At 32.3% G+C, this 110,575-nt stretch overlaps 13 protein-coding genes and 2 long non-coding RNA genes across 28 annotated transcripts; 9 read left to right on the forward strand and 6 right to left on the reverse strand.

The window, feature by feature from the left end:
* The first annotated feature begins 3,105 nt into the window (after window positions 1-3,105).
* LOC126661588 (uncharacterized) lies at window positions 3,106-4,266 on the forward strand. Its single transcript, XM_050355467.1, has 2 exons — window positions 3,106-3,356; window positions 4,122-4,266. Exons 1-2 carry the CDS (start codon window positions 3,106-3,108, stop codon window positions 4,264-4,266), a joined length of 396 nt encoding a protein of 131 aa, XP_050211424.1.
* Window positions 4,267-9,626: 5,360 nt separating this feature from the next.
* On the forward strand, window positions 9,627-11,924 carry LOC126666188 (uncharacterized). The gene is made up of 8 exons (XM_050359182.2): window positions 9,627-9,734; window positions 10,147-10,225; window positions 10,320-10,385; window positions 10,512-10,609; window positions 10,702-10,827; window positions 10,931-11,263; window positions 11,375-11,440; window positions 11,570-11,924. Exons 2-8 carry the CDS (start codon window positions 10,165-10,167, stop codon window positions 11,720-11,722), a joined length of 903 nt encoding a protein of 300 aa, XP_050215139.1. The 5' UTR covers window positions 9,627-9,734; window positions 10,147-10,164; the 3' UTR covers window positions 11,723-11,924.
* Window positions 11,925-22,739: 10,815 nt separating this feature from the next.
* Window positions 22,740-25,889, forward strand: LOC126664608 (uncharacterized protein At5g02240). The gene is made up of 7 exons (XM_050357090.2): window positions 22,740-23,170; window positions 24,050-24,321; window positions 24,418-24,454; window positions 24,550-24,647; window positions 24,768-24,829; window positions 25,316-25,439; window positions 25,580-25,889. Exons 1-7 carry the CDS (start codon window positions 22,927-22,929, stop codon window positions 25,697-25,699), a joined length of 957 nt encoding a protein of 318 aa, XP_050213047.1. The 5' UTR covers window positions 22,740-22,926; the 3' UTR covers window positions 25,700-25,889.
* A 2,967-nt stretch (window positions 25,890-28,856) lies between these two features.
* On the forward strand, window positions 28,857-30,978 carry LOC126657029 (UPF0161 protein At3g09310). Of its 4 annotated transcripts, none has more exons than XM_050351651.2 (5): window positions 28,857-29,119; window positions 29,204-29,266; window positions 29,436-29,576; window positions 29,687-29,795; window positions 30,406-30,978. In XM_050351651.2, exons 1-4 carry the CDS (start codon window positions 28,921-28,923, stop codon window positions 29,743-29,745), a joined length of 462 nt encoding a protein of 153 aa, XP_050207608.1. In that variant the 5' UTR covers window positions 28,857-28,920; the 3' UTR covers window positions 29,746-29,795; window positions 30,406-30,978. The 4 variants fall into 4 exon arrangements, with proteins under 4 accessions (XP_050207608.1, XP_050207616.1, XP_050207613.1 ...); XM_050351659.2 differs by having other exon boundaries at window positions 30,410-30,978; XM_050351656.2 differs by having other exon boundaries at window positions 30,688-30,978.
* Window positions 30,979-32,741: 1,763 nt separating this feature from the next.
* LOC126657022 (pentatricopeptide repeat-containing protein At2g37230) lies at window positions 32,742-35,173 on the reverse strand. Its single transcript, XM_050351642.2, has one exon. It carries the CDS (start codon window positions 34,989-34,991, stop codon window positions 32,817-32,819), a length of 2,175 nt encoding a protein of 724 aa, XP_050207599.1. The 5' UTR covers window positions 34,992-35,173; the 3' UTR covers window positions 32,742-32,816.
* A 1,529-nt stretch (window positions 35,174-36,702) lies between these two features.
* LOC126659606 (scarecrow-like protein 9) lies at window positions 36,703-42,090 on the reverse strand. Of its 10 annotated transcripts, none has more exons than XM_050352957.2 (6): window positions 41,888-42,090; window positions 39,523-41,734; window positions 39,371-39,425; window positions 39,183-39,290; window positions 38,237-38,345; window positions 36,703-37,595 (listed from the first exon to the last, which is right to left on the reverse strand). In XM_050352957.2, exon 2 carries the CDS (start codon window positions 41,717-41,719, stop codon window positions 39,599-39,601), a length of 2,121 nt encoding a protein of 706 aa, XP_050208914.1. In that variant the 5' UTR covers window positions 41,720-41,734; window positions 41,888-42,090; the 3' UTR covers window positions 36,703-37,595; window positions 38,237-38,345; window positions 39,183-39,290; window positions 39,371-39,425; window positions 39,523-39,598. The 10 variants fall into 10 exon arrangements, 9 of the variants coding, with proteins under 9 accessions (XP_050208914.1, XP_050208869.1, XP_050208876.1 ...); XM_050352912.2 differs by having other exon boundaries at window positions 38,131-38,345; XM_050352919.2 differs by having other exon boundaries at window positions 38,131-38,348.
* A 2,531-nt stretch (window positions 42,091-44,621) lies between these two features.
* Window positions 44,622-47,747, reverse strand: LOC126659655 (transcription factor AS1-like). 2 transcript variants are annotated; one of them, XM_050352972.2, is made up of 2 exons: window positions 47,537-47,747; window positions 44,622-45,938 (listed from the first exon to the last, which is right to left on the reverse strand). In XM_050352972.2, exon 2 carries the CDS (start codon window positions 45,912-45,914, stop codon window positions 44,811-44,813), a length of 1,104 nt encoding a protein of 367 aa, XP_050208929.1. In that variant the 5' UTR covers window positions 45,915-45,938; window positions 47,537-47,747; the 3' UTR covers window positions 44,622-44,810. The 2 variants fall into 2 exon arrangements, with proteins under 2 accessions (XP_050208929.1, XP_050208936.1); XM_050352979.2 differs by lacking the exon at window positions 47,537-47,747 and adding an exon at window positions 46,939-47,040.
* Window positions 47,748-53,914: 6,167 nt separating this feature from the next.
* Window positions 53,915-55,778, reverse strand: LOC126661658 (E3 ubiquitin-protein ligase SINA-like 10). Its single transcript, XM_050355537.2, has 2 exons — window positions 55,306-55,778; window positions 53,915-54,710 (listed from the first exon to the last, which is right to left on the reverse strand). Exons 1-2 carry the CDS (start codon window positions 55,738-55,740, stop codon window positions 54,036-54,038), a joined length of 1,110 nt encoding a protein of 369 aa, XP_050211494.1. The 5' UTR covers window positions 55,741-55,778; the 3' UTR covers window positions 53,915-54,035.
* A 9,526-nt stretch (window positions 55,779-65,304) lies between these two features.
* On the forward strand, window positions 65,305-68,863 carry LOC126661783 (disease resistance protein RPM1-like). The gene is made up of 5 exons (XM_050355671.2): window positions 65,305-65,344; window positions 66,251-66,369; window positions 66,515-66,528; window positions 67,209-68,336; window positions 68,691-68,863. The coding sequence occupies exons 1-4, from the start codon at window positions 65,305-65,307 to the stop codon at window positions 68,287-68,289; spliced, it is 1,254 nt and encodes a 417-aa protein (XP_050211628.1). The 3' UTR covers window positions 68,290-68,336; window positions 68,691-68,863.
* Window positions 68,864-76,853: 7,990 nt separating this feature from the next.
* On the forward strand, window positions 76,854-79,098 carry LOC130014651 (uncharacterized). Its single transcript, XR_007637533.2, has 3 exons — window positions 76,854-77,299; window positions 77,909-78,010; window positions 78,565-79,098. It is a non-coding gene; the product is annotated as an uncharacterized LOC130014651 (long non-coding RNA).
* A 1,826-nt stretch (window positions 79,099-80,924) lies between these two features.
* Window positions 80,925-82,857, forward strand: LOC126665140 (uncharacterized). Its single transcript, XR_007637534.2, has 3 exons — window positions 80,925-81,189; window positions 81,799-81,900; window positions 82,455-82,857. It is a non-coding gene; the product is annotated as an uncharacterized LOC126665140 (long non-coding RNA).
* Window positions 82,858-85,683: 2,826 nt separating this feature from the next.
* On the forward strand, window positions 85,684-88,710 carry LOC126682786 (probable serine/threonine-protein kinase PBL11). Its single transcript, XM_050378549.2, has 6 exons — window positions 85,684-86,118; window positions 86,496-86,812; window positions 87,182-87,317; window positions 87,436-87,578; window positions 87,689-87,812; window positions 88,073-88,710. The coding sequence occupies exons 1-6, from the start codon at window positions 86,067-86,069 to the stop codon at window positions 88,468-88,470; spliced, it is 1,170 nt and encodes a 389-aa protein (XP_050234506.1). The 5' UTR covers window positions 85,684-86,066; the 3' UTR covers window positions 88,471-88,710.
* Window positions 88,711-89,950: 1,240 nt separating this feature from the next.
* LOC126682803 (uncharacterized) lies at window positions 89,951-91,680 on the reverse strand. The gene is made up of 3 exons (XM_050378572.2): window positions 91,527-91,680; window positions 91,111-91,279; window positions 89,951-90,303 (listed from the first exon to the last, which is right to left on the reverse strand). Exons 1-3 carry the CDS (start codon window positions 91,584-91,586, stop codon window positions 90,107-90,109), a joined length of 426 nt encoding a protein of 141 aa, XP_050234529.1. The 5' UTR covers window positions 91,587-91,680; the 3' UTR covers window positions 89,951-90,106.
* A 144-nt stretch (window positions 91,681-91,824) lies between these two features.
* On the forward strand, window positions 91,825-94,596 carry LOC126682795 (ABC transporter I family member 20). Its single transcript, XM_050378561.2, has 7 exons — window positions 91,825-92,014; window positions 92,236-92,369; window positions 92,716-92,835; window positions 93,427-93,522; window positions 93,642-93,794; window positions 93,880-93,957; window positions 94,065-94,596. The coding sequence occupies exons 1-7, from the start codon at window positions 91,855-91,857 to the stop codon at window positions 94,299-94,301; spliced, it is 978 nt and encodes a 325-aa protein (XP_050234518.1). The 5' UTR covers window positions 91,825-91,854; the 3' UTR covers window positions 94,302-94,596.
* Window positions 94,597-102,737: 8,141 nt separating this feature from the next.
* LOC126665122 (expansin-A6) lies at window positions 102,738-106,749 on the reverse strand. The gene is made up of 3 exons (XM_050357824.2): window positions 106,533-106,749; window positions 105,834-106,152; window positions 102,738-104,539 (listed from the first exon to the last, which is right to left on the reverse strand). Exons 1-3 carry the CDS (start codon window positions 106,687-106,689, stop codon window positions 104,230-104,232), a joined length of 786 nt encoding a protein of 261 aa, XP_050213781.1. The 5' UTR covers window positions 106,690-106,749; the 3' UTR covers window positions 102,738-104,229.
* Between the last annotated feature and the right edge of the window lie 3,826 nt (window positions 106,750-110,575).

Consider the following 110,575-nt stretch of genomic DNA (forward strand, 5'->3'; position numbering starts at 1 on the left):
AATCCACAAAACACTTTGAGCAATAGAAGAAGTTAAAGACCTTAGAATCCAAGAAAGTACCATTGTATTGCACCTTTCCCATACAGAAAAAATTGAATCATTCCTTGCAGGAACTGATATACTCCCATCCACAAACTTCAACTTATTCTTTGATAAACGACACATTCTCATAGATCTAGCCCAAGAATGATAATTCTGGCCATTCATTAAAGGTGAAACCAAAATCAAAGAAGGATTTTCATTAGGATGTAGATAATATGGACTAGAAGGCATTTCATGATCTGGTATTGTATTAAACGCCATTTTAAAGAACAAGAAACAAGAAAAAAGAATGAAATTTCAAGAAAAAGAGTGTTTGTTTCTCAAGAAAAGAAACAGAAAAGAAAAATTTAAGAAAATAAGAATCTTGTGAACTATGAATGAATTTGAATCTGAGAAATGAATAAGAATTGATCTGAATATATTGAGAATCTGAGAAATGAACTTTAGAAACAAGAAAAGAAATTTGAATCAATGAAGAACTAAGAGAAGAGATTGAAGAACAAAGAACTTGAAGAACAGAACGAAGAACTTGAATAATCTTGAGAATTTTCAGAGTTTGAGCAGTTGTTGCTCTGATACCATATCAAATATGAGGAATTAAAAGTGTATTTTTCATTAAAGTAATAAAGTGATTACAGTTCTTATTTATAGAGCAGAGTTTACTAGTACACGTGTTCCTTCTTTATTGCACATTGTACATCTCTATTCCTATTGGTCTTCAATAAAACAGTTGCAACGGCTAGTGTCCTTTCTGTTACTGTAAACAGTGACTATAACTAATTTTCTGTTTTTGTAAACAGAAGATAAGCAACTATTTTTCTTGCTTTGATTTCTTGCTTCTTGATGGAAGCTGAAGCTCAGTATGCTTAATAAAAGCGACAACTATTTCAGAATGGAGGGAGTATTACAAACTATAACTAATTCATTGCTTTACAATTGCATCGTTTTAATAGTACGTGTCATTTTGACAGAACAATACTTATAGCCGACGTCCAATTAAGATTTTTTTGTTTTCTGTAGTTTTCCGTTTTCGATCTCTCAATGTATAGCCTCCGTTTTTAATAAGCAAGAAGAAATTTGAAAACCCAAAAGTTCAAAAAATTTGAACCTCATTCTTTGCAATTGAGTTATAGATCATTGAAAAATTTATCTTTTCAAATAGATACGCAATTAATTATTTACTTCAGAAATTAATAAAGAGTTTTCGTAATTAAGTAATAATCATCAATTATGCAACCAAAGTATTTGCAAAGCATATCCTGTTAGTGGGGTACAATTAGTATTACCTATTCATATCAGAAACTTATTTTTAGAATAAAAAATTCCATCATCACATATTTTTCTTTGAACTTAAATCTGAATTAGTGATACAGCTAAGCAGTTTAATCACTGATTGAGCCCTATAAATAAAATAAAACATTTATAATTTATACAATATAATACATATATTTAAAAAATTGTAATTTAATATTTATATATAAATTTTTGTAATTAAAAAAATGAATTATAATCAAATTTAAGAATTCGGTCCGTTTTTAGGGTTCAATAGATTTAATAGTTCACCAGTTTGTATGATTTTTTTTCCAATTTAAAGTGGTTGAACCGCTTCTTTTAAAAAGAACGAAACTAGTATGAGCCCCGGTTTAGGATCAACCTGATTATAGCACTATTATTAAGTCACTATGCAAATCAATCAAACCTAATTAGGCTGCAAAATACGAATTAAACTTAAAAAACGTGAATAATTTATATTTTTTTTCAAACTATCATTGATCTATCAATAAAAAACAATAGGTGAGCTCTCAAATAATTACACTGCTAAGGATCTTCGTTGGTGTAGCTTTCTCAGTCAACCGGACCTTATAAAATAGCCTAACAATTAGAAAGAAAATTAAACTATGGGTCATTAGTCAATTTAATTTAATTAATTAATTTAACTCATAATAAAACAAAAAAAGCATTATTAAATACATTTATGGAAATTATTGAAGAGGAAAGAGTTAGAAATGGTGCTTTCAAAAGACCCCAAGGCCACCTCCACTGCAAACTTATTATTTTTTAAATATTTAACTTCTCTACCCTTTTGTTTTTACATTTTTGAATAAGAAAAGAATTATTAAATATAGCTTTCATTAGATCCCTTTTTAGATGTTTTTAATCTATTTTTCTTGTACTTTTCTTTTTCATGCAAATCTTAGGACTCCAATTATTTCCTCTCCTACCTCATTTTAATATTTTGGTTTACTTTTATAAAAGTAATTAAGTTGTGTCATGAGCATGTACTTAGGTTAGTCGTTTTCACCATACCATAGTCGGCATAAAATACGATAACGTTGGCTTGGTATATTTTTTTGACTCTTAAATTTATATAAATTTACCTATTTAATCTATTTGAAATTTCAACTTATAAATTTTATCAGGAGAATTTCCTATGTTACACTATTTTTTATTTTATTTATAATTTTATATTGTTTTTTTGTCCTTACTTTTCTAACCTTTTTTCTTTTACGAAAAATTGCTTTTTTTTTATTTTATAAATACCTTTTTTTTCACTTTTTAATGATTTATTCTCTTTTTTATAGATTTTTTTCTTCTGTGTTTTTATTTTTTTATCGTGTTTTTTAGTGTAACTATGGTGTATTATAGTGTATTGATTGAGTTTTTTTCGTATAATTATGGTGTTTTTATATTTTAACAATAGTGTATATATGTATATATGGTGTTTTGTAGTGTTTTTATAACAAACACAAATACACCATAAATACTGCAAATACTCCATAAAAACATATATACACCAAAAATACACTATAAATGCACAAAAAATACACTAAAACGTAAATACACCATAAAAACACTACAATACACCATAAATCAATTCATTTTTACAAAATCACTAGCATCAAAATAAAAGAACAAATCTATAAACAAAAAGACGAAATAATTATATGAATAATAGAAGAATAGAATTTTATAAACATAAAAATAATAGATCTACAACAATTTCTTTACGAAAAATCTAATTTATCACAAAAAACCTAAAAATTTATAAAATATTTAAAAATGATGTCGGGGAATCCATCAGAAAACACGCGGCGACGAGAAAATCTTTGGAAGAATCGCGACGATGAGAAATTCACCGAAAAATGCGATGGTGAAAAAAATACAATAAAAAATTCACCGGAAGATGTGCAAGTGCGAGATGGAAACAAGCGGCGATCCGAAAAGAAGAAGAGGAAGAAAAAAATTGATAGGGAGAAAAGCGAAAAAAAAGAGAAATTTGATAGGGAAGAGAGAACTAGAGAGAGAGAGAATTCGTGTGAAAAGAGAGAAAAAATGTGTTGGTTATGAGAATCAATGGCGTAAAATGAGATAAAACCTTAATATATATTAAGGTATATTTGATATTATGTTTTAAATAAGGATAGAGAGAAAAATTATTAAAAAATAGGTGAAAAAACTATAAATATATTTTAAAATAAGATACTTTAAAAATAATCTCAATCCGTTAAGTGATACTAATTTTAGAATTCTTAAAAATGAACTTACTTTGTTCATAAGAATTAAGATACCTCAAATTTAACCATTATAAAATTATAAAATACATGTTACTAGCGATATTTCACTCTAAAATTTTGAATTTAAGAGAAAAAAAAAGTGATATGGTATAGGTATGTGAAGTATCTCATATTTATATCGTTGATGTAAAGATGAGAGATAATCAAAGCGTAAATCAGTTGCCATATAGAATGACCAATTTTTTTAAAAATTTGTTATAAGCATATTACAATAATCCATTACATTGTTTTAAAATGAGTTTTACTATATACCGGCCCTTTTCACGAGGCACCCCTCCTTTTAGTTACCTTCTTGCCATTTTAATGAAAACATAATATATTTTTTCCTCTCAACCTCATTTCAATTCTAAAATTGCAATGGCCAATTCCGATTACGATTCCAACCTAATTATAATGAAGAATGGGTATTAAAATTCCGAAAATTTTCTCAAAATAATTTTTTTTTACATTTTTTTTTCGGGGACGTTCCCGGTTTGCATCTCCCTTAAGGAAATGTATTTCCAGAGGGAAGACGCAATTTCGGGGACGTCTCCCCCTTTCTGGGGAGACGTTCCCTCGCCCCTATGGGGAGACGTTTTCTGAAAACGTCTCCTCAGAGGAAAGACGCAAACAGGGGACGTCCCCGAGAAAAAATTTCAAAAAAAACTAAAAAAATTAAACGAAAACTGATTAGGGAATTTCCGTGTCTTTCTCGGTTAGATTCCGACATTTTCACTCGAAATTTTTGTTATTCGTTCTTCGTATTTAAATGTGAGTTGAGAAGATTTAAATATGAGTTTTAGAATTAGAAACAGGTAAAAGAGTATTTTGGTAAAAAAAAAGGATGGTACCTAGTAAAAAGGTGTGGTGTCTAGTAATCTAGTTTAAAATTCAGTAACCAAATTATAAATAAAAATAAATATGATAATTTCAGTAAATTCCCTTAATTGTTTTTTGTCCTAAATTTCCAGAGCAAGATTTGATAAAGACAGAGCAAATCTTTTTGTTATGACAAAGTCACCTTTATTTATGATGAATTCATATCTCTGTTCTTTACAAAAGAAGGATAATTTTGTAAAAATATGAAAATTTGCTCTGTCCCTATCAATTCTTGCTCTGGAAATAGAGCCACCCTAGACCATAAAAATAATTCAACATAAGATCCACGCACATGTTAAATAAGCGAATTGGAGGATACTAAATATGAATAGAGAACTATCTCATTCTTTCTCGATTTGGATTACAGTCTAATGTTGTAGACAAAGGACCAAAAAGTAGAGAATTTAGTGACCTAATTCTTTCATGGGGAATTGCAAAAAGATAGGAACTAATTGAAATAAAAAATATCATGAAACTCCAAAAATCAGAATGTCATAAATAATTGTTTTATGTACGTATTTTGTAATATAAATTGCGTGTCTTGCAAGAGTTGCAAACAATTATTGAGTATACACATATACATACATTATGGAATAATCATTCGGATAAATCCATCTATAACCCTTATTCTATATCATTTTTATTCAAAAAATTCATGTACTATATTTTATTCTTTCGGTCCTTTTGCTTGCTTAATTTTTGATTTTCAGATATATTTTTTTAGTTTTTTTAATTCTTCTACTTATTTTTTTTTGTTCCTACAGTCCCTTAAAAGGACCTAAAAATCTTGCCAAGTACAGAGACCCAAATGTAAATAATTTTAGTATAGGGGCCTTTTGAATAAAATCAGTAAACTAAAGGGGTTCCGTATGAATTTTGCCTAATCATTCTTGATACTAACAAGACGTGAATTTTTTGTCCTTCTCTTCAATTATAAGGGGGCCAATTAGTTGCTCTATATCTCAAGGAATATCTTATAGTATTGTTTATTGTTTATTGTTTATCGTTTGACACCTCATCAACTTATCATTAGAAATGCGCATTTGGTTACTGCAATTCTAAAATCACTGCAATTCTAAAATCAATAGTATAAATTACTAGTTTAATTTAAATTATGTTCAATTAATTTATACCATTCATTTTCTACAAATGGAGTAAATTAAGTAAATATGATCTCTCATTATTTGATTTTCTTCATCTAATCTAAACTTGCCAATTATATACGGAATATGCAACATCGTTTATTTTAGTCATCCATTTTTTTTTTCATTTGGGTTATGTCAAAATAATACAAAATTCATATAATCTTAATATTTTTACGAAATTTTATATTACAACAGTATTTTTCACAAAAAAGTAAATTTATCCTATATAATTTTATTAACATCCAATGCTTTTATGTTTAAAAATTTATCACTTTATATTTTTATTTTAAATAAATACATTTTTAAGGAAAATACAACATACACTGTCTTTTAAAATTTATTAAAATACTTTAAAAGTTTAAACATAACACTTCATATTCGTCTATATTTTTTATGTAAAAAAATATATGAAACACCAGAAAAATATTAAAAATATACCTCCGGAGTCTGATGACCGGTCCTAGAATTTGACCGGAATTTTTTTGGTCAACAACATTGAACGGTGGTCAACAGACGGTCAATAGACAGTCAACACGTAGTTAACAACGGTAAACACTAACACACGGCTAACACTTGATATGTAGATTGTTGACTTGGTTGATTATATTTGTATGGGTGTTTTACAAGTGTTTTTAGACGTACTTTTAGTGTTTCTTTTACATTTGTCGATATTTTTCTTAATGTCTTTTAGTGTATAATTAATTTTCTAGGACTATTATATATGATATGTTTTAAAGTTTTCATTTAAATCATCTTTCATTTTTCAAAACTATGTAATTTTGCTTACACTTATGTAGTTCTAATGAATTAAAATAATATTTTACATTTAATTTAGATATAAACTTGATTTTTTTACCGAATTTTTATACGAGTGAGATTGTACATATCGAGCTCTTTTACGACTCAGTTCACCAACTTTTTATTGGAGCTTATATAAGAGACCATTTACAAAAATCAAACGAGCTTATAGACGAGGGTTTTGTGAACGTAAACAAGCCAATTCATGCTCGACTCCTTTAAACAAATGAATATAAAATCAAACTCGAGCTCCGTTCGTTTAGGATAACAAACATAAACTGAACTTTTATCGAGTTAAGCGATGAACAGCTTGTGAGCAGCCCGGTTTGTCTCCAACTCCTAAATGTGTGAGTTGGAGATAGCCTAATTGACAAAAGTATAATAATGGTAAAAGACAAAACATCAATAATGCATCTCCAACGAGTTGCAAGGAAATATCTTGAAAACAGGATCTTTAATATACCAACAATTTTAATATATACTTATCAACTTAATTAATTCAATTAAATACTAATTAATTGGATTAAGTATGTACGTAAGAGGAATCATGTGAGCAGAAAAGTCATTATAAATGAGCTGTTGTGGTTCCACATTCAAACAAGAGTTAGCATCTTAATTCAATTTAATTAAGCATTACTGAAATTGCAAAGAAGGATCCGTTTTGAATCACTTTCAAATTGTTTTAGGTAAAAAAGCATTAATTTCCCTTTAACTATTCTTTTTAGCTGTCTCTCAACACATTTCTGCCCTTTTCTACAGCTGTGTCCCTCTTTTCAATTTTGTTTTTTAATTTTCACCACGTGATTGGTTTTATTATTAAATATCCCGTTGGATTTTGGAGACTTGCAATTTTTTATCTCTTTTTAAAAACGAATTAAGTGGCAATATATCCCCTTAAACAATTGACAATTAACATATAAATTAATTTTATATACAAATTAATACACAAATTTGGAATTATGGGCAATTGGTCTCCTTTTAATAATTTGGCCTTTTAATTTGTAAGTTAATTCTTCCTTTAATTAGCAATTTGCTCCCTTAATTTATAAATTACTTTGTTAAAATAAAACTAATTGCTCATAATCACTAAGTTCGTGTACTAGTTTGTTCACAAAATTTATTTATATGTTAATTGTCCATTACTTACAAGTTGATGAGACAATTTGCTATTAAAGTCTTTTAAAAACCTTTCATGATTATTCTATTGTTATATTCTTACTCTTACCATAATCTTAAAAATTATCCTTACATTCCTTTTTTAAATATCATTTCTGAACAAAATATATAGATTAAAAAATTAGTATTTATTTAAATAGTAAGGTAATCGTACATAAATATACTAAAAATCAAAACTAATAAATATTTTTTATTCCAATAATTAAAATAAAAGACGATGATGAAAAAAATATTTTAAAATTTATTAATAAGTAAAATGGACAAATGTTTTAGTACAAATGTTTTTTTGATGAACATTTAAAAAAGAACAAAAAATATATTTTTAGTTCAATTTAATAGTAGAAAGATGAAACATATAATTAATACTAATATATACGATGAATCAAAGCAGAACATATATAGGATATATATATATATAGTAGGTTTCTACTTTCCTTTTTTTTCATTAACAAACCAAAAAAAACACATATTATTTATAAAAAAATTATTATCAAATATTATTTATAAAAAAATTATTATAATAAAAAGAAGCAAAGCCGGTATTTGAAAGTAGTAGATAAATAAATATGTATTAAAGCAAGTCAAAAAGATTAGGAAAATATTTAGAATATAAAATAACCGTTTCAACCAGTTTTTAACCAGCGGTTCATATCGATTCACTTTATATATTTTAGGCTTAATTTCTTAAAAACCCCCCACCTTGCATTTTTTTTTCGTTTATACCCTGACCTTGTAAAAACACCATTTGTACCCAATTTTGAGTTTTTATGTTTCATCTCTACCCAAAAGCATTAAATTGTACTCTTTTCATTTGAAAAAAAAGTTTAAAACAATCCTTCATTTTTAACTTATATACGAATTAGATAATAATGTTATTAATAGTACAAAAATACCATCTTTTTCAAAAAATTAAAAATAATAATAAATTTTTTTAATTTTTTTAAAAAATATTTCGATTTTTTTTTTAATTTTTTTAAAAATATTTCCGACAAAAAAAATTAAAAATAATAATAATTTTTTTAATTTTTTTTTTATTTTATCAAATTAAAAAAATTAATTAATTATTTGGATGTATTTGATTATTTTTTAAGTTTAAGGATTTATTTGTATATTTTAAAATAGAAAAAAGTATGTTTTAAACTCTTTTTCAAATGAAAAAAGTACAATTTAATGCTTTTGGGTAGAGATGAAACATAAAAACCCAAAATTGGGTACAAATGGTGTTTTTATAAGGTCAGGGTATAAACGAAAAAAAAGTGTAAGGTGGGGTTTTTTTAAGGAATTAAGCCTATATTTTATTATGTAACTCGTTAATCATTTTTTAACATTTTGTTATTAGATGCACTGTCCATCATAATGTGAGAAATTAATGTATTTTTTAATTATTTTCACAATGGTACAATTGGAAAAGTAGAGTCCAGAATTACAACTCCATTAGAAAGTTTCTTCCTCTTGCGTTTAAAACTTTCAACTTGTTCTTTCTGAATTAAATAACTGATTAAATTAAACATAGCTAAGTCAAATAAAACGATGTTAATCAAATAATAATTTTAAAACAATAATACTTAAAATATGCCATGAGGCCATCAACAATAATGGTGTCACGGAGTTTCTCGGAAAAATGCGTATTTGAATGTTTGCAGTATTCCACTTTTTCTAATTGGGTCCTTTCATTTTTATTTATAACGATTGAGACCTTAATATTAAGTTTCTCCATCACCTAAATGAATGGCGTATACTCCATGCTTCGTTAGTGCAACTGGAATAAAATCTTTATTCCATTTTTTTATATTGTTTATTTTTAAATTAAATCCATGTATTTTTATTTTTGTTAAAAGTAAATCCTTGAATATGTTATTTTTTTCAGTTCGAATTGCAACTGTTAACATTTCTAGTGACAGGTGGACCTAATGTTTATAAAATTAAAGGTGTAGAAATTCGATACATATAAATTATAATGGAAGAATCCAATTCAGAAAGATACAATAATATAGGAACTCAAATACGCATTTTGCCGAATTTCTTCCTATATAAAGCCATTTTCTGCAACAATGCTTTCTCCCCCTCTCCTCTTCTTCTCCTTCACTCTATTATTACTCTCATATTCATTTCTGCTCCAAAGAAATAGTATTTACACTTGGTATGATTATCTTCTTTTCGTAATCTAGTATTTTAAAAAACGGTCCTAACAATATATTCTATTTAGTTTTTTTTAATACTCCGGATTTAAGGATCGTTTTTGTAAATAAAAGAAATTATAAAAATGTAAAATTCGATAAATTTACGTGTAACATATCAATTCAAGATATGCATACAATCTATTCTAGTGGTTGTGAATTGTGCACTAATGACATACATTTATAGTTTATCCACTCATCAAACTAGACATTTCATTGCATATTTAGCTAATCCTGGTTCATCTTTTTAAATGCTTTTAGTCATAAATCATGCGCAATTACATTTTGAGACTTAGATTGAAGCTTCAATTTAAATTGGGTGGGTTTAAATTATCATTAAACTTGGGATTTATTCATTTTTGTTGTGTGATTAAGGTTTCCTGAGCAATTACTATGGAGTTTGATGATCACTACCTCCAGGCACAAAGACCCAAATATGACTGCCTTTTGTTTGGTAAGATGATCAACTTATTAATTCATGATATTAATTAATTTGGTGTACTAAATTGCAAATATTTTCATCACTAATAATTTATTTAAATTTGCAGATCTAGATGACACCCTTTATCCTTATAGTTCTGGTATGGCAGCAGCATGTGGCCAGAATATTAAAGGTATACAAAATTTTAGATTTTCAAATGTATTTACGAATATGGAAATGAAACGTCAAAATGTAGAACTCGATAATTTTTTTGTAGAATATGAGTTTATATTAAATTAATACTTTTAATTTTATACAGATTATATGGTTGAACACCTTGGCATAGACAGGAGCAAAATTACCGAACTGGGTAATCTTCTGTACAAGAATTATGGGACAACAATGGCAGGCCTAAGGGTATATTGGACATTTTCTATTCTTTTTTAGTACCCTTTGCTTGTTAAATTTCATGAGTTGGTCTCTTATGGTGACTATTTTAATTGTTCCAGGCAATTGGGTATGACTTTGATTATGATGAGTACCACAGCTATGTTCATGGAAGATTACCTTATGATAACTTAAAACCCGACCCTGTTTTAAGGAGTCTCTTATTAAGCATACCAATCCGAAAAGTCGTGAGTATCTAAATCAAATTCTCTCGTTAAAATTTTATATGAACCGGGTCTAAGAATTTTTGAATGTATGATTAATTTTTTTTAATGATTCTATTATGTTTAGATCTTTACAAATGCGGACAAAGTACATGCGCTGAAAGTACTTGGCAAGCTCGGATTGGAGGATTGTTTCGAAGGGATTATATGTTTCGAGACACTAAATCCTACCCATAAAAATACAATTTCTGATGATGAGGATGACATAGAATTTATAGGATCAGCTTCTGCCACTACCCCTACAATTACTCATTATAGTCCTGAAATTTTTGATATTATTGGACATTTTGCACAATCAAATCCAACCACAGTCTTACCAAAGACTCCTATTGTCTGCAAACCATCAGAAATTTCCATAGAAAGAGCTCTGAAAATAGCCAATATTAATCCTCTAAGAACTGTAAGTTTGACTAATATTATTCATAAAAAAAATTGAGTAATTTTTCTTCAAAAATTGCAGCTGTTTTTTTTTTGTCAAATTATTGATCTTGTAATAATTTTGTATTTGCAGTTGTTCTTCGAGGATAGTGTCCGAAACATACAATCCGGAAAAAGAGTTGGTCTTGATACTGTTCTGGTGAGTCCGATAATTTTTGAATAATTTGAAGGGTTTTTATACATTTAGCCAATTTAATATTTAATAATTAATTTTAAAATTTGTGTACATAATGGAATATTATAGTAATGTTTATTGAATGATTGGCAGGTAGGGAGTTGTTTGAGAGTAAAAGGAGCAGATTATGCATTAGAAAGCATCCACAACTTGAGGGAAGCAGTTCCACAACTTTGGGAGGCTGAGATTAAGGCAGAAGTTGATTATCCTTCCAAGCTTTCAAGAGAGACACCTGTCACTGCTTAGAACCATAATTATCATATCATTTTTATTAATTAATTTCAAGTGATTTGGAATCCATCCCTTCAATGTAATTGAGCTCTAATCTCAAAAGAAGATTCCAAATTCAACATGAAAAAAAAAATTATGTAAATTGCCCCGTTCTCAGCATGTAGTGTCAATTTGTTCCAATCATTCGCAAAATTGAAATAAAGTTTTTAATTTTATATTTTTGTGGCTATACTTGGAAGAATGTATATTTATAAATAGAATAAATAGAGGCCATCATAAAATATTCATAACAAAATGGATAAAATGTGATAAATTCAATACAAATTTGAGAGTATATTAATTTTTTTACTAAAGATAAAATTATAAAATTAATAATATAATTTAACCAACGAATTATATTTTAAATAGTATAAATGTATAACAGCAGTCTGTTAAAATTGTAGGTTCAATTTCACCTATAAACTTCCCTTTCTAATTATAAAAAAAATAAGAATTTAAATAAATGAGAAAATGCAATTTGTTCTTTTTTCATCATCAATGAGTGGAGTCATAATCAAATTTGCCATCATGAGTAGTCGAGCTAATAATTGCAGTGGATGTCCATCAAAATCCAACCCGCTTGAACCATATTTGAATACTAATTGTTTTAGTAAGTTCGACTCGAATTTGGATTTGAATTAAAATTATTTTTATGTACATATTTTTATTTTTAAGATCCGACAAAATTTAGATTCAATGTATAATATAGGTCTAATGGTAAAAAAAAAAAAACCCAAACTTTTACGACTTGTTGCAATTATATCAAATCTTTTAATTTTTGCAATAATATTCAAATTGTATTTTGTTGTTGCAATAATATCCAGATTGCATTTTTTGTAGCAATAATAGTCAAATTGATGGCTAAACTTGTTGTTTCCAATTAAGATATTAGGCTATTGTTATGTTTTGATGTATAACAATATAGTAAAAGTTCAAAAAAATGACAAAAAACTCAAAAAAGTTCACATAAAAAGTGCAATTTGGATATTATTGCAATAAAATAATGCAATTTGGATATTATTGTAAAATTTAAAAGGTTTGAATATAATTGCAACAAGTCGTAAAGGTTTGGAATTTTTTTTGCCATTAAGCCTATAATATAAGACCGGACGTGGATAATAAATATAAAATGACCAAGCTCAAGCCATGTTTATAATTGTAACTAATAGTGTTAAATTTGATTGTATTATTATGAGCAAATCCGTCAAAGTCCGACCTATGGACATTTATATAAAATAGTAATTAAATGACATGTCATATTTAATTTTTGTCACACATCGGATATATAATAGTAATAAAATGTCATTTATGATATGAGAAAAGGTTTTATAAATCAAAATCTAATAGTAAATAATAGGTAGATGCAATGGAAGATTTGCTGCCCATATATATAACAAGATAATGACTTGTTTTTTTATTAGTATCATTTACATCGAAGCTAAATTATTGACGAGCAATAATATTTAAGCTTATCAAGAAGATAGACTATAATGTTTCAGAATATTAAATTCTTCAATAAATGACTTGTTGCATAATTTGCATATGATTGAATGTTGTGATCTAATGTGACGTTACAAAAGTTTATAATGACAACTACAATGCCTTCAATAAATCAATGGTAACGCTATTTTAGATTAATATTGTGGGATGAATTAAAAAAAAAATTAGTGGGATTTATTTATTTTATTGCAACTGTATATTTTCTTTAAAAAAACTATAAGTAAAAGAAAATTATAGCAATGATTTGTGGACTTTTCTTAGTCTTAGTATATTGGCTTTTGAAGTTTTATTTTTAATATAGTAATATTTTGATTTGTTAGAATATATTAGATAAGTAATCCAACTGTTTATCGATCATCAATATACTAAAAACAGAGAAGTAAGTTTCATATCTTTTAATTGTTATTGTCATATTTGCAAAACAAATGACGTCGTATGTGCAAATGATACACTTGTATATTGGTTGAGCAAACGGTTTTTCGATTCAGTTTGGAAGTAAAAATATTAAAATCGATAAATTTTTTAAGAAACTAAAAACTAAACCAAATTTTAGGATAAAATTCGGTTAAATTCGATTCAATTTTTGATTTTACCGAATTAGCAACTCTCTCTGTTCAAATAACCCCTTATGAAGTGTTTAGATTCACAATTATGGCATACTTGTGCTGGTGGAATGGTTCAAATGCCATCTATGAACAATAAAATGTTTTACTGCCATCAAGAGCATAGTGAGCATGTTCAAGGGAGTGTTGATTTCAAATTTTTAAGTTTCTGCCATAATTCCTTGTAAGGTTTTGGTATTAAATACTTGGCAAATCCTGAAACTGATGAAGTTTTTGCTAATTTAAAATGATTTCTTCGAGTGATAGGGAGATTGTATTTTCGGATGATGAGTGTGATTAGGGTTTGTGTAATGGAGGTGACCCTCAAGAGAAGCCTACTTTTTTTGCAAAGATTCAGTTTTTTAAACGTAAAACTAGATCAAAATTCAAATAATAAAATAAATTAGTTGGTTAAATAGCCAATTTGGTACTAATTAATTTACTAGAATTAAACTGGTTATTTTACCAATTACTAGGATGAAAGAAAGTATGTGGATAGCCTCTCTTAGGCTGCCACATGGAAATACTGCAAGAACGCACAAAATTTTTATTACTATCTTGATACTCTATCCCACTATGAAATAGAAAAGGCTTAATGGCAAAAAAAACCCAAACCTTTACGACTTGTTGCAATTATATCCAAACCTTTTAATTTTTGCAATAATATCCAAATTGTATTATTTTGTTGCAATAATATCCAAATTGCACTTTTTATGTGATTTTTTTTTAGTGTTTTGCCATTTTTGGAGACTTTTACTATATTATTATACATCAAAAAATAATAATAGCCTAATATCTTAATTGAAAACAACAAGTTTAGCCATCAATTTGACTATTATTGCTACAAATAATGCAATTTGGATATTATTACAATAAAAAAATGCAATTTGGATATTATTGCAAAAATTAAAAGGTTTGGATATAATTGCAATAAGTTGCAAAGGTTTGGGTTTTTTCTACCATTAGGCCAATAGAAAATGACGATTGAAGTATTCGTGCTATCTTAATTAATAGGTGTAGAAATAAATTGTATGCTTGCATGGGGCGTAAAAAAACTAGATCTTGTCAAACTATATTAAAAACAAGCGGCATACAATTTTTTTTTAAAAAAATAGTTATTAGTGAGTTTTTTTTTAACATAGTACTACGCTTTGAATATTTTTTAAATTATATATTTGTTTTGTAATTAGAATATGATATGGAAAAAAAATATATTATACCACAATGTATATAGTAGAAATGATGTCGTATAACTTAATTATTTTATACAAATCCTTTATCTCAATTACTATTATCATTTATTTGTTATAATTTTTCAAAATATAGTCGAACTAAATAAATAAAAGTTATGCGTCATTATATCGGACGATTTAATAAAGTGGTACAAACGCTTTAGTTTATAGAATTTGACCAAAATGTAAAGCTATTAGATATTTAACTACTGACATGGGATATTAAAAAGTTCTATTTTCTACAATAAATATTAAGAACTTAAGAAGTTGGTTTTCTCAATCAGAGTATATTTTATTTTTAAAGCAATATCATTATTAGCATGTGAGTTATTTGATAAATTTTGCTTTAAATTATACTCCCTCCGTCCCACAAAAATAGACCATTTAGACAAACACAAAATTTAAGAAAAATATAGTTAACTTTGTTAAAATTAGGTTTTTTTATTGGACTTTCCAATTTTATCATTTTATAATATTTAGATATATAAATAATAATTAATGACTAATTTGTTTATTGGCGAGTTTTTTTATTGGACTTTTTAATTTTATCATTTTGTAATATTTAGATATATAAATAATAATTAATGACTAATTTGTTTATTGGCGAGTTTTGTATTGAAACATGAAGTCATTAATTCATTTTAAAATAATTAGGCATATTTATTAGGGGTATATAAGGCTTTCAGTTTTTAAGTTGCTTACCAAATTTAAAAGGTGGCCTATAATTTGGACGCCAAAAATAGAAAGGTGGCCTATTTTTGTGGCACCGAGGGAGTAATAATTTTAAGTAAGGACAGCTTATAAATCTAAAAAAATGTGTTTTCAACATAAAAGGAAATAATATCCAAATCGTGAAGCTGAAGTTAGTGAGCAAACAAATACAATCTGGCAACAGAGCATTATATCACTAAGAATTATATAAATAAGCTGCTACAAAATGTTAGATAACCAACCCCAGAAACGCATATGATACATCTCGTAATTCTAGACATGGAACGAGTAAATGATACAACAATATACAAATTCAGTTAAACGAATTTAACTTAATGTGAATACATTCGGATCATATAAGAATCAACATATTTATAACATGATTAATTTTATATTTAAACGAATTATATACGGCTAACCTGTTTAAATACGATAAAAATATTTTTATAAAAATATTATTGAATTTTAATAGGTATATTCTATTTATACTCTATTAAATAACTCATATGTTATTTAAATAATTAAACCAGTTTAAATATATCATTCTAAACAGGTGGGTTCATTAACACATTTACTTAAATGTGTTTATACGTATTTTGTCGTGCTATATACTCTATAATAAAATGTGTCGTGTTTGTTTTATAATTACATTTGATTAATAATTATGTTACGTTTGTATTTTAACTAATTCTATTTCGTATTTAAACAGATATGTGCCCTTTATGACTTATATATACACAAATTGCCAAGTCTAGTATATTATTCCAGATCTATACTATATATAAAAGCACGGATGGGGGGGGGAACAGGCAAATTTACTGAATAATCCTTTTCAGTTTATTACTAAATAAAGGTTTTATAGTCATTAACTAATTAGTTATTTAATTAATCAATATTATAATTAAAGTCCTAATTAGAATAGATAGCTAAATTATCTCCAATTTAGTTTTTAGTATGTAAAAAATAACTAAATTGTCTCCAAATTAGTAGAAATATCTATTTTTTAGTTTGATTTAACTATAAAATTAAAACATATATTATTATTTGGTCAGATTTTCAAATTTAAAATTTTCCTATTTTCTTCAAATTACATATGGGCGAATGGTGCATAAAAATGATATATTAAGTATTCAATTTCTTTTGTCACGACCCAAAATCGAGGGCCGCGACCGGCGCTAGGGAATGGGAATTATAATTCCGAATCCCGTAGCAAGCCTGAAATTCACTATAAATTTTTCGCAATTATGTTATAACACGGAAGCATTTAATTATGAAAACATTAATAGTCATTTTATAAACACTGACTGCGTAAACCTAACATCCTTACAATATTCATGCTATACATAACAGTAGTTATAAATATTTTCCAACACTATAAATCATAGGTCATGACTGATCATACAATGTACTACTGCAGCGGTCGCGGAAGTCGGACTGTACATAGCTAAACAAACTTCCGGCAAAATGATGGACTTTCAGTCACTCCAAGTCTAGGTACCTGAAATGTTTTAAAACCACGGGGTCAGTCTAAGCTGAGTGAGATATACCTTACTAACGGTATTATAAAAAAAATAACATCGCAAGTGAAAATCATTTATTCAAACAAACATAATATTAATTATATTACAAACAAAGAATTGATCCAATATAAACCTTAATCTTAAACTCCTAACCTTTCCTAACATGTATCGTATTTATATCAAATCAATTTGATCCAAGTGGTACGATCCCGAGATAATTCAACCGAATTACTCGTTACCACGTGGCATAGTCCCGAGATAGTTCAACCGAGTTACATCATGCCACTGCTTAATCCCATGGTGTGAGTCCCGAGATAGTTCAACCGAGTTACTCACCAGATACGGGTCCCGAGATAGTTCGACCGAGTTACCTCGTATCTCCCAAAATTATAATCCTCCTTTCCGATACCCAAACATATTCCATTTCATAATCATATATTGAGCTCATGTCAAACAATTCTAAGTACAGACATCTATTCTCTTACAAACACCGGTGATCACACGGCCTATTGACGCCCAATAGGTAGCTTGTTTCTTCGGATCACACACCAATTCCAAACATAGAACAAATAGTAATAAACGATATACAAAATGTCAAACATAGAACAAACAACAACCAAAACACCACTCAATTTGATCCAACATCAAAAATGTAATTCATTCTCAAATATATAATAAATCAATTCACAATTTAATTATCAAACATAAACTATTAATATATATATAATCGTCTATATATATATATATAATAAGTCATATTCCGTGTATCTCACGGTAGAATAACCATTTAATTCATATAATTTCAAATCACAACAGTTATTATATAATGCTATGTATTTTTATAACTTATAAATAAAATATTTTATAATATACTAATAGTGTAAAAATACGCGAGAGTAAAGTATACTCACTCCTTGCTTTCCAATCCAAAATTGTTTATGCTCATTAGTCTTGGCCGAATACTCCTAGGCCAAAACCGTCGATCTCGTCGCCTCTCGGTTTGTCTGTCACAAACGAGGTTCAAAATACATTTATATCTCATTGGCATTGTAAAATCAAAACTATTAAATTACTATATTAGGTTAAGTCTTCTTAACTTAAACCCATCTATAATGCCTAATCAATCCTATAAAACTCGCTCAAATGTCTAAATTTGCTTCGTCGCATTGTTACGTCAATTTTGTCTTTTTCGTGTTTAAATCTCAAAATGCTTAACCTTAACATCTTTTCCTTTAGCAAATTGAGTTTAAAACAGCATATATAACCTTTAAAATTCTTGATTTCATACAATATTAACCTTAGTCGAAATGCACTTCATTTCACTAAACGTCGCCTATCGATTCCTACTCGGTTCAAACACGATACAAAAACAACATTTGAAATTCGTTTAGCACCACTATTACCCTAAGTCATTGACCTTATTATCAACTTAGGACAGTCCTATTACACTTTCTATAACCATTTTACTTATTCATTTCGATATCAACTTTTTAACATAAGTTTCGTCATTTACGTTCTATGTTTAAAACGTCAAGTTTATGGTTATTCTTTTATCCTTTTAACCGACTTAAATCAGCCTATAATTCAATGTGATTACCTATATATCAACTTCTAATAATGCCATAGTACCTAACCAATTCCAACTACAAATCTTTAACATTTCATCCTAAAAATTGCTTTTACGTCAAGTTTATTCCTAGTTTCGTAACTCCATTAACTATCGAAACAATTACGCACTCGAACACAAACGGAGGGTGGCATCAGCCCCCTTCCCCTCAACTCAGCCCTCCCCTTATTTGAAAGGGAAAGGGCCGGCCAATGCCCTGGTGTGTCGCACCAGGGCTGCTGCCCGCAGCAGCTCACCGTGCTTCGGCACGATGAGGGTCCGACCACCATGGCCATGGGCACCCCCCTTCAACACATAAACTTTCATCAAACCCTAACACCCCACAATTTAAAACTCTCACAACTCACTCAAGCCATCCCCTAAATTTAGCTTTAATCAATCAAAATCATGCCAAAACTATTAATTATAAACTTATAAACATCATTTTCAACCATTATCATCAAAACAGAAATTTACAGCAGCAACCCTAACTTTAAGATGAGATTTATACCTTGAATTATTGGGCTCAATCAGTAGGTATGGTTCTCCTCTTTCCGTTGCCGCAAGAATCGACCAAAACCGAGCTAAAACGAATAAGTTATGATGAATTGAAAATTTGGTTTTCATAAGAAATTGATATGATGAAGATGGTGAGGGTTTGAGCTGAGAATTGGGGTGTATATTCTGATCTTAATCATTTAATTGACTATATATATTTATGGCAAAAATGCACTTCAACCCTTAATGAAGCCACCTCCTCAACATTTAGTCCTAAGCTTTTCTTTTACTCAATTTAGTCCAAAAATCACTCAATCGTTAAATCTCGATAAATTTCGTATTATTTATGTACAAATAAATAATACTCTTCCGCCAACTCACTATTTAGACTCCGCTAATCGATTTTGCCAAATTTTGGCTAAAACGCTCAATTTTCCAATTTGAGCGAAAACGACGATTTCCGTCACTTTTTCATCCTTATTTTTCTTTTATGAATATTGATATCCAAATTATTAATATTATTTTCTTAATTACTGATTCCCGTCAATAATTTATTTATTTAATATTTTTCGGGAAATAAAAATTTCATTTTCTAATTTCTCGGGGACTTAATCTTATTTTTAATTCCAACTTTTCCTTAGTCCCGTTTAATTAATTTAGGCATTACAAATATTGAAATTTCTTCTTTAAATTTCAATATCGACCTATCCTCGTTCTTAATTACTTAATTCCTTCGCTAACTCTTTTTTTTTCTAGTCGCTCTGACTATTAATTTAAATTGCGTTGCTCACTTCGGCAACGTTAAACGTACGTGGTATTACACCTTTTTTTTATCCTCATAGCCATATAAGTTTGATTTTATGATGAAAGTTTGGATGAGAACGTGTTTACAATATAGTGCTATTCCTAATTCAATTGTGAGCTCGGCAAGTATTGATATTCCTAATTCAATTACTTTAATAATACAAGCTAAATGAGTAATCATTAAAAGCACAGATGGGTGGACAGACAAATTTATTGAATAATTCTTTTTAATTTATTATTAAATAAATGTTTTATAGTCATTAATTAATTAGTTATTTAATTAATCACTATTATAATTAAAATCTTAATTAGAATAGATAGCTAAATTATTCATTTAGTTTTTATTTTTACTTTGTAAAAAATAACTAAATTGTCTCTAAATTAGTAGGAATACCTATCTTTTAGTTGATTTAACTACAAAATTAAAATACTGTATTTGATCAATATATTATTATTTAAATTTTTAGCTTATTATTTTTAAAGGTATTATTAATAAAATTAAATTAATTATGGTTATTATGGTTATTATAAAACCAAAAAAGAATAAATTCAGTATGAAAAAAATTTAATAACCGAATATATTATATTTACTTTTAAAAAAATTATTAACTAATTTAATATTAATTATAAATAAAAAATTGATATAATTATAATAAATTTACTAATATATACATTGACGAGTTACGTTACGAGCCACGTGTATAGCACGTAATGCGAAACTAGTTATATTAAAATGGCCGACTATCAATGGGAGTTGGTCCAAGTGGTAAGCGGCTTGATATCGCTTAAGCAAGGTCTCGGGTTCGAGTCCTTGTGAATGCAGAAAATTCTCACTGGCAGACTCACCCACCATACTAGGTGCACGACGCGGGTCGGATCCGAATTAGTCAGGGCGTAGCCTTGAAAACCGGATGGGCGTAAAAAAAAAATGGCCGACTCATTCATTGTTGAATAATTGAATCATTGCTATCCTTCATTTGGTCCAACAAATATAGCTGGAATACCAAACACGAATTGCCAAGTTTAGTATATTATTCCAATTTTTTTTTCTTTTCAAAAATAAATAATCTACCAATCATGAAATAATTTGGTTCGTACACTAAGAAAATATCTATGCATGATTTTATATTTCAGTAAAATAAGTACTATATCTTTGTGTAATCTAATTTGTTGCTTTCAGTTACCTTTCCAAGTTATTATACTATCTCTGTTGTGGAGAAATTACAAAATGCATATTGTTGTTTTAACTAATTATATAATTTGAGTAAGTAACATTTGATGGCTAGTTCCACTTCAAAAAAATAAAGGCTTAATGGTAAAATAAATCCAAACCTTCACAACTTTTTGCAATTTTATCCAAACTTTTTAATTTTTGTAATAATATCCAAATTGCATTATTTTTGTTGCAATAATAGCCAAATTGCACTTTTTATGTGAATTTTTTTAAGTTTTTTGCTATTTGTTTGGACTTTTACTATATTATTATACATCAAAAAATAATAATATACTAATATCTTAATTGAAGACAATAAATTTAACTATCAATTTGGCTATTATGCAAAAAAAAAATACAATTTGGATATTATTGCAAAAATTAAAAGGTTTGGATAAATTTACAACAAGTTATCAAGATTTGAGTTTTTTTTACCATTATGCCAAAAACAAATATGTAATGGCTTACAATCTGTTTCAGCCTTGAAATTATTTGGGCTGTAGGCCCAAGTTGATAAGAAGATAAATGAGTTTTTTATGAGAAAATTACGGAAATAGGCTACAAAATGGCCTTTTTTACAAAAATACTAAAACTTCCAAATTCTTTTATCAATGCTAATTTTTTCTTTACTTTTTTGAGCTGATAACGGTTAAATATTACATTGCATACCTAATTGATCTCAGCCTTACATAATAAATATTTAATACATCGTAGATAGATAAAATATCTACGATGTATTAAATATTTATTATAACTTTATATATTTTTTAAAATGCAAACATTTATAATTTAATTATTTTATATAAAAAATTAAATTCAAAAACATTTTAAATACTTATAAAAATATCTTATAACATCTCAGAAATTAATATATTGTTAAAAAGAATGTATCTAAATTGCGGCGAAGTTAAAAAGCACACATATCTCGATCAATAAGTTCAATCGGGAAGTGATAAAGATGTTCGTAGATGCATATTTGAACTTCATAGAAGCAAACGAGAGTCCGTTGTCGCGCCGCTATTGTAACAAGTGCTTAGCTGAGAATCCATCGACTCAAATTTAGATAAGATAGAATTTAAAATATTATTTTGAGGTGGATGAAAATTCATAATATTAATTTTAAGTAATCTATATATAATTTTGAGTTAAGTTATCATTTTGGGGTGTTAATTGATCAAAACAATAACAAAATTGTGCATTTTATGGCTATAAAATTTAAATCTGAATATCTTTGCTTTTTATACTAAATTAGAGGCGTGAAATGACCCTTTTTTTGTCAGTGAAAGATAAGAGTTTCGAAAATATTACTAAAAGATAAGAAAATCCGAAAATAACAGATAACAACCGTCACCTAACCAAACGGCTCCGACGGTGAAACACATAACTCACAGAAACTGAACTGAGTCATTCAACCACCGACACCGGCAGGTCACCGGATGAAAACTTCCCAAACAACTAACTAACGGTCAGCATTCACTACTCGCCCATTATCCAATGGCAACGGCACTACGTGTCCCAATCCTAATCTCTAATAATAAATGTGCTTGCGTGGCATCATCCTCACCCTTGCTCTTACCCCTTACAACTGCTTCATTTCCAGAATCTTCTACTGCTCTCTTTTCTAAACTCTCTCTAAAAACTTTTGCAAGAAGAAGAAGACTAGAAGCTGTCTCGGCATCAATGGCGGATTCAAGCTCAATCAGCACTGTCCTCGTCACCGGAGCAGGTGGCAGAACCGGTAATTAATGTCTTTTTTTTGTGCATTTCTAATTTGTTAATTAGATTTTTGTTCTTTGTTTTGTTAATTTTATGTTTTGTATAGGAATTGATTTTGGTTAGATGATTATTGATCAGCTAATCACAAATTTGTAAATATTTTAGATGTAAAATTATTCGAGTTGATTGGTGTTGATGAAATTATGTACCTGGCTTTAATTCCATTCCTGTTCATGCGTAATGAAAATAAAAGGGACTGTAAGATTTGTCGCATATGAGTTCTTCTATTTACATTAACGGAGTAATTTACTTGAACAAAGGGTCAATTCGGCCCTCAAACTTGTGTTTCGAGGCCATATAAGTCATTTTTATCCTTTTTAGGTCAATTAGGTCATCAAATTTGTGTTTCGGGGTCAAACAAATCACTTCAGTCAATTAGATTTCCAAATTTGTGTCGGCCTCTAGTAAGTTCGCATTTGAGATATATAAAATATAAATTAGGAGTTACTTGACCAAGAGAATTTGGGGATCTAAATAACTAATAAAGTTAAAAATGACTTATTTGATCATGATTGGAAATTTAATTGATTAAAAAAAGTTAAGAATAATTTATTTTATCCCGAGACACAAGTTCGAGGGCCAGATTGACCCTTCTAATTTATTTCCACAATGTTAAAAACAATCAATGAGCATTCGGATGCTTGCCATTTTTGCAATATTTCAGAAGATTTAGCTTGTTAATTAGTTCATTATTGAGGATTTTTACGTACAAGTTTCTAAATCTTATGATTTTTTTTTCTCACATTACATTAATATTTGTCACTCAATACTAAAGCAAAAATTAAATGGTATAATATGAAGATGTGAGCTTTTATTTGTCTTTGCATTGCTAATTATGCAGGCTCAATAGTTTATACCAAATTAAAGGAGAGGTCTGGCCAGTATGTTGCAAGAGGTTTGGTAAGAACTCAAGAAAGTAAGGAGAAAATTGGTGGAGCGGAGGATGTTTTCGTCGGGGATATTAGAGAAAGCGAAAGCATTATTCCTGCTATTCAAGGAATTGATGCTCTCGTAATCCTTACGAGTGCAGTGCCAAAGATGAAACCCGGGTTTGATCCAAGTAAAGGTGGTAGACCTGAATTTTATTTTGAAGACGGGGCATATCCAGAGCAAGTAATTATCTACTTATTGGATCCACTCATTTAGGTTCTTATCGTCTTTTGTTTCGGTTTCTTGACATTACATTGATGCCGGAATCTTTCTGTTTAGGTTGATTGGATTGGTCAGAAAAATCAAATAGATGCTGGTGAGGTTTCGTTTTATTTTTTTTATCAACTCCATTACTATTTTCTTATATAACTGAGATTCTCTTGCTGATCTTGCTTTGATCCATTTGAACAGCTAAGGCTGCCGGAGTAAAGCAAATTGTACTGGTTGGCTCTATGGGTGGAACAAATCTCAATCATCCCTTAAACAGTTTGGGCAATGGCAATATATTGGTCTGTCTTTCTTCTATGTATATGGCTTCTAAAATTTACTTGTGCCTACTTTTGTTTATTACTATTCCTCATGCGGTTCATTGCATGCCAACTTTAACTTGAATCTTTTCGATTTTGAAGGTCTGGAAGAGAAAGGCAGAGCAGTATTTGGCTGACTCGGGCATTCCATACACAATTATAAGGTAGACCTGTGTTAATGCACTTCTTATATAGTATCTTTCCCATTTCAAAATTTGGTCTCATAATATTTTTGATGTTCTGTTAATGGAGTTTAATTTATTTATCATATAATTGGCTGCGAGAACTATGATGAGACATTTTTCAGCCTCAAATTGGTACATTCTGCTAAATTTTTTGTTTCGAATACTCACCAAAGAGCCTTATTTTTCTTCCGTTTCACCCTAAACAGTCAGATTTTTACTTATGTCATTGTCAGCAACTTCCCTTCATCTGGTTAATTTCAGAAGGCATTCTTGTTCTAGTTTCACAAGTATGGCAACCTGTTTAGTGTGCCCCTGAATTTCTTGCAAAATACAAAACATGAACAGATGCATTGTAAAATGCCTTCCCCCCCAACCCAAAATATTTACTGCTTCTTATGTTTTCAACATTGATACAAAATTGTTTATGAAGCTTGTCGATTGACATGGAATGAATTGGTTGCACAGGGCTGGAGGACTACAAGATAAAGACGGAGGTGTGCGGGAATTACTTGTTGGGAAGGACGATGAGCTTCTTCAAACTGATACTAAAACCATTGCGAGGGCTGATGTTGCAGAAGTCTGCCTGCAGGTACTACATTTTAAGGCATTTTCCACAGCAAACATGTATCTACCAATCTTTCAGCTTCTTTCAGTAATTGCACTTCATTCTTTAGCTTTCAGCTGAGTACTTCTATATAAAATTTCCCCATACTTTCTTTTAAACAACAGGCATTGCAATTTGAGGAAGCTAAATTTAAGGCACTTGACCTAGCCTCGAAACCGGAGGGAACTGGCACTCCGACCAAAGATTTTAAGGCTCTCTTTTCCCAAGTCAGTTCACGATTTTGAAGCTTGGTTCATCATTAGTATTGGCATTGGACCGTGAAATCTTTGGTTTTCAGTATTGTAATAAGTTATCTTGATAAGGTGGAAGAACATAACCTATCTTTTTGTATGGAATCCATACGTATGAGAAGTGCCAAAATGTCATAATTATGGACAAGGATTGATATATAGAAAAAACAATTATTTTTGATTCTCTTTATCCCTTTAAATTAAAAATTTTATTTCTCAGAGAAAAAAGTAAAGAATTTTACTTTGTTTGACTTGTAAGACTTGTTTAGAGCTGGAATTACACAATATCCTTCCTGGAAACCCCCATGTAATGAAGATAAACAACGTTAAAACATCACCAATTTCTATATCGGTTCTGGATGACGAAGTAAAAAAGAGAATTTTTGAGGTAGATTTTTAAGAAGCGATAGGATTACAAGTGGTGAAAGAAGAAATTGCACAAAGTGGCTTTAGCTCGCCTGGTCTGAATTGTGCGCACGCTCGTATGCGCTCATTCTTATGGCGACCCGATGACAGGAGTATCCATCTAACCGAATTAGGACTCTTTTTTAAACCGACTGCTATACCTCACTTCTTAGTTCAGATGCATACGTATTAAAAGATGTAGGTTTAGAAAATGGTTTGACTTATAGGGAATTGTTTTTTTTAAGTTAAATAATTTTATTAAAATACTCTCATGTACAACATCACATTATACAAGAAACAATTAAAGTTTTATGAAAACTAGGAATGAAGCATTAATTGGAATAAATATTGAAAATAACTAGAAAAAACTCAAATATGCATAAATGCAAATAAAATTGGCATATGAATCACATTAGACTAGCATGGCAAGCATGGAACACAAAGTCTGAAATGAACATCTAATTTTGAAATTCTAACACAAAATCAAATAAATGGGATATTATTCAATTTACATATGCTCAAAATCTAAAACAATGTATAAGCAAGTCTGGTTTCAAATATTAACATCTTAAATGATTAAATACACAATTTACACATGTTTTTAAAAAATTATTTCTTAAACTGTTTCTAAATATTCAAAATGTTTCAAACATTTTGTAAAAACACATTTTAAAGCCGTTTTTAAAACAGTTTATAAAACAAACGAAGTCTATTTTTTTTTAAAAAAAATAGAATAAAATTCACAAAAAAGAGTACATAAATAAATAATCAAACCCGAAATTTCTTCTGTAAATATTTTTCAAAAACAGAGTATTTTTGACAAACACTCTATTTTATGTTTTGATGTCGGATGGATCCATTTCTATTTGCCGACATTGAATTATTTTTTATTTTATAAACATTAAATTTTCCTGTCAAAAATATATTAATGGTGTCAATAATGATTGAAAAAATAAATCAAGTTAATGATTTAATATGAAAAAATTAAGTTTATGGACTAATTTTTAAAAACCCAAAAGTAAAAATATGACCAAAACTAAAGAATTATCCTAGTCACACTAACGACTCTTGAAGTATATATAATATACGTTTCATTTTCATAATGTCTCTAAAATTTAAAATATAGGGATTCATTATTGACAAATAAAATTTTATATATTTAACATCAAAACTTGGATAAGTTTAGGGACCTAAATGTATATTTTGCCATTAATCTAACTCTCTAACGACACCGCTTAAACTCATTCATAAGACTATGAACATCTTAACGGGTTTTTGATATTTTTGTTCCCCCCTTATAAGGGGAATTCCGATTTTGTGCCCCAGAGCACAAAATTTCCAGATTTGTGCCTGGGGCCCACCTGCCCGCAATGGCTGTTTGCGGGCAGCATTAACTGGCCCGCAATTAGCCATTGCGGGCCAGTTAATCACCCTTAATCAGGGTGTTTAACTGGCCCGCAATGGCTAATTGCGGGCCAGTTAATGCTGCCCGCAAACAGCCATTGCGGGCAGCATACCCTATTTAAAGTGGGAGTTTTGATGTTTTTGTAATATTTGTTTGAGATGAGGGAATGGAAACATTCATATGCGTGTTGTTTTTATTTGTAATAATGGAAATGGTTACTGTTGGAGAATGAACCTAGACATGATTTGATGAATATAGACGTGATTTAGCGAAATGATGCGATAAATTTGAGCATAGCAAATTTTATATCGAAGTATGATGTTTGTGCTTGCATGGAAATGTTGTTTGAATCTATTCATTTTTATATAAAATAATTTTTTCAATTCAATGGTATTCGTGAATTCCGTATGAACTACAAATTATTATTTATAGAGAATTTATGTAATGCGGAGTTTTTCTGTACAAATTTGGAGTTTGATAAAATTATAATTATAATTATATTATACTTTATAAAATTAAAAATTAAATTACATAAATAAATACGTTTAATAATTGAGATACTAAAATTATAAAAAAAATAATTTAATTGTGGGTTATGGTTTGTTTATTATTATGTATAATTCTATTATTAATTTATCTTTATCGCTTACATATTACTCGGAAAAACGCTCAATTCTTTTTTAATATCGAAATTGTAGATTAGTTTTATTAATTGCCATTTTTTTCATTTATTATTTGTTGGACTTCTAAAATTAATGTGTAAATTATGGTGAAAAAATTTGGTGTATTATTGCTTACCTTTTTCAATGTTTCTCTTTTATATATGGTAAGTTTAAAATCATCTTTTTTATTAATCGTCATTTCTTTTCTATTTTTATTATTTGTTAGACTTTTAAAAATTAATCATACAAAATTTAAATTTTTGATTCAACAATTTAACTATTTTTTTTATATAATATATATAAATTTAAAAAATCTACACATTAATTTATATAATATATATAAATTTAAAAAATTTACACATTAATTTATATAATATATATAAATTTAAATAGTATATAAATTTAAAAAAAAAAATATCTCCCCATGATTGGAGAGAGAGTGTATTTACTCTCTCCCCAATCATGGGGAGAGACCAGCCCGCAAACAGCCATTGCGGGCTGGTATTAAACCAGCTGATTAAGGCTAATCAGCTGGTTTAATACCAGCCCGCAATGGCTAATTGCGGGCTGGTATCCAGCCCGTTATTAGCCATTGCGGGCTGGTGTGCCTCAGGCACAAAAATAGAATTTTTGTGGCCTGAGGCACAAAATAGGAATTCCCCCTAGATAGGGGGAACAAAAATATCAAAAACCCCATCTTAACAGTCTTAACTGTCAACAATAACAAAACCAGAATCCAAAAAATGGCGTTAAGTATCTCCTTCAACAACCATAAACCACTCTGTACTAACAATTTCAAAACCCTAGGTACCACTACCATTGCAAGCCATAGTTACAGTAGCTTAAGCTTTACAGGTTCTATGAAAATCCAAAGACCAAAGCATCCCAATTGCAGCAATAAATTGGATACAGACTCGGCTCAAAACACTCATAACCAGCCAGGTTCATAACATTTACTCAGTTTTTTTTACTTCTCTCAGTAATTATTGAATTTTGAAAATCATGTTTTTGATGTAAAATAATCAGCAGATGAGGGAGTTGACAGTTTAGGAGTTAAAGCTGCATTGTCAATACTCAGATTCTACAAAAGTATGTAAAATTTCAGGTTTTTATTTGTTTTGGCTGTTAATTAATTAGGTGAACTAATTAACATTCTGCTAGGTTGAGGGTTTAGTTCCTCCCACGAGCGCTCCCCTTTCCCAATTTGCCAAAAAAGATTAGGTGAAATAATTGTAAATGTTTAAATGAACAAGTGCAGGGGAGATCTCTCCGGTGCTACCGAGAAGTTGTAGATATGTTCCGACGTGTAGTGAGTATTCGATGATTGCTTATAAGAAGTATGGTTTTGTTAAAGGCTCGGCCTTGACTGTTTGGCGTATATGTCGCTGTAATCCTCTTGGTAATTTCTTTGTATGCATTGCTTTGCAATTAGGTTATTTGTCAATTGTAACAGCATTTGAACTGGTTTGTAGTATTTGTTTAATCTGATGTACTTTTTTGGTTGTCTAGGTGGTTCTGGATTTGATCCTCCGCGGTGGTTTGATGAGGAAACTCCACCTCAAGAATGAGATCTTCTAATCTTTTCGGGTTGTTGGAGCTTTATCCATTTCGATTTCAGGTTTGTTTTTTTTTAGTTTATATTAGCTTATCTTCTAAAATGTGAAGTTATTGAGTCGTTGATATAAGATGGGGTTAAAAGTTTTTTGTAATCAAGATAAAGGATTTACTGGATCAGTTTGTTTAGGATCACCATGTTTGGCACTTTTGATCACCGAGTTTACATTAATATTTTCATGTCAAGCAGTCTGGTCAGATTTGAGTTATTTTACTCTTATTGTCTGAAACCTCATTACATACTGAACACACTTCATTCACCTTCTTCATATAGCCCTTTAAGGTATAACTTGAATTCTACAATGCATGCTAAATCATTGGATAGTTGCTCATTTATGTTTAAAGGCCGAATTTGCAACTTAACAATCGGTGATTTGGTGTCCGCTCCTTTTGCATGACGATGAAATTCACACCGGTTTTTGTCCAAGCCTTTAATGGCTATATCAAAGCCTTTACAAAAGTTTCTTGCACACATGGTACGTTAGAGATTGGTGTGAGTTCGTTTGAGCATTCTTTTGTTTAGGTCCTATCAATCTGATGGTTTCCTTCATGATTTAATTTCTGTTATGGTGCGAATCATTTTGAGAGGTGCGCTTATTGTGATTTGCCTTCAGCCAGGTTATATGCTTTCAAACAGATTTGTAATATGAAGGTAGCATACGTTGCCAACGATCAAATAGGAGGGAGCTGATAGTCGATGCACTTTATTCCAAAATTAACACTTTCTTGACGGAATGTGATGAAAATCCAACATTGGAAAAATATGAATATAATGAAAAAAAAATACAAAAAGAAGGGATCCATTAACTTATTGTCTTAGGGGTTTCGGGTTGATTGTGGTGTCTGAGTTGCTTTTTTGAACTTATGAATGTATTTTTTACATTGCGCTCCTTCAGGTGATATGGATCGGAAAGTAGTGATGTCAGTTTGATCTCGTATTTCTCAGTTGATGCGATCGAGAAAGAAGATTGCAGTACTTGTTTTTAGCTGCAGGAATTTATATAGATTCCATTAAGAAAAGGTGTTGATATGTTAGTGATTGTATCTGCTCTCTGTTCCATTTTATATCTATAAAGAGCCATTTTACAAACTGCTTTTATAACGTGTTCTATATTTGTAACCTGCATACTTATTGTAAAAATGTAATGAAAAAATTGTCATCAAATGTACATTACAAGGTTCTGCAATATAGCTACAACTTCTATTACAACTAGCGACCATATTATATGGAAAAATGATCATTTGCATTGGCTTATGGCTGTCGTAAACTTTTCATCCTCAACAACAGATGACAGACAACAGATTTCTTAAGCAAAGTAAGAATCTTAATCATGATTCGGCATAATTCAAGTTTGCTGATAAAATCAGCAAAGCCAAGTGATAATCTCCCAGTTTTGTAAGCAAAAATCAGTTTTGTTGCATATAAAGTTATTGAATGGAATGCGCACAATTGGCGGATAAAAAATATGGAAAGAAAACCAAAATAAAATTATCAGGAGCAATCATGTATTATGGTATTGGCTTTACCTGAGTTGGGAAATTAGTAAAGGAACTCTGAAATCCTAATATATTGCAGATTCCACGGAACAAACGTAGTCGGAAAAAGAAAAAAAATGGATTAACAACAAGCTAAATGATCAGAAAGGCAGCTACAGCATTGCATATGTTTAAACAATAGCTAGAAAGATGTCAAACTTAATGCTCACAGACCTACAAGTATCATTAAATTAATAAGAAAGATGTTCATTCTTACATAAATATTTGACATAAAAATGTGCATAACTAGGAAATCTAAATTTATTTACTTTTTCAAAAGCTTTTTAAAAGATCTAATATAAAATAACTATAATAGAAATTCAAATCTACCGTCTTTCTACTTCTAACTCTAGTACAAACATGAAATATCAAAGAACGTCAGGTTAAGCAACTACACTACACTGTGCTGGTATATAGCTTTTTCAATATGAAAGTTGTCAACAAATTTACAAACAATCAATCATATATCTATAAACATAGATTGAGACGATGGTTTAAAATTGCATGATCATTCAAAACCTTCTTCTTAATGGGTTATACTCCCAAATCCAAGTACACAATTAACAACCAAAACAAATGAAAAAAAAGGAGACAAATTCGATGTAATAACAGTAAATGCCGAATAAGAGCACGAGAAAACAAGGAATTCCAGTAGTAATGCAAGCAGAAATACTAAAGTATATTGCAATAACAGTGGAGATTTAGTACTTCAAAAGTTCACCCAAACGAACAGAAAATGCAGCATGAATGACAAATTCAAAGTAGCCCTGCTCGTAAAAAGGCCAAAATTGTAATTGTAATCACAGGCATCCCCAACGATAACTTTCAAGCAAGTACACCATAATACTCAAAAAATTCAACATAACTTCTGAACATAGAAATTGCAGGGATTCAGCATTAACTAATAACAATGCGAAACAAAACAGGATCTCATAATCCAGGAGAGAATGGAGGGCATTTCATCAAAGGTCTGAAAACTGAGGAAATGAGTTACTTTTGGTAAGATTCCAAGATTCGTGGTCATAGTTGTTCTGCAGTATGCATGAAATAAAACAAAACATAGCCTATTGCTTGAAACATTATGTTGATATATTAGAGATTGTATCTGCTCTCTGTTCCTTTTTACATTTAAAAAGAGCCATTCTACAAACTGCTTTTCTAACATGTTCTATGATAGTAACCTGCATATTTCTGATTATAAAAATGTAATGAAAAAAATTGTCATCAAATGTGCATTACAAGGTTCTGTGATATAGCTATAACTTAAATTTCTTTAATAGGCTGCTTTCAAGCACATTGACTTGTTTGTCATCTAAAAAGACGATATTACTAGTTGGCTTATAAACAAACAAATGGAGTAAAATCAGTTTCAATTCAAGATTTTCCATACTTCAATAGTGGATAAGAATTATACTAGAAGAAAAAAATCTGAATTTATTTTGCTGAGTTCAAAACTAGTTGACGTTTTACATTGAAATAAAGGCAAAGGTTACACAGCAGAAGAAGCTTGTTTTTTACCTTTAAGAGACTTGTCCCCTCCCTTTATCATTCTTGAGAGAATATCAGCCTGCTTTGTGTTTCCTTCCTGATTCAAGCTCTTAATCAAATCATTGCTGCTACTCCAATCTGTTGCCCCTCCTTTCTCCATAATTTTGCACAAAATTGAATAAGCATTTAGGGTTTTCCCGGCAGCTAAAAGTGCATCCAACGCCTTATCGTAGCTTTTAAATTCTACCGTGAAATCCCTCTCCAAGGCAAAATCTAGCAACTTAAGAGCTGCAATTGTCTTGCCTTTCTCACTAAGAACAGACAGAAGATGATCAAAATTAACATCAAAACCATTATGCATAAGTAGCTCGATTCGTCCGAGGGCTTCCCCAACATGGCCTCTCATGAGAAGAGCTTCCAAAATCTTAGCTACCAAGTCTGTATTTTCCTTCACCCCCTTCTCCACCATGCTTTGCATAACACGGCTAGCTGTTTGAACTCTTCCATCTTCAAATAAACTGTCCATCACTGATCTAAATACTAATGAATCAGGTACGTGCCCGTCTTCAAGCATACCATCCAAAGCTGTTTTGGCATCAGCTGGCTCGCCTTTCCTCAAGTAACTCTCAATTAGCAGTTTGTAAGCTTCTGAATCTCGAGGAACCTCTCGTTTACGCATGATTTTGAAAATTTCAAAAGCAGAATCAGGAGACCCTTCTTTTGCATGACCACATATCAGATTATTAAAGGCGATAGGATCCTGAACACCCTTTTTCATCAACTGCCTGAAAAAGACTTCTGCTTTTCCTGTTTTCCCTTGACTGCATAGATACTGAATCAGAGGGTTATAAGCACTCGACTCTATTTCCAGAGTGCTCTGAGGCCTTGTAATAATTTCCTTCTCGAGAAGCTTATCCAACAACTTCACTGCCTGATCATACTCTTCAGTCTTGCATAAATTCTCTATCAACACACCGTAATGACCCGCCTCGGTTGGTATATGCAGGCGCATCATTGCCATTAGCACATCCTCAGCAGCTCTGAGATCCCCAGCCTTGCACTGGCAAGTTAACAACCTCATAAAAATCGAATTATCCTTTGGAGCAAGATGCCTGGACACCATCTCTGACAAAATATCTTTAGCCTCAACCATTTTCCCGGCATCGCAAAGCCCCGGCAACAAAGTCGAATAAGTATGAACATTCGGCTTAATACCAAACGACTTCATCTCGTCAAGCATCCTCAATCCGTCATCCACTCTTTCCACTGCAACATATCCTTTAATCATAGTCGTATAACTAATAACCGTGGGATCAATATTCTTCCCTTTCATCTCGACGAACAACTTTTCCGCCTCATCCATCTTCTTAAACCTATAAAACCCATTAATCATAGTATTATAAGTAACCACATCCGGCGATATCCCTCTATTCTTCATATCCTCATAAAACCTCATCGCAGTATCCAACCGCAGCGACAAAAAGAATCCCCAAAGCATAATATTAAACGTATGCCTAGTCGGCTCAATCCCATTACTCAACATCTTATTAAAAACTCGTTTCGCCATCATATACCGCCCTCTCCGCAAAATAACCTTAAACAAAGAATCATAACTCTTAACACTCCTCTCCACACCCAACTCACTCATTTTATTAAAAATCTTAACAGCTTCTTGAACAATTCCAGCCTCACCATAGCTATCAATTAACACAACAAACATATCTTCATCCCATTCAACGCCCTTTTTCGGCATATCTAATAAAATGCACCTAGCATGATTAAGCTTAGAAGCTCTACCAAGAATCTCAATGATTTTCATATGGGTTTCACGGTCATGTTTAAACAGCCCGGATCGCTCGACCCATCTGAAGAACTGAAGCGCGTGCTCGGAGTTACGAGCAGCATGGAGAACATTGTAAACTAATGAATGGTCAAATTGAGGGACTAAATCACGAATTGAATTCTGTAAACGGGTTGTCCAGGCCCGATTAGCCATCATTTTGGAGATTACATCTTCTAATTTTTCTGGGTTTGGACGCTTACCTCGAGGGATTCGGTTCTTGATTTGAATTTCTTGGATTGGTTCAGCTGTTGAAGTGCAGAAATGGAGTGAGAGTCTTGGTAAAGTGTGATGAACATGGTGTTTGTAGTGTCTAGAGAGGGGTAAAAATGCCATGTTATTTTTATGGGTGAGGGAAATTAAAAGTCTGTGCAAAGTTTTGAGTTAATGGGTATGTTTTTCTTGTTGTTCTTCGTTGTCTGTGATCTTCATTCAAGTGGCTCCATTGAAATGAAGGGAAGAAGAACTAGGGTTTTAATTTGAGGGTTTTGAACTTTGTATTTTTATTCGTTGAATTTCAAAGTTCGATGTTTTTGTGGGCTCAATTATACTCAACTAATTTCATAGCCCAATGATTCTATTTTATCTAATATATAATTATATTTTTACAGCTCACTTTTATTTATTTCAATATTGTTTTCTACATCATTTTAAGATTTTATAAATAGAAATAAATATAATAACATAGATCTTCCATCAATAAAATTTACTGGATTTAATAAAATAAAAAATTCATGATTAAGGTAACTAACATTACGCAACTAAAAGTTGGTTTTCATATTACTTTAATTTCTTTTTTTAAATTTAACTTTTTTGTGTTCAATTAAAGGAACCAATTGCTCTATGAATGTGCCTTTTTGATAATTGATAGAAGAACTAATTAGGATCCTCTCAAGTTAATTGAACATGACTTGAACATGACCTATCATGTTCAATCAATCTACACCATTCATTATTAAATAAATAATATAAATTAAAAAAGCATAAAATATATTAAGTTAATCTACACCAATTAACATGTTCAATTAACTTGAAAGGATCTTAATTCAATTAATAATTATTATATTTTATTATTTTATTTTGTTTAAATCTAAAATTTACCCAATAATTTATTTTGAATAATTACTATTGGAGTTTCTAGGGATTAACTTTAGGATTAATGTCATAAAAATTTACCAACTTTACACGTTTTCTCATTTTAATTACGCAATTTAATTTTTTTTATTTTAATGCACGAACTACCATTTTTTTCTCAAATTTATGCACGGTGCTGAGGTGTAACGGCTCCATTGGTATAATTTGCTGATGTGGAGGTCATTTTACACCAATGAACGAGTGCCAACTCAGCACCGTGCATGAATTGGAGAAAAAGCGGTAGTTCGTGCATGAAAATGAAAAAATTTAAACTGCGTGATTAAAATAAAAAAACGTGTAAAGTTCGTTATTTTTTTTTACATTAACCCTTAATTTTAAACTAGAATATTTCTAACTAGGCTCTAAATGGAATTACACTGGAAGATCTTATATATAGTTCTACAAATAATTTCACTCTATAAGAATATATGCTGAATTCTTTTAAAAGGCTAATTGAATTGCTGGTGCTCAAACTTTGTAAAATGTATCAAACTAACCACCGAATTTTGTTTACATTTTTCTCAGCAATATAAATTTCATGTGATAATAGCTTCAATAATTTAGCCAAAATTTAGCTTTGTAAGTTTAATGGGTAATCTCGTCAAAAAAAAAGAGTTTAATGGGTAATAGAATTAATTTATTAGCATGTTTGTAGGATCTTAGATGGGTAATGCCAATTTATAATGTATTGATCAATTTTATGACCAATTTAAATTTGTTCTCTTTTAAAATATTTCTCGCTAATAAATTACTCTATATATATTTCCTTTTTTTAACAAATGTGCCACGTGGAATACGTCAATAATTACTCTATATACATTTGGATAACCATATTTTTGTTTCCTTATTAGCTGCCAAGTAGGAGGAATTTGATTCAATTTTAGCGGAACTGAAATCAATAGAATGATATGCATGAAGTAATAAGCAACATAGAGCCGCCATGAACTGCTTAATCATTTGCTTTATCACAGTGTTGAAGATCCCACATCCTATATAAACCCTACACAATGTGGCATATAGACACCAAGATTCAGGCCCTCTTGACCCAAAGCAATTCCAAAAAGTGACCATGGCGGTAATCCGAATGTGGAGCCAGATCAGGAGGAGGATATTCGTTTGGACAAGCGGCAAAAGTCTAATGTAGACCTTCCAAATATTCAACCTGATGATGATCTTTCCGAGCAGTATGCTGGTGATGATCTTTCCGAGCAGTATTACGATGATGATGAGCATTATGGTGATGATCGTTCCGAGCAGGATACTCAGTTTGCATCAACCTGCAGCTATTCGTATTGCATTCGATCATCATCTGGTTATCCACCAAATTTCTTTGGCAATGGACCCGTAGGTTATGGGGTAGCTTCACCGGCTTATGCTGGTTATGGACCTAACAATATCGCGGTCAACAACGCTCCTTACACCAGCATTGTTACCGGTAGCAACGCCCCTATTGCTGCTGTACAATGTTCCTACCACCGCAGCTACCAATAATGTTTACATCGTCATCGTCAACAACGGTCCTTCCGGCAGAACTGTTATTTGCAACAATGCCCCTATTGCTGCCAACAATGTTTATACTACGGCCGCTGCCAATAATCCCCTTATTGTCGTCATCAACAACGGTCCTTTTGGTAGAATTGTTATCGGCAACAATGCTTCCCACAATATTTCTACCACCGCTGCTGCCAATTATGCTCCTATGGTCGTCATCAATAATGCTCCTATGGTCTTTGCTCCTATGGTCGTTCTCAGCAATGCTTCTTTTTTTCCCTTCTTTAGCTGATCATATAGTATTCATACTCTATTCTAAATAAAGCATCAATCAAAATTAGTCGCGTTATCCTTATTTATTTCAAAATAATATATAATTATTATTTATTTCAATTTTCAATATATGTTTTAGTACTCATGTCACGCTCAATACATTTAAAAAAATGACATCGATGATCCGTTTTTTGATATAGAAGAAATATTTTCCTCTACATAGCATCAAATCTTATTCATAGATTTTAAATTTGGATTTTGTTGTTAGTTTTAAGCAAATTTAATTTTCATGTATGACACTTTTTTATCTTTATATATAGAAAAATGTATCATCTATTTATGAACAATGATTTGAAGAGTATGTTATCATAAGAAAAACCATGGGAATAACACAATCTGAAGCATCTTAAACAATCCAATTTTGTGAATCAGGACGCCGAGATTTCTTATTTTATTGTAGAAGAAAACCATCTAAACAATTTATCTTCCTATGACTCACAAAAAGTTTGAAACACTAGAAGCATATAATTTATGACATTTTTCAAAAGAATATCCAAATACAGAATGTTAATCATACCTTGCATTCAAGAATTCCAATCCAGAAGCAGACATTACATAACTAGACATCCATAAGTAAAATTCCCCACCATTTCTGAAACCAGCAAGCCAACAATTCTTCTTACCGTCCATTAGGCTCTCCATGCCTCGGTCTGCACGCCATTTGCTCGAGAAACTTGGAAAAACGTAAATGCTTGGCTTGCCACTACTCAGCAAGTTTCTGCTCCTTGCTTTCTGCTGGTATAAAAGTTGTCAACAAATTTATAAACAATCAATCATATGGATATAAACATAGATTGAGACAATGGAGGAAAATTGCATGATCATTCAAAACTTTCTTCTTAATGGGTTATACTCCCAAATCCAAGTACACAATTAACAACCAAAACAAATGAAAAAAAATGAGACAATTTCGATGTAAAAAAGGAGAAATGCCAAATTGATACTGCAAGAGCACGAGAAAACATGGAATTCCCATTAGAAATGGAAGCAGAAATACTAAAGTATATTGAAATAACAATGGAGATTTAGTACTTCAAAAGTTCACCCAAATGAACAGAAAATGCAGCATGAATGACAAATTCAAAGTAGCCCTTCTCGTAAAGAGGCCAAAATTATAATTGTAACGATAACTTTCAAGCAAGTACACCATAATACTCAAAAATTCAACATAACGTCTGAACATAGAAATTGACAGGGATTCAGCATTAACTAATAATAATGCAAAATAAAACAGGATCTCATAATCCAGGAGAAAATGGAAGGCAGGGCATTTCATCAAAGGTCTGGAATCTGAGGAAATGAGTTACTTTTGGTAAGATTCCAAGTCATAATATTTGTAAAACTGTGATCATAGTAGTTCTGCAGTATGCATGAAATAAAACCAAATATAGCCTACTGCTCGTAACATTGCTATGCATGCAACAAGTAGATTTTCTTGTTGTTGTCAAAAAATGCAGAGATACTAATCATTATGATAACCGATAAGAAAAGGTAAGCAGATTAGATCAAATAGTATGTGCATTCCGAAAATGTCAGCACGCTTATGTGCAGTTTATAAGAGAGCCTTACCTGTTTACTTATAGTATACGTCCTATACCCCGTGGAAGCTTTTGATCAAATGATTAAAACTTCAGACATGATTATGTGTGTTACTCATAACCACAACAGTCCACATATCTCAGTTCAAGAAAATAAAAGAACATTTCAGACCTCATATCAAATGAAAGAATTGCATTCCAAATTATTATTGATCATACCTCTAATTGTAGTCTTTCATAGGTCATTCGGCCATTAAAATCATATAGGAATTGCCTGCGAATAATAATAAATCATGCATTTGGATTAGTAACATTAACATGTACAATAGTTGCAATGAGGATAGAGAGATAAAATGTCATATCAGCAACACCTGAGATTCTGAGCTGTCTTTAGGTAAAACCACCTCAAAAGGGAGAGCACAGCTATAAGTGAAAATAACCATGGTTTCAAGCTTCTTCTGTCGGTCGCCAGGCGGATAGCGTGTAAATAACCCGCCCCTTCCATCCCTGTAATAGCCACCGTCCATCCTCATCAATTAGGAAATCTTTATGGTAAAGATTCCTCACTTTTCGTGTTGCTACTTTCACAATCTCACGGTCAAAAGGCAACTGCACAAACCCAGACTTCATGCAGCGGACCTGCCACTGCTTGTATGTTTCTGGTCTCTCAACTCTTTCCCATCCCTCACAGGCAACAACATTCAACGCCTCCCTGCCGATGATTTCTTTCTCAATTAGCATTCGCTCTATGTCATCACGGGGTATAATAGAGTCGAGCATATCAAATAATGAAGAGAAGTGATATAGAGCCTCTCGGAAACGTGTAACAAAGAATGGGGCACTGTAGGCCCCATTAACTACTCCATGAATGAAGATTTTAGGATTTATCTTCTTTACTAATCTAATAACAATGTCTTTTGGACTATCCACTGTAACTGTTTCATCAAGTAAGTTCTTAGCTCGATAAAAACAGGTGACAAAGAGGACTTCTTCTCTGTCAATCTTAAGTTCCTCTGGTTTTATGGTTTCCCATCTTTTGGCAATGGCAATGTACTCAAATGGCACATTGAACTTCTTAGCATAAATTGCTAACCGGCGCCCAGTTTCCTCAACTCGTTCTGCTGGACGGAAGCCAGGTTGGGGAAATTCTATTCCAGTAATTCGGAGCTTTGGTGGTCCTCCTGGTATCCATGAAAGCCTTTGAATAAGAGTAGGCCACTGGAAACCATATAAGATACCAAAATCTATAATATGAAGTCTCATCGAATGTGATGCTACATCTAGTATTGTCCTGTTAGAAACAAAATTTGTTAGCTTCCTGAAAGGGCATGCGGCAAGATAAAGATGATAAGCTTTCAAGACATTGGCAGCAGACGTTCGCTTGCTAACAATGCCTTTATAAATGTGGCTTCCAGTCCCAGCCAGACGTGCCTGAAGACCATCCGCAAAGCAATGAGCCAATCTCTGGTTCCCATCACCAAAAGGCGAAGAATGCAGCCTAACCCGCCTCATCAATTCATTTGCTCTCCTATTATCATCTGCAGCAACAGCTTGTGCACAATAAATCAAAAGAGTTCTCAAATCCACCACTTCCTTTTTCTCTTGACGTTTCTTACCTCTACGTTTTCCACCATTTGACCCCTTAGGTTGCGTGTTAGGCTCACTTTTTATCGACGCATTCTTCAGCGACTCACAAAGATCAGAGAAATCTTTCTGACCTTCTCCAGCAGTGTAAAGCAACAACTTGTCAATCACATGTTCTTCCATGTCACAATCAACATAAACAGCCGGTTGCTTGCTACTCCTTTCATCTTCATGAAATCCATCCTCCCCGTGCAGATTCTTCGTTCCCCTTCGCCCACTAGGCAAAAACTCTCCACCACCTTCCTTTCCCTCTTCCTTGACTATAATCTTACCAATCACTGACCTATTGACTGCAATATTACGAAACAAATCATCCCCATTTGGAAGAAACTTGCTAGCCTCTTCAATCCCCTTCATAAACTGCAAAACGGGCTGGTTCTCAACATTCCAGCAGTTACCAAATTGAATCATACTGCTCGGAGAATCACTAGAGATCACACTGTTCGATGAGCCATTACTAGCAACACTAATGCATTGCGGTGTGAACGAATTATAAGAAAGATTACTAATCCATCGATTATCCTCTATATAGCCGCTACTAGTACTCCAATTACCGAAGGAACTATCATTTCGACTTAAAAAAGGTCGATTTGGTTCGGGGGAAGGGGGATAATTCTTGCCTAGGACATTATAAAATGATTTCTCAGTAGCTTGAAGATCTAAATTAGAGTGTTGAAGCATACAAGTTTTATCTTCAATATCTTCTTCCATAAGAATTTGACTAATATAACTCAAAACTGTATCAGAAAAATCACAATCTTCAGGGGAATGTTCTCCACCATTTCCATTTGGATTTGATGGAATGGGATGGCTGTAAGGAAACCCAGTAAGATCTTGAAATGAGTTATCAAATACAGATTGATTTCCCATTTTGATTCCATTCATTGAACTTGTAAAACTTGTTAATCTTGGATCCATGCTCATTTACTTTTCAGAAAACTATAACACAGACATTAATTGATTAATGAATACAAACTTATCCCAAAACATAAAATAAAATCTAAACAGACCCAGTTATTACTACAAATTACAGCTAGAAATAACTATAGAAGTGAACTGATAGTACAATAATCATGAATTTAAAAGTAGTACCTTGTTGAAAGCTCAGGTTCTAAGTGAAGTGAAGTGAAGAAGAAGAGGAGCAAAGTTAATCTCAGCCGTGGATTTATGAGTGGGACATTAAGATGAGTGATAATCCACGGTGTGTATTTTGTCCTAGAGTACATAAAGAGAGTGGGAATCTTTCTAGGTAGCCTGTAAGAAGTGGAGACATATCAATTCCTAAAAAGACGAAATTTTGTACGAGGACGACTACTTTTACTAACTATCTGACTAGGACATCATATGAAAATGCGAAAAAATATTTCGTCAACTTAATTAACTACATAAAAAATTGATTTTTGATTGATAATGAAATATGAAGCGTATTTAATTTGATTAACAAATCTATTAATATTATAGTAATAACAAAGGATCATTCCACCACCTAAATTTGACACGATATATCAAATACGTTATTTTTGAGGCTTTTGGGTCAAATAGACCCGCAACTAACCAATATTATACGATATATATAATATTGGTTAGCAAGAAATTACGTTATATGTTGTAGCATATTTAGATTAGGGGTAGACAAAAAAAGGGTCAAAACCGATTAAACGAACTAGAAAATATTGTTAACCGGTTCAGGATTTCAGGTTTATGTATTGATTTTTAATTTTTTATGATTAATGGTTTAAGTTTAGATTTAGGTTTAGTTTTTGGAGTTTTAAAAACCGCAGTTAACAGGTTTTTATATATATATATATATATATATATATATATATATATATATATATATATATATATATATATATATATATATATACACACACGTTCTTAATGATTCAAATAAATATATTTTATGATTTACGCATATAAAAATTCGAAACACAAAAATATATTTAAAAAATATTTTATTTAGGAATATATTTTTAGACGCCTATTTTCTGCACTGGTAAAAAGTGATAATGGACTGAAGCGTCCAATGACGATTTTCAGGGAAATTCGTCCAAATGACGATTTATCGATCAGTTTGTTTGAATTCAAGCAGTCGTGATTAGTCACAGTTGAAAACTTGAAGGATTGAAATGTAATTGGCTGTAAATAACTTATAAAATCCAAAGCGATGGTAATCTAAGTCTAAGAAATTGAACTAATTACAATATTTTAAAAGTTTATGGGACAATTTACAAGTTTGACGGGGTAAATTGACCATGCCCTTAATCTTAGGCTCTCGTAAATAATTTTTAACACTTTTAGACACCAAAAATAATTTTTAACACTATTATATCTAGCACGCCTTAATTAATGCAAATTTTAATTAAATAATAATCCAAATTGTATTTCAATCAAACCTATACACGCCTTTTGCGGGTACTCTGACCGTTGAAGGAACAAGCGCAATAGCCATAGAGTAGTCAATACCAAACCCGTTTAAACACGTGTAAACACGGTTAACTATTTTTAATTAAATATTATTTATTTTTATAATTTAAATGTGATTAAATTCTTAATTTTAATTAAATTTTTTATATTATATATAATTAAAATAGTATTTATCTCAAAATATAGTAATATTAAATAAATTAAAAAAGTAGTTAAATAAGTAAACGGGTTTAAACGTGTCACTTTAAACGGGTTGATCCATTAACACGTTTTAATAAACGTGTTTATACGTGTCGTGTCGTGTAACCCGTGTAATATCAGTGTCGTGTTTGAGTTTTGTATATCAAACCCGATTAATAATCGTGTCGTGTTCGTGTCTAAACGGGTTTGACCCGTTTATGACCCGCATACACGAATTGCCAGGTCTAACCAGAGGTGGCACCAATACATATATAAATCGAACATCAGACTCTAAAAAAATAGCACTGTTGGCTGAACCACCCAGCCTCACCACACACTCTTCACAGTCAATTTCAGTCAATCAAACAATCTTCTATGTTTTAATCAATCGAAAACGCCTTGTTGCGCACTAATCCGAAACTGGTTCCACATCTGAACCACCAGAAAACGAGTCGTGGATTTAAAACGATAATTCTGAGGACCCAATTATAATTTTTGTCTATTTTTATCTATTTGTACATGTCATATCTGCCAAGATATGTTGTTTTAACTGATAAACTGTTATATTCAGTTTGATTGTAAAACTAAATACACCTTCATTCAAATTCGAAGTAGAAAAAGTTAATTTAAATGAATAAATAAGTTGAACTTATTGATTTAGTACTCTTCGATTTGCAACATTAAAGATTTGATTTTAAAAAAATTAATTTAATTGGATTCATTTTAACTCAAAAATGAACTATTTTTAATTAAATTTAACACAATTAAAGTTTTATTTCAAATTAACTGAGTTAAACTTTGTAAAATTCATTTTTTGGTCACCGCAATTTTAAATGAAATCATCATAATAACTTAATTATTCTCAATTTCAATTAAAACTCTTGGTTCGTAAACTTAAATACACATCTTGATATGGAAAAAAATAGTTTCATGCTCCTTTTTCAATCAACAAGGCAAGCGATGAGATACATGATCAATTAGGTGAAACTTCACTGTACTCCAAAGGTTCATACAGCTCTGCATATTTTGTTATGGAAGAAATTTTGTTTTTAGTTTTAAGCGAATTTAATTTTCATGTATGTCAATTTTTTATCCTTATCTATAGAATGGTTTATCATCTATTTATAAACAATGATTTGAAAAGTACGTTATCATAAGAAAAACCATGAATACATAATCTGAAGCATATAAAATAATCCATTTTGGTGAATCAGGACACTGAGAAGTCATATTTATGACATTTTTCACAAGAGAATCCAAATACATAATGTTAATCATACCTTACATTCAAGAAGTCCGATCCATAAGCAGATGTTAAATAAGTAGACATTCATAAATGAAATTCACCTAAATGCTGCACCATTTATGAAACCAGCAAGCCAAGTTCATACAGAAAGCACGAATCTTCTTACCGGCCATTAGGCCTGCATGCAACCTGCTCGAGAAACTTGGAAACACGTAAATGCTTGGCTTGCCTTTGCTCAGCAAGTTTCTGCTCCTTGGTTTCTGCATCTCTTCTCAATTCAGATAATTGTTCTCTGTATTCTCCTTCGATCCTATCAAGAATAGCCTTCTGTTCTTCCCTAAGAGCCTTCATCTTCAACTCTATCTCCTCCATTTTCTCCTTCTTACGGCACGACTTCTCTGAATCCAACTGCAATTCTACTCTTCTTAGTCTCCAGGCCGCTTCCTTCTTATGTGCAGTCCAAGCGCGATGCCCTTCTTCTAACTCTCTGCAGCAATCCACCAGCTCAGATATTACCATGTTCTCAACGCAAGGCGAGACAGAACCATGAGGTGGCAAATTTCCCAAAACAAGAGGAGTGTTATCCGATCCTCTCTCGGCCTGCAACCAAGGGATTGAAGGGGGTGGGGGTGCTGCAACTGCTGAAGGTGAGAGGCTTAGAGTTACGGATGGCGACGGTGGTCTGACTGTGGAGATGCTATTTGAAGTAGAAAGCCATGCGGGAAGCAAACTTGCTGCAGGTGCAGACGCAGGCGCAGGTGGCTCGGGATGAAGAAATCCCCCATTGGAAGTGGCCATCGAATATGTTGGAGTAGGTCGCTCTTTCACTAACTTTTCTGCAAAAGTCTCGAGAATCCTATCGTAATTGCCCTCGTCTATTGGTTCTACAATCTTGTTGTTTTCCTTGTGCTCCCTCTGCTGCTTCTCCTTGAACACTTCCCACCACTTACCAAGTCTCTTAGCAGTGCGGCCTGGAACTTCAGCAGCAATTATCTTCCATTTGTTGCCGTGTTTGGCCTGAAGTCGGATAACAAGACGCTGTTCTTCTTTCGTAAGGGATCCTTTCTTTATTCCGGGCTTGAGGTAATTTTCCCACCTTTCTAAGCAGGATCTCGCATCTCTGTTAAGGGGCGTGCTCATGCGCTGAGAGACAAGGTTCCATTCCCTTGGACCATATTGATTAACATATGCACTTAACAGAGCGTCCTCTTCAGCTCTCCAACGCTGGCTCTCCTTACATTTCCATGTGAAACTGCCACTTCCCATTGCCTTATACTCTTCATAATGTATCTGAAAATAACCAAGAAACAATTCAATTAATTACACAATAAATTTCACTATTCCACAGATAGCAAACGTAGTCGGAATTACAAAAAAATAAATTAACAACAAGCTAAATGACCAGAAAGGCAGCCATATCACATCAAATGTTTTAACAATGGCGATGAAGATATCAAACTTAAAATACTAGTAAAGCGCTTACGCACCCGTAAGTACCATTTAATCTATAAGAAAGATGCTCGTACATAAATATTTGACGTAAAAATATGCATAAACAGGAAATAAGAATTGTTAATAACAATTTATTTACATTTTCAAAATCATTAAAAAAAATCTACCATAAAATTATTAAACAAAAGCATAATAGAAATCCAGCACTGTCCATATTTCTACTTCTAACTCTAGTACAAACATGAGATAGCAAAGAGCAGCAGATTCCGGAACTACACCGCTGTTATATAGCTTTTTCAATACAAAAGTTGTCAACATGTAAAATGTACGGCTATACTGAAGTTTACAAACAATCAATCATATCCAAGTATACAATTAAATTAACAACCAAAACAATGCAAGAGCTCGAGTGCGAGGATATTGATTTAACAATGGAGATTTAGTACTCGAAAAATTCACCCAACAAAAAATGCAGCATGGATGACTCATTCAAAGCATCCAGCTCGTAATCGTAAAGAGGCCGAAATATAATTGAAATCACTGGCATTCTCAGGGATAACTTTCAAGTAAGTACACCATAATACTAAAAAAATCAACATAAGTTGAGATCATAGCAAGACTGATGCTTTTTCAAACCTCTATTATCCTTAGGAATTATCCTTAATAAATTGACTCAGATTTAGCATTAGCTAATAATAATACAAAATGAAACAGGATCTTATAATCAAGGAGTATATGAAATGCATTTCATTTTAGGACTGAAAATTGAGTTATTTTTGGTGAAATTCCAAGTTTCCATCGACTACGCCTTTCGGCCTGATCTTAGGCCCTGACTCACCTTCCGTGGACGAACCTTGCGGAGGAACTCTTAGGTTTTCGGGGCATTGGTGTAATCATTATTCTTCAATGAAGGTATGGTTTTAGGAACCAACTCTTGTGATTGTAGAGCTATTTTTATTACCCCATTTATATTATTAAAAAAACCACCTGGTCAAGCAATGGTCAATTTTGATATCATCTAGGAACTAAATAAAAACTCCATTGTTAGATCTACACCACAAAAGTTAATAAAAATTAAAAAAATGCCAAAAGACAATTGACCATGTTAAAAAAATCAAAAGTAAGAACCACACAGATCAAATAGGCATTATTTATTCAGTTTTAAAGAAACATAAACATTAATTATCATTATTATAAAAACAGGGTTTGGTTTCATCAACAAATAGAAAATAAAAACCACCAAAAAGACTCACTATCATCATCAAACTCCCACAAAAGGCAAACCAAACAAGTCAAACAAACAAATTATTACAAATAATTAGATAGAAGAAAATAACACAAAAAATCAAGAACATGCAAATTTTATCAGTAAACTAAAACACTGAACTAGTAAAAAAAAATACAAAAATAACATGAAAACAGAGCAAAATGCTTACATTTATTCATATAGTAAGAGCTTAGATTCTTCTTCAACACATCAGCCACAACTTAATCATTAAAACTCAGACAAAATATTAACTAAAATAAAAAATTTAGTACCAGATTAAACCAAGCTAACTTAACAAAGATTTTTAAGACACACTTGGGATCTGACAAACAAACCGAAAAATGAGGGCACGCCAATTCTAACACTTAAATAAGTAGTACAAAATTAAAATTTTAAAACCAAAAAAGAAAATTATTAAACTGCGCCACCTTCCGTCATCTCTAACAGTAATAATGTGTTCCGTTATTTAAAGCACACATGGCTGTCACGTAGATAAGAAAAACAGCTCAATCATAGCCATCTATATCTTTGACTTTATAGAAAACAACGCTTGATGGTTCCATCATCAATCATCACGTTGCAAAATTGTAAAAATAATCACCTGGAGAGTCTGGTGATGGAATTTTGTATTCTATTGAGCACATTATCGTTGGAAAGCGTGACTCTAACAAACTCACACGTATCAACTTCACCTCTTAAAAATCCATTTCATATACCAAAATACTAATTAATCCTATTTAATTTAAAATTGGGAGCTTTTTAGACCTTTTTCCTAATTAAATCTAATTACTCTTATAATCAAGCCTAAACCCATTTAGAGGCCCTTGTACTATATCATTTTTGTTCAAAAAGCCTTTGTACTATTTTTTTGTTCTTCAGGTCACTCTACTAACATAATTTTGATTTTTAGGTCCTTTTTTAGTTTTTTCCAGTCCCTTTACTTACAATTTTTTTGTTCCTCCAATCCCTCAAAAGGACCTAAAAATCGGAATTTTGCCAAGTACAGGGACCTGAAGAACAAAAAAATAATACAAGGACTTTTTGAACAAAAATGATATAGTACAAGGGCCTCTAGATAGATTTAGCCTATAATCAATCATAATTTATCAAATTAACCCTAATTAAACCTTTAAAATACCAATAAACTCTATAACAAATTTTAATATTAATCACCCACCAGCCCCACGAGCCGCCGACTGACCACTTTCGAATCAAAAATTCGAGCCGCCCGTTCATCGCCTATACGAAGAAGAATAGATCCTAGTGGGTTTGTTTTTCACAATCATCGATTCCGACAGTGAGGCTGCTGAAATATTTTTCCACTTGTCGGAATCTTTTTTCAATTTCCAATGGTTTAATGGGTTTAATGTTTAAATAATATAAAGTGGGGTAAAATTAAAAAATGTTTCTTGCTTTTTTAATTAAAAATATTCCTTGTTTTTTTAAATTAAAAATATTTCTTTTTTTCAATTAAAAATTAATATGTTTTTAAACTTTTAAAATTATAAAGAAAAAATACATCTTAAAATAATTAAATGTTAATTTTATTGATAAAATAAATATTAAAAACGATTTTAAGCTTTTAACCATCTAAAACTACAGAGTGTGTTCACTTTCGTAGGTGAGAGTGGGAGAGATGGATTTGATACGTTTTTATCATGTTTTGTGGTGATCTGATCCACTTTTATGAATTTAAGTTTATTTCATATTTCGTGTCAAATTCAGAGATTGAAATGATCTTTTATTTACCGAAAACTGTACCAACACTTATATTATGCTATAAGTAAAATAAACTTATGACGTGTTTGTCATGTCAAATATTTGATGATAAAAAAATAATAATAATTAAAATTATCTAATTGAAGTGTTCATTAATTTATAATAAATATTAGTACATTTTTTGCTTTTGTTTATTGTGCACTAGACCGGTGCATTTTGGAAAAATAAATAGAAAAATGGTATAAAATAATGAATTATAAAAAAAAATTAGAAGGAGTTATTTTTAAGCCTAACATTTTAAAAAATTCCGACCTTTTATTTTCTTTTTAATCATATTTTGACGTTAAAAGCTATATTTGATCATTTTAATTTTAATCTAAAATATAAAATTAATTTTTTAGATTGATTTTTTTTATATTAAATTAACTTTTTATATTAAATTTGATCATTTTTAAAGAATTTTTTTAAACTGTTGCCAAATAAATAAAAAAATATATTTTAAAATATAATTGGAATGAAAAGGTGTAAATTAATAAATTTTTAATGTTAGAATAGAGTTAAAAGAAACGGAAGATCGGAGTTTTTTTAATACTAGTTTCGCGTTACGTGCTATGCACGTGGCTCGTAACGTAACTCGTCAATGAACATATTAGTAAATTTATTATAATTATATCAATTTTTTTATTTATAATTAATATTAAATTAGTTAAAAAAATTTGTAAAAATAAATATAATATATTCGGTTATTAAATTTTTTCCATACTGAATTTATTCTTATTTTGTTTTTATAATAAACATAATTAAATAATCCTACTAATTTGGAGACAATTTAGTTATTTTTTACATATTAAAAACTAAATTGGAGACAATTTAACTATCTATTCTAATTAGGACTTTAATTACAATAGTGATTAATTAAATAACTAATTAGTTAATGACTATAAAACCTTTATTTAATAGTGAACTGAAAAGGATTATTCAGTAAATTTGACTGTCCCCCGTCCGTGATTTTATATATAGTATAGATATCAAGCCTTTCACAAAAATGATCCTTTTTTACAGTTGGTACAAAAATACAGAGAGGGAGTGACGGGTGCAGTGTTTGTTCTTTTCCGGCTCTGATACAAAAAAAACTGTGCGGACAAGAGATTAAACTAAATTAAAAAGGTGACTAAAATTACAGTGCAGTATAATTTTTTCTATCTCATAACCATTCATCTAACCGTCCATTTGGATCGCCTCTGATGGTCCCAATTAGTGACTACGTCAGCAAAAAAGAGGAGAGTAGGATACAGGGATAGTATGGTGGAAAAGAGAGTAGGCGATAGAAAAAAAAAGAAGAGGAGGATCTTTCTATAAGGGGGCGCCACGTGGAGGAAGTGGGACCCAGTAGGTGTGGCGGAGGAGGGGACTGTAGTCCGGGTTTTACGGCACAAGGAGACGAGGATGATAGGGACGGGACGTTCTGGTGCAGTGTCAGTGATGCATTACGTCCATTTTTTTTTCTTTTGGATTTTTAATTCCATTGCTGCTCTTACCATTTCTTACTTACGCTGTGATCATAATTATATGATCCAATTACCATTTTCCTTGGTGAAATGGTTCACTCTATTAGGAGGTGTGCATGATTCGGTTCGGTATGGAGTGTAAAATGTCGAAATCAAACCAAATCATCACTTTAAAAATTAAAAAAAAAATTATAGTTCTATTTTATAATTTCTCTGGTTTGGTGCATTAAAAATTCAGTTCAGTTCAGTTTATTTTGATTGATTTTTTCGGTTTCAAAAAATAAAATTAAAAAAAATACCAGTTTTTAATAAACCATCACAAAAATAATCTATATTATTACTATTTTTAATAAATATAATGATTATTAGTGATGGTTAGCATTAATTTTTAATAAAAGTGCTAAAGATTAATAAATTTAATATTTTAATTTTATTTATATAAAAACAAAGGTGGAAGTTCAGTTTTTTCGATTCGATTCGATGTCCGACCCTTAAAATCAAACCAAACCAAAAACCATAATTTTTAAAAATTCAAAAACAAAGCATTCCATATTAACTATTTTTCATTCGGTTCGGCACGGTTCGATTTGATTTTCTGGTTCGACTCGATTTTTACTCACCCCTACACACTACGGTCTAAATACATTTAATTTTAGACTTTTTATATAAAATATTGAAAAATTTAAGAAAAATATTTACAAAATTTACCACACTGCTTAAAAAGTCAAAAATACTCTCAGTATTTTTATTTTTATATTTTTACTCTAATATATTTGTAATTTATTTATTTACTTTTGTAGTTCTCTACAATACTCCATAATTCTTTTAATTTTTGTTCTCTACTTTTCTTCATTCTTTCAAGATCTCCTTCTTTCACGGATCCCACAAACACAGACACAGCAGCAGCAACATCGTGGCCGTCTGTCCGTTAATGACAACCTTAACATTGAATCAACACTAGGAGCCGTTTTGGATTGTTGTTTTCCCTTCACCGGAGCAACATAATCCATCATGTCTTCTACGGTGGAACGAAGAGCGGCAACGTCAGGACGGAAAGCAGCAGCGGAGGAATGGAAAGTGGTGTGTGGATAATAGATTGAGTTACTTTATTTTAGGTTTTCAATCATCTAACTATTTGGTAGAAGATCAAAAAAATATTTTATTGGAGTTATGGAAACAAATTTTAGTGAAACCTCAATCTAAACGTTGTAGATTTGAACATAATTTCCTCAAGTTCATTGAACTTGAGGGAATCGTGATCCAACTTGAATACATAAATATAATCAAGTGATAACCTATAATTTTTAAACAATATGGAATATTTCATCATATTTTTTATCAAGAGTATAATCCCCAATAACTGATACACTTGAGGGACAAGGGGGTCATTGAACCCCCCTCCCCCCGCCCCCCCTGAAATTGGAAGAAGAAATGCATATATAGAGGGCTGTCCTAATAATTAGCCCACAAGAAAAAAAAGCATCCAGTAATTAGTTACATTGAGAGGTTTACCTGTATAAGTTTTCCAATTATATGCAAAAAAGTTTATTTCAATTTTAAATAAAAAATTTATATAATAAACGAAAATGTTCTAATTCAAAAAATTTATTCCTAAAAAAACAACAAATATAAATTTTACTGTTTGTAATTTTTTTAAATAAGATTTAACTTAAAAAAATTGAATAATATTTTTAATTTTTTTATATAAAACAATCAAATTATGTTCTACTTGAAATTATTTCACAATGGCATATTATAAAGATATTTAGAAAAAAATAGTAATAACACTTATTTTAACATCGTCATTTTATTTGTATAATTGTTTTTTAAGTATGAGATGCTTGTATAAAGATAATAACAAATGTTTGAGAGGAATAAATATAATCATATCAATAATTATTCAAATATCCTCTGTGAAAGTTTATGTTGAGGTTGATTCAAAAAGTATATCTAGCGATATAGAACAACAGCCTAATACAATCTATACGATTTCATGTTTGTAGTGTTTTTTTAATTAAAAATTCTATCAGTCGCGTTAACATAAATTTCTTCAAAGAATATATACGGGTCGAAAATATAAGTTCATTACATTTTGGTTTAATAATTATCAGGATTAATTAGAATATAGCATCATAAAAAATAACTATTATGATAAATTGACATTAATTTATTAATTATTTATAAATAAAATATTGTTAATTTATATGTTTTTTAACAAAAAAGTATTATATATTATATATTTTTTATTTGGACCCCCCCCTAAAAGAAAAGTCTGTATCCGTCACTGATAATCCCACATGGAAAAATATAAAAATAACCGATAAAATTCAAGTATAAATATAAGATATATAAATATGATATTCATATATGTAAGAGTTCCATTATTCACGCGCTTAAACGATATATTTTATTATATATTTGAAGTTCATAATGTTAAATAAATGGTCTTTATTATACTTAAACATATATTTAATATATTTAAATTTAAAAATACTCAAATTTTAAAGATTTGAACTCGAACCTGGCGGTTCGGAACCAGAACCAGCCCGAAACTGACCTTCCACCAGTTTCGGGTTGGTATTTATCCAATTTCGGATTTGACCAATTTGGGGCCGAATTTGACCGGCCCGGTTCACGGACTAAACCGGCCCATGGTCAGGTCTACCTCTGATAGTTCTCATGAAGTTGCCCTTATATCTCCTCTCCCAAAGAAAAAAGTCTCTGCAGATATCAGTTTCCAGTGTAATATTTTTTATTACCAACTTTTGGTATTTACCAAGTGTAGTAGGATTCTGAAAACTAACTTTCAACTTTCCGTCTATTGTTCTAGTTGGCTCATGGTATGGAGAAGGCATTGCTTCAACAGGTCATGAGCCTCACACCTGAACATATTCATTTGTTGCCTTTAGAGCAGAGAAATAAAGTGCTTCAGCTGCAGCAAATGCTTCATCAATGAATATCGTTTTTTATTTTTCAATTAGACAGCACAAATGTTGGCAATTGATTAAAGATGACGGTCCACGAATTGAAGCAAGGTACTCCTTTAGGATATTTTTATTAAACATTTGTGCATAAGTTTGTTTAAATAATGCTACCATCTTATGATAAAATATTATGATAATATTTGATTTATTTACTGTTGGGATGGAGTTTATTTGCATCAATTTTAAAAGTTTAAATACCATGTTGAACCGGGAGTATAAATATTTTTTTATAAATAATTATAGGGCATACTGCACTTTCTGCCATGAAAAATGTCTTGAAGACAATTCAAAAATATTTTTAGTGTCAATCCAATGATTATAAAACACTAATAAATATAAACAATTTAACAATGGAATATAAAAGTTGATGAACATTTGAGAAAATTAAACATCATCGGTCTCAATTCTGTCAAAACTACTTCAAATTTGAAGATACACAAAAGCAGAGTCAAATTGGCTAATTTTCCATCAAGTGCCTAATGCATATTTCTAGCTGAACCTTTCCATCAAACCCAAAATAAAAACATGGAATCAAAACAAACCCTGTCGAAGAAACCTTATTATAATTATTTCCTTGAAGCTTCTCCATTGAAGAAATCACTCTAACGGCACCCGTCTCAGTCTTCGCTTGAATCGAATAAATGAATGATTTTTCCGATTCCGAGCAGCTTCCGAGGAGACCGACACTGACTACATAGCCATAGGATCCTAGAATATTGCTCAGAATAAACACATTACCTTCATTTTCCTCTTGAAGTATCACAAACTTGTCGTTAATGCTCAATTCCAACGACAAAGCCTCGTCGTATTTACAAGACTTTGCAGCATCGTGGTGCTTATCTCTGAAATGTCTGCACAAAACCTTGGACGAGCCGATGAAAGTACAGTCTTGAACGGGGCAAGAACATGGTGAGTAAATGCAAATCGTCTCGTGAATATGCTTGTCGTTGTAGATTGTGATTTCTTTGCATCCATAAATGGAGTTCTTGCATGCTATTTTAGCAGATTGGAGAATATTTTCAATGATCTTGCTGTGAGTAGTACTTATCAGAGGCCAAGGGTAAGAGCAAGTGAAGCATTTTCCATTAAGCTTCTTGCTGCATGATGAACAACCCAAATGCCCATTTGCACACTAACATATATACAAAAAATGTTACTTTAATAAAAGTTAACAATAATTTTAATTTGACTTAGCTGGTATTAAATAATTAAAACTACTACTATGAAAATCTGGAGTTCGAAAAATAATCCATTAAAATCTCAAAATTGTGAATCTAGACCGTATATAATTCTGTTTAAATTAAGATAATTTGAGCAGATTTATCATAGCCAAGTAGCCATAGTGTGAATATAAGTGAAACACCATTCACTACGTAGGATTATGATTTTGTCTTTAACCTTGTGTCGACCAAAAATTATTGCACGCAACCGTTGCGCCATGTCATTCGTGCAACAAACTAATGACACATGATGTTATATTTGAATGTAATAACCAATAAAACAGTATAATTAATTAATGATGTAAACCCTAGATGCTGAAGTTCCAAATTAAAAGTACATTGAATAAAAATCAGTTCAATCTTTATTGAGAAGCAAACAACTAACCTCAAATTAAGAGTATACTGAATAAATATAAATTAAATCTTTATTGACAATTATCATTAGCACATGAAGCAAATAATAATTAACCTTAAAAAATCAGAAAAAAAGAAACAAAGTGAACTAACCTCAAGAACAGGAATATTCAAGGCCTGGGAGCAGAAGGAGCAATCAAGAATATTTATATTTGTCAATGTCAAAGCAACGGATTCATTTTCATCTCTATCGTTTATTTCTCGAATTTCTTCCGTATATTCTTCCATTGCTTCGTCACTTTCAACTTTCTTGTCTTTCTCTTTTCCTTCAATTTCTATAAATATGTCTTCATCCGCGTCGTACTCTTTTTCTTCTTCCTCCCATAGCTCCTCCGTATGGTCCGAATCATCGTCGATAAATATATCATCATCATCATTTAATGGTTTTTGCAATTTATCATAATCATCATCATCATTTAATGGTTTTTGCAATTTATCATAATCATCATCATCATATTCGTCGTCTTCATCTTCAACATAGTCACAATCTTTTTCCAACTCTTCTATTGCTAATGCCATTGGTGCCATCTTTGAGTCGTGCTTAACTTTTGAGTTCTCTAAGTTTGTTGAGCTTATTGTGCTAAATTTATATACCAATTCAAATAAGAGTTGGGATAAGTATATACTACGTCGCCAAGTTATCCTTACCTTAGTAAATTTCAAACAATTTCAAAAAATAATCTAACAGTCAAACCGAGATAATTGTTCTTCTTACGCGGATTTCCAAGTGCAATTAATCTCATGGAAATAGTACTTAAACGCCAGATTTCATGGAGTGATTTACTGGCCAAAATTAATTTTATGATATTATCAAATATTTTTTGATATGGTTAAAAATAAATATTACTCCATTTATTTGATAATGATTTTTAGAAAAAAAAAATTCAATCGTCATAACTATTTGTAATTTTTTATTATGAATATTATTAAATAGAAAATTTCTTAATAGAAAAATTCGCAATAAAAATGTTATGAATATATTTTCAATATATGCGATAAGCAAAATAATATATATGCTAACCAAAATAATATTCATGATTTTTAGTAATATATTTTTTTTTCCTAATTAGACAAAAAATTATCTATAAATATTTTTTTGCTGAAATCTGTAAATATATTTCCAATTATGCTATGGTGTTTTTATAGTGTTTGTTGTATATAGTGTATTTATGTGTGTACTTATGGTGTATTTGTATGGTTGTTTTTAGTGTAAAAACACTATAAAAACACAAATCAATTCGTTGTGTAAGTCAGTAGCAAAAACATCGCAAGACATCATAAAAACATAAATCAATACATTCTGTACGGAATCAGTAGCAAAAATATCATGAAAACACAATAAAAAATATAAATCAATTCGTTGTGTACGAAATCAGTAGCATCAAACAAGAGAATGAACAATTGAAAAATAATATTAACAATAGACAATTATATTAACAAGAGATTAATTTATATTAATTTATGTACAAAAAATCTAAAAAATACAAGAAAACCTAAGAAAATCAAAAAAAATTAAAAACGATTTCGATGAATCTATCGAAAGAAACGCCGCGACAAAACAATCAGCAGAAGAAACGTGTCGACGGAAAATTCACCGAAAATAACGACACAGAGAAAAAACCACGATGGGAAATTCATCGGAAGAATTGCGACAGCAAGACGGAAGAAAGGTGACGACTAGAAAAGAGAATAAGAGAAAATTTAAGAGGACAGGAAGACAAAAATTTGAGAATAGAAAAAGTAGAGAGAAAGAGAGAAATTGTGTGAGAGAGAGAGAGAGAGAATAGTGTGACGGCTGTTATGATAAAAGAACAAAGGATCAATTCACCCCCTGAACTAGGCACAAAATATTAAAAAGTCATTCTTGTTAGTTTTGATACAAACAGACCCGCACTGAGACGATGATCAGGACACCAGCGATAGCGAAGGAGTTCGGTGGAAGAGAAAAAAAGAGTAGGAAGAAAATGGAGAAATCCGGTGAAAGGAAAGTATGAGAGGAAAAAAAAGGAAAAAAGATCCCTAATTTTTTATTAAAAATAAAATAAAAATTTAATTTTTAAAATTATAAAGAGCTAATTGAAATTTAAGATATATTAAAAATTAATTTAAGAAGAAGTTAACAGAACGCTTATTACTCTAATCCCCAAATGTGATAATCCTGAGAGTATTAAGTAATTTAGACCCATAAGCTTGTGTAACGTTTCTTATAAGATCATAACCAAGCTCATTGCTACGAGGCTGGGAACAGTTTTGCCGTGCATTATTGGTCCAGAACAAACTAGTTTTGTTGCTGGTCGTCATATAACGGACAACATCATTTTGGCTCAGGAAGCTATGAACTCTATGCATAAGAAAACGGGCAGAAAATGATACATGGCTATTAAGATCGATTTAGAGAAAGCGTATGATAAGGTTTCTTGGAATTTTCTCCACGAAACCCTTGTTATGGTTGGATTTCCTACTCGCCTTATCAATATCATAATGGATTGTGTTTCGACCACCTCCCTCAGTATTTTGTGGAATGGAAGTCCTTTGCAAGCTTTCAAACCATCTTGCGGCCTCAGACAAGGGGACCCTCTGTCTCCGTATTTGTTCGTTCTCTGTATTGAAAGGCTTGCCCACATTATTTCTGCCAGTGTTGATTCTAAGGAGTGCAAGCCTCTCAAGTTTGGTAATAATAGTCATAATATTTCGCACTTATTTTTTGCGGATGATCTCATTCTTTTTAGCGAGGCTTCGATGGAGCAGGTTACAGTGATTAATAATGTGTTGGCTTCTTTTCGCAATGCTTCTGGGCAAAGAGTCAACAAAGATAAAACTAGAGTTTTATTTTCTTCTAATATAACTCTAGTTTATGGTAACCAAATTGCCAATAGTCTTAGGTTTTCTAAAACCTTAGATCTTGGTAAGTACTTGGGGGTCAATCTTATTCATGGTAGAGTGTCTAAGCATCATTCGATGGGGGTTATGAGCCGAATTCGGAAAAGGCTTACTGACTGGAAGGCTTCATCGCTTTCCATGGCAGGAAGAGCCACTCTTGTTAAATCTGTTATTGCCTCCATGCCTACTTATGTGATGCAAACTATGTATATCCCTAGGGGATTTTGCGATGAAATTGAGTCTAGCTGCAGAAAATTCCTTTGGGGTACTTCTGATGTTAATAGGAAGGTTAACCTGTTGAATTGGGACTCTATTTGCCAGCCGAAATCTAATGGTGGGCTCGGGTTCAGGAAGATGAGGTCTATGAACGATGCTCTTCTTATGAAAGTTGGCTGGAATTTAATTACTAATCAAGACAAGTTGTGGGTTAAAGTCTTGAGAGGTAAATATAATTTCAATGTTTTTGATTATGAGACGTTGGCTAAGTCGAGAAGAGCTTCTCACCTCTGGCAATCTCTCCTTAAAATTTGGGATAGAGTTGTCTCAGGTATTCGGTGGGCTTTGTGCGATGGGAAAAAGATCCGTTTTTGGACTGATCCTTGGCTTGGGGATGATGTCGTTCTTAGGCAGGTAGCGATAGAGAGTATACCTCAGTTTGAGATGGAGTGTACGGTGAGCTTTTACTCTGATGCTAAAAGAAAATGGGATTGGGACAAATTCTCTCATATTTTGCCGTATAAGTGGTTGTGTAAAATTGTTAATATGTGTCCCCCAAATGAGGATAATGGAGCAGATTTTATGTATTGGGGAAAGTCTTCTTCAGGTAATTTACAACCAAATATGCGTATACTGTTGACAAAAATGCTCACGCAATAATGCCAGCTCGTAGTAATCCGGAAGTCGGATGTCGATCCCACGGAGACAAGGGGTTTAAAGTGAATGAAATTGACTTTGATTTTCAATTCGGAAAGCAAAGAGTAGTTGGATTTTTGATTAATAACAGCGGAACTAAAATTAAACAATCACTGATTAGACTAAGAAGTAATTAAGAATTAAACGACTAATTGATCAAAGGATTAAAAACAATAATTAAAAGCGCCTAAGGGTTGCTAATCATGCCATTGAGATTCCTAGGTAATAGGTCGGGTAAATGGGTGTTGGTTCGGGTCGAGCCATTCTAAGGTATCTAAATCCGCTCTCTCGAGCCGGAGATTTGACGAATCGGCAATTGATTAATGAGTCGAAATCCAAATCACTCTCGCACAAGTGGATGTCGACTACAACAATCAATCCGATTAATCCGCAAACTCAACAACCGCTAAATCCCTAAATCACTCTCGCGCATTTAGGTCTTAAGCTTATGCTTAACGAGGTCTATTCAATTAGCTTAACTCTCGTCCTCACTAATCAAACACAAATCATCAATTAAGGAGCTAACTTAATCCAAGCATTAAGATCATTAAACACAACGAAACCCTAACCCATACAACCCTAACCAATCATCTAACAACCAAACATAGCAATCATAAACAACCCCTAGACTAGGAGTTTAGCTACTCATGATTAAAGTAAAAACAACAACTAAGCAATAGTAAATCAACATAATAAAAGTGAGAAAGCTTACCTCAAATAACAATGAAGAACAATAAAGCATGAACAAGATAATGAAGATTCAATAACTAAGCTTGTATTAAAGATGAATTCAAAACCCAAAATCTGGAAATAAAAGCTTCAAATCCTTAACAATGGAGGAATCTCCAAGAACAAGTCACACAAAACTAAGAGAATAATTGCTAGAGTAATAAATGTTGCTACAAAAAGAGGCTTACCCTAAAATGTGACATAAGGTGTCCTAATATAGTAAAGCCCAAAAAGGAAATAAAAAAAACATCCTATTACAAGCTTGTTTGTCCAAAAGTGGAAGTGGGCCAAGAGAGCACAAGACCCAAAACTGATTTGAGATGCTGAATTCTGGCCCTTCTCGATCGAGAAGCTTCATTAAAGTCAGCTTCTCGATCGAGAAGCTTGATGTCCAAAAACTCTGCCGATTTTTGCTCTTCTTCTCGATCGAGAAGCAAGGTGTAATTGTGCTTCTCGATCGAGACCATGCAAGAGAAGGGCTTCTTTGATTTTTACCTCGCCCCTTGCTTCAATCCATCTCTCGACTTCCACATATCATCTATTCTTTGCTCTTTTGGACTCAAAACCCTTCACATACGCTCCGTTTATCCTGAAACACTAAAACACGTAATAAGCGATATAATCACTCGAAACATGCAACAAAAGTATATAAAGCGATGCGAAAGAGACTCGTAATATAGGAGTATTTTACTCCTATCAAACCTCCTCACACTAAACCTTGCTTGTCCTCAAGCAAGAAATGCATTAAACCACAACTAACTTAGTGACATTGGCAAGGTTGAACACACATCAATACTCATACTCCCATTACCAAATTGTACAAATGCAAATGTCTAATGTCAACAACTATAATCAATGCAAACAAATGAGCAATGCAATTTGTAATGACATAATGCGAAGGCAAAGAGAACACAATTGCATTAGTTTAACATTAATCTTGGACACTCAAGCTATCACCATCGTTTACGGGACATGCGATTATTTGGTTAAGCAACAATGTAGGGCAAGTCATGGCAATAATCAAACATAAACAATTGAACCTAGGCATCAAAATCCTCACTAGGTATCACTCTAACACACAAGTGTTTAGATAAGAAAATTAAGCACACAAACACGGAATTCCCATAGGTTTGCTCATAGTCCTAAACTCCACTACTTAGCTCGGTGATCAACAATTATCTCATGGGCTTGCACGGGTTGTAACGTGGCCAAGGTCGGGGTAGATCAAAGTTGATACTTTAGGCTAAAACTTGACTTGAAACTAGTTAAAATATTAATAAGAACTTGGGCTAGCTTGGACTTTTTACATTTTTGAACTCTTTTTGAACGCTTAACTCAATCTCATGCCTTTATTATTATTATTTTTTTTTATCTTTTTTTTTTTTTTTTATCTTTCTCTTTTTGGATTTTTCTTTCTTTTTCTTTCTTTTTCTTTCTTAGGCACTAATTTCACTTTTAGTTCAAGTTCACTCTTCTTTATATTCATCAAGCTACTACCCTCTCCTCCTCACACTAGTTGTCAAGTCAAGTTGGGTGAAAGAAAGTGGAAAATTAAGAATGGGATTGTGTTGTTAACATGGTAAAATCAACAAAGGTCTAAGCTCAAAATTGGCTATCTAAAGGTTAAAGGTAGGCTTTTTAAGCGGTCTCTAGAATGGTTACACCTAATGCCATAGTCATTTAATTATCAATCACTCAACAATGCAATTTTGAATGGACACCAAGCAAATTCTAGGAATTCCGGACAAGGCAACACTCACAAAGACAAGTAGGCTCGAAATAACTCAATATGAAAAAATGTGGTGTTATGCCTATTGTTCAATCCCTATGTTTTCATGCCAATTATGCCCAAATTATGCCAACACAAATTTTTCACAATTTCGCACATCATGCAACCGTATTAAGTTTAAACCATCACATCCAAAGATTAATAACTAAAGATCAATTTAAACACTATCCCTTCACACATGTCATATCGAATTACATCCATTAAGCAAGCATTTAAGCATAGTTGTTAAATCTAAACAAAGGCATTATGGCAATAAGGCACAAGAGATAATACACATTGATATGGTTCAACACGGTGCCAAGTGACTAATTCTCATTTTCGATTCATTTCACATGCTTAGTACAAGAGCTTTAGTGGAGGCGACACAACAACCTAACTAAACTCTAGCAACTAAAATTAACAAAAATAAAACACAACATAAAGCAATAAAAGATAGAAACGAGATACAATTTCACTACCCTCCTCAAACTATTTCTAGCTTAGTCCCTTAAGCAAGAAATAAAATAAAACAAGAAATTGTAAGAGATAGGGTTAGAAAATGCAAATCTCGCTAGTCGAACGCCGGGGGTTCGGGGGATGGAGTAGGTGACGGGTAGTGGGGCCCTCCTTGGGCATTGAAGTATGCTTGCAATTTTTCCGCTTCCCTTCTTTGCCTATGACGGAGCCGCTTCATTTCATATCTAGTTTCGTTCCAAATTCTCCTTTGCTCCGCCATAAATTGGCGTTGTTCATCCTCAAAGCTACTTCCCCCATGTGAGCTAGTGGCCCATGGTTGGCCCCATTGGGCCCCTTCTTCTTGAACTTCCGGTTCCTCCGGTGCTTTCTCTCTTCTTCTTACCGGCTCCTTTTCTCTTCTAGGTGCCGGTTGTTCTTGATCAAGCTCTTGATCACCCTCCTCGTCATGCTCTTCTTCTCCACCTTGACCTCCAAATTCCGCTTGTCTCGCCGCTTCTTGCCCGTGCGCCTTTAGCCATGGGCCTCTTTTGAAATAGGGAACAACATTCCCTTTGTGAACATACCCGACCGAATTTCAAAATACTTTCAATCAATTAAACGCAACCTAGTCCCCGGCAACGGCGCCAAAAACTTGTTGACAAAAATGCTCACGCAATAATGCCAGCTCGTAGTAATCCGGAAGTCGGATGTCGATCCCACGGAGACAAGGGGTTTAAAGTGAATGAAATTGACTTTGATTTTCAATTCGGAAAGCAAAGAGTAGTTGGATTTTTGATTAATAACAGCGGAACTAAAATTAAACAATCACTGATTAGACTAAGAAGTAATTAAGAATTAAACGACTAATTGATCAAAGGATTAAAAACAATAATTAAAAGCGCCTAAGGGTTGCTAATCATGCCATTGAGATTCCTAGGTAATAGGTCGGGTAAATGGGTGTTGGTTCGGGTCGAGCCATTCTAAGGTATCTAAATCCGCTCTCTCGAGCCGGAGATTTGACGAATCGACAATTGATTAATGAGTCGAAATCCAAATCACTCTCGCACAAGTGGATGTCGACTACAACAATCAATCCGATTAATCCGCAAACTCAACAACCGCTAAATCCCTAAATCACTCTCGCGCATTTAGGTCTTAAGCTTATGCTTAACGAGGTCTATTCAATTAGCTTAACTCTCGTCCTCACTAATCAAACACAAATCATCAATTAAGGAGCTAACTTAATCCAAGCATTAAGATCATTAAACACAACGAAACCCTAACCCATACAACCCTAACCAATCATCTAACAACCAAACATAGCAATCATAAACAACCCCTAGACTAGGAGTTTAGCTACTCATGATTAAAGTAAAAACAACAACTAAGCAATAGTAAATCAACATAATAAAAGTGAGAAAGCTTACCTCAAATAACAATGAAGAACAATAAAGCATGAACAAGATAATGAAGATTCAATAACTAAGCTTGTATTAAAGATGAATTCAAAACCCAAAATCTGGAAATAAAAGCTTCAAATCCTTAACAATGGAGGAATCTCCAAGAACAAGTCACACAAAACTAAGAGAATAATTGCTAGAGTAATAAATGTTGCTACAAAAAGAGGCTTACCCTAAAATGTGACATAAGGTGTCCTAATATAGTAAAGCCCAAAAAGGAAATAAAAAAAACATCCTATTACAAGCTTGTTTGTCCAAAAGTGGAAGTGGGCTGAGAGAGCACAAGACCCAAAACTGATTTGAGATGCTGAATTCTGGCCCTTCTCGATCGAGAAGCTTCATTAAAGTCAGCTTCTCGATCGAGAAGCTTGATGTCCAAAAACTCTGCCGATTTTTGCTCTTCTTCTCGATCGAGAAGCAAGGTGTAATTGTGCTTCTCGATCGAGACCATGCAGGAGAAGGGCTTCTTTGATTTTTACCTCGCCCCTTGCTTCAATCCATCTCTCGACTTCCACATATCATCTATTCTTTGCTCTTTTGGACTCAAAACCCTTCACATACGCTCCGTTTATCCTGAAACACTAAAACACGTAATAAGCGATATAATCACTCGAAACATGCAACAAAAGTATATAAAGCGATGCGAAAGAGACTCGTAATATAGGAGTATTTTACTCCTATCATATACTCTCATTGAAGAAGATAATTGGAACAACTCTAATAAATGTTGGATTTGGCGTGGAAGTGGGATGGCCCAGAGCGAATCAGACAGTTTCTTTGGTTGGTGTTACAAAAGAAATTACTCACTAATCTTGAGCGTAGCAGGAGGCATATTACTGCTGATAGTTTGTGTCACAGATGTGGAGAAGAGGAAGAAGACTGCCTTCATGTTCTGCGAGATTGTTGGGTTTCACAACAGATTTGACATCGATTTATTAAACCAGACGACAGACAAGCTTTCTTCAGGAGCTCGTTTTGGGATTGGATCAGTTCTAATCTGGGAGGTGATGTGACATTCAATTACCATATCAATTGGGTGCAATTATTTGGGGTGATCACTTGAAAAATTTGGTGTTGGAGAAATCAAACTTTGTTGGATAATATTAATATTCTGGTGTATCAAGTTGTGAAAGATATTCAGTCTCAGTTAGAGACTATCGTGTTAGCCTAGAAATGTAAGGTTAATTCTAATCCTAATAATGCAGTTAAAGTTCCAGCAGCTATTAGGTGGGGTTTTCCTCCTCCATTATGGTTTAAAGTGAATATTGATGGGCTTTTGACCACCTTTCGGGAATTGCTAAGGCTGGAGGCTTGATCAGGAATGAGTTTGGGAGCTGGGTTGGTAGTTTCGCCATGACCGTTGGTGTTGATTCTGTTTTAGGTGCCGAATTCAAGGGAGCGTACCAGGGTCTTCTCTTGGCGTGGAATCTGGGATACCGTAGAGTGATCCTTGAAGTTAATAACAAAACTGTGGTAGACAAGATCAATAGCTCAGAGATTGCAGCTCAGTATACGAATCTTCTGTTCGCTATTCGCTCCCTTATTCGCAGAGATTGGGTTGTTCATGTTCGTCATGTGTTTAGAGAGGCAAACTTTGCTGCTGACCACCTTGCTTCCTTAGGCAATGGTGACGTGATTGGTATTTCAGTTCATGAGTCCACTCCTAGTAGTCTGTTGCCATGGATTTTGCATGACATACAAGGAGTTTCTTATAGCAGAAGCATTGTTGCTTAGGGTTGTTTAGGCTTTTGCCTCTTTCATTTTATCAAAAAAATTAATTTAAGAGATAAATAACAGACAAGGGTTATTTTATTTTATTTTTATTTTTTGGCGGAAAGTGTAACTCACGTATGAATTTAGAATGGGAAGGGGCCTTTTTGATACTAAATGGCACAATTGCGGGTTAATACCAAAACTAGCGAGAATGGTTCTTTTTGATATTTTGTGCCAAGTTCATGGAGTGAACCGATCCTTCGTTTCGACGATAAAATGACCTAAAATGATTAATATATAGTAGGTATTTTTGAAATTAAATTTCTAATTTAGATAGAGAGAGAAATTATAAAAACATGACTCAAAAAGGTGAAATTAAGTTTAAAAAGTAGGATACTTTTCCTCTCTCAAAAAACCTAGCGGCCAGTAGCTTGTTTGTTTTTCTTCTCCGGCTGCGTCAATAGTTTAATTTTACTGTTGGCAGTAGCCATCTCTTTTTCTATTTCGCTTTAATTTCATAGTATTTAATAAATAGCCTTCCTTTTTATTTTTATTCTTGAAGAATTAATATTTATTTTCGAAAATCAAGTCAAATAGAGATTGATGACCTTTCAAAAATGAAGATGGAATCGTTTATATGCTATATTAATTTTTTTATTGTTGTTTCAGATATTAAACTCTGTCTTTTCTCAAATTACAAAAAAATCACGAAGCAAACTTTTCTTACAAAATGGTCATTGAACTATACCTTTTATTACAAAAGGTACACCATAAAAAACGGACCGTTTTCACGCAAAAATACAACATAGTTCAATGACCATTTGTAATAAAAGGTATAATGCAATGATTTTTTTGTAAACCGCAAAAAGTTTAATGATCTTTTAGTAATAACATAAATATTTTTATAATAAAAGGTATATTTCAGTGACCATTTTGTAAGAAAATTCCGTTTAGTTACCTTTTTATAATTTGAAAAAAGATTAGTCATCTATTGAGTTTAATTATCTTTGTTGTTTCCTACTGTGTTTTGTTATTTATATGTGAAAGGTTGTTATCCTTTTTTTTATGAAAAATTTGTTGTCCTTTTTTTATGAACGATTTGTTATCTCTTTTTTTAAAGGTTGGTCAGGTGGTGGTGGTCGGAGGTTGTGGCTGCAGTTTCAGTTAGCGGAAGTTAAAAAATTTGATCGAGAATTGCACTTAATTGACGAAACAGTTACTAATTTAGTTCTTATTTTTGTAAGTAGATTTGCTAATCAAATAAGGCGTGTTCGCATATTACTCTGTTACATGTCAAATCATCGAGTTTAATTTTTGAATTCCCAATTTTTTTACAAATGTAACTGTTTCAGATTCTATTTTATGAAATTTGACGTATTCACAGAAAAAATTTAAAAAGTAGGATATTATATAAATAATCCCTTATGCTATTGGTAGCTTTGGAAATAATTACAATTTTGAAAAATTTGATTTTTCTCTTTGTTAAATCTTAGTAAAATTCCTTTTTTTTAAAAAAACAAATAAACATATCATTCAAAATTTCAAATTTTTATGTTAGTGACCCATCATTTTATTTTTAGCAAAAATCCTTCAATTTTTTAAAAATGTTCTCATATCTATCTTTTAAAAATTGTCATTCCTATTTTATCCTCATGGTATATCTTTTCTAATGAAAATCAAATTCTAAAATAATATAACGAACCGAGTCTTACATGATTCACCCATTAATGTGACGGAACTAATATTGAGTTATTAAATTATTTGATTTTTAAATAAAAGGTACCAAATAATAAATTATAAAAAATATGAAAGAATTTAGAATAATTTGCTAAAAATAGTACCGCTTTAGCACTTTTTCACACAATCTCTCCCTCACTCTTCGTGCAATATTCTATCTTTCTTTTATGAGAAATCCTTAGATAGATCGAGTCTACCACGTCATCCATGAACTAGCCTATCACGTTTTTTTGTTTATTATTCTTTTACACTTTTGAATAGTAATATTACGATAGTGCTATTATTTTAATAACGTGTCATAATTTGATAGTTTTGGTCCGTAAATGACGTGGTGGATTGAGAACACTGGATCTGGAAGGAGCTCCATTAGATCACCTGCCTGCAGAAGTGGGGAATTTGTGGCATTTGAGATACCTAAGCCTAAGAAAGACAAAAGTGAAGAAACTTGCAAAATCCATCGGCAGACTCTGCAACTTAGAGACGTTGGATTTAAGGCAAACCCCGGTATATGATCTTCCAGTTGAGATCAATAGGCTACTGAAACTTCGACATTTACTAGCATTTTTTATCAATATAAATGATGAACCAGATCCTAATTTTCAACGTGGTGTGAAGATGAATGGTAGCATTGGGAGTCTAAAGTCTATACAAAAGCTCAGTTACATTGAAGTAGATCAGGACACTGGCTTAATTCAGCAGGTCGAAAAGCTGACGCAATTGCGGAAATTGGGGATCAAAAAACTGAAAAGAGAAAGTGGGGTTGAATTGTGCAGTGCATTGGAGAAGATGCCCCATCTTTGTACTCTCAGGATATCTTCACTAAATAAGGAGGAGTTTCTTGATTTACAAGCATTGTCTTATCCTCCTCCTCTGCTTCAGCGTCTCAGCTTAAGTGGGCCGTTAGTAGAGTTGCCGCATTGGATAACCAAACTCAGGAGTTTGGTTAGAATCCAATTAAACTGGTCGAGATTGCTTGATGATGCATTGCAAATCCTTCAAGATTTTCCGAATTTACAAGAACTAGGGTTTTACGAGGGATACAATGGAGACGAGTTGCATTTCAAGAACGGATACTTTGGAAAACTGAAGGTGCTCTATCTTAGGGGCTTAATTGGGTTGAACAAACTGACTATAGATGAAGGAGCACTGCCCCTTCTGGAGAAACTAAGTATAGGGCCTTTTCCTAAGTTCAACAAAATACCCTCTGGAATCCATTTTCTGAGAAATCTAAAAAGGCTAAAATTATTTGACATACAAACACAAATTGTACTTGGAATTCTACCAGATAATGGACATGACTATTGGAAAGTTGAGCATATAGCAATTGTTAATTTATATTATAAGATTAAAGGAGAGCGATACCGTAGCTACAAGCTTGGCGATTCCGACTTGTTTAAACGCTTGGAGAGCATTGAAGAGTGATGTTCTTCCACAAGTCCCTTGCAGCTTGACTCATATTACATTTACAGGTATCTTGTTTTATTACAAGAAGTTTCATTACATAAATTCTTAATTACTATCATCTCCACAAGTCCCTTAATTCTTAATAGTTCTACTATGTATGAGTTATGACTTAAGAGGTGTAATATGTTTCTTACTCGAAATGTTTCAAAACTTGATTTCTTTTTCTTTTTTTTTTCCTTTTCAGAAGATTGTTTTGCTGCCAGATTATGACTCCTTTAAACAGATTTAATACTTAGAAATTTTACGTTGTAATTTGGGATATAATTTGTGGTTCCTCCAGGTCACAACTGCTATGCTGAATGAACTATCATGTCCTGCGCTCTAAAGTTCACATATATCTGTATCATCTTACTTTACAGGGCATATTAATCGACAACGAAGGATGGGACAGCAAAGTCTAATCAGAGAGCAGCCCTGCAGACTCGATAGCGTAAAATGCCGGTAATTGATATTTTCTTACTGTATCTGTCAAAGCATGCAAAGCACTCCAATTGAATTCTGTTTAAATGATTCAGATGTACTTTATCTATTCTACTGCTTGTCATTTGCCCACATAGTTGCTTAGCATGTCAAAGAAGCATCAGAACTAGGGGCGTGAAAAAAATCAAATCAAACTGAATCTGTAATCTGTTTCAGTTTGATTTTGGGATTAAAAGAATTTCAAAAAGCCCTTAGAAAGCTTCAACATTAATCATCAGCATATCAACTTTAACTTAGTTGGGAGCTACCAGAGTCGTTTAGGGTAGCATATATACTACAGCATATCAGTTTCAACATTAATCAGCATATTTTTGCCAAGGGTTTTGAAGAACCAGAGCCTGAAGATTTTTTCTATAGAAGCAAGATACACAAATTAATAGTTATAGAAGCATGAACATCTCTGTTACTCTAAGTTGAGTAAATTATCTGGTTGTCGCATAAATATTATCATTTCCAAATTTGTGCAATACCTGTCTAGTGATGAAGGTCTTGAATGAACTAGACCTCGAGCGGAGGGGTGTAAATGACCCTCATGTTTGAATTCAATTCGACAATTAACTCAATTAGATCAAATTCAAACTCGACTCGATTAACATCCAGTGCATAGTTTTACTAAAATGAGCCCAACTGGTAGAACATTATATTCTGGCAAGGATCATCCTCCAACCAAACATCATAAAAAATGGCTAAGCCATGCTCTATATCATAACTAGTAGCCATATATAGAGTAAACTACCTAATCTCCTACTGATCCGAACCTCAATTGAGGAACAAAACACCATACTCGATTAAACTTCAAAAGTCTGATGGTCATAACTCCTTATGCGCACCTTCAAGTCGATAAAACCGTCAGCTGTAAACTGATGGAAGCCATTTAGAAAAAAACCTGAAAAAGAAAGGTCGCCAACTTCATCCTTGCTTCGGACATTCTCGGTAAAAGACTGAAACCTGTGATTGATTTTCTTCCATTTTACTCCGATATCATAATAATAACCTAGATCCGATGAAGGAGGCCCAATACGACAAATTACAATTATCAGCTTTTTTCGTGGTCAAGTTTCATGGTGTAGTTAAATTTCTCTTTACATCCATACATCTCGTTTTGGCAACTCACAGTGACATATCAAAGAACGTTCTCCATGATCAGGGACTGTTCCCATGGACATGGAGTACGCTCATCACCACAAGATGGACATTTCTCAAGTGTAGATCGGCATGAACTGCATGACCGCTCAAACACTGAACCGAGATGGCAAATAGAGAAATCAAAAGTATGTTATTAGTACTATATAATTAATTACTAAAAGAAAAGATATATCAAACATTGGACATTTGCATTACTAGAAAAGCAAAGGCATAACTAAACAGATGCCTGCTCTCGAGCAGAAAAACATAAAATTAGCAAAATTTGGTGTATTTACATGTAATGATTTATATTAATTGGAGACAAAAAAAAATACGGTCAATATATATAGAATCTACCTAAATCTATAGCTGAACTGGATCTTTAGTACATACATTGAAAAGTTGAATTAAAGAAAACAAACATATAAAGGAAAAAAGAAAAAAGAAAGACCCGAAAGACTGGAATAGTTAAGAGTTGATGTCAGTTACAGCAATCAAGAATACGAAAATCAACGGAAACAACACAATTTTTACGACTTTGATTGACAGTATCATATAGGACTATGAACATCTATTTAATGCATGACACGTGACCTGATTATTTATCATAACAAATTAATAAAAAAATATATCTATCAATAATTATTTTGTAAAAATAGACATATTTTTTATTAATTGGTTGTTATAAAAAAAATTACACCACGTGTCACGCATTAGATTAATGATACATAATCCTATGTAGTGAATTTCATTCACCTAAGAATATCTTGTGCGATTGAGGTGGATGAATATATAAATTTTTGTTGCATTTCAATTACTATTCGGATAATTATACAACACAACCGTTGCGTCATGTCATTCGTGTAACAAATCAATTGCGCGTTAGCCATGTGGAAAATTAAATAATAAAAAAAGTAAACAATAATTAAAAGATTAACCGAATCAATTGGGTTGATGCAGTTTGTTTAAAACCCTACATCCTTTATAACCAAAGTGCTGTTTGATTTTTTTGACCTTAAAGAATGCTTTTGATTCTTCAGAATTAAATTTCAATTAAACCAAATGCACACAACCAAAAATATAAAAAGTGGAAATAAGGTATTAAATGTTTGTCTTATATAGTCCAATAATTACTTTTTCGTCTATACAATTTTTCTTTATATATATAAATAATATTTGTATTAGCTCTACCTGAAGATGAGGAAGGCAAAAAAGTTAGAACAATCAAGAATGGATACAAAAAAAATCCAAATTACTAAAAACATCCAAACTAGAATAAGAAAAGCTTGGATGTAAAGATTTGTGAAATAAAACAACCTTACTAATGCTATTAAAAATTAACTTATCAATCTTGAATGTCTTGTACTTGAAAATACGCTTATTTCTCGTTTTTCAAAGAGTCTAGTTGATGAAGAATTATATTAAAATCCATAATGACTTGTATTTCTTAAAACAAAGAGATAACCATTGTATGTAAAAATCTTCCAAAAAAAAAGAAACCACCCAAAGATTATTGCCCAATAAAACAACATGCATCCACGTGCTCCATGTAAAATGACAATGAAACAAAATATGAAATTGATGTTAAATTGGTTAGTAAATAAGCAATTAAGGCTAGTCGGTTTGAAGAGGTAATAATTACATAGTTATACAACATTGAATCAGATCACTATGTTTGCATTATTTGGTCTATATAAATAAATAATGTTAATGCTTTAATTATATATTGTTGATTGTCTTCTAGTATTCCGTAAGCGTGTTAGCAGTAACAATTTGGAATGTTATGCTATAGTATTCCGTAAGCATGTTAGTTTTCGAAGGTGATGCAAATATGGTATCTCGGTCTATAAACTCAGGATGTATCTCCTCGAGTGCAAGCTGGGGTTTCCGTCAAGATATTCAGCACCTTTCATCCTATTTCGACTACTGCAGTTTCGGTCATATCCCCAAAAGAGACAATGTAGAAGCCCATAACATAGCCCAAGAAGCCAAAGCATGCAAGATTCAAATGGCTTCTCCAAATTAGGGCCTAGCGTTATCTAATTGTCTTTTATCTAATCTATCGTTTGGAGAGAAAAAAAGTTAGAGTAATACCGTCTTAGAATAAAGGGTTGATAAATTAGATCTATTGTATGCAACCATTAAAATTGATTGATAAATATTAGAAGTCAATTAAATAAAAAAAACTTATATGAAAGTGATATTTTAAATTGTTTGTATTATTGGTATCTCTTCATTAATTTAATGTTCTTAGTTCATTTAAATTTGAAAACTCTTCAACTATTATTTATTGTTTAAATAACAATTCAAATTAACTGTTATAATTTTTTTATGATATTGATATTTTACTTTCATTATATCATTTTGTTTGTGATATCGTATACTTACAATTTTAATTATATATTGCCGAAAAAAATTATAACTTGTATTTACTAGCATCAGTAAACTTAATACCTTGATAAATTAATTAGTTAATTTGTCTGTATATATCAAATAGGAAATATTAACTAAATGGTCCAACAAAATTCATCAAAAAGGCACTTTGAAAAAAAAGAGTATTTAAGTATATAAAGTAAAATTGGCGATTTACAACGTCGGGGTACTATTGAGAAAAAAATTAAAAATCAATAGTTTCTGTGATATTTTTTCTTCATAAAATAAAATGAGTTATCAATATTTAATTACTTATTATATAACATATATTTTTTTACAAGTTTTAATAATATATATTGAAACAAACAAATGTAATAGTGTGAGTGACGGTATAATTATATAATATTTTAAGATATGAAAATTTATTCTTGGTAATTATAAAAAAATATTCTATTATTATTCTAATATTTAATTTAAATTTTTTTAGTTTATTTATAGGTCCCAACATATAAAAATTATGAATCCATTACTGAGTGAAGTTGTTGTTTGAATTTTTACTTTAACCAGACGTTATTAAAACTTGTGACTGTACATGATATTTTTATGTGAAATAAAGCTTAATTTATCTCTCTTCTATCATTATGTCGGTTTTTTTTTTGTTATTTTAGTAAATTGTTGATTTAAATTTAAAAATTTATTACTTAAAAATGAATTATCCATAAATTGATCATCATCATTATTCATCGGCATAGTGCGAAGTGCGAACAAATTAATAGCCAATTAGGTCCCAATTGTTTATTGTTGTCCGAAATTGATTAACTGGATATGAAAAAAAAAATCTGCAAATAAGATTCTTCAATATGATAAAAAGAAATTGTTAGCAACATATTTAACTCATATATTCATTCTCATTGATTAATTTTTTATAATTTTATTAAATAAATGACTTTAGACCATTGAACGAATATTTTACTATAAAAAAAATGCTAATAAACTCGAGAAAAATTTGACAAAGTCAAAATCTAAGAGTAGCTCCATCACTTTAAATCAAAAAATAATCAAACCAATCTTCTAGTTGCTTTCCACAATTGCAAAATATACCCTTCATCCTTTTCAGATTAATTTAATTGTATATCCTCAATCTTCGAATTGTTAATTCCACCATCATTATTATATTCAAACTTATTTTTCATTCATAAATTATATAATTAGAGACGGATATGGACCGATAAATGGGTCCGTAGTTTATATTTTAAATCAATCTACATTATATTGTTATATTATTATTATTATTTTAAATCAATCTATAAATTTTAATTGCACACTTAGAATAACTAATCTTTCACTCAATTAAAAAGTTTCAACAATTTTTTTTTTAATTTTGGTTTTAATTGTTAATATAACATACAAACTGAAATAATAACTAAAAATATTTAACAGTAATATTCAATATATAATATGGTAATTAATTAAATATTATAATATTAAAAATTGAGTAGCTTATAGCAAGTAACAACATTCAATATATTTTAATCAGTGCTTTATAATTTAATAAAAATAAAGTGTCATGCATATTCATCTTTGGCTGAATGCATATTGTGTTAAATTTTACATCAATCCACATCACACCCTCTTTTTTGGGTTAAGAAGAAATATTGCACCTTCTAGACTCTGAAGGGTATATCATTTAGGATTATAAAATTTAGTAAGTTATTTTGAAATATTTTTATTTTGAATAATTTTTTTGATTATAAAACTAAAATAGTATTTACAAAATATATAATTCAATTTCGTATTAAAATCAAAAATTATATACTTATATACTCCCTCTGTCACATTTAGAAAGTCTTTTTTATTTTGTCATTAATGGTGCTTTGGAATTATGCATGTCATTGATAGTCTTGTAAATAAGTTTTGCTATTGACATAATAAGTAAAAATGAAAAATTATGCTAAAAAGGTAAAATGAGACTTCTTAAGTGGGACACAAAAAAAATGACAGGGGGACTTTCTAAATGGGACGGAGAGAATAAAAATTATTTAATAATTGAGAGTAGAAAATTTAAGCAATGATTTTGAAACAACTAAACTAAAACTTTGACACCATCTTTTTATAGATTGAAGTCATAGAAAGCAAAAAATTTAGTCTTTCGATTTTCAATTTATGATTTTTAACAATTGGATTCTCATCCTTTGATGCTCCGGGCGGAATCAAACCGAAAATAGTCTTCTCATCGCTATTATCGTGACGCTCTAATAAAGACCATCGAGCAATTTCAAAGGTCACTTGACCGGATGATGTAAGATGCTAGAAACGCTGGACAAACACATATGGCTAACATCTAAATTCTCCAGAAAAAACTTTTAAATCAAAAATTAGGAATTTATATCCCTAACTAAGAAATGTGGAAAAGATTAGAAAGTTATGTCCTTTTACGTCGACGGTGTGGATAGGACGGGGAGCAGATGACTTGATCTCAAATTGGAAGGAGGAGAGTGTTACTTGTTGTTGGAAAAAACTATTACTTTGGCAGGAAAACAGAGTGAATCTCGTTTCAAGGTGACACATATTGTCTAGGTTCTTTGGTCGATTCAGTTCCCTCAACGAAATTATAACAGGAACAAATCCTCCTCTTTGATGCCCAGTCCTTGGAGCTGTTCATACAAGTTAGTTACCGCCTCCAGACCAAATTCTGAAGATCAACTTTGATGGTGGCTTTTGTGGCTGTAACGGGTTTAGGAGCTTGTGTGGCAAGAGATAGTACTGAGAGGGTCATTAACTCCGTATTTCAAGTGGACTAGGCTAATTCATCGGTTATCGTCGAAGCTGCAGCGTTGAGAGAGAGCATCAAACTGGCCTTGAGATTGAGGCTCTCATCTCCCAATTTCGAAGGTGATGCTAAAAGGATCATAGAGGCACTGAAGAATGGGATGTTACTAAATACCAATAGCAATATCATTTTACAGAATTGCAGAATTTTGAGTCACAACTTTCAATCGTGTTCTTTTTCTTTTGTTAGACACTCTCACAATTGGGTGGCACATAAAATTGCCAAAAAAGCCCTTAGAGATAATGATTTTTTGTAACAATCTGCTAGCACGCTAGAATCGAGACTTTTTTAAGTCGATTTTAATTAATTAATGAAGAATAACATCTTTCGACAAAATAGTACTATTTTGAGAGAGTTTTTAATAAAAAAAACTAGAATTTTATAGTTTAATTTTACATAATATAATCAATAATAATATTAATCATAATATTTAATATAAATAATAAGTATATAATAAAATATGGGATTATTTTACAAATACCTGTTTTTGGCAAAGTATTTACACCATTTTGACCTATTTTTCCCTTATTTCCTACATTACCTAATAAGCTAACAATACCCACTATATAAAGAAGTTTTATCTCATTTTAGGTTAAAACAAGTTTTATCTCATTTTAGGTTAAAACTTTCACATAGCCATTCTTTTTTCTCTCTTTTCTCTCTCTTCTCTCTCAAAGTTCTCTCTTCTTTTCTTCTGTTTTTTCGTTTGATTTTCAGTTTTTATCCTCCCGTTACTTTTCCGTTTGTTTTTCCGTTAGCGCTTCCGTTCGTCTACTTCCGATGGATTTTTTGTTGTTTCCGGCCGTTTTTCCTTTCGTCTTTCCGTTCGCACTAGTCCGTTTATCTCTTCCGTTCGCGCTATGAATTTCTCAACTCGTTTTTAGATTTGTGTAATTTTTTAGGTTTTTTGTAATGATTTAAATATTTTGTGAATAAATTATTGTATATTTATAATTTTTTGTTTATAAAATTGTTCTATTATTCATATAATTATTTATTTTGTTTTTCTCTTATTCATAAATTTGTTTATTAATATTGATTTTGTAAAGAACAAATTGATTTATGGTGCATTTGTAGTGATTTTATAATATATTTACGTTTTAATGTATTTTTTGTATATTTATAGTGTATTTCTGCCGTTTTTTAGTATATTTATGGTGCATTTACAGTGTTTATGGTGTATTTGCAATGTTTCATGGTGTAAACCACAAAAAACACTACAAAATGCCATAAATACACTATATATACACTACTTATACACTATATATAAACTACTTATACACTATATATACGCTAATCTTACACTATATAAACACCATAAAAACACTATATATACACTACTATTGCACTATAAAAAATAAAAAAAATTCCAGGAAACAAATCTATAAAAAATAAAAATAAACACTATAAATATATATGTAATACCCCGTAAGTTCAGGTGTCGTTTAGTGCAACGTGTCCGGCAGAAAAGGACCGGAGTTGCAAAGATAAAGATATGGGATATTAAAGAAAAGGATAATATGGAGTAAGACGTATATGTTTGAAGATTAGAATAAGAAAATAAGGAAAAATATCAAGAAAAGTTACAAACTAGAGTTCAGGGACTAAAGTGGTAATTTAACCAGTTAAGTCCGAAAATGGAATTATTTCGCCAAGGTCTGCGAAATGTTTCATAGTATTGGTGGTAAAAGTTTCAGGTCAATCGGAGACCTTTTAAAATTTGGACGCGGATTCATTTTGGGCTAAATTGTCAATTTTGAAGAGTTCAAGGACCAAAGTGCAAATTAGCCAATTTAGCCTCGAGAATAGAAATTGGAAGATTATCGACGGAAATAATTATTTTTGGAGTAGTATTATTTATTGGGATATAAATAATACGTAGATAATCGAGTTTAAATGAATAAATAACCGTTTAGTTAAAATTGAAAGTTTAAAAGAGAATTGGTTAAGTTAAAGAAATGAAGGACTAAAGTGGCTAATTAGCCAATCTATATAAAGAAAAGAAAGAGATCAGATAGAGGAAGAAGAAGGAGCGTACAGAAGGTTTTAGGCGATCGATTCGATCCGCCGCGGTTTCGCCGTTTCTCGTCCAAATCGAGTGATTCTCGCGCCGATGGATTAAGAATTCAATTCCCTATCATCTTTAAGCTTCAAATCGAGGTAAGCTTGACGTTTTGGTTTAGGGTTTCGAGCGGTTTTACCGTTTTAATGATTTTGAGTTTGAATTCGACGTTTTAAGCTTGAATCTTGAGTTTGTGATGTTATTAAGCGTTACGGATCGATTTAGTATGTCGTAGCACGTCGGAAATGGCCCGGGGAATGAACCCGGGGCTGCACATCGTGCAGCCAAAGGCTGCACGAACGTGCAGCAGACTGCACGTTCGTGCAGACTGCTGCACGAACATGTAGCAAGTGCTACACGATCGTGCAGCACAGCAACTGCACGATCGTGCAGCGTACTGCACGAACGTGCAGTACCCTGCTGCACGAACGTGCAGTCCCTCGTTAGCGGGAATCGACGATTTTGGCTTCCAGAGCCCTGACGCGACGCGGAAACTCGATTTCAAACAATTTCAAGTCGTGTAATCAATCGTGATTCGATTGAATATCAAAACGTAAACTAGGACGTTTAAAAGAGAAGGGTGATTAAGAGATTATCAAAGTTAAGAATCGTATTAGAGATACGATTGTGTTAACCTAAGTTTATAACTTAGGAGTTTGAATATTAAGCCTACGTTTATAAATTAAACGTACGTATGATTTGAATAGGAAGTGGATACATCGACGAGGTACGAGATCGACGAGCTGGAATAGTTAAAAGAGTGAATGACGTGTGGAGCTTACGTTTGGATATAAGGAATAGCGATCGTTGTGAGTTAAACTTTACTTTGAGTATTATTACGCAATAGATAGTTTTTATATTATAAATATAATATTAAACTACATCGCATGCTATAGTATTTTATCGATAGAAATGAATTTGTACATCGTATTATCGAATATATATAGATTGTGAAAACTAGTATATGATCCGGGGGAAACAAGCTACCTACTGGGTGTCAATAGGCTGTGTGATCACCAGCGTCCGGGTAAGTCATAGATAGAGATTTCATGGGTCGTCTATCATACTTGTTTGTGCATGCGATACAGAGCCTATCTGGTTGAACTATCCCGGGGCCTGTATCTGCGAGTCGGCTGGTTGAACTATCCCGGACTCATATCGATCGATCGTTAGATGTTGTGATAATGTTCATTATGCATACTAAGATATTAGGGTTTCGATCGGATCAAATGCTTGAAGTATAATATGTTTGTATATATGTGTTTTGTTTTAAATGCGATGTTATTTTCTATAATACCCTAGTAATGTGTTTTCTCACTCAGTATTTCCCCAAATACTGACCCCTCACATTGATGTTTTCCAGGTGTATAGAGTCGGATCAGACAGACCGTCTTTGGTGTGCTGGGTACAAGACCCCTTGGTGCTGCAGTAGTATACGTGTGACGAGTCTTAGCCTAGTATAGTTAGGTCTTATAGGTTGTGTACGTGTTTAATGTTTGTTTGATGTGACATCTTTTGGTTGTCAGTTTTTGTATTGATCGATAGATGGGCTAGTACGTACCAGTTACGGAAGTGAAATGCCCACTATGATTGTATCGATGATGTGTCTATATATGATGTTATGTTATGATTGTAAACGTGTCTTTCTTATTATATGTCTATAGGATAGTTGTGTTTGCGTTTCCGCGAAAAAGTTAGAGTGGTTTTAGGCTTGCTACGGGTTTCGGAGCTACCACTCCCATTCCCTAGCGCCGGTCTCGGCTCAATAATTTGGGTCGTGACAAAGTTGGTATCAGAGCAGTTGGTCCAGTTACCTCTGCTAATATGTGATTTGAGTGCAGTTGGTCCATGATACCACTGCAAGTCTGTGATTGATGTTTGTTTGTTCCTAGGTATTAGGTCATTAGACTAAGCTAGGAACTACTGCAGCTATAATTGAGCCATGTCTGATCCAAGTCGTTTGTATTATTTGTTTTAAGATCGAGCTGATTGATTGTGAATTTTTGATTGATTGAGAATTCTTGTTTGTTTCATTATGATAAGTATGATCGATGGATTGTGAAATTCTTGTTTGTTTCATTATGACAAGTATGATCGATGGATTGTGAAACCTTTGTTTGTTTCTTTGCGAAATACGTATATGGCGTATAGATGGTATCGAAATCGAATTGTCGGAATCGATTGAAGGGTTAAGATGTGCATGAAGAAAAAGTATGAAGTTACAGAAGTGGAAGAACCTACCGTGTACAGAGTTTAAAGGTCTAGAGAACTTACAAAACTCGAAGTTTAAAACTTTTTGAAAGTTGTTTGTGTAAACGATTTTGAAAACATAGTTGTGCCTAGACCCGCGATAGTCATCGATAAGTGCCACGACATTGATAGAAGTGCATCACTACATATATCTGTACATACATCAATAGGACATGCATCATATGCATTATGTTCGGACGAAAAGGTGAGATGTGGCAACTCTTTGGGGATGAGAGACGTCATCACCCTAGTGCACAATTTTGTTAAAATGAAAATGAAATTTGATTTAAAGTTCAAGATGAATCGTTTTATCGAAAGAGTTTTGAAAGAGTTTTGTTTTCATGTAAGTATACCTAGACCAGAACTCTGTAACGGAAGTGAAGTGCTCGCGAGCAAGATGCGGTCAAGACCAAGAGGCGAATGAATACGTATCGTTGCGAAAATATAGACGTTATGCTTCTAGGATATGAACTTAGTTTCGAGTTAACGAGCTAGTATATAGTTAAGATCGTGAATACGTTGGACAGTGATATGTACCCGATTAGTGATGTGTTAGAAAGTAAGTATCTCTTTGACGGGATGTCAAAGATCTTAAATGACGATATAAGAGAAGAAGTGAATAATAGATGTGCGTGATTAGCGGAATAAAAATGATTGGACGGTGAACTAGGACGTTCATATTGTATGATAGGAGTATGAAAAGAGGATAGTTGAGTATAGGAATCGATTTATAGTTTATGCTTTGAAGATAGAAGATTGCCCTTATGATAAGATGAGGTGGATATTGTGTGATATTAGAAAGACGTCGGATTTAATAAGGATATCGGCGATAGATGTACAAGGATAGGAGCGACGAGTCAAGAAAGCGTGTGATGGAATACAAAGTATATAGTATTGAATGTTAAACAAGGAACAAATGAAAAGGGTCAAGGGTTTAAGATAAGTAAAAAGGTTGTATGAAAATTCGAGGACGAATTTTTATAAGGGGGGAAGAATGTAATACCCCGTAAGTTCAGGTGCCGTTTAGTGCAACGTGTCCGGCAGAAAAGGACCGGAGTTGCAAAGATAAAGATATGGGATATTAAAGAAAAGGATAATATGGAGTAAGACGTATATGTTTGAAGATTAGAATAAGAAAATAAGGAAAAATATCAAGAAAAGTTACAAACTAGAGTTCAGGGACTAAAGTGGTAATTTAACCAGTTAAGTCCGAAAATGGAATTATTTCGCCAAGGTCTGCGAAATGTTTCATAGTATTGGTGGTAAAAGTTTCAGGTCAATCGGAGACCTTTTAAAATTTGGACGCGGATTCATTTTGGGCTAAATTGTCAATTTTGAAGAGTTCAAGGACCAAAGTGAAAATTAGCCAATTTAGCCTCGAGAATAGAAATTGGAAGATTATCGACGGAAATAATTATTTTTGGAGTAGTATTATTTATTGGGATATAAATAATACGTAGATAATCGAGTTTAAATGAATAAATAACCGTTTAGTTAAAATTGAAAGTTTAAAAGAGAATTGGTTAAGTTAAAGAAATGAAGGACTAAAGTGGCTAATTAGCCAATCTATATAAAGAAAAGAAAGAGATCAGATAGAGGAAGAAGAAGGAGCGTACAGAAGGTTTTAGGCGATCGATTCGATCCGCCGCGGTTTCGCCGTTTCTCGTCCAAATCGAGTGATTCTCGCGCCGATGGATTAAGAATTCAATTCCCTATCATCTTTAAGCTTCAAATCGAGGTAAGCTTGACGTTTTGGTTTAGGGTTTCGAGCGGTTTTACCGTTTTAATGATTTTGAGTTTGAATTCGACGTTTTAAGCTTGAATCTTGAGTTTGTGATGTTATTAAGCGTTACGGATCGATTTAGTATGTCGTAGCACGTCGGAAATGGCCCGGGGAATGAACCCGGGGCTGCACATCGTGCAGCCAAAGGCTGCACGAACGTGCAGCAGACTGCACGTTCGTGCAGACTGCTGCACGAACGTGTAGCAAGTGCTACACGATCGTGCAGCACAGCAACTGCACGATCGTGCAGCGTACTGCACGAACGTGCAGTACCCTGCTGCACGAACGTGCAGTCCCTCGTTAGCGGGAATCGACGATTTTGGCTTCCAGAGCCCTGACGCGACGCGGAAACTCGATTTCAAACAATTTCAAGTCGTGTAATCAATCGTGATTCGATTGAATATCAAAACGTAAACTAGGACGTTTAAAAGAGAAGGGTGATTAAGAGATTATCAAAGTTAAGAATCGTATTAGAGATACGATTGTGTTAACCTAAGTTTATAACTTAGGAGTTTGAATATTAAGCCTACGTTTATAAATTAAACGTACGTATGATTTGAATAGGAAGTGGATACATCGACGAGGTACGAGATCGACGAGCTGGAATAGTTAAAAGAGTGAATGACGTGTGGAGCTTACGTTTGGATATAAGGAATAGCGATCGTTGTGAGTTAAACTTTACTTTGAGTATTATTACGCAATAGATAGTTTTTATATTATAAATATAATATTAAACTACATCGCATGCTATAGTATTTTATCGATAGAAATGAATTTGTACATCGTATTATCGAATATATATAGATTGTGAAAACTAGTATATGATCCGGGGGAAACAAGCTACCTATTGGGTGTCAATAGGCTGTGTGATCACCAGCGTCCGGGTAAGTCATAGATAGAGATTTCATGGGTCGTCTATCATACTTGTTTGTGCATGCGATACAGAGCCTATCTGGTTGAACTATCCCGGGGCCTGTATCTGCGAGTCGGCTGGTTGAACTATCCCGGACTCATATCGATCGATCGTTAGATGTTGTGATAATGTTCATTATGCATACTAAGATATTAGGGTTTCGATCGGATCAAATGCTTGAAGTATAATATGTTTGTATATATGTGTTTTGTTTTAAATGCGATGTTATTTTCTATAATACCCTAGTAATGTGTTTTCTCACTCAGTATTTCCCCAAATACTGACCCCTCACATTGATGTTTTCCAGGTGTATAGAGTCGGATCAGACAGACCGTCTTTGGTGTGCTGGGTACAAGACCCCTTGGTGCTGCAGTAGTATACGTGTGACGAGTCTTAGCCTAGTATAGTTAGGTCTTATAGGTTGTGTACGTGTTTAATGTTTGTTTGATGTGACATCTTTTGGTTGTCAGTTTTTGTATTGATCGATAGATGGGCTAGTACGTACCAGTTACGGAAGTGAAATGCCCACTATGATTGTATCGATGATGTGTCTATATATGATGTTATGTTATGATTGTAAACGTGTCTTTCTTATTATATGTCTATAGGATAGTTGTGTTTGCGTTTCCGCGAAAAAGTTAGAGTGGTTTTAGGCTTGCTACGGGTTTCGGAGCTACCACTCCCATTCCCTAGCGCCGGTCTCGGCTCAATAATTTGGGTCGTGACAATATACTAATCTTACACTATATAAAAAATTATTGGTCGGTTTAGTCAGTTCGGTCGACCGAACCAAAAAAACCGAAAACCAAAATTGCAAACCGGAAAGGTATTTGTGAAATTAAAACAAAAGTATTTTTCATAAATAAAAAAAGTCAAAAAAGAAAATTCAAAACTTGAAATGTAAAGTTGTAATTAAAATGCCAAAACATGTATTCTGGGAAATTACTACATAAAATATATACATATTTTATGATGTAAATAAAACTGTTTTATATGAGTTTGAGAAAACATAAAAAAAAACAAATTAAGAATAAATTAGAAAAATATCAAAATGCTAGAAAAGTCAATTTATATGGATTTTGCTAAACAAAATACTTTCTTCGTAAAGTTAGTCCAACATCGGATGATAATCATCCGTGTCTCCTCTAATTTTCCCTTTTTATCAAAAAAACTCATGTACTAATAGCAATGCTCATTCATGGTCCTTTTAGACGAAAATACTCATGGCGCCGCCATTCTTAAAAAAAGTTTGACGGCGCCATGTCATCTAACAAGTTAGCAAAAATTCGAAAAAAAAATTGGAACATACAAAACATCCCTATTTTTATTTAACCAACCAAAACAGCCTTCGATAAATAAAACAAAACAACCAAATCAAAAGTCACCCATTCAAACCCAAACCATCCGCCAATTCAAAACCACCACCGCCTCCGATCGTCTTCTTATGTGAGAAGACGACCAGCTCATCTTCTCAAGTAAGAGAAGACGAGATGTTGTTCGTCTTCTCTAGAGGAAAATCCAGATTTTCCTCGTTCTTGAAGAACATGTCTTTGGTTCTTCACGAACATAGATGAATCTGTTTTTGATCTGTTCTTCAAGAATAAAGTGCCGCCGGAGAAGACGACCGGCGGCGGCGGGTGGTTTGGGTTTAAATGAGTGGTTTTGTTGGATTTTGGGTTTTGGTTTGATTAAATAAAAATAGGGGTGTTTTGGGTGTTCTTTTTTTAAAATTTTGCTGACATGTCAACTGACGTGGTGCGATCAATTTTTTTTTAATTGGCAGCGTCAGGAGTATTTTCGTTTTAAAAGACCGTGAATGAGCGCCACCATTAATATATAGGGTTTACTGATGGTTTTTGAAGTAGGAGGTGTGTGTGGGGGGGGGGGGGGGGGGGTGTTTGTTATAGAAAGGGCAAAATAGAAGGTCCGTGGTTGAATATTAGCTTCTAACATCTAATTTTCACTTTCTTTTAGACAATATTCTTAAATGGAAGAGATATATCTTGGCTAATTGTCCATTTTAATCCTTTAACTCTTTAACTTAAACCATTTCTCTTTTAAATTTTCTAATTTAACCAAATGGTTAAATTATTCTTTTAACTCGATTACTTTCGTATTATTTATATTCGTATAAATAATACTAACTCAATATTATTATTTTCCGCCAATAATCTTTTAATTGCTATTCTCGAGACTTAATTGGCTAATTTACGTTTTGGTACTTGAACTTTTCAAAAATTGCAATTTAGCCCAAAACGCATTCGCGTCCAAATTTTAAAAGGTCTCCGATTGACCCGAAACTTTTACCACATATACTATAAAACATTTCGCGGACCTTGGCGAAATAATTTTCAGTTCGGAATTTATATGGCTAAATTACCATTTTAGTCCCTGTACTTTATTTTGCGACTTTCTTAACATTTTTATTTTCTAACTTCAATTCCAACTTTATAACTGAAATATAATATTAATTCTCTCGCAATAATCTTTTCGAAACCGTCTTGCTAGAATTTTATATTTATCTTAATTTCTCGAAAATTCTTCCGATATTGCCACTCCAGCGACTCAACACTAGACACGTGGAGCAATTAGACAATTTAATCATTTGGGGTATTACAATTGATGATCTTTCAATAACAAAATGGATTCGTCTATGAGCTATACTAGTTTTATCTATTTTTTATTGTTTGTCTTTTTTATGAATGTTTTACTTTGTCCTTTCTTTATGAAAGGTTTGTTGCCTTTCTCTGTTAAAGGTTTGTTGTTTCTTTTTTAGAAGGAGTTGTTGTCTCTTTTTTAGAAGGAGTTATATCAAGTGTTGATTGAATCGGATGCAGTGAGTTTGCGGGTGTTTGGAGAAGTTTGAACGAAGAGTGATTGAAGACGGCACTTAATTCGCGAAACAATTAGTAATTTATTTTTATTTTTGTAAGTAAGGTCTGCGAATCAGGCAGCATGTTATCTGTTCCATGTCAGGTTATCGGGTTTAGTTTTTGAGTGTTTATCCCATACAACCGTTGCGCCACGTCATTTTTACATCAAGCCAATGGCCATTTGCGATAGGGAATCTTTTAATTATTACTTATTTTTTTTGTCATTCAATTTTCCACATGGCTAACGCACAATTGGTTTGTTGCACGAATGACATGGCACAACGGTTGTGTGCAATAATTTTTCTTAGTTTTTAAATTATCCCGAATTTCTTACAAATGTAATTGTTTCATATTCAATTAAATAAGATCCGATGAATTAAAAAAAAAAAAAACTTAAGCAGTGATTTTAAAATATCTAAACTAAATCTTTGACACAGTCTTTTTGAAGAATGAAATCCCAACATTTGATCGACTGACAACTATAATGATAATAAAAAAAGACTGAGACTTTCAGTTTTCCAATATATCATTTTAAGCAACTTATAAGTCGAATTAAACTACAACCCACTTCAAAAATTCGTGTTCTTGTGTTGTGTGCACGTTAATCTTGAGCAGCTTTCTAATAAATTATGTACTCCAATTCTTAGAATTTAGAAAGAAAAAAAAGTTAATTGTCTGTGAGTTGGTTGATGTTTGTTTGATTGATTGCATGTTGTTATCAAAAGAAGAAGACAAATTTGAAAAGGAAAAGCTGAGTCAACCATAATTGGTTGGTTGGCAAGAAAGTCCAAAAAGGCTACCAAGAAAAATTAAGAACAAGTTTTTTTTTTTACTTTTCTTGTACTTTCTTCCTATCTTCTCATTTCTTCAAAAAGATATGAACAAAAAGAGATACAACCCACTTTAACAAATCATCCATACCAAGAAAAAAGAAACGTTTCTTTTTTTAGTTTGATAAAGATCTGTGCTTTTTCTTCGCTTGATTTTGAGCAAAGCTTTTTTTTTTGTGGGTTTTGCTAAAGTGAGAAGCTTTAGTGTTTATTTGGATGGGACTGTGTTGGAGTAATCGAATCAAGGCTTATACTCCCTCTAATACTGGTATATAAATCTTTTTTTTATTGAGAATTTGATGCTGTTCTTAAGTACTATTGTTTTGTTTTTATTCATTTTCTTGATTATTCATGCATAATTCAGTTTTGTTAGCTCTAAATCATCTACTTGTGCATATTTGGTTTCATAAACACTTTTTAAGTTCAGAACATGCAAATTTTTAGATACCATGTTGTTAGTTTTGGCATGATCCACCAAAATTTTGTGGATTTGGGGTTTGGTTTTGTTAATAATTAGATATATTTAGAATTGCATAATTTATGTTAGAAAAATGTTGAGATTGCATGTTATAACTTATAATTGTGCCCTTGGAGAGTATTATGTTGTTGCATATAAATTTATTTTGTTTTTAATTTGTTCCATAGGATTGACTTCAAGAAGTGGCAGCAGAGATGTGAATAATTTGAGTGGTTCGAGTAGCACAGTCTCGTCTTCTTCCATACCTAGGACCGAGGGTGAGATCTTGCAATCGGCGAATTTGAAGACTTTTACGTTTAATGAGCTGAAGGCTGCCACTCGAAACTTTCGGCCTGATAGTGTACTAGGAGAAGGAGGTTTTGGGTCAGTTTTCAAAGGCTGGATAGATGAGCAATCGCTTGTGGCTACTAAGCCTGGTTCTGGCATAGTAATTGCTGTGAAGAGGCTTAACCAAGAAGGATTCCAGGGCCACAGGGAATGGCTGGTCAGTAACAAAATTTAACACCTTAATTTGTTTTCTGCTTGAAGTTTCAATTAAACTTTTCAATTTTCATTTTTTGTGGCTTTTCATTTTGTTCGGTTAGAGAAAAAGTTTCACACTTTAAACTGGTCTGGTTTGTCGAAATACAAGGATATTTGTGAATTGACTTCTTGTTTCCAAAATTCTCACTGTCGTTAAATTAGGATAAGCAATAATTCTCGAAAAGAAAAATGGATCTTAGGATGTCCATAAAATGAATAGTGCTTTGTAAAGTATCAGTGAGATTATGGCATTCTTTAGTTCAAATTACTAGAATTAGAAATTTTTTATTGACCTCAAGAATTGACTTTTGATGTTCCCTTGGATGTACAGACGGAGATCAACTATCTTGGGCAATTGCAGCATCCTAATCTTGTAAAGTTGATTGGTTACTGCCTTGAGGATGATCATCGGCTTCTGGTTTACGAGTTTATGCCCCGTGGCAGTATGGAGAATCATTTATTCAGGAGTGAGTTCCTTGTATCATTTATAGTAACTATTATTCTAGTTTGTTGCTTTTATAAAGCATAGCAGAACACACATCTACCAAGATTTTTCGACTGAATTGTTAATAAATTTGGAAACAGGAGGGTCTCACTTCCCGCCACTTTCTTGGAAAATTCGCCTGAGAGTTGCTCTAGGTGCAGCAAGGGGGCTTGCCTTTCTCCATAGTGATGAAGCAAAAGTCATCTATCGGGACTTCAAGACTTCGAACATCCTGCTTGATTCAGTATGTGAATTAGCTTGATTATTTTATTTTATTCATGATGTATCTGAATTAAAGAGATTAAGGATCGATTAGAACTCATCGATTTTTGCTTTTGTTCTCTATATTTGCAGAACTACAACGCAAAGCTTTCTGATTTTGGCTTGGCCAGGGATGGGCCAACTGGTGATAAAAGTCATGTCTCTACCAGGGTCATGGGAACTCATGGATATGCTGCGCCAGAGTATTTAGGCACAGGTATAACATCTACATGTGGTTTCTCATACATAATGCTTTTCTGATACGAAATATGAACCTGTTTAGCATAATTCAACATCCTCGAAACCATTTTCAAGACCATTTAGTTTTCATGTTTGGCCATGATATATAATAAAAACCGCTCCATTATTGGACATTCTGTGCATAAAGTCCTTATTTTGTAATTATAGAAATGCTACATATAGCTCTGTGATCAATTATATTGTTCTTATAATAATTTGTATGTTGATATTGAAAAGGCCATTTGACTGCAAAGAGCGACGTATACAGCTTCGGAGTTGTACTTCTTGAGATATTATCGGGCCGACGAGCTATAGACAAGAATCGGCCAACTGGTCAACACAATCTAGTGGAGTGGGCTAAACCTTACCTTACAAACAAACGCAGAGTTCTTCACGTTCTGGATCCACGTATTGAAGGCCAGTACTCTCTCACGCGGGCACAAAAGTTGGCCAGCCTCGCAGTTCAATGCTTAGATGTAGAACCAAGGTTCAGGCCGAGCATGGATGACGTGGTAAAGGAACTAGAGCAGCTTCAAGAATCTAGCAAAAAAGAGAACAACACAAGTGCTAATGGAGATACCAACGGCGGAAAAGTTTCTTATCCCCGGCCATCGCGATCTCCACTTTTTACGTAGGCTGGGATGGGAATTTTTTGACATGAATATAGTGAAGTCCTGGTGGGATGGGAATGTGAAGTGTTGCATGAGTTTTTGCATGGAATGTGCTGGAAAATCAATATGTTTATTTGTGTATAGTTTTTGGTTTGCATTCTTCCTCGCTTTTGTTTTTTTTTGGATGTCTTCTGGTTGCTGCTGCAATATTTTGTAATTGGATACAGCCACAGAAATGCAAATGTTTTTTATGTGAGTGTATAAGCTAAGCTAATTTAGTTCTTTTTTAGATGCTAGCTTTTATGTTGGTAGAATAAGTCTACTAATGCTTAGATGTAGGAACTTGCATATTTGGATTCGGATTTTGTTCATTTTTGACTTTTTATAATTTATATCTTCTTTTTATTTATCAATGGTAGAAAATCAGACCAAAACCAAAAATTATAACTTTTTAATTTTTTTTTTGGCCAAATAGCAACTGTATTAATTTCGGTAAATCGAAGTATATAATATTTGTTTATCAGAACTAAATAACATAGATTACAATAATTACTCCTAAAAAGGAGGCTTTAAGGACTTTTTAGCCACTTCATGGGTTATCCAATTACACATTTGCTTAACATATGGAAAGTAAGCGAATGGTATCAAAAATTATGACTTCTATTATTGATGATGTATCTTTCTCGCTTTGTGCCGGTGTTTCCGCAATTTCAGGTGATATTATTCCTTAAATATTTCAGACGGTAGAGGCCTCCATCAATGTGTTTTAACCTCACAAGGAGTACAATAACCTCACAAGGAGTACAATAACCTCACAAGGAGTACAATATTACTTCGATGGTTGGTAATGTTATTTAAATGAAAAAACATTAACGCTTATTTAATAAAATAAATATTTTGTAATATTCAATTCAGTCTAATCCGACTACAAAGATTAATCTAATTCAGTTTTTGCTCAGTCATACTTCCAAGGATTGAATGTACAGCTCTCCATTGACATAAACTGTCATCTGGTTGCACCTTCTATTTAATTTTTGACCCTGTAAGATCCGGAATCCTTCAAACAGTAATTGTTATTTTCCTACATATTTCAACATATTTCGTTGTCAATGTTTCTAACTGCAAATTTATAATCCATTATCTAAATACCCATATCGGTCTCTGGCTCGTGAATTTTCATTTGGTGTCCTTCCAAGCAGAGATGGGAAAACCAAGCTCTAACAATTCAAATGTAGAATTGTTCTTCCTGATGACAAGCTCTAGCAATTCAAATGTGAAATTGTTCTTTCTTGTGCAGCCTTCATGCCAAAAGAGTGATAAATTTGAAACTGAAACACTCATAAAACGAATGAAATGTGTAGCATGGCACAGAAACTTGTTAACTCATATGTTTCGACGTTTAGTTTCTGTTTCTTAAAGCACTTATCCAGAACTTCATATTTATAATAAAAAAAAAAATCATTTCAATATGGATGTTACGCTGACAACATAGACTCTGCGCAGATTTAGGTCAAACAAATGTATGCCAGCACCAGCAGTAATAGTAAGATGACCTACCCGAAACAAATGTTATACAAGCTGAAAGATCTTGCAGCATATCCAAAGATAAAAATGACAAGAACAAGAAAATGCTATATGAAACAGTAAAATTCCTAGTCATTCATCGACCCAGCAAAGAAACACGATCCTTTTGTATCACCTGTGTCACATTGATGTCAAAGAGTTCACATCGTATGGGCATCTCCATTTCGTAGAAAGGGTTCTTTAGCACATAATCTGTGTACAATTCATAAATGACTTTCAAGAGATTCTCCATATTTAGTGTTCCAGGTTCACTAACCACAAAGAACTTTGTCCCTGTAGCAGTAAAAAAAAGGTATCCAACTGTATTTAGAACAATGTCTTACATGTTAGATATAATAGGATCCAAACAAAATTAATTTTCATTTATGTGAACTAATAGCTTCACTCTCTCTTGAATTTACAATTATGACTAGAGCAGTTTAGTATGATTAAACACTTCAATTCGTATTTAGTTACAGTTTTCCTTGCAAAACAACGTGTTTTATTCATTTCACCAATCAATTAGAGTTTTCCACATACCACGTAGAAAAGCAGAGGGAAGTATTCAATATCGTATAAAGCAGAGCGGAAAATGTCAACACAAAGTCATGCTTTGAGAAACATCAATGTTGAAAACATAAATTTTATTTCTGTAAAATCGCATCTATTAAGTTATTTCAATACGGAATGAAAAGGGCAATATACAAGATGGGCAGAATACAACTGTGGAGAAAAAAATTGCAGTAAGGCTCATGAATCAACCATTCGTAATATATCTAGACTCGACAACAAAAGTTTGCAATAAGGCTCATGAATCAACCATTCGTAATCTATCTAGACTCGGCGGCAAAAATTTGCAATAAGGTTCATGAATCAACCATTCGTAATCTATCTAGACTCGGCAGCAAAAATTTGCAAGATTGATACGGCAGGTAATAAGTGAAGCATAAGCAAACACACTCAAGAATCAATGAACAAAAAAGCAGAAGCCAAAAAAAGTATGTTCGCAATTTCCATAACATGTCATTCGGAACTTCATAACGATAAATTATAAATTATAAATCGAGATTGAAAACAATGGAGGTCATTGAGAATACCAACCAGTTAGGGATTGAAAACAATGGAGGTCAAACGTATCGGCTTGTAGCAGTTCAATTCCGGAACAACCAACAACGGGCGAAAGCTGCTGCGAGATGGCGTGCATCGAATGCCATAAACTCGCCACTCTTAAACTATCATTCGTATCCATCCTCCCAGCTGATCCATAATCCTACAAAATTTTCATCATCACAACAAAATAATATCACAAAAACTCAATTTCCTATCATACAAAATAACTAATAAAACAAATCACATCAACTATTTAAGTCATAATTTCAACAATTTTGTTCATTCTGCTAATTATTTTAAGCCCTAACTTTGTCTGACAATTTTAACACTGAACATCATTTAGATTAATTAAATACAAAATGAATACAAAAAAAATTAATTGAAGTGAATTTAGTGAACGGTAATACCTTATAGAAGATCAAACCGCCTGATTTATTGATAATGTAAAGACTGTAAATTGCTGCCATTTCTGAAGAAAATAAAATCAAAAACCTAACCAGATCGGTTCAGTATTGAGTATTTTTTTCTTAGTTCGAGAGTAGTGATCTCCCGCATCCGAAACCACATAAGCTCAGACATTGTATAATCAACAGGCAACCGTTGAGCCACGTGTTGTATTATTTTGGCCATGTGGTACTGGAGCGTGCCACGTAGGAGCTTTTCAAAAGTTAGGTGGAGTGAGGCAAATATAACGAGAAATTAGAAACGGAAACTGAAATTCACAAGAGAAGAAAAATGGAGGTTAAGCAGGCAACAATTGAGATCAAGGGTCTAAAATTCACGTACCCGGGAATCGACGGTCATCCACCGCCGGGATCAAAGCCGTTGATTGATGAATTCAATCTGACATTGAAATCCGGTGAGAGATGCCTTCTTGTTGGATCCAATGGCGCCGGTAAGTGATTACTTTTTCCGAGAGTTTATCTCCCACAACCGTTGTGCTATGTCTTATTAATGAGCATTTACGATAAAAAATCTTTAAATACTTTTTTTTTATTTTTTTATCATTGGTTGATTACACGAATGATGTGGCGCATTGTATAATTTTTCCTTTTTTTCATAGTTTAAGCATTGTTAGTTATGAATGCTTAACAGTGAAGTGTGTTTTAATTTTAGGAAAAACGACGATATTGAAGATATTGGGAGGGAAACATATGGTGGATGCTGAGATGGTTCGGGTTTTAGGGAGGTCGGCTTTTCATGATACCGGTTTGACTTGTTCTGGTGATCTTTGTTATCTTGGTGGAGAGGTACTGATTCATTGTTTAATTGCACTGAATAATTTTTAAGTTATGGATGAAATTCATTTCAATTTTGATATGATTTGATTTGATTTCTTTCAACACTGTTGCTGAAAGAATTGAATTTTAGCAACCATAAGCTATCCGAGGATGATGATTATGAACCTGAGTTTTTTTCGTAATTATGGAAGTTCAATTTCAAATGCTTATTTCTTTAAATGTTTCTTGTTGTATGGTATTCGAGAGAGAAAGCATGGAATGTTCTTATGGTTTCAGCTATAACGAGACTAATTTATTTGGATTTTGGAGATTGAGGCATTGAAATTTATCTCTAAATCGAGTTTCTGTTATATAGTGGAGACGGGAAGTTGCTTTTGCTGGGTTTGAGGTTCCCATACAAATGGATGTTTCTGCACAAAAAATGATATTTGGCGTAGCTGGAATTGATCCTCAAAGAAGAGATGAATTAATCAAGGTAATTTTTTCAAGTCTGAAATGCTCATTATAATCACATACAAATTTTTTTGCTTCAGCATCACAGCATTATCTTGACCTTTATGCCAGTTTTAATGCATAACTCAGTGCTTCACCTCTCATTCATGGATTATGTGTACAATTAGCATAGCTTTATTCATTTATTTTCCAACATATCTTCTTCTTCAGTCTATGCCAGATTTACTCGTATGTTTTTCTAACTGGATCTGGTGCATGAGTCCTATAATCTTCATGATGGTTGGTGCACAACCATCAGGCCGCAATTCAATATTTTGGAAACGATAATATGTAAAGAATGAAATGAGAAGCTCTCAATTTTTATAGGGAAAACAACTGTCATTTATTCATTATGCATGAGGCAATTCTTATTCTATTTGATTTTGAAGATAACAGCACATTAGCCCATGAATTAATTTTTTTAATAATGTTATTTTGTAATATGAACGTGAGACATTGATACTTATTTCATTGGGTGTGTTCCATTTGCACAAATGTTGAGGATTTTATGCTAGTTTTGCCTTGATGCACTAATGTTCTTATGAGAATGGTTCTTGTTTTTTTGGTGCAATAGGTGTTAGATATTGATCTGTCATGGAGGTTGCACAAGGTTTCTGATGGTCAGAGAAGAAGAGTACAAATTTGCATGGGTCTGCTGAAGCCATTTAAGGTATCACCACTATATCTCATCTTAACCTTTTTAAGTTCAACTTCTGTTATGTTTATTATGATTTAGTTATTTTGCCTCTGTTCTTGTCAGTTTACTTCTCACCAACCTCCTTTTATCAGGTGCTTTTGCTTGATGAGATAACAGTTGATCTTGATGTGCTAGCGAGGGCTGACCTTCTCAAGTTCCTTAGGAAAGAATGTGAAGAAAAGGGTGCAACGATCATTTACGCAACACATATATTTGATGGTTTAGAGGAGTGGCCAACACATATTGTACGTTTCATTTTCATAAATAGCTCTTCAGTTCTAATAGACAGTATCGGTGATCTCAGTGCCTTAGTAATTTATTTTTGTTTAGGTTTACGTGGCTCATGGAAAGTTGCAATTCGCAATGCCAATGGAAAAAGTGAAGGAGATTAGTAATTTGTCACTTATGGTCAGTTGTAGTGTCCTATTCTTTAATTCAGCATTGCAAATTACTCGTGTTCTAGAGTTGTTTAAACATGTTCTTGTGGTTAATTCTTTGATGGTACGGACTTGCAGAGAACAGTAGAGAGCTGGCTGAGGAAAGAAAGAGATGAAGAGAAGAAGAGAAGGAAAGCAAGAAAGGCGAGTGGTCTTCCAGAATTCGAGAAACAGATGGATGGAAGTCGAGTGACTGGCGATCCAGCTGGTGTCGCTGTTCGGGTGATGAACAATGGCTGGGCTGCTGGAAGACTTCATTCTACCATTGCGGGTGAAGAGAATTTTGTCCTGAGCTCAAATAGAGTTCTGAGGTAATTCTGATACAGAACAGATACAATAGCTTGAGTCTTATTTAATTTACTAAAACTTCATAGGCAATGGATCTGTGATTTATTCTGTTGTACCCCCATAATTGAGCATAAAGATCAATAAATTCCTACATATTATCTCTTATGTCTGTCCATAAGTTTGGACCTCTGTTGCATTAGAAAGGGTTAAATAAATGTAAATAAAATTGCAAACTATAGGTATTTTGTAATTTTTGCAATTCAGAATATGATTACAGATTGAAAATCTGATTAATTAGTGTTAATGTGGATGTTGGAATTAATCTTCTTTTTTAAATTCTACTTAATTTACTAGATTATCAATTGAAGCATTTTATAAATTATATTTAAAGAATTTACATCAACTACTAGACAAGAGCCGTCTTAGCTCAGTGGTAGAGCACATGAAAGATAGCCATAAGGTGGTGGGTCCTGCTCCTTACAGGAGCTTCAGTCGACCAAAGACAAAATAGAAGCTGTCTTTAGCTCAGCAGGTAGAGCGCATGGTTTTTGATATGTGGTCGTGGGTTCGAATCCCACAGACGGCACTTTTGTTTGATAATATATTGCCCATTTGAAAAATAATACTACTATATCTAACTTCTGTTTAATAATATATTGCCCATTTGAAAATTATTTTTTCCTTTTAAAAAAAGAATTTTGGTTTTGCATTTTATATAAATAAAAAAATTTAATTTTAATAACTTAAATCACGAGCTATTAATTTTTGTACAATTTGAAACATCAAATAATTTTCCAATCCCCTGAGAAACGGAGCAGCAGCTCCTCTTCTCAGTCGAGGAGGATAATTTCCTTTTCCCCCTCGTCTGAGAATTGAAAATAAAAAATGTATATCGATTTTATTTTCTATTAAGGATATTTGTTTTATGTTTTTAATTTAAAATAAATAAATAAAGAATTTATTGTTACTTGAATTTATTTGAAAAAGATGGTGATTTTGTACTATTAATAACATTAACGTTTAATTAGAATATATGTTAAAAATAAAGGATTAATTTGAACTTTTTTTAAATGGAAAAAGGTCAATTTAACTCATTGGATAGAGGTGAAACATTAAAACTCGAAATAGGGTATAATTGACAACTTTTTTAAGTCGAGAGGTAAATGCAAAAAATTTATGAGGCGGAAGATTTTAAGTGATTAGGCTAAAAAATTAACATCAAAGTCATATTAAAAATACAGATACTAAAATCTACTATTTATTTTCAATTGAACCTTTTATTTTTTTACTGCAATGGATTGTGGAAGCAAATTGAAAAGATTGATCCTTTTCTTGCCGAAAGTTATTATGCCTTATTTTTTGATGTGATAAAGATGAAGATAAGGGTATAAATGCCAATCTTTGTTTTATTTTCCAAATTGGGTCGAAACTATTATCTGAACAGAACAAATCACCGGCCTATTGATTTCATCTCTAAGGTCTAAGACAAACTACTTATGGAAACTAAATTATTTTTACACCCAATTGTCACATCTTTATACTCCCGTCACTCTATTTCTTATTGAACTATAATAGAGCCATTAAAGAAGATGATTGAACGCTAATAACTATAACAAAAAAAATGGGATAAGGATCATTTATGTTTCTAAAATTTGACTCCGTGATCAAGTAAGTCTTCAATCCGGAAAGCAAAATCTTAAAAGGTTATCAACCAGACCTCCGATTTTGTCAACTAGGTCCCCAACGTCTCATTTATTCGTCAAAATTGGAGCCAGGTGATTCACTTTTTAAGACGTTACGGGCATAACTGAACCTTTGCAGACGTTGAAGGTTTATTTAGTCCTTAGTCAAAAACTTAGGGGTATAAATAATCTTTTTCCCTAAAAATAAACTCTTCATTAAGGGTAATGATTCTGAAGGTTATTGAACTTTTGAGTTTTTTCATTTCAGTCAACAAACTATGTTTTTTTTTTATTACTGAACTTTCAATTTTTTTCATTTTGGTATTTTCCGGCCAAAAATGCTAAGGTGGCAACCAGAATTAAAACCTAAAAAATTTCCGTATATGCATAATTTGAATTAAAAACTTTTTTTAAAGTGAAATTATGTATATGTGATAACTTTTCAAAGTAAAACTAGCAAAATGCGGTTGTCATATGTCAATTTCCGGCTACCACCTAAGCATTTTTGGCCGGAAATACTAAAATGAAAAAAATGAAAATTCAATGATCGAAAAGAAAAAAAATGGTTTAGTGACTAAAATTAAAAAATTAAAAAATTCAGTAATGGTCAGAATCAAATATCCTTGATTAAAATACATGTTCATTGAAATTTTAAAATTGCACTACATTTACTATCTCAGTAATGCGGGTTAAGATCCTCTCAAAACCCTAAACCTTTTAGCCCCTTCTCGATTTTATCCTAACATTGAAAATTACTAATGTTATCCTATTTTCCAGACAAATAGATAAGTGATAAGAGACTGAAGTGTCTGATGATGATTTTCAGAGACACCCGTCATGGTGACGAGTTAGCGATCCGCATGTGAGAACTCAAACGGTTTAGATCAATGGACAACAGCAAACTTTAAGGGTTGATTGCCGAAAATAGCCCATTAAATTCAAAGGACTGTGATAAAAATATTTTATTGATTTAAAGACTGAAACAAAACAATATGAAATATTAAAGACTTAAGTGGCAATTTACCCCCTCAACTTGTAAACAATGGACAATTAACACATAAATTAATTTTATGAGCAAATTAGTCACGAACTTGGTAGTTATGGATAATTAACCCCATTTAGGCAAATTAACTTACAAGTTGATGGGGAAAATTGAATTTAGAAAACAATTAAGTTATAAGTTGAGGAAATAAATTGACAAAATGAGATTAATTACCCATAATCAATAAGTTCATGACTAATTTGTCCACAATTATACATTGCTTACAAGTTAAAGGGATAAATTACCACTTAAATCAAATATTAAATCTATGTCAAATTAAAATATATCATATATTCTAAAATAAAGAAAAAAAATGTGAAGAAATATTAAGAATGGCCTAAGAAGAGCAGAGTAGCATAGTTTAGGCAAAACAAAAGGGTGATGAAAGTATTGAGAGCATAGAGAGAGTGATAAAAATAGGCACAAAGATTAGCGTATTAGTGATAACAAAACTATAAGAATAGCGAAGAAGCAACAGCGTTGGCACATGCAACTTCTCACCATCCACCGACAACTCATTGCCTCTGCTTTTACTTCACAGTGCTGTTGGAATTAAATACCTTACCCCACCATCACCTCACTCTATCCCTTCCACCGTCTCATCAACCGGTTTTACGATGATACCCAATCTCAATTTTGTATTTTTTTTTATTTTTAATTATAATAAAATAATATTATCTTTATTTTTTAAAAAATTATCATAACCGAGAATACGTCAACATTAATAAATAAATACATAAATACATTTCAACAAAACTAATGTTTCTAAACAAATAATGTCTCTTACTTAGATCTTTTCTTCAAAAAAAATTTAATATGTTCTTCAAGAACAGATTTAATATGTTCTTAAATCTGTTAACAGATTTCTATTCCTTGATGGATGTGGCTAGAAGACGACTGGAGAGCGGCGAGTGGTTTAGGTCAGCGGGCGACGGTGGATAGGTTAACCGTATGGGCTGAGTTTGATTGAGTGTTGTTAGATTTGATTGAATGTGGTTAGATTTTGATTTGATTAAAATTGTTTAGGGAATATTTTAGGTCTTTTAATTTTATTTTATTTTATAATTTGCAGACGTGTCAGCTGACGCCTGACAACACCAAAAAATAAAAGGTATTTTTTTTATAAGAGCCGTGCGTGGTTCGCCACACAAATCAAAAAATTTATTGATTGTTTGAAACATCAGAGGATTTTATTATTTGATCTCAAAAGCCAGGGTCCAAATGATAAAACCTAAATTTGTTATTAGGAGTATATTTTATTGGTCCATTTAAAAAGACGAGTACTAACTTATTTTATTGGTCCAAATGACTAACTGTCTAAGAAGCACGGAAACTTCGATAAAGTTGCGTTTCCCGTTTCGGAAACGTTTCGGAAACCGGAAACTGTTGGACACCCGTACGAAACGTTTCGGGCCGTTTCTGTAAATAATAAAAATTAAAATTTGTAAAAAATTTAAAATTATTACCCACAAATAAAAAAATCTAACTAGTTACCCATAAATTTTACATTCGCATTGCCCACAATATAACAAATATACTTATTTGTGTTGAATTGTATTATATTTTTTATATATTTATAAAATTTTAAATATTTAGTACATTAAATTGAATTATTGTGTTAATTATCATAAATATTTAAATAATATTTTTATAAATATATCCCTAAATTTTTGTTATTTACACGTTTCCCCCGCGTTTCGTGTCCTTCATTTTGAAAAACTTTCGTTTCCCCGTGTCCGTTTCGTATCGTTTCCGTTTCCCGTTTCCGTTTCCGTGCTACTTAGAAGTTTTAAATTTCATTAACTTCAATCTAATTTAAAAAAGAGAAGATATCAAAAATATTCAAAAAATGGAAGAAAATAACAAAAATGCTAAGTTTGTTGAAATATTACATGAGCGCCTCAAAAAGCTGAAACTTTACATTTAATACCTTCCCAATGAGGATGCAACACATGGCACACACAAAATAAGTCAAAAAAAGTCAAAAACGCGTCAGAATAGGTTAAAAACGCGTCAGAAATGCGTCTGACATGTGTCTGCCACGCGCATCAGAGCTGTGCACCAATCACGCGTCAGTTTGTCAAAACTATTCAAACATGTATCATTTATGTATCTGTTATGTATCAGATATGTATCAAGAACATATTTGATTATTATTTTTTCATTTTTCTTTAACAAAAATAAATAAATAAATAAATAAATATATTATTAATATGTATTATTTATGTGTCTTAAAGGTGTATGTATAATATATTTTAAATTAAAAGATATATGTATCACATATTTTAATTAAAATTCACGCATTAAATAATATCAATAGCCTCTTATAATAATCCATCAATTTTAATATAAAAATTACAATGTACAAATTATACATCAAACATGTATCTATAATGTATCATAACTTAACATTTATGTTATAACAAAATTACAGTTTAAAAAAATTTTAGTCTGCAATGTATCATTAGAGGGAATGCTTTTCTCATGGTCTCATTTTCTAACACTCTCTCGAGCATAATAATTAAATTGACTTGTGATCAAAGATGAACTAGCGTTAACATATAATTATCACTTGTATGGGCTACTACACTAGTTTAAAAATCGATTGATGTATCTACGATGCATCAAAGATGCATCGGTAATGTATTATTGATGTATTTATGATGTATCAATAATGTATTTATAATGTACCGGTGGTACATCTATGACGTATCAGGTGATGTATCTATAATGTATCATTGATGTATCCAGTATGTATATACATGATATATAAATAAAAAAAACTAATAATAATATAATGTCGTCATAAGAAATGTATCGTATATGTATAATATTTGTATTTGAGTTGTATATTTAACGCATTGAATATATAATTTACGGGTAGTTGAAATGTATCTATAATATATATAAAAATAAAAATATGCCACATGCTCTGTAAATTGTATAAATTATTTATTAATGATACATAGAAAGGATATACTTATTATAGTTTAATTGTATATGAAAGATGTATCTAACAAATACATCTAAAAGACATATATTAAGGATGTACATATTATGTATAAATTATATATCAACGATGTATCTGTTTAATACATTTTAAAAATATATTTATCATATATATAAATTATTTATCAGAGATATATTAAATATGTATACAAAATCTATATGTAATACATGTAATAAAATTTTCGATAAGTCTTTGAGATGTATTAAAATATTAGTAATAAAACTTAAAAAGAGAAAATAAGAAAAAGGTTCCGAACAACGAATATGTATTGCAAATGTATTGGATATGTATTCGAGGTGTATCGTATATGTATCGTAGATGTATCAAATATTTTTTTTCAAATATCTTTTCTATGTATTAAATATTCATCGGTTGATTCAATTAAATCGATAAAAATAACAAATAACAAATTAAAACATACCATAAAATACATAAAACATACATCTCGTAAATAATATAAATACATGTTATATACATTTCAAATACATAAATAATAAATCACTTTCTCATTCACAGTGCCACCATATTTTTTTAAAAAATGCGATGTTATTTTTTAAAATACAAATAAACTGAATTAATTAAATAAAAATTTGAAAAAATATATACATGAATTGTTAACGAATATTCAAATGCATTCTTATTTTTACTTTTAAACAATGTTATAGCATCTAAAGTTATACATATGTGGTCCTTACCAGAGTACAAATTCGTAAAAACAAAAATATTAAAATTGGACCCGCCCACTTTCACAACTATCTTCGGCTTATTCATCTAGAGTCTTCCCTATTCCGGCTACTATTCATTAGTCCAATTTATTCTCACCATTACTAGAGATCTACATTACTACCGTGTGTTTACTTGCGTGGTCTGCCGCCACCGCCACTTGCTCCGCTCCTTCGGTTCGTTTTTCTTTTGACCATCCGACCTTTCCTAATTTTCCATAACATCGCCGGTCAGAAAACCTTCTAAAAATCCGCCGATCAAGGAGACCACTTTTCACCGTCATATATATAAATCTTACTTCCAGCCATGCTCTGAAACAACAGCCTTCTTCCATGATTTGATGCATAGATCCATGATCCATCATACTCGAGAGGATATTAGTTTCGCCGGAGACCACCGGTTGATTTGTATAGGAGCCGAAAAAGCCTAAACGGCACTGCAAATGTTAGGAGAGAGAATATTTGAAAGAGGATGAGAGAGAAATAAAACATGTGATTTAACTTTACACATGGTGATAAATGTTGACAAAAAAATTTAATAGCACTGACATATTACTTAATATATTACACGTGTAGGCTCAAAATGAAGTATGTAAACAGTGTAAAGAATCACCATGAATAGCTTTTAAATGTAAAGCAAAAATTAGCATTGATGTAAATCTAAATGTAAAGCAAAAATTAGCATTGATGTAAATAATTGAGAAGGTTAGCATTTTTGTAATAAATACACGTGATTGGCTTATTTTTGTTATTTTCTCTTTAAAAAATTCACAAAATGGATCGAGATCAAAAATCAAACCAAACAGATTTCAGCTCGGCTCGATTTGATATTGTAACAAAAATTTGGATGATGAATAAAAGTTTGAGCAAATTACGCTAAGGTCTATGCGGTATAATATAATTAACATTTTGATACACCTTGTTTTAAAAATATATTTAATGGTTCTTCAGTTTTAGTTCTGTTAACTATTAGGTTCCTCCGTTAATTTCGACACTTATTTTCAAACAATTTGGTACCGCACCTTTAGTTTTGTGAACGATTTGATCTCTCACTTTTAATTTTATCAAATGATTTGATCCCTCACTTTTAATTTTATTAAACGATTTGGTCCCTTACATTTTAACAATTTAGTACCCGAGTTTCAATCCATTAAACGATTTAGTCCCTCAAATTAACAGAAGGATCTCTCAATTAACAGAATTAAAACTGAGAAACTATTAAGTAGACTTTTGAAACAAGGAGTACCAAATTATTAATTATAATCGACATGAACTGGCAATTAGATGTTGTTATGCTTGTCATGTGTCACCTATTTAATGGAATGTGTTTGTTGTAAACTTTTTTACTTTTGTGGTAGGAATGATAAATAAGAAAGTTAGGTGACATTGTGTGAAATGTTGAGCTATTTTTGTTGTATTTTTGTGATTTTCTTAATTTATTTTTCTAGTTAAGATGAAATAGAATTTTTTTTTCTACACTATTCATTTCATAATTAATTTGTAAATGGTTGTATGTTTATTAAACTTGACCTTTCAAGTTAAAACGAATTTAAACACACTTCAATATGATAAAGATAAGTTGACTCTCGACTTCTAGAATAAACCAAATAAACTTTAATACTTTTCAAAAGTTATAGTACTTATTTAATCAAGTTATACTCAACCAAGTAAGGCTTATGACATTTAAAAAAAATTAAAAATATCCAAAAAGTTATACGATTATTTTAAAGTTTTAAATTTCATTAACTTCAATCTAATTTAAAAAGTTCATTCAAGTAAAACTTTATTACTATATAATTGAAGATGATAAATTTTCACTTATCGATATTAAAAATTAAACCAAACTGATTTCAGTTCAGCTCAATTTGATATTGTAACAAAAATTCAGATAATGATTGGCTTCGGTTTAGCACATAAAATTTTTCAGCTACTTGCCAAATAAAAAACCCTAAAATCAGTAAAAAGAATATCGAAGGCAGTGAGTATAAGTAAATAAAAAATGCAATATTTGCAATAAATAATAACTGAAATTCTCATTAATACGTAACAAAAGTAAAAACAAAGACATTAATTAGTAGCTGCGGGCTACATGAACTCTTTTGTTCTGTTGCAGCCGCTTCAGCTCACTTCATAAATTTCTTTTACCCATTCGCTGGTAACTTTAAACTTTTACCACCAAACTCAACACTTAAACAACCGAAAGTAAATAAAAAAGTTACTCTCACTAAACCCTAACTCACCGCCACCACAATATAAAACTACTATACTTATATATATATTATAGGCTTAATTACTCAAAAACCCCCCACCTTTCACTTTGTTTTCGTTTATACCCTGACCTAGAAAAAATGTCATAAATACTACTGACCTTGTCATTATGTTTCGCCCGTACCCCAAATTTCAAAAAAAAGATGATTTCTTAAAAACAACTAAATTTAAGGGTTATTTTATACCTTTTTCTATTAAAAAATGTACAAACTAATACTTCATCTTTAAAAACGTTCAAATAAATCCCAAAATTAATTAATTTTTTAATTTAAATAAAATAAATAAATAAAATAACATAGTTTTATTAAGTCCTATTTATTACCGTACTCCTATTTAAAAAAACCGCTAATATTATTTTTTTCATTTTTTTTTTATTTTTACGAAAATAAGCTCCTTCCTCCATGGAGGAAGGAGCTGCTCCTTCCTCCATGTGAGGAAGGAGCTCGCACTGCTCCTTCCTCACATGGAGGAAGGAGCAGATCTGCTTCTTCCTCCATGTGAGGAAGGAGCAGATCTGCTCCTTCCTCACATGGAGGAAGGAGCAGCGTGCTCCTTCCTCATGGAGGAAGGAGCAGCGTCCTCCTTCCTCATGGAGGAAGGAGCTGCGAGCTCCTTCCTCCATGAGGAAGGAGCAGCGTCCTCCTTCCTCATGGAGGAAGGAGCTGCGAGCTCCTTCCTCCATGGAAGGAAGGAGAAGCTCCTCCTCCCATGGAGGAGGAGCTATTTTTTTTAATTTTTTTTTAAAAAAAATTGAAAATAGATTTTAAAATTAAAGTACGGTATTATGTTGAAATTAATTAGTCTGATGTAAAAAAATTTACGGTTTTTTATTTTTAACAAATTATTGATAATTAATATAAATTAAATTATTATTATTAGTTGAATTTTTTAAAGAAGAATGTGTTTTTGTATAATTAATAACATTGACGTGTAATTAGAATATATGCTAAAAATGAAGGATTATTTTAAACTCTTTTTCAAATGAAAAGAGATCAATTTAATACCTCGAGGGTACGGGCGAAACATAATGACAAGGTCAGTAGTATTGATGACATTTTTCCTAGGTCAGGGTATAAACGAAAACAAAGTGAAAGGTGGGGAGTTTTTGAGTAATTAGGCCTATATTATATCTATAATCGTTTTTCAACTCCCCAAGCGCAACTTCGAATTTTCCCGAGAAAATGAAGGAAAATTGAAGGCGGGAAAATATTTATAGAAAATAAAGAGAAAACTAGACGCGGAAATTCTTTCCCGTGAAGGTCTGACCGAACTGCCAATTAGCTGGAGCGATGTTATTAGACGTTGATGTACGGCGGTCACTGCTCGTGACTCTAAATGAAAGAGACTGGCCCACCAGTACAGCATTGGATTGCCAATTTTGCCCCCAGTTTCTACTCATGCTCATCCACCCTGTTTTTGACCCTTTGATGCTAACCTTCTGGATGTCTCCTGCACCTGCCACGTTGGTGATTAAAACCAAGTTGAAGTAACTGAATCCGTTTACTGTAAACCTTATCCCTCCCTGCTTCCTGCACGGCACACTGTGAAAACAAAAGAAAATTATTAAACGGCGTTAACATTTAACGGTACTTGTACATAAAGTGATCCAACAGAAAACGCGTGGGACTGTGTGATTGTTTTGTCTGAGACTTTTTACTTATTTTCCTGATTTCGCGGTATTAATTTACGGAATTGGCACATTTCCGACGTCGTTTTTAGTGTCTTATTGTCAATCATAAGGCCATTTGTGTCTTTTGGGTTGTGCAATGACTGATTTGATTGGTGTCTTGTAAGTGAAGAGGCTTTTTGGGGGACAGAGAACCACAAAATGTAAGAGCCCATTTATTTTTATTCTATTCTTTTGAGGTCATGTTTGTTTCCCGAGAAAACTACATTGCATAATAGAATAAATGCTTATAGTGACAGCAAAAAATATGTACTACACAATTGGATCCTGTTAATTTATTACTCCCTCCTCCACCGTTCAAAATTGTTTACAGTTTAAATAAAAAGTTAAAAATATTAATTTTTAAATATAATAAATTAATTATTAAAAAACAATATTAATCCTTGTTTGACTATTTTATTTAATAATAGGACAAGTATAAGTATTAATTAATTTATTTTATTTAAAAAAACTACTTTTTCTAATTATTAAGTAATTTTTTTAACTTTGAGGATCTAGATGGTACAAAAAATAAATGGCTTAAATATTTTTTTGAATAAACTGTTTTTTTTAAATAACCATAAGCTTTTTAATAAAATAGCTAAAATGACAAGTAATTGAGTAGGATTTTTCTTAATTTAAAATATTTTGTACTAATTGATTTCCAAATGAGTCTGAACTTTCCACTAAAATTCTCACTCTAAGTCAGTGTGAATTCCAAATACCAAATACCAAATGTGGTATATCTGATTGATACTACTCCCTCCGTCCCAATAGAGTTGTCCACTTTGAGAATTTTTTTTGTCCCAAAACTCTTGTCCACTTTCAAAAAATAACTAATTTTTATACTCAAAATCCTATATTACCCCTATTTAAAATCCACTAATGAGTCTTTTGAAAGTAAATTGTAAGTGTACCCTATATTAAATAGGGGTATGACAAGAAAAGTAAGGAAAATTTTCTAAAATCCATAAGCAATAATTACTTTTCTTAAACTGTGTGATAAAGGTAAACTGGACAACTCTATTGGGACGGAGGGAGTATTAACTAATTTAAAAAGATTTGATGAATTTCAGGTACTTTTAAAGTAAATTAAGATTAAACACTGAAACAACATTAGCACCGCAAGAATCTCATTAACAAAAGAATCGATGAGTTTGAAGACTAACCGGCGATATGAGACTGGAACAATTCCGGCGCGGTACTCAGCGATCTTAAGGAACATGGGCATGGCAAGATCGAAATGAGGGCGAGGTGGGTTGCACCAACCGCCATTGTCGCTGGCCTGAGCAAAGTTCGGAGGACAAAAATTTGTAGCTGTGACGAAGATAGACGGACTACCCGGATGGCACCATCTTGGATCATCCGCACATTTGATCTCAAAGCAAGATCCACAGCTTAAGCCGTTGTTAAAAAGTGCAGTGCTCAGTGCTGCTGTGTTCACTCCATAACCTTGGCTGTATAAGTTCCCATACCCGCAAGCACCACCTAAACAAAGATTTAAACAAAAAAAGTTATCAGTTCGTGAGATTTAACAATTTTCTGGTTTAAATAATACATAAAAGTTTTAAAACTAGTAAAAAAATGAGTTAAATTATAATGTGCCGAGTAACATTCTGCCAAAAACGTCAAAATTAATGATCTACAACTCAGATGGTATAAACGCTGAACAGCATTTTATTAAAATTCTGAATTTTGTTCGTCCTATAAACGCTTCTTCCTCCAATTTATAAAAAAAATGGTGGGTGTTATGGAATGTAGCAGTTACTAAGCCAAATGAAAGAAATTGGGATAAAATGGGTACTTTTTTTTAGATTTCAATGAGAAAAGAAAAGCATAAACCAGAGAATGGTAGAAATTGTACGTACCCATAGTACCGGAGGCGTCACTGCCGCCATAAAAAGTGGCATGAGCAGTCTGCCAAGATCCGCCGGTGTAAACACCTGGGATTTTGGCATTGGCCACCGTGAAAAGGGAGATCAGGGAAGCAATGCAGAGCAGCTGTAACTTGGCCATTGGTAGCATGTGTGAGAGAGAAGAAGAAGACAGAGAAAGTTGGAATGGGAAGCCAAATTGTGTAAGCGGGAAGGAGGAAGTGGGTGGTATTTATTGAGCGGGCGGGTCAGGGAATCTCATTACTACTTTTTAACTCTTCTTCTTAATTTTTTTGTTTCGAAGTCCAGTTTCATTTTTACTAACAAAGGCGCAGCTTTCTTTCGGTTAAATAAAGGAAAAAGGGTCATTCATGTCCCTAATATTTGGGGTTTGGATCAAGTAAGCCCTCAACGTCTGAAACGGTTCACCCATACCTCCAAGAAATGGACAATCAGACCCCTCGGTTTAATGCAGTTTCGTTGCTCATAAGACTCCGTTAGTGTGATCCTACGTGGCAAAGATAAAAGAATCATTTATGCCTCTAAGGTTTGGGTCCGGGATCAAATGAGCCCTTAACGTTTGGAAAAAGGTTCACTTATGCCCCCAACGTTTGAAAAGGTTCACTTATGCCTCCAACGTTTGAAAAATGAACAATTAGGCCCCCAGTTTAACACCGTCTCATTGCTTACCAGACTCTGTAAGTGTGATCTTACGTGGCTAATTTTTACCGTCAAATTTTTCTCTACGATGATGGTCTTTCTCTCAGCAACAATAGTTCGTCGTTGCAAAGTAATTTTATTACAAGACCGAGCGAAACCGATAAACTATCATTCTCTAACAATTGAATAAGGAGTTCTCTTCATTAATCAATATCCCGTTTGATGAAATTTGCAATGTCAAAAACGGAAAAAAAAAAGTGTTTAACGAAGTAGAAGAAGGCAGTGCATGAGATGAAACGCCAAATAAAAAAAAATAACAGTTTTTATCCTTTTAGTTAATTTTTTATATAATTGTTGGGTTTCTAATTTTTGGAGGAATGTAGTTGTTGAATAGAAACAAACGAAGAAGATGAATAAACTGATTTTTTTATAATTTACGTTTTTGTCACGATCCAAAATATTTGAGCCGTAACCGGCGCTAGGGAACGGGAGTGGTAGCTCCGGAACTCGTAGCAAGCCTAAAATCACAATTAATTTTTTCGCAAATATAACATAAACAATATCAAGTAACGGAAGCAACACGTTTATATATAACACATAATTAAACATATACACTAACTGTTTCAAAACCTCGCGGGCTCTAGTTACGAACTGGCCTCGCGGTACTATATACATCAGTTAGTGTCTCAAAACATCACACCGGCATTTGGGGCCGTGGATCAAATACTAAACATATAGCTTATCAAAAGCATTTAAACAATGACAGCAGTTATATATACATTCAAAAATGAACTGCTATCTAGACTACTATTCTGTTGACGCAGGACCACTACTGCAGCCTTCACAGAAGTCATAAACTAACATATACAGATGACTTCTGCACTTCAAAATTGGCTTCTAGCTAGGTCCACAAGCTAAGCACCTGAAAGACATCAAAGGTGAGGGGTCAGTATTTGGGGAAATACTGAGTGAGTTGACATTTACTAACAGTATTAATATAGAAACATAGCATCGCATCACAAGAAAATATCAATATAAAACATATAAACATGTATTTGATCCGTACGAAACTAATATCCTAGCATGCGACACATCTCTCGAACAATCGTATATCGTTCAACCCAATCATAAACCTCAAGTTGTGAGTCCAACTCACTGGTGGGCCCAGCCCACTAGATACGGGGACTTCCAGGCTACACCGTAGCCGAGTTCACTCTCGTATCGAATTCATATCATATCATACATATCCAATCATTTCTCAAATGCAAACACACTAGACTGACTCAATACTGGTGATCACACAGCCTATTGACACCCAATAGGTAGCTAATTTCTTCAGATCGCATACTAGTTCTCGTATATACATTTGATAGAAACATATAATATTTAATCAAATCATCTAACATGCGATGCGTAAAAACAGTATACATATCAATATAAAATGACTTTATATATATAATACACGAAAGTAAAGTGCAACTCACAGTGACCGCAATCCAAGAAATGATATGATCGATTTGATAGTACGCTCTCGCTAGTCCGCCTCTACTGACTTCACTACTCGCTGACACGTCTGATAAATCGTTAATAGTTAGACGTGATTCTCATATTCTTATACGTATAATACTTTTAAGTTTTAGGATTTAGTTTTGTTTTACACTTATTTACGTATTCAATATCTCTAGTCGTATAAACGACTTAGCGAATACTATTTCTCATAATTGAGAATCGCTTAACGTCCTTGACGTTTTCCATTATTATTATTTATCTAAAACGTCGAGCTAATCTCGAGATTAATGATTCTCAAAGTCAGAAACCCGTCTTTTAGAGTCAAATTACTCAAAACGTCAAACACCTAGGTCAATTACAGTTTGTATACGCGTGGGGGCGAGTTGGGGTGCACGGGTGTGCGTTTTGGTGGGTGCACGATCGTGCAACCAAGTACACGTTCGTGCACCTCAGGGGTACACGTTCGTGTACTTATTGTACACGTTCGTGCACCATGAGAAGTACACGTTCGTGTACTTCAGTACACGATCGTGTACCTTGCTAGGTGCACGTTCGTGTACATCAGTACACGTTCGTGCACCCGTGGTACACGGTCGTGTACCACGTGCACAGCCCCGGAAATCAGATTTTCCGGGGTTTCACCATAATCCCGACGTGCTAAACATGCCCACGCTCAATACCCATATCTCGGTTTCTTCAAAAACGCCATAATAAACCCAAAAACGTCAAATTCATGCTTAAATCATAATCTCACTAAAACAGCCAACAAAACTCGATTATTGCACCAATTTTCGAGATATTTACCTTGATTTGATTCCGAAGGATGATAGAGTTTTCAATTCTGAAGAAATCGCCGCTTGAATCACGTGAATCGGACGTCGTACGGAGAAACGGCGGCGGAACGACGATATCGAACGAATGAAGCTTTTGTTTCCTCTCGATCCTTCTCTGATCTTCATTTCATATTTCCTTTCTTATATTGTTTGGCTAAAAGCCCACTTTGATCCTTGTTCTTTTTGTTTCTTATCATTTATCCTTTAAACTTCTCTTTTATACGATTTAGTCCATAACTAAATCGTTAAATTCTTTTATTACGACTTATACATATTATTTATATCCCATAAATAATACAAAGCCCGATATTAACACTTTCCCGTCAAAATCCAATATTTCTATTTTTGATACAAAGTGGCTAAATTACCACTTTGGTCCCTACACTTTATTTTGGGCTTTTCTTGACATTCTTCTTTTCAATTCCAATTCCGTCTCTAGAATTGAAATATATTATTAAATTCTTCGCATATAATCCTTTCCAAAACCGACCTACTAAAACTTATTTACTCAATCTTATAGAAATCTTTCCGATTTCGCCACCCCGGTGAATCTAAACTGGACACGTGGTCCAATTAGATAATTAATTATTTTGGGGTATTACAGTTTTATTATTTATTACGTTTAATCGTCTTCAATGATAGCGTACAATTATTAACGATTAAATGTTCGACGTCGGTTGCCTATGGTTCGATTAATGGAAAACACTAAATATTAGCCACGTAGGATCGCACTGGTAGAGTTTGGGAAGCAATGATATAGTTTTAAATTGGGGGCCTAACTGTTCATTTTTTCCCAAACGTTGAGGGCATAAGTGAACCTATTCAAACGTTAGGGGCATAAGTGAACCGTTTTCAAACATTGAGGGCTCATTTGATCCCAAACCCAAATTAGGGGCATAAATGATCCTTTTATCTCTGGCACATAGGATCACACTAACATAGTCATAAGAGCAATGAAACGGCGTTAAACCGAGGGGCCTGATTATCCATTTTTACAAACGTTGGGGGCATGGGTGAACCTTTCCGAACGTTGAG

The sequence above is a fragment of the Mercurialis annua genome, linkage group LG1-X, assembly GCF_937616625.2.
Source record: "Mercurialis annua linkage group LG1-X, ddMerAnnu1.2, whole genome shotgun sequence".
Taxonomy (NCBI): domain Eukaryota; kingdom Viridiplantae; phylum Streptophyta; class Magnoliopsida; order Malpighiales; family Euphorbiaceae; genus Mercurialis; species Mercurialis annua.

What these genes read in the sequence shown, in the direction of transcription:
- LOC126661588 (XM_050355467.1), top strand. Translation starts at nt 3,106, where the DNA reads ATGTCGGGGAATCCATCAGAAAACACGCGGCGACGAGAAAATCTTTGG. An exon ending in ACTAGAGAGAGAGAGAATTC is followed by an intron (nt 3,357 to 4,121) that starts GTGTGAAAAGAG and finishes ATGTATTTCCAG; the next exon opens with AGGGAAGACGCAATTTCGGG.
- LOC126666188 (XM_050359182.2), top strand. Translation starts at nt 10,165, where the DNA reads ATGGAGTTTGATGATCACTACCTCCAGGCACAAAGACCCAAATATGAC. An exon ending in ATATGACTGCCTTTTGTTTG is followed by an intron (nt 10,226 to 10,319) that starts GTAAGATGATCA and finishes TTAAATTTGCAG; the next exon opens with ATCTAGATGACACCCTTTAT. An exon ending in ATGTGGCCAGAATATTAAAG is followed by an intron (nt 10,386 to 10,511) that starts GTATACAAAATT and finishes AATTTTATACAG; the next exon opens with ATTATATGGTTGAACACCTT.
- LOC126664608 (XM_050357090.2), top strand. Translation starts at nt 22,927, where the DNA reads ATGGCAACGGCACTACGTGTCCCAATCCTAATCTCTAATAATAAATGT. An exon ending in TGGGCAATGGCAATATATTG is followed by an intron (nt 24,648 to 24,767) that starts GTCTGTCTTTCT and finishes TCGATTTTGAAG; the next exon opens with GTCTGGAAGAGAAAGGCAGA. An exon ending in ATTCCATACACAATTATAAG is followed by an intron (nt 24,830 to 25,315) that starts GTAGACCTGTGT and finishes TTGGTTGCACAG; the next exon opens with GGCTGGAGGACTACAAGATA.
- LOC126657029 (XM_050351651.2), top strand. Translation starts at nt 28,921, where the DNA reads ATGGCGTTAAGTATCTCCTTCAACAACCATAAACCACTCTGTACTAAC. An exon ending in AATACTCAGATTCTACAAAA is followed by an intron (nt 29,267 to 29,435) that starts GTATGTAAAATT and finishes GAACAAGTGCAG; the next exon opens with GGGAGATCTCTCCGGTGCTA. An exon ending in ATGTCGCTGTAATCCTCTTG is followed by an intron (nt 29,577 to 29,686) that starts GTAATTTCTTTG and finishes TTGGTTGTCTAG; the next exon opens with GTGGTTCTGGATTTGATCCT.
- LOC126657022 (XM_050351642.2), bottom strand. Translation starts at nt 34,991, where the DNA reads ATGGCATTTTTACCCCTCTCTAGACACTACAAACACCATGTTCATCAC.
- LOC126659606 (XM_056106048.1), bottom strand. Translation starts at nt 41,719, where the DNA reads ATGAGCATGGATCCAAGATTAACAAGTTTTACAAGTTCAATGAATGGA.
- LOC126659655 (XM_050352972.2), bottom strand. Translation starts at nt 45,914, where the DNA reads ATGGGAAGTGGCAGTTTCACATGGAAATGTAAGGAGAGCCAGCGTTGG.
- LOC126661658 (XM_050355537.2), bottom strand. Translation starts at nt 55,740, where the DNA reads ATGGCACCAATGGCATTAGCAATAGAAGAGTTGGAAAAAGATTGTGAC. An exon ending in TGAATATTCCTGTTCTTGAG is followed by an intron (nt 54,711 to 55,305) that starts GTTAGTTCACTT and finishes TATATATGTTAG; the next exon opens with TGTGCAAATGGGCATTTGGG.
- LOC126661783 (XM_050355671.2), top strand. Translation starts at nt 65,305, where the DNA reads ATGGCACAATTGCGGGTTAATACCAAAACTAGCGAGAATG. An exon ending in TACCAAAACTAGCGAGAATG is followed by an intron (nt 65,345 to 66,250) that starts GTTCTTTTTGAT and finishes CTTTTTTTAAAG; the next exon opens with GTTGGTCAGGTGGTGGTGGT.
- LOC126682786 (XM_050378549.2), top strand. Translation starts at nt 86,067, where the DNA reads ATGGGACTGTGTTGGAGTAATCGAATCAAGGCTTATACTCCCTCTAAT. An exon ending in TTATACTCCCTCTAATACTG is followed by an intron (nt 86,119 to 86,495) that starts GTATATAAATCT and finishes TTTGTTCCATAG; the next exon opens with GATTGACTTCAAGAAGTGGC. An exon ending in GGAGAATCATTTATTCAGGA is followed by an intron (nt 87,318 to 87,435) that starts GTGAGTTCCTTG and finishes ATTTGGAAACAG; the next exon opens with GAGGGTCTCACTTCCCGCCA.
- LOC126682803 (XM_050378572.2), bottom strand. Translation starts at nt 91,586, where the DNA reads ATGGCAGCAATTTACAGTCTTTACATTATCAATAAATCAGGCGGTTTG. An exon ending in GCGGTTTGATCTTCTATAAG is followed by an intron (nt 91,280 to 91,526) that starts GTATTACCGTTC and finishes AAAATTTTGTAG; the next exon opens with GATTATGGATCAGCTGGGAG. An exon ending in TTGTTTTCAATCCCTAACTG is followed by an intron (nt 90,304 to 91,110) that starts GTTGGTATTCTC and finishes TTACTGCTACAG; the next exon opens with GGACAAAGTTCTTTGTGGTT.
- LOC126682795 (XM_050378561.2), top strand. Translation starts at nt 91,855, where the DNA reads ATGGAGGTTAAGCAGGCAACAATTGAGATCAAGGGTCTAAAATTCACG. An exon ending in TGTTGGATCCAATGGCGCCG is followed by an intron (nt 92,015 to 92,235) that starts GTAAGTGATTAC and finishes TTTTAATTTTAG; the next exon opens with GAAAAACGACGATATTGAAG. An exon ending in GTCTGCTGAAGCCATTTAAG is followed by an intron (nt 93,523 to 93,641) that starts GTATCACCACTA and finishes TCCTTTTATCAG; the next exon opens with GTGCTTTTGCTTGATGAGAT.
- LOC126665122 (XM_050357824.2), bottom strand. Translation starts at nt 106,689, where the DNA reads ATGCTACCAATGGCCAAGTTACAGCTGCTCTGCATTGCTTCCCTGATC. An exon ending in TGACGCCTCCGGTACTATGG is followed by an intron (nt 106,153 to 106,532) that starts GTACGTACAATT and finishes ATCTTTGTTTAG; the next exon opens with GTGGTGCTTGCGGGTATGGG. An exon ending in GTTCCAGTCTCATATCGCCG is followed by an intron (nt 104,540 to 105,833) that starts GTTAGTCTTCAA and finishes TTGTTTTCACAG; the next exon opens with TGTGCCGTGCAGGAAGCAGG.